This window comes from Spermophilus citellus (genome assembly GCF_964194105.1).
Source record: "Spermophilus citellus genome assembly, chromosome: 4".
In the NCBI taxonomy this organism is placed as follows: domain Eukaryota; kingdom Metazoa; phylum Chordata; class Mammalia; order Rodentia; family Sciuridae; genus Spermophilus; species Spermophilus citellus.
The window spans coordinates 7,592,741-7,731,887 of NC_138185.1; the positions used below are offsets into that span (position 1 = coordinate 7,592,741).

At 59.4% G+C, this 139,147-nt stretch overlaps 1 protein-coding gene and 4 long non-coding RNA genes across 11 annotated transcripts in view; 2 read left to right on the forward strand and 3 right to left on the reverse strand.

The window, feature by feature from the left end:
* Positions 1-33,394: 33,394 nt before the first annotated feature.
* LOC308646063 lies at positions 33,395-49,860 on the forward strand. Its single transcript, XR_014021313.1, has 3 exons — positions 33,395-34,322; positions 34,406-34,587; positions 49,742-49,860. It is a non-coding gene; the product is annotated as an uncharacterized lncRNA (long non-coding RNA).
* Positions 37,188-52,390, reverse strand: LOC308646061. Of its 6 annotated transcripts, none has more exons than XR_014021306.1 (7): positions 52,376-52,390; positions 51,182-52,311; positions 49,758-50,574; positions 48,713-49,380; positions 43,406-43,619; positions 42,458-42,570; positions 37,188-41,938 (listed from the first exon to the last, which is right to left on the reverse strand). It is a non-coding gene; the product is annotated as an uncharacterized lncRNA (long non-coding RNA). The 6 variants fall into 6 exon arrangements; XR_014021307.1 differs by having other exon boundaries at positions 43,406-43,638; XR_014021308.1 differs by having other exon boundaries at positions 37,188-41,853; positions 42,437-42,570; positions 43,406-43,638.
* Positions 52,391-71,614: 19,224 nt separating this feature from the next.
* LOC308648460 lies at positions 71,615-73,254 on the reverse strand. Of its 2 annotated transcripts, none has more exons than XR_014021833.1 (2): positions 72,801-73,254; positions 71,615-72,041 (listed from the first exon to the last, which is right to left on the reverse strand). It is a non-coding gene; the product is annotated as an uncharacterized lncRNA (long non-coding RNA). The 2 variants fall into 2 exon arrangements; XR_014021834.1 differs by having other exon boundaries at positions 72,684-73,254.
* A 44,684-nt stretch (positions 73,255-117,938) lies between these two features.
* LOC308646064 lies at positions 117,939-119,106 on the reverse strand. The gene is made up of 2 exons (XR_014021314.1): positions 118,911-119,106; positions 117,939-118,705 (listed from the first exon to the last, which is right to left on the reverse strand). It is a non-coding gene; the product is annotated as an uncharacterized lncRNA (long non-coding RNA).
* Positions 119,107-119,216: 110 nt separating this feature from the next.
* LOC308646059 (partitioning defective 6 homolog beta) overlaps positions 119,217-139,147 on the forward strand; it is a 174,974-nt gene continuing 155,043 nt past the window's right edge. The window contains exon 1 of the mRNA XM_081288600.1: positions 119,217-119,423. Coding sequence (XP_081144726.1) covers positions 119,361-119,423 — 63 coding nt within the window. The 5' untranslated portion in view covers positions 119,217-119,360. The remainder of the gene's footprint in view (positions 119,424-139,147) is intronic.

Consider the following 139,147-nt stretch of genomic DNA (forward strand, 5'->3'; position numbering starts at 1 on the left):
ATTCAGCTCTTTTCGTCCACGGGCAAAGCCCTTGGCCTGAGCCCTGGGCCCAGCTCCATGGCTCGGGACAGCGAGGCTCTCCACCCAGGACCAGGGTCAAACGTGGGGCGGGTGGTTCTGGGCCGCACCTGGAGCAGAGGCCGCTGCCTGGCTGGACAGGGCTCCAGGCTGCGGTGGGAAGGTGCGTCCTCCTCTGCTCCCCTGACCCGCTGACTCAGACCCTCACCCCTGCCCTGTCCCTTGGTGGACGCTGGCGAGCTGCGGTCCGGCAGGGCCAGACACCAAGTCACCTCCCGCCCAGGCCGCTCCCCGGGGCCAGGCCCCTGTGCTTCTGCCTGTGAACCTCCCTGTCCAGCAGAGCCCCACCGGAGGGTCACCTGGAGATGCCAGGGGTGCCCGCTGGCCTGACGGGCGAGGGTGACAGTGGTGACACTGAGAGCAGCAGCCACGCCCACCCAAAGCCCGAGGCTGAGCCCGGCACCTGTCACCAGCTCACTCCTGCCACAGCGGTCCTGGGGGTGGGGACTCTCACTTCCCAAAGCACAGTGGTCAGTCAGCACCGGGCGGCCCCAAGCCCCAGCAGCCGGACTCTGGGCGGCCCTGAGAGGGTCCCCACCGACAGAGCAGTGGCCAGCCCTGAGGCCCCTGTGAGTGACGTCCTGGTGGGGGGAGTCAGGCTCGGTGACAGGCTCGCTGCGGGCCACGGAGCCGGAGCAGGTCAGAGGCCGAGTTCAGCCCGGCTTCCTTCTGACTCCGCGAAGCCAGGGTCCCTCGCTGAACGGCCACCTCGCCTCTGGAAGGACGTGAGCCAGGTGCCGGAGGAGCCTGCAGTTCAGCACACGTGGCCGTCTCCGTGGCCACCACTCACCTCTCCACCACCCGCCCTGCGCCCACCTCTGTCCCCTCGCTCCCACCCCACCTCCCGCCCCACCTCCACCCCTCCTCCTGTCACATCTCCTGCCCCTCCTCCTGCCCCTCCTCTCACCGTCCACTCACCGTCTGCCCATCAATCCCAGTGACACCGATTCACTCCCCGCCTGCCCTCCGTCCGTCCACCCCCACCCACTAGTGTCCTCTTGGGCTGGCCGTGCCCTGAGCCGGGACCCAGCCTCATTAGCTTCCTGTTTATTTGTTGTTCCAAGAAAGCTGAGGAGGGTGGAGCGGCCCTTTGATCGGGGCAGTTACTTAAGAGACAGTTAATGAGCAGCCGCTGGGGGGACGGCCAGCCACAGCGGAGCAGCGCGGCCGCCTGGGGGGACGGCCAGCATCCTGGGTCAGGAGGGACGTGAGGACAACTGGGTGGCGGCGAGGACAGCTGGCGTGTGCCGGGCGCTGGGCTAAGGCTGTCCTCCCAGTTCCAGGGCAGGGAAACCGTGTCCCCCCTCCAGGGCGGGGCTGAGACGCTGGCCAGGCCACCGTGGGCTCAGGGACACTCACCTGGGAAGCGACACAGCGTGTCACCACCTGAGCCCGTCCGCAGCAACGATGGCCGTCAGCAAACAGCTACGCAGCACCCGCCCGTGCCAGGTGGTTCTCAGAGCCTTCACCCTGTCACCTGTCACCTGGCCCTGTCACCGTCCCCGAGCCTAGATGAGAGGATGAGCCTCCTGCAGGAATCTGCTCAGACTCCCAGGAAGCAGCAGGACTTTGCTCTTAACAGACGTGGGGTCCCGCTGCCCCTCCGGCCGTCCAGGACTCGGCCACACCCTCACCTCTGCTGCGTGCCCCTGCAGCCGGGGGCATGGCCTGTGGCCTTCTGTGCAGAACTCCCTGTGGTGGGGACGCAGCCCAGACCAGGGGAGGTCACCACTGGGCTGTGTCCTCCAACCCTCCCGTCACCCCAGGCCCGGGTCAGTCTGCACTTGTCACAGGTGCAGAACAGCGCGCAGGTCACCGGCCACGACCCAGCGTCCTCACAGGGGAACACACCTGCGCGACCACATCCAGGAGCGAGCCCCGTTCCCCAGGCCCTGTCCCCGTCACGGCTTTCCTAGGGTGGCTGGGGGCTGTGTCTGTTTCCAGAGCTTCGCAGGCACAGAGTCGCCGGCTGGGCAGCGCCACGTCCCTCCCTGCTCTCCCTGTCTTCAGGCTCTTTCCGGCTGTTGCTTCGGGTGTCGGCTCCCAGCCTCTGCACGCCCTGTCCCCCTGTCCCCGGATGGCACTGGGGAGCTCGTGAGGGGCCGAGTGTGCCCAGACGCCGTGAAGCCCCCTCCCGTCTCCGTCTCCGGGTGACCCTGCCTGCGCTCCTGCCGGGCAGACCGACCCGGGGCCCTGTGGAAGGCGGTGCTGGGGTCCCAGGTGCTCGAGACATTTCGCATCCCTACGGGGTGTCCACCTTCCTGAGCGCTCGGTGTCCCCTGCTCTTAGCCGTTTTGGTGGGTCCGTGGCGGCCTCCCTCTTCATGTGGCTTTGATCTGCATTTCCCTGGTGGTCAGGATGTGAAGCGTCCACGGTGGCAGGTCCTCTGGGGACCCTGTCTGTGAGACGACAGCTCGAGTCTTTGTCCTCCCCAGGGACCTTTAGTCTCTGCCTCTGTCCCTGTCACCTCTCCCAGGGCTCCCCAGAGACACCCAACCTGCTCTGCGTGCGCACGTTCAATTTCATTTTTAAAGAAACTGGTTTATGTAACTGAAGAGTTCACGAACCTGAAGTGAGGGGGGGCTGGCCACGGGACAGAGGTGGACGGCAGGGTCCAGAGCCAAGTCCTCCTTCACAGGAGGCCTCTCTTCGGCTCTCAGGCCTTCGCCTGGTGGGTGAGGCCCGACTGCGATTTGCACGTGGTTTCTTTCATGTAAAGTCAGACGCCTTCGGCCATCTCCACAGCAACCCCCAGACCAGCCTCTGGCCAGAGAGCGGGACACCGTCACCCGGCTCAGCTGGACAGTCCAGCCATGGCCACCACCCAGGGCTGCTTCTGCGCCTGCAACTCTGAGCCCCATCTGATCCACTGACACACACACACGCACACTCTCACACACGCACTCACTCTCACATTCACACACACGCACTCACTCACTCTCACACTCACACACTCGCTCTCACACTCACACACACACACTCACTCACACACTCACACACACGCACTCACTCTCACACTCACACACACACTCGCTCTCACACTCACACACACACACACACACAATGTCGCCAGGCACTTCTCTGTAGGTGCACAGAGATCATTCCTGGACAGACACAAGCCAAACCCATCACAGCCACCCTGGAGAGGGGCCAGGAGGAAGTCAAAGGGGATTTAAGTCTAAGCTGTAAAGTAAGAAGACTTTAAAGAGCATAATAATGTGTTTTGTAATTAAAATTAATTTTAAAGCAGAAATACTTTTAAAAGGAAAAAGAAAGGAGTCCTCAGGTCTCTATTATTCATCCAGCAAACGTCTCCCGAGCTCCAGGTGCAGCTGTTGGGCGCCCTGATCTGGGCTGCCGGGCCTCCGGCTGTTGCTCCCACCTCCTCACTCAGCCCTGCCTCAGGGCCTTTGCTCGGCTCCTGGCCACACCGGGCGTGGTTCCTTCTTGCCTTGCCTGACCTCTCCATCTGCCGTAGCCCTGCGCCGCTTTGCCCACATGGCTTTATTTTTCTTCCCACCACATCTCACCTTCTACTTCACAAACATTATACAAGAATAACATTTATATTAAGTGTCTGTGTAGTTGTTTATTGTCCAACTCCCCGCTGAGGGTCGGCCCTGAGGGCAGGCATTGACCCCGGGCAGGGCTGAGCATCCCCTGCACTGCCTCCCGCCTGGGCTTCCACAGGACCTAGCGGGAGCCTGTCCCCCTGCACCCCGAGGCTGGGCAAACCCAAGCCTCTGTCCGGCCACCCAGCAGGGCCTAGACCCAGGACACGGAGCAGGTAGGACGCTGCCCACCCCACCCGCACCACCCTGGGCACCCCTCGCAGTCCAGACACCTTTTGGCTGGGTGAACCCAGGTCGGCCTCTTTCCCTCTCTGGTCTGTTTCCCATCAGACACTGCAGCCTCTCGCCCCAGTGCTGGGCTCCCCAGGGACCAGGCCCGATGGCCCCCCACTTCCACCCGGTCCCCGAGAGTGACGGGTGGTGGCCAGCTCTCTGCCCGAGCCTTCATGTGCTGCCATGTCCACTGCCAGCTGGGCTGAGCTCCGCGGGGACAGCTGCGAGGCAGCCCGGGCTGCGGGAGGCGGCTTCCTCTCCGGGCCAGCGTCCCCTGGGAGTCCAGGCTGGCAGCAGCCGTCCCCTCCTCCCTCCTCCCTCCAAAGCCTGGCCCTCCGCCCGCCGCCCGCCTTGGTCCAGGTCAGAACTGGATCTTGTTCAAATAAACTCAAAGGCCAGGGGACGATTAAAGCCGTGACTGGAGGGTTGGCACCCGCCAGCTGCCAGCCGCCACCTTGAGGTGTGGTAATCAGGCCCCTGACCAGGGCGTGCGGGGGTGTTGGGGAGGGCAAGTGGCCTGGGCCTCCAGCCTCCCCAGTCTCCGCTCTGCATTTCACTCTGCACATCAGGGCGGGCAGGGAGAGGGTTGGTCATGAGGTCCTTGCAGAAGGGGGGGGGGGGACAGGTGACCTGGCATCTGTGCTGGAGAGAAGAGTGGGGAGGCCCAGAGGAGAGGCTCCAAGCAGAGACGCAGCCGGGCAGCCAGAGGCTGAGGAGGAGAGGAAAGAGCCGACTGCTGACTCACCACCAGGTGAAGCAAATGTCCTGGGATCCGCAGGGGGACCCCACGGGGGGCCACACGGGGCTGCAAGCCTGGCTGCCTGCCAGGATCACCTGGAGGCTACTGCAGGGGGCCTGAGCCGGAACAGCCTCCAAGCAACAGGAGGTCCAGGCTGGAGCCGCCCGTCCCACTCCTCACCCCCGCTCACTGGCCCTGCAGAGGGGAAGGGCCAGGGACGGGCACCAGACACCTCTGCCTCAGCCTCCCCCGCCTGCGGTCCCCAGTGCCCCGGGCCGGGGACTGAGCTGCCTCAGGGTGGTGGACGGCAGGCCACAGCTGACCAGAGCTGCCAGCTCATGCCTGGTACCCAGCTGTGCCCACCCCCAGGCCCCCCCAGAGCCGCACCCTGGTGCCCTCTGACCCCCTCGGTTCCCATAAACCCCTCATGGCCTCCTTTTCCACAACCTCCACACGCGGAGCCACACCACAGGCCCCGGCGGCTCTAGGAGGCAGGGACTTTGTTCCGGGGCCATGGCCAGGGCACGGTGGTTATTAGGGCTCATTATAAATTGTTCCCCGAACCCCATGAAAGGTGGGAAGTCTTAAAATTACTTCTCCCCAAAACTGGCGTCGCCCTGCCCTGGGGGCTCCTGCCCTGCCTCACGAGGAATCGTTACTCACGTTCTGCTTTCATGATTGTCCACTGGGAGTCCTGGGCATCGTGCTCCGACTTGCCTGTCCTTTCAAAGAAGGAATCAAAGGTTCAGGGAGGTCAGTTACCTTTGACTCGTGGAATTTCGTGAGTTCAGCCCTGGATTTGCTGTGTGACCTTGGGTACAGCCCACTCCTTCTCTGGGTCTCTGCTTCTCTGTTATAGAGGGAAGAATGCCATCTTCATATCACAGGACTGGGGTACACGCCCCCCGCAGCGTGAGCGCCAGGGCACGGCTGGGCGTGAGGAGTTCCATTTTTCTTTCTATTTTTAACTTTTAGCAGTGCTGCAGCACTTCACTTATAGAAGCACAAATTCCTGGTCATAGGGACGTTTGACAAGGGGAGGAGCTCGGCTTGGCACTGCCACTCAGGCATCCTGAGTGGTGTGTCCTCTGTCATCTTTGACAGGTAGACCGAGGTCACCTGGTAGACCCTGTCAAAAAATGATGTTTTGGGGATCGGGGATTGAACCCAGGGGCTCTTCACCACTGAGAGGCATCCCCAGCCCTTTTTATATTTTATTTAGAGACAGGGTCTTGCTAAGTGGCTTAGGGCCTTGCTAAGTGGCTGAGGCTGGCCTTGAACTTGGGATCCTCCTGCCTCAGCCTCCTGAGTCACTGGGATCACTGGCATGTGCCACCACACCTGGCCCCAAACTGATTTTTGACGTCCATCAAAAATCAGGAGATGGTGGAGGAGGGACAGGCTCAGCATCTTGGCCCACGAGGACAACACGGCACTGCCCCTTAGGTCCCACTGGCCAGAGCTGGTCACCTCTGCTGCTGGCCGGGCAGCTCCTGACCATCAGCAGCTCCGCGTGCTGGAGGAGGAGGGGAGTCTTGGGGATCCTTGGCCATCTCTGCCTCAGTATTTTCTTTTTAAATGAATGACTTTAAGGGACAGAGTTCTGTCACCTGTTTATCAATGACGGAGAACATGTCATCTCTATAATCAGGAGAAATCGTCTGTGAACGTCAAGGTCGCGGTACCGCTGCAGTAATGAGGTGACCAGAGGGAGGGACACACAGATCCCCGGGGCAGCACGGAGGGACCAGGGTCAGAGGCGCACAGATGCAGCGGTCACTGGGTGGCGGGAGGACGGCGTTTTCAATAAATACCCGGGGCATCGGGACGTCTGTATGAAGAACAAGGAGCAGGGTCGACAGAGGGAACCTCATCAAAACAAACACGTCCGCTCGGTGGAAGGGTCCTTGAGGACCAGGACCCAGGCGCAGCGGCAGCGCACGGCCATGATCCCGTGGCTCCGGAGGCTGAGGCAGGAGGATCGCAGGTTTGAAGCCAGCCTCAGCCACCCAGCGAGGCCCAAAGCAGCTCAGAGGGAACCTGTCTCCAAATAAGAAGGGCCTCGGGGAGAAGCCCCGTGGGCGCCGTGTGGCCGAGTCCTGCGCCTAGAGCCTGTCCACCCAGCAGCGGAGAATCTAAATAGAAACCGAGCAAAGCCAGGAAGAGAGGGTCACTGAAGAGGACCCCAGAGGCACTGGGCACCGAGAGGACATGGGGAGGAGAGCCACAGCTGGACCTTGCCGCCCGCCTAGAAGGACTGAGAACAGAGTCGGGAGCCCGAGGAGCTGCAGGACGGATCACCCGCTCGCGCCTGAGGCCCCGGAGTGATGCTGGTGTCCGAGAAAACGAGCCGCTTCTTAAAGCCACCGAGCCACACGGTGGGTGCCCTCCCCGACACAGGACGGGGGACAGGTTCACACAGAGGTGCCAGCTCCCGACCCCGGGGGAAGCTGGACCCAGCCCAGAGCCTCCGGGTCAGAGGTGCAGAGGCCTGCGGCCCGCGCTGTCCCCAGGAAGAACAGATCTCCAGGCACAGGACAGAGGGACCTCGCCGCAGGGAATCAGGCTGAGAAAACCCAGACGGCGGCTGCACCCTGCGATTCCAGCTCCAGAACATTCTTGAGACCACACAATCTCAGAGGTGGAGAGAGGAAGTGCTCTGCCGCCGGGCCGGCGGGGTGGGCGCGGGGTGGGCGGCGCAGGCTCCTGGGCAGGGACGTCCGCGTCAGCACCCTGCGGGGACCCACTGCGGGGTTACCTCCAGGGGACCTGGGGTGCGCCTGTGGGTTCTCTGCTCACTCCCACAGCAGGCCAGTCTAGAGTCATCTCAGAAGGAAAAAGTGACTAAAGGTGACACCCCACCGTCACACCCGAGTGCCACTGGGCCCTTGGTGACATGGGCGCACCATGGGAATCTCAAAGTCAGGTTGTATGGTGCAGGGACTGGTGTGTGGCGGGTGGCCTCCGGGCTCAGTCACCTGCAGGACCTCGCTGCTCGGGTTGCCGTGGAGACCAGAGCTCAGCAGTGGCGGCGGAGGCGGGGCCTGGGTGGGCTCAGGCCAGCACCACGGGGACGACTCGGCACTGGGGTCTGCCATCTCCAAGGCAATAGAGAGAAGGAGCGGAGCAGCGCTCCTGTGCACCTACTGTGCGCAGCTACTGTGTACACCTACTGTGCGCACCGCGGGATGCCTGATCCCGGTCCCCCGGGCCCCCCAGCCACCTGGAGCGTGGCGTCCCTCCTGGCCCTACAGGAGACAACTGAGGCTGGCGGCAGGGAGAGCCCTCTGGCCAGCGGAGCTGAGCCGCAGCCCCGGCCTGTCATCTCAACCCAGTGTCACTGTCACCACGAACGACGACCTTGCACCCTTAAAGTGTGCGGCTGTCACCGACCCACTCAGCTCCTGACACCACACCGTGGCCCTTCCTCTCGGGGAAGAGGAAGCAGGGAGGAGGAGGGGGCCGAGCAGGGTGGACGGCAGCCCCCGATTCAGCAGGAGGACAGCGTCCCCTCTGCGGGCTCCCGCTGGGCCCTGCCGAGGCCACCAAGACCTGGGGCGTGAGCCTCTCCCGTGCCGAGTCAGCACAGTGGCTGCCCCGCAGGCTGTGGCCTCTGAACCCCACCTTCAGCGTCCCCTGGGCAGGCCAGGAAGACGGTGGCTGTTGGCGAGGCTGTGGTGGCGGTGGGAGTGACAGCTTCCTTTTGAGTAATGACATTTTCTGAAAAGCAATTCTGCTTTCAGCACCAGGAGTTCAGCGCCTGGGGACAGACACCCACGGGACCGACCACAGCCGAGGAGTCCTGGCCCCAGCGGCTGGGGGGGGCTGGCTCTGGGGTCAGGGGGAACCAAACCCCACAAGCCCCGGGGGAGCGGGGGGAGGTGAAGCGGGGGCCAGGTGCCGGGACCACAGTCCCCAAGGCCCCTCGGGAGCCCTGGGTGGTGGCCGGCCCCTGGGCCTCAGTTACTGGAAAGACAGCGGACGAGCTCAGAGCGAAACTGACGGTGACAATTTCTCTTCCTTTTACAAGAAAAGGAAAGTGACGGTCCCGGGCCACCCGGGGCCAGGGACTTACCCTGGGCTCCCAGCCGGCGCCGAGTCTGTGGGACGGCCTTGCACGGGCTGCCCACCCAGGCCCGGGAGCAAGGTGACCCCGAGCCGGAGACCTGGCAGAGGGGGGCGGCCAGCGGCCCAGAGAGCAGCCCCAAGAGGCCCCACCCCCTGCCTGGACTCCTGGCTCCCAAGGGACCCAGGGGCAGCGGGTGACAGGCATGTCCCGCTTTGAGAGTCTCAGGGTGACGGCTTGTGTCCTGCCTGTCCTTGGCTGTCCACATGATCTGGGGCCAAAGGCTCCCCCTCTGTAGGCCTCTGCTCTCTCACGGGCTACGATGGAAGTCAGGGCAGGAGCCTCTGCTGCTCACGACCTCGGGGCTCCCACCTCCTCGGCAGGAAAGTCCTCTCCGTGACCCGCAGGCCCCTGTGATCTGCTCCCCTCAGACTCGTCTCCTCCCACTCCGTCTTGCCCTCTCTCCTCTGCTCTTCCAACACACTATCACATCCTGCCTCAGGGCCTTTGCACCCGCCAGTCCTTCCTCAGCCGTCCACAGCCTCCTTCCCTCTGGGATTTGGGCCCCTGCTGGGTTGGGCGGGGGGGGTCTGCCCCCTTGTCCCTCCTTCCCTCCTACCTTGCTCCCTGGCACCTCTGTGTCCCAACCCAGTGAGTGTTTGCCCTCTGCACTCGCCCCTACCTGCCGCTACACTTTGGGGGTTGGCAGTAGCTCCCCACCCCCGAAAGCAAAGTCCAGCTCTGTGAGGTCCCCCATGGAGTCACGTGTGCTGGGTGAGTGACCTGGGCTGTGGGGTGCCGCCATGCTGAGCGCCAGTGTGGGGTACCGTCATTAGGGGGCGCTCCTCTGCCTCCTGGCCTGGGCCACCTGCTGTGGGCCTCCCTGCTCTGACAGGCGCAGTCCCAGCGCTGAGGCCCGGCCACTGCCCCCCGCGGGTGACCCGGGGCCTGGTGGAGGATTCGGCTGGTGGAACTTCAGACCCCGAGGGGCCTGGCTTGAGGACAGCTCCCTCCCACAGTCCCAGGGCCACGCCGAGGAGGCCTGGCTCCAGAGAGGGGCTTTCTCATTTTGCTGTTTCTGGAAAGTTCTACACAGGGAGGATGGAGGCGTGAGGACCTGCTGGACGGCAGGAGCGGCGGAGGCTGGGCGTCGCTGGCACCCACCCAGGCCCCGAGAGGGACTTCCCAGGGAGCGGGCCTGCCAGCTCTCGAGGCCTGTCTCTGGAGGCCGGGCCTCAGCCCCCGTCTGTACCCTGAGCGAGGCAGCCGGGCAGGAGGAGCCACCGTGGGCGCGGATTTTCCCCTGGGCCTGCCAGGGAGGGATTTTGGAGCCATGAGCTGGCCTCCCAGTCCCCAGGCTGAGAACCCTCCACCTGGGTCTTGCCCGAGCTGGGTGCTGCCTCTGTGTCACTGACCCCCCTCTGCCCTGCCTCAGCTGTCCCAGGGCCCTCTCCCCACAGCTGCAGCAAGAGGGCTACAAGTGAGACTCAGGACAGACTGTGGCCAGTGCCTTCTTACCCCTGAAGGTGACCGCACCTGTTAGGCCTCCCAGCGCAGACCTGCTGACCTGCCGCCCCAGGCAAGTCCAGTCTGGAGATCTGCTCGGTTTGGCCTTGAAGTAGCTTTTAAAAACGTGGATCAGGGGCCAAGGCTGCGGTACCAGGAGATTCGCCCAGAACGCATTCCTCTGGCTTCTTTTGAAAACTAGGTGGGTCTGGCCGCCGGGCCACATTCCTGCTGGGCGCAGGAGGGCGGGAGCCGGGTCACGGGCTCCAGGCCCAGCAGCACGTGCTGGCCACCCCGGTCACCTGTCCCCGCCTGCCAGGGTCCTGGAGTAGGAGCAGGAGTTCACGGGGGACGGCGGGCGAAGCCTTCCAGGAAGGGCGGGGCCTGATGGTCCCTCAGAAGCTCCCTGTGCTGCTTGGGGATCGGAAGCCCACCGTGGCCAAGGCAGCGGCACCCCCACGCGGCCAGCAGGGCCGGGATGAGAACAGACGCGCCTCAGCCCTTAAACAATGACGTGGCCGCCTGGTGAAGTCCCACTGTGTGCCAGGCCCGTCCTGGGTGTGAGGGTCTGGAGGAACAGGCCATCCTGGGGGAAGGGACAGAGACGTCCCACCCCCAGGTGAGCGTCTGAGGTACAGAGGAGAGGCGTGGGCCGTGTCCTCTGCCTGGAGGCTGTGTCCTCTGACCCGATCCCAGGTGCCCCCACTCCTGGGGCGGTTGTGAGCAGCATCCCACCTCACAATCAGGGAGGCCGAGGCTCGGGGGGAGGTGGCCGAGGCTCAGGGGAGGTGGCCGAGGCTCAGGCGGGGAGGTGGCTGGCTGAAGCCACCTTGTGTGCCCGGATCTGGGCTCCTGCGGCTGCCCCTGGGCCCTGGCCCTCCAAGCCCTGGCGGCCCTCTGAGGGGGGTAAATGGTCCCCGGAGCTGGAAGGGAAGGTGGCCAGGGAGCTGAGCCCTCCGGCTCTGCAGGACCGGGCAGGACCTCTGGAGCTGCCAGGGTCCCCGGGTGGGCAGACGGGAGCCAGCTTCCGCCCCCACGTGTGCGCACCTGGCAGCGGGGCTGGTCGGAGGCGCCAGGCTATAATGGCTCCTTGTGCCCATGCCATGGGGAAGCAGCATCTGCAGGCCACCAGGCCACCGAGTGGGGTGTGCGCTGTCTCCGTCCTGGGCCGCTGCCCGGGGACCGTGCGGTGCCAGGGCGGGGGCTCTGCCCCTTGTCTGTGCCTGGCCCTGGCACCCGTGGTGCCCTCCCAGGGCCCAGCGTGTCTCGCACACCTGCGGCTGGTGTGTCTCAGCAGGCCCGTGGCTTTGGGCGCCTTCTGTGCCTGCCTCGGTGTCCCTGGGCGAGCCTGCGGCTGGCGTGGTGCGGGGCTCCACGTGCGTCCCCAGGCGCCCGTCCCTGCGCGGGTGGGTGTGCCCGAGCCCTGAGCCACCGCCGTCTCGCCCCTGCATCTGTCTGGGGGGCTCCTTGTCACTTCGGGGAGCCGAGGGGAGATGATGCCAGGGGCCAGCGCAGGCGAGAGTCCTGGGGGGTGGAATCAAGGGGGCTGCCTGGGGGCTGTTCCCGGCCATGTCCAGCTGCAGAGCGGAGGGCGGGGCAGGCAGGGGCCGCCTGGGGGGTGTCACTAGGTAGCGTCACAGCAGGACCCCAGGCACCCCCAGTCCCCTTCTGTGAGGTGGCCACTGAGGCCCCAGGGGGAGAGGTGTCTTCCAAGGCTGGAAGTCTGGGCGCTGGCCCAGTGAGAAGGCCGGCCCCTCCTCCAGCTTGGCTGCTTGCCCCTCCTCAAGTCCCTTCTTGTCCCTTGGTTCTGCTGGGGCCTGTGCTAACGCTCCTCTGGGAGAGGACCCAGGACTCTGGAGCCAGAAGGCTGGGGTTCCAATCCTGCCTCTGCCGCCAAAGAGCTGTGTGACCCTGGGCAAGCCACACAGCCTCTCTGTGCCCCAGTTTCCTCATCTGCCAAGTGGACAGTTCCCTCCAAAGTGCAGGGCCCCTGGGCCCTCCTCCCAGTGGCCCTGACTTGACCCTGCGAGCTCCCGGCATTCCACACTGCAGCTGGCCCTTCCCCACCAGGAGGCCGCTCCAGGAAGGCGGGGTGTCTGGGGAGCCCTGTGCATGACCCGCGTTTCCAGAGCCGTCGCACGCGGTGGGTGCTCCACTGTCCCATCCCCTAAGTGTTGGGTGACCATGTGAACACTGGGGCCTGGCAGGCGGTGGGCACAGGACCGTGGCTGGAGGTACCTGGGTGGCCTGGAGCTGGGCACAGGGAGGTGGGCTCCGTCTGTCCTGCAGGGGACGGGCCCTCCCCTTCCTGCCCTTCCCGCTGCCCCGCTGGACCACGCAGGGCTCTGGGCCAGCCGTCCCCTGCCTCTGGACTCTGGTTGGGAAGAGGACAGCCACCCCCAGGGCGCAGGCTCCAGGCCCCGTGAGGGGACAGTGACGCGGCTTCCCCAGTCCCCATATGTGCCGGACTTCCCTGCACGGCCTGTCCCCCCGGAGCCAGCCATGCGGATGGCCCCGGATCCTCGACACACTGTCCCCTCTGGCGGCCCCACGAAGCCAGCACGCAGGTACCCCTGGGTCCTCGACACACTGTCCCCCCACCCCGTGGTGCTCCCCTGCTCTGCCGATCCTGCGGCGGGTGCCGAGGCCCACTGCGGGGAGTCCCGAGGCCGTGCCCTCCCGTCTGTCCTCCCGGGATGCGTCCCACTGGCCTTGAATCACACTATTTATATTCCCTCCTCCCGGGGGCAGGACGGTGCCAGCTCCGTCTCTGGGCTGGGCGCCAGGCTCCAAGCAGGACCAGGGTGACGGCTGGAGGTGCCACAGTGCCGTCGGCCACCGAGGCCAGCCCCGGAGACAACTGTGACTGACCCTGGGGCGCCGCCTCCCTGTGTCCAGGGGCCGTGTGTGGCGGCCTGTCCCTCGGTGGAGACCCCCAGCAGCGCAGGGACAGGGCCTGGTGCAGTCAGGGCCAAAGGACTCGGTCCTGGGACTTGGGAACCGAAGGTGAAGCTGGAGGCTGCAGAGCCTGGAGGTGGGACGTCGCCTGGAGCAGCCGGGGCCACGGCCACGGGGGGCGGGGGGGAGAGGGCGCCTGACGAGGGGCGCGTGGCGGGCAGCGCGAGACGGAGCCGGAGGACGGGGACAACCTGCACTGAGACGCACTGAGTGCCCCGGATCGGGCTGGGTCTGAAGCAGGCACCATCCCAACTTCTCAGTAATAGAAGCCGCTGAGTCTCTCTTTTTCCTTCTTGGAAAGAGAAGGACTCTGCAAAGCCCGCCCTGCCTTGGGGACCCTGACCAGTGCCCACCCCGACCACGTCTCCCACCCCCGCCACCCTCAGCCCTGCCACCAGGAGCCGCCCGGAGGAGCCGGTGTCTCCCTTTCCTGGCCGAGCTGGGCACAGGGGACGAATGGACCCTGGCAATCTGCGGGGGCTTCTGGGAAGGGTTTCTTGCTCTTTTAAGAGACAGGCCCATGTCACCCGCCTGCTGTGGCTGGCCTCCCTTTTGGAGGCTGTGTAATATTCCACCATACGGCAGGCCACGCCCTCCTCGCTCACCTGCTCATGGTTCCGTGGCACTTGGGTGGTTTCCACGTCCTGCGTCATGAGTAGGCTGCAGGGGTCACGGGGCACGGGCCCCTCTCTGAGATCCTGGTTTCGACTGTTTTAGATAAACTCCCCAACCTGGGGGGAGGTGAGGCTCAGGGCTCCGTGCCAGGCACTGGTAGCCGTGGACTATGACGGCCACCCTCAGCCCTGGGGAGGGGACAGGGCACGTGGCTGGCCTGGTGTGGCCTGTGCAGAACCTGACACCGGTGAGGCCGGGTGGCACAAAGAACCAAACCAAGAAAAGACACTTCTGGAGACTCTCAAGCTCCTGAGACCCCAGGGCTGGGGGCAGCGCCGGGGTCCTCGTCCTGAGCGGAACGAGGCTTCCCCCTCGGGCAGGTGGAGGCCACAGGACTCCCCACAGGGCCTCCAGCTCCAGGCTGCGGGCTGCCTGGGCCCCTGGGCCTCGCCGTCACGGGGATTGAGCAACCCGAGGGCTCCCCTTCCCGATCGCGCTGAGCACGGTCCTCACCACCGCTCACTCACTTCCCTCCCGTTCGCTGACCAGTGTGTTCCACGTCACTTCTCGGGGACATTGTGATCCTTCCTGTGACTCCCCATGATGCAGTGTGGGACCTGAGTCACCCTGAGATGGCATCTCCTTTCAGCTCTGTCCCCAAGCCCCTGCCCAGAGAGAAACATGGTGTGGTCACAGGGACAGCGGCCACCAGGTCCCCCTGACCGTCAGGCAGGTCCCCTGCAGATTCACTGAGGTCCAGAGAGGCCAAGGGGCCACGGTCGGAGCCTGCAGTCGGGTGGCGTTCAGTTGTGGTCCCTGGATGCTCAGCAGAGCCCCTCCCCGGGGAGACGCCGCACAGAAAGACCTGGAACCCTGTGTGACCCGGACCCTCGGGCCAGTCACTCCTCAGAAAATGTGGCCACGGTGGGCAGCGGGTGCCCGGTAGGAGCTTGCCACAGGGAGGAGGAAGTCTCTACCCTCTCGGAAACTCATGGTTTAGTGAATGTGATCAACCAACATCAATCAATAATCAATCGATCATCAATCAGCCAATCAATCATCAAGGATTTGAAACCTTGAAATCGATACTGGCCAGTACCTAAAGTCATCAGAACCATGTGAGACCCTGAGGTGGAAAGACTGTGGCCTTTGTTTTTTGAACACCATATCCTTACTATTTATCTATTTATTTATTTACGTGGTGCTGAGGACCCAACCCAGGGCCTCACTCGTGTGGCACAAGGGCTGTACCGCGGAGCCCCAGCCCAGCCCCGAGACTGTGGCCTTTTTGACTCACATAGAATTTATTCATTTTTTTCTTTTTCTTTCTTTTTTTTAGTACCAGGGATTGAACCTCGGGGTGCTCAACCACTCGGCCGCCTCCCCAGCCCTTGTTCTATTTTATTTGGAGACAGGGTCTCCCTGAGTTGCTGAGGGCCTCGCCAGCTTGCCGAGACTGGCCTGGACCTCGAGATCCTCCTGCCTCAGCCTCCTGAGCGGCTGGGACGACAGGTGTGTCCCTGGCGCCCGGTGGACAGACAATTCTTTGGAGAGAGACCTTGACCAATGGGCTCCCTGACTCAGGGCGAGGAGGAAGCCCCTCAGGCCTTGCTGGACAGTGGGACCCTGGGGGACACGCGGGGCTTTAGGTCAGACTGCTGGCCCCAAACCCCCAGCCCGGTCCCGGGCAGGCCCTGTCTCTGTCCTCTGGAGGGTCGGTGTCCCCCTCTGGAGGGCCGGTGGATGCCGCGTACAGAAGGTGTTTGTGGTCCACCTCCGAGTCCAGCCGAGGAGGCTGAGACGAGGAGTCCTGTCCCTGTCACCTCCCCCGGGGTGAAGGCCTCCACGGGAAAGGGGCCTCAGACCAGGGCTTGGGAGGATGAGGACTGTGGCCGAGCCCGGGGTGGCCAGACCTTGGCTACCACGGGGACCAGGGCTCGGGGACAAGGAGCCATTGGCCTCCAGAGGAGCCGGGATCTAGAAGGGCTGCAGACTCTCCCAGTGTTTAAATGTTCCAGAGAATTCAGGAAAGAGGTCACCCCCGCCACCAGGAAGGCACGGTCAGTCCTAAAGGTGGATGATGGGATGCGGAGCAGCTGGGGCCCTCGGGGGCGGCCAGCAGGTTTGTCAAAGGTGCAGCCCCTTTAGAAAACCGTCTGCAGCTCCCCAAAATGCAGCACAGAGTTACCATGTGACCAATGGGTCCCTGGGTGCATCCCCAAGAGATCCGAGTCCCAGTGTCCTCACGGCTCCGCCCACAGATGTCACCGCAGGGCTATTGCACAAGCCAAGCCCTGGGAGCAGCTGGGTGGCTAAACAGAGGCCCCACAACCACACAGTGGAATATTACTCAGACAAAAAAAGGGATGAAGGACTGCACAGGCCACAACACAGACGGACCAAGACCGCTAAGCAGAGTCAACCCGACAGGCTACAGAGTGTCGGGCTCCCTCTCACCTGCTGTCCAGAGGGCGTATCTGGACAGCAGGACACAGTGGTTGCCAGGGCCACTAATAACCAGTGACAGATGTGGGTAGACTGTGGAGAAGGCTGTGCCACTCTGGATGTGCTGACACCTACTGAGTTACGGGCCTTGGCGGGGTGAGGTCTACCCATGTGAATCCTGTCTCAGGGAAGGTCTATCTTGGGGAGGAGGTCTGACCTGGGAGGAGGTCTCACCTGGGAGGAGGTCTCACCTGGGGAGGAGGTCTAACCTGGGAGGAGGTCTGACCTGGGAGGAGGTCTGACCTGGGGAGGTGGTCTGACCTGGGAGGAGGTCTCACCTGGGAGGAGGTCTGACCTGGGAGGAGGTCTGACCTGGGAGGAGGTCTCACCTGGGGAGGAGGTCTAACCTGGGAGGAGGTCTCACCTGGGAGGAGGTCTCACCTGGGGAGGAGGTCTAACCTGGGGAGAAGGTCTGACATGGGAGGAGGTCTCACCTGGGAGGAGGTCTCACCTGGGGAGGAGGTCTGACATGGGAGGAGGTCTCACCTGGGAGGAGGTCTAACCTGGGAGGAGGTCTCACCTGGGAGGAGGTCTGACCTGGGGAGGAGGTCTGACATGGGAGGAGGTCTGACCTGGGAGGAGGTCTGACCTGGGAGGAGGTCTGACCTGGGGAGGAGGTGTAACCTGGGGAGGAGGTCTCACCTGGGGAGGAGGTCTAACCTGGGAGGAGGTCTCACCTGGGAGGAGGTCTGACCTGGGAGGAGGTCTCACCTGGGAGGAGGTCTGACCTGGGGAGGAGGTCTGACCTGGGAGGAGGTCTCACCTGGGAGGAGGTCTGACCTGGGAGGAGGTCTGACCTGGGAGGAGGTCTGACCTGGGGAGGAGGTCTGACCTGGGAGGAGGTCTGACCTGGGAGGAGGTCTCACCTGGGGAGGAGGTCTCACCTGGGGAGGAGGTCTGACATGGGAGGAGGTCTGACATGGGAGGAGGTCTCACCTGGGAGGAGGTCTGACATGGGAGGAGGTCTCACCTGGGAGGAGGTCTCACCTGGGAGGAGGTCTGACCTGGGAGGATGTCTAACCTGGGGAGGAGGTCTAACCTGGGAGGAGGTCTGACCTGGGAGGAGGTCTAACTGGGAGGAGGTCTGACATGGGGAGGAGGTCTGACCTGGGGAGGAGGTCTGACCTGGGGAGGAGGTCTCACCTGGGAGGAGGTCTCACCTGGGAGGAGGTCTAACCTGGGGAGGAGGTCTCACCTGGGAGGAGGTCTCACCTGGGGAGGAGGTCTCACCTGGGGAGGAGGTCTAACCTGGGGAGGAGGTCTCACCTGGGAGGAGGTCTGACCTGGGAGGAGGTCTGACCTGGGAGGAGGTCTCACCTGGGAGGAGGTCTCATCTGGGGAGGAGGTCTCACCTGGGAGGAGGTCTCACCTGGGGAGGAGGTCTCACCTGGGAGGAGGTCTCACCTGGGGAGGAGGTCTCACCTGGGGAGGAGGTCTCACCTGGGAGGAGGTCTAACCTGGGGAGGAGGTTTGACCTGGGAGGAGGTCTCACCTGGGGAGGAGGTCTAACCTGGGGAGGAGGTCTCACCTGGGAGGAGGTCTAACCTGGGAGGTGGTCTGACCTGGGAGGAGGTCTCACCTGGGAGGAGGTCTCACCTGGGAGGAGGTCTCACCTGGGGAGGAGGTCTGACATGGGAGGAGGTCTCACCTGGGAGGAGGTCTCACCTGGGAGGAGGTCTCACCTGGGGAGGAGGTCTCACCTGGGGAGGAGGTCTGACATGGGAGGAGGTCTCACCTGGGAGGAGGTCTAACCTGGGAGGTGGTCTGACCTGGGAGGAGGTCTCACCTGGGAGGAGGTCTCACCTGGGAGGAGGTCTCACCTGGGAGGAGGTCTCACCTGGGGAGGAGGTCTCACCTGGGGAGGAGGTCTGACATGGGGAGGAGGTCTCACCTGGGGAGGAGGTCTCACCTGGGAGGAGGTCTCACCTGGGAGGAGGTCTCACCTGGGGAGGAGGTCTCACCTGGGGAGGAGGTCTGACATGGGGAGGAGGTCTCACCTGGGGAGGAGGTCTAACCTGGGGAGGAGGTCTCACCTGGGAGGAGGTCTAACCTGGGGAGGAGGTCTCACCTGGGAGGAGGTCTAACCTGGTGAGGTGGTCTAACCTGGGAGGTGGTCTGACCTGGGAGGAGGTCTGACATGGGAGGAGGTCTCACCTGGGAGGAGGTCTCACCTGGGGAGGAGGTCTCACCTGGGGAGGAGGTCTGACATGGGAGGAGGTCTAACCTGGGGAGGAGGTCTCACCTGGGAGGAGGTCTGACCTGGGAGGAGGTCTAACATGGGAGGAGGTCTCACTTGGGAGGAGGTCTAACCTGGGGAGGAGGTCTCACCTGGGAGGAGGTCTGACCTGGGGGGAGGTCTCACCTGGGGAGGAGGTCTCACCTGGGAGGAGGTCTCACCTGGGAGGAGGTCTCACCTGGGGAGGAGGTCTCACCTGGGGAGGAGGTCTAACCTGGGGAGGAGGTCTCACCTGGGAGGAGGTCTCACCTGGGAGGAGGTCTGACCTGGGGAGGAGGTCTGACCTGGGAGGAGGCCTCACCTGGGGAGGAGGCCTCACCTGGGAGGAAGTCTAACCTGGGAGGTGGTCTGACCTGGGAGGAGGTCTCACCTGGGAGGAGGTCTCACCTGGGGAGGAGGTCTCACCTGGGAGGAGGTCTCACCTGGGAGGAGGTCTGACCTGGGGAGGAGGTCTGACCTGGGAGGAGGCCTCACCTGGGGAGGAGGCCTCACCTGGGAGGAAGTCTAACCTGGGAGGTGGTCTGACCTGGGAGGAGGTCTCACCTGGGAGGAGGTCTCACCTGGGGAGGAGGTCTGACATGGGAGGAGGTCTCACCTGGGAGGAGGTCTCACCTGGGAGGAGGTCTCACCTGGGGAGGAGGTCTCACCTGGGGAGGAGGTCTGACATGGGAGGAGGTCTCACCTGGGAGGAGGTCTGACATGGGAGGAGGTCTCACCTGGGAGGAGGTCTCACCTGGGGAGGAGGTCTCACCTGGGGAGGAGGTCTGACATGGGAGGAGGTCTAACCTGGGGAGGAGGTCTCACCTGGGAGGAGGTCTGACCTGGGAGGAGGTCTGACATGGGAGGAGGTCTCACTTGGGAGGAGGTCTAACCTGGGGAGGAGGTCTCACCTGGGAGGAGGTCTGACCTGGGGGGAGGTCTCACCTGGGGAGGAGGTCTCACCTGGGGAGGAGGTCTCACCTGGGAGGAGGTCTCACCTGGGAGGAGGTCTCACCTGGGGAGGAGGTCTCACCTGGGGAGGAGGTCTAACCTGGGGAGGAGGTCTCACCTGGGAGGAGGTCTCACCTGGGAGGAGGTCTGACCTGGGGAGGAGGTCTGACCTGGGAGGAGGTCTCACCTGGGGAGGAGGCCTCACCTGGGGAGGAGGCCTCACCTGGGAGGAAGTCTAACCTGGGAGGTGGTCTGACCTGGGAGGAGGTCTCACCTGGGAGGAGGTCTCACCTGGGGAGGAGGTCTGACATGGGAGGAGGTCTCACCTGGGAGGAGGTCTCACCTGGGAGGAGGTCTCACCTGGGGAGGAGGTCTCACCTGGGGAGGAGGTCTGACATGGGAGGAGGTCTCACCTGGGAGGAGGTCTGACATGGGAGGAGGTCTCACCTGGGAGGAGGTCTCACCTGGGGAGGAGGTCTCACCTGGGGAGGAGGTCTGACATGGGAGGAGGTCTAACCTGGGGAGGAGGTCTCACCTGGGAGGAGGTCTGACCTGGGAGGAGGTCTGACATGGGAGGAGGTCTCACTTGGGAGGAGGTCTAACCTGGGGAGGAGGTCTCACCTGGGAGGAGGTCTGACCTGGGGGGAGGTCTCACCTGGGGAGGAGGTCTCACCTGGGGAGGAGGTCTCACCTGGGAGGAGGTCTCACCTGGGAGGAGGTCTCACCTGGGGAGGAGGTCTAACCTGGGGAGGAGGTCTCACCTGGGAGGAGGTCTCACCTGGGAGGAGGTCTGACCTGGGGAGGAGGTCTGACCTGGGAGGAGGTCTCACCTGGGGAGGAGGCCTCACCTGGGGAGGAGGCCTCACCTGGGAGGAAGTCTAACCTGGGAGGTGGTCTGACCTGGGAGGAGGTCTCACCTGGGAGGAGGTCTCACCTGGGGAGGAGGTCTGACATGGGAGGAGGTCTCACCTGGGAGGAGGTCTCACCTGGGAGGAGGTCTCACCTGGGGAGGAGGTCTCACCTGGGGAGGAGGTCTGACATGGGAGGAGGTCTCACCTGGGAGGAGGTCTGACATGGGGAGGAGGTCTCACCTGGGGAGGAGGTCTAACCTGGGGAGGAGGTCTCACCTGGGAGGAGGTCTAACCTGGTGAGGTGGTCTAACCTGGGAGGTGGTCTGACCTGGGAGGAGGTCTGACATGGGAGGAGGTCTCACCTGGGAGGAGGTCTCACCTGGGAGGAGGTCTCACCTGGGGAGGAGGTCTGACATGGGAGGAGGTCTGACCTGGGAGGAGGTCTCACCTGGGGAGGAGGTCTCACCTGGGGAAGAGGTCTGACATGGGAGGAGGTCTAACCTGGGGAGGAGGTCTGACCTGGGAGGAGGTCTGACCTGGGAGGAGGTCTGACATGGGAGGAGGTCTCACCTGGGAGGAGGTCTGACCTGGGGAGGAGGTCTCACCTGGGAGGAGGTCTGACCTGGGAGGAGGTCTGACCTGGGAGGAGGTCTCACCTGGGAGGTGGTCTAACCTGGGGAGGAGGTCTAACCTGGGGAGGAGGTCTGACCTGGGAGGAGGTCTGACCTGGGAGGAGGTCTCACCTGGGAGGAGGTCTGACATGGGAGGAGGTCTGACCTGGAAGGAGGTCTGACCTGGGAGGAGGTCTGACCTGGGAGGAGGTCTCACCTGGGAGGAGGTCTGACCTGGGAGGAGGTCTAACCTGGGGAGGAGGTCTAACCTGGGGAGGAGGTCTGACCTGGGAGGAGGTCTGACCTGGGAGGAGGTCTGACCTGGGAGGAGGTCTCACCTGGGAGGAGGTCTCACCTGGGAGGAGGTCTGACCTGGGAGGAGGTCTAACCTGGGGAGGAGGTCTGACCTGGGGAGGAGGTCTCACCTGGGAGGAGGTCTGACCTGGGGAGGAGGTCTCACCTGGGGAGGAGGTCTCACCTGGGAGGAGGTCTCACCTGGGAGGAGGTCTAACCTGGGGAGGAGGTCTGACCTGGGGAGGAGGTCTCACTGGGAGGAGGTCTGACCTGGGGAGGAGGTCTCACCTGGGAGGAGGTCTGACCTGGGGAGGAGGTCTCACCTGGGAGGAGGTCTCACCTGGGCAGGGGGAGGTGTAATCTGGGGAGGGAGGTCTCACCGGGGGAGTGTGGCCTCTCTGAGCTCCAGGGCTCTGTGGCCTCGTCCTGCCTCCCTGTTTGTGTCCCAGGTGAAGCAGGGACTCAGACTTTGCAACTCTCAGCTCCAGGAACCCTGGTTCTGAGGCCCCGGGCACTGTCCCCCTTCCCCACAGCCTGAGAAGCTGGAGGAGACCTGGTCCTGACACTTCCCTGTTTGGTCCTTTTAAAAATTATCCAAGAGCTGAGGAGGCTCTGCGGTGGCTTCCAGCCACAGAGGAGGAAACCGCGCGGCAGCCGTGTCCACCCAGAAGGTTCCGGAACCCTTCGTCTGCAGGGTGGGGAGCTGCCCTCTCTCTTCGCCTTGCAGTTAGGAGAAGGGGACCCTGCCGGGGCTGGAGAGGTGGTGGGACCCTCAGAAGGACCCGAGGCCTTGCTCTGTCATCGTGCCCCAGCAACCTGGGGAAGCATGGACCCTGGAAGGTGGTGGCCCCAGGAGAGGCACCCAGAGCCCCTGGAGGCTGGCCTCCCTGAGGAGGCCGACCTGAGTCCACAGGGGCCGTGGAGCGCAGGGCAGCCGGGCCTGCAGGACCCCAGCTGGCCAAGCCACTGCCCTCCGGCTGCCCACCCTCCACTCGCCAGCCGCCGCCTGGGCCCTGTCCACGCAGGCTCCGGGCTGGTGCTGACGTCCCAGGAGAGACCCCATGGGCCAAGGAGCTGTGTGGCCACCATCCCAGGTCACAGGAGGATCCTGAAGGCTCAGGGCAGGGCCGAGGCTGGCACAGAGGGGCCGTCGCTGGGCGCCGTCACAGCAGCCCACGCTTCAGCTGAGACTCCAGTGAGCGACTTCTGGGGTAGAGGAGCCGAGTGACAGAGGCCAGCGCAGCCAAGTGCCCAGGGCAAGGGAGGGAGGCCACCAGGAGGGTGCCACAGGCGGGCCTGAGGGCTGTGGTGAGGACGTGGGTTACGGCTGAGTGAGGGGGAGCCATGCAGGTTCTGGGCACAGCAGACCCCGCCTGGCCCAGGTCTCACAGGACTCCTGTGGCCCGTGGACGGTGGCCTGTGGGGGCCGGGGCTAGAGGCGGAGGCAGAGCATCTGGGGGTCAGCGCAGGGGCCAGAGCAGTAGTGACCGTCCCAGCAGGCACCACACTCCTGCTGCGGGGGTTCAGGGCAGGGGAGGCTGGGCACCAGTTGGGGGGACGCGGTGAGGTCACCCCTACACAGAGCAGCCGGGCTGACCGGGCGGGTGAGCTGGTCATCACACGCTGGTCCCCAGGCCTCTGTTGGGGCCAAGGGAACCGTGGAGCCCCTTCCTGGAACAGGGGTGTGCACGTCCCACCCCAGGTCCACTGTCCCACGCCTCCGTGTGGGAAGGAGGGACCAAAAGGAGCCTGTGAGTCAGAGGGGCAGAACAGTTAGTGGGCGCGGCGGGCAGCAGCTCCAGTAATGATGGAGAGATAGGAGCTCAGGTAATGTCCGGAAGGCAGGAGGATTAGTCAGGGCTCCCTCAGTCGCGAGGGACAAAACCCAACTAAACCAGTTTAAGCAGAAGAATTTATTAGGTCACATAAAAAAAAATTCCAAGGATGACTTGCTTCAGGCACAGCTGGATCCAGGTGCTCTGGTGAGCTCATGATTCCTGTCTCTCTGGAGGACTGAATAAATCAGTGTCCGCGGAGCACCCAGCGGAGCGGCCCCCAGCACCCTAACAGCCCCGGCTTGTCACTCCAGCTGCCATCCCCACGGCTGGGCCTGCATCTACCACCCTCCTGGCCCAGCAGCCCAGGGGGACGCCAGTGCCCCTTTCCTGTGTGCCTGGAGGAGTCCCAGGGCTGTCGCGGGCGCAGGCTGGACGTGTGGCCTCCTCTGAAGCAGGCCCCATGGCCGTGTCCATCTCCACGACAGCGTCTGAGGCCTGGAGCACCGAGGAGGGCAGGAGCCCGAAGCGGGCCTGGCCAGGTCCAGCCGCCCCAGGGGGGTCTCCAGGGGCCTCTCCCACCGGCCTCTCCTGGGAGCCTCTGGGGCTGTGTCCACGTCCCCTGCCCGTCAGCCTGAGGGACATTTCCCCCTGCATATGGCCACAGCCTGGGAGGCCTCTGGGGCAGCCCAGATGTGGGCACAAGACTCCGCCCGGCTGCCCACCTGTGGAGTGGCCCCAGCTCTCGCCCGCAGTGTCTCAAGTGTTTTGGGGGCTCCGCATCTGGCTTTTAGTGGCGCCTGGCCTGGTCACCCAAAGGTGACCGTGAGCGGTGGCCGTGGCCTCCCTTAGATGGCAGAGGGGCGGGGCCTGGAGACACCCGCCAGGGGGAGGCAGAGCTGCAGGTGACCCAGGCCGAGTGGCCATGGCCACCAGTCCCCCACACGGCAGGTGGCAGGTGGGGGCCGTCCTGCGGGGTGGCCCCTTGACCTGCCGGGTTTCCTGGTCCACGACGTGAAGACAAAGCAACGGAGACCCGTATTTCACAGACCCATGAGAGACGCCATGTGCTGGGCCCTGGGCACTGCTGGGGACCCTCCAGGGCTGAGGCAGCACAGAGGGTCACCTGTGAGTGACTGAGAGCCAAGGAAGAAGCAGGAGAGGCACGGGGACAGGGTCGGCCATGGGGACCTCTGGCTGTGGTCCCGGAGCTGAGGCCAGCTCAGGAGGTCTGGGAGCAGGAGCACTTCCCAGGCAGGGAGGACGCGAGTGCAAAGGGCCTGGGGCAGGAACAGGTGAGGCAAGACGGGTCCCACCTCCCCTGCTGCTGTGGGGAAACTAGGCACAGAGAGGAGAGGGACAGAGACGGCCGGCAGCCGGGGGCCAGACCCCAGGCTCCTGCCCCTCCTCCAGCCAGAGTCCGAGGGCAGCCTCCCCTTCCTGGGCCGGCCCAGCTGCTGCAGGCGGGCGGGCACTGCTGCCCCGTCCCCCTGGTTAATCCCAGACCAGGGCTTCACCAGCTCCTCATCACGCCATCGGGTCCCCCTTCTGGGTTGGGAAACAGCGTGGCTGAGCCTGAGGACCGGGGCCTCCACAGGGCCTGGCCTGGGCTCTGGGTCCCCTCCTGGGAGCAGGGCAGCGCGAGGTCTGAGCGGCCAGCTGCCTGGCTCGAGGCCCCGGCTCCAAAAGGGGCAGTGCTGGGCCCGAGGCTGGCCCTGGAGGCAGGTCCTCCTCCTGCGGGCAGAGAGTGGGCGGCTGTGGGCAGAGGGGCTCCCCGCACGGCCCTTCCACAGCGGCATCGGGGGAGGACGGTCCCCAGGAGCCCCGGAGCCGGCCTGCGTGGTGGGCAGGTCCCGGGGACTTGAAGACCAAGGCAGCCCTTCCCCTGGGAGCCGAGAGCAGGCGGCCCCTCTTGTGCCTAAAGTATCATGATAAAGTGCCCATGTCCCCCGGAGGCCACTGCCACCAAGCTGTCCCCAGGTCCTTCCGATCTCTGACCCTGAGGTGGCCCCAGGTCCTTCCTATTCCTGCTCTGCCCGCTGCAGCAGGACTGGAACCCGGCTCTCCAGCAGGCACGCCCCCTGCTGGGACACGGGTCTCTGGCTTTGTCCCCTCTGACCCCTGCGGCGGAGTCCCTGCCTGCCCCACTCCGCCTCCCCCTCTCTCGCTCCCAGGACCACGGCGGTGGCTCCTCCTGGGCCCCCCCTCCTGCCCTGTCCCCAGTGTCCCTCCTCCACACAGGGGCAGGTGACGCCCTCCCCCGGGGAAAAGCCCCCAAAGGCTCCCCCTATCTTTGGATGTCCCCCCGGGTCCTAGCACAGTCTCCAAGGCCCTGGTCATCTCCACACCTCAGCTGGCGCCCTGTGTAGCTCAAGAGCCCGCTCGGCCTACTTCCTGCTGCGCCACCAGGTTACGTGGCCTCCTCATTCTCTTTCTTTCTCCTCTCGGTCCTGGGGGTGACCCCAGGAATGGTCACCACAGAGCTGACCCCCAGCCCTTTTTCATTTTTATTCTTTATTTTGAGATGGGGTCTCACTACGTTGCTGAGGCTGGCCTCAAACTTGCAATCCTCCTGCCACAGCCTCCTGAGGGACTGGCTGACAGGCTCTGCCACTGGCCTGGCCCCCTCACTTTAAAATCCTTCGTCTCGTGTCACGAGAACCCCACCTTGACCTTTAAATGAAGAAGAGAGAGAGAATCTGTGAGCAGGCTCTGGGTAGAGCCTGGAGAGAGGACGGCAGGCTGGACAGAAACTGCAGGTCACCTGGTTGGGCTGGAGCTGCAGGTCAGCAGGGTCAGGTGCTGGATGGTGGGCAATGAGCTGGCAGGGCCTCGGGCCCGGTGGGGGAGTTCGCGTGTTTCCCTGAGTTGGGAGCCATGGAAGGTGGTAGGCAGAGGGGGACACCACCTGGTGCTCCGGGATCCCTCGGCTGCCTGGGGAGAGGCTCAGGTGAGGCTGGAAGTGGGAAGGTCAGAGGCCGTCCAGGCAGGAGAGCGTGGGGCCTGGCCCTGGGGGTGGCCACACAGGACCCCCAGGGGGTGGCCCGGAGGCGAGGACACCTGGCTGCCTGTGAGAGGTCGTTGGGGCCCAAAGCTGGTGGATGTGGCCGGGAGGTGGGGGTGAGAGGAACACGGAGGCCACTCCTTCCAGCCTGGGAAGCCACCAGGACCTGTCCCGCCCCCCTACCCAGCTCCCTCGGTGTGGCCTGACTGACCCCAACACCCTGGTGGCCTCTGGCCAATCCCTGGGCCTCTCTGCGCTCGGGAGCTTCAGTGCACCTGACCTTCAGGGGGGGTGAGAAGCCGGAGCCCCCAGCCCAGGGAGACGACCTTGAAGAGCCCGTCCTGCCGGCCCTCTGCCCACCCAGGGACCCATGGCGCCCAAACCTCCAGTTTCAGTTCCGAGCCCCACACCAGGTGAGGCTGCCCAGGCCCTGGGGACGAACCCTCCCTCAGCATCCCCGGAGCCGCCTGGGGACCCGCAGCACAGGCCTGGAGCCAGGGCTCTGCCCTTCTGAGCTGTGCAGCGTTGGGCAAGTGACCCAACCTCTCTGATGTTCACAGAAAGAGGCCTGGACCCCGCACCTGTGGCAGGTGAGTCCCGTCCACCAACTACAGCTGAGGAGTTTGTTGTGTTTTATTATTTATTTATTTATTTTTGTTTTATTTTGTTTACAGATTGCACTCAGCCTCCCCTTGGGGTCTCCTGCCAGGCTGGGGGAGGCTTTGTGGGATGGCGCACCCCACCCCACCCTGCCCTGTGGCTCCTGGGAAGGCCCGGGATCCCTGGCTTTTTGTGGGAACAGGAATGAGGACAGGGGACAAGGGGCCTGGGGTCATCTGCCCACCCGCAATGCCTCAGGCAGGCTGGATTCCACCTGAGGCCCCGCCTGGGGCTGTGCTGACCCCACGGTCACCTCGGGGACACGCCTGGGGCTGGCAGGGCTGCAGGAAGGAACCCCAGGAGCGGCTCCTCAAGCTCTGGCCTCTTGGGGAGCCACCGTCTTCTGAGCACCCTGGACCCTGCCTCCGGTTCTGGGTGGGGGAGCTTTGCCCTCTGAAGGATGTGAGCTCTTCTTGCCCCCGAAACCTCCCGGGGCCTGTGTTCGCCGTCCCACGACGAGGGGGTATTAAGTATGTATTTTTATTTGGTTTTGGTGCCAGGGATTGAGCTCAGGAGCCCTCGACCACTGAGCCCCATCCCCAGCCCTATTTTGTATTTTATTTAGAGACAGGGTCTCACTGAGTTGCTTAGTGCCTCACGGAGGCTGAGGCTGAGGCTGGCTTTGAACTAGCTATCCTCCTGCCTCAGCCTCCTGAGCTGCTGGGATTCCAGGCTGCCCCACCGTGCCCGGCTTACTGAATCCAAAATCCCTAGCAGGTAGAAACCAACAAGCACAACGGGGCACTCCTGGTTAGTACCGGGGATGTTACAGAGTCATGTTCATGGATCAGCAACTTTGTTTCAAAACAAAAAACAGGCCCGGCTAGCGATGGCCAAGCCCCTCATGCAGAGAACTGTGAGGGCCCCGGCATGTCGCCGCCCGGACCAGGCTGCATGAGAACCCTGCAGCCTCCTCCTTGGGGCACCGCCTTGCACATGCACGAGACCCAACACACGCTCGGTTTGTGCACAGAAGAGTCGTCTTACAAGAGGTCCCCGCGCGCTCTGTAGTGTCATTTTTAATTATTACTTTCAATACGGTTAATGCAATTTTAATCAGTACGATTTGATAGGGATTTCATCACACGGGCACCCGGGAGCTGGCCGAACCCTCTGTAGCGGGCATTTCCCATCCCCCGCCCCAGTCTTTAACTTTTAAACAACGTTGCCGTGGACGTCTGTCCTGGAGAACACCGGCTATCTGCTGGGATAAGTGCCCAGAGGTCCATTTCTAGGTTGCTTTAACACTTCTGGCCACTGAGCACCATGCTGGACCCTGCTGCTCTGCCCCAGGCCTTTGGATGGCCCCTTCAGCACACAATGAGAAGGTCCATTCCCCACACCCACTTTTTTTTTTTTTGGGTCTTTGCCCATCTGATAGGTAAGAATGATAAGTCACTGCAGCTCTGATTTGCATTTCCTTGATTCCTGGCAGAGCAGAGCTTGTCTTCACATTTGCATTTGCCTCGGTAAATAGTTGATTTTATAATAAGGGGTTTGCCATTTCCTATTGTTTCCCAAAAACTCTTTGTATATGAAGGACATTAACCCTTTCTAAGGATCCCATAAGGGACAAGGATGGAAGCTTCTCTCCTTTCCCTCCTCCCCTCTTCCCCTTCCTTGGGTTCCCTTGTGCTTTCGAAGGATGTGCCTCATGTTCTGGCCAGCAGCTCATGAATTACACTAGGAAGTCACTTTAAGGACAAACCCACTTAACAGCACAGCGTCCCTCGTTCTGCCTCCTGATAAGCTCTGAGCCGCTCCGTCATCACCCCCATCCTTCCTCACTGAGGGGCAGGTTGCAGGCTGGGATGGAGGTTTCATTTTCACTATGACTCGGTGCCAGACAGCTGTTTACATAGGAAATGACTTGATGACTCTGTGCAGCCAATGGAAGCCAGAAACAGAGGTCAAGGCCGTTCACTGCAGAGCAACGCAGCCCCCCACAGCTCCCACCAAACGTAACATCAGGGGAAAGAAAGAACAGGCTTATGGTCTCCTGCTAAAAACGTGTGAAGGAAAGACTGCGGAGAGGAGGGGAGGCTTCTAAGAGCCCAGCTGCTCTCTCAGATTAGACCAGCGGGCAACCGCCTGTCTTCATGACCTTGGGAAAATCATTTAACTGCCCTGGATCTCCATTTCTTCACTCGTAAAATCAGCCTCAAAGAGAACCACTGAGAGGGTTAAATGAGATAATGCATAGGAAGCCCTTTTTCGTTAGAATGTCTTCAGCCCAATAAAAAAAAACTCTTGACTAAAGGTAGAAGAGAGAGAGAGAGAGAGAGAGAGAGAGAGAGAGAGAGAGAGGATTTATAATTTAGTCTAACAGGGCTGTTCAGTTTGGAAGCCTGAAGCTGTAACCAAGGACTCACACCCTTCCCATTTTCCTGGCCTGTCATTCTTGGGGAATTAATTATAGATACCTCTCCTCAAGGTTTCCATATGGCTGCTGCAGCTCCAGGCATCACACGCAGACATGATAATATCAAGCAAAGAAGAGGAGGGATATTTCCTTCCATGCATCTCCTTTTATGAGAGATTCCCCTACGGACTTCCCAATGGTTCAGATCGATCACATGTGGAGTTACAAATCAATCACTGATGGTGGGAAAAAATCACTACAATTGGCCTAGACCATAACACTCCCTTTGAGGCTGGGAAGGGGAATGTTCCCTTTCCCTGATCACCTGGGTAGGTGCACACCTGGCAAACCAAATCCACAGGAAGAAGGCTTGTGGGAGGGGGGTAACCACGGGACCACAGCACAGGTCCTGGAATATACTAGGTGCCGAAGGCCAGCATTCTGCAAGCTCCAGCAGGGGTCTGCGCAGCCCTCCACACGGGAAGGCCACGACTAACTGTCCAGGGAGTCCCTGGGAGCTGGACCCGTGTCCAAGTCCCTGCTCCCCATCTCCACGTGGCCGGCCTAAGGACATGCAGGCCAAGGCGCCATGTTTGACCTCAGCGTCTTCTCCTTCTGGGCCTCCCCAGTCTCCCTCTCTGCCCACCTCCTCCCCAGTCCCCCTCTCTGCCCACCTCCTCCCCAGTCCCCCTCTCTGCCCACCTGCTGGCCCTCCAGACGCCCCCTTCCTCCCCCGCCCTGCCCTTCTCCTCCTTCCTCCCCCGCCCTGCCCTTCTCCTCCTTCCTCCCCCGCCCTGCCCTTCTCCTCCTTCCCTGGTGACCTCCACCGGCCCCTCCGGCCTCCCCCTGCTGCCCTGGCCTGCCCCTGGCTGGGGAAGCTCTTCGGACCGGCTCCATCAGGCCCTCGCTGGCCCCGCCCTGTGGGAATCAGGTCAGCGCCTGGCACTCAGCAGGACTCCCTTTTTTCTGCAGAAATGAAGGAACTGTTCCCTGCAGCTACAGCCAGAAGCAACCTAATCACCCTGTCCTGCTGGAGCGCCCAGGGCTCCCCTTTACCCTCAGGGCACAGTCCAAAGGCCTGCCTGGCTTTTCCAGGCCACCGTCACCTGCCCCGGCTCCCTCCACTCAGGCCACCCTGGGCCTCAGACCTCACCTGGTGCCGCGCCCCGCCCACCGCACCTGCCCCGCCCACCGCACCTGCCCCGCCCACCGCACCTGCCCCGCCCACCGCACCTGCCCCGCCCACCGCACCTGCCCCGCCCACCGCACCTGCCCCGCCCACCGCACCTGCCCCGCCCACCGCACCTGCCCCGCCCACCGCACCTGCCCCGCCCACCGCACCTGCCCCGCCCACCGCACCTGCCCCGCCCACCGCACCTGCCCCGCCCACCGCACCTGCCCCGCCCACCGCACCTGCCCCGCCCACCGCACCTGCCCCGCCCACCGCACCTGCCCCGCCCACCGCACCTGCCCCGCCCACCGCACCTGCCCCGCCCCCGCGCCCCACCCACTTCCCTGTCCCGCCCACCGCACTCCTGCCACGCCCACTTCCCTGCCCCCGCCACGCCCACCTCTCCTGCCACGCCCACTGCGCCCCTGCCACTCCCACTACTCTCCGCCCCGCCCACCGCACCTGCCTCCCGCTCCCCAGAGAGCCAAGGCCCGCTCAGCTCAGGCCAGCGCTGGCCCTGCCCTCAGGCCGCCTCTGCGCTCCCTGTGCTCTCGGCTCACTGGTCCCTTGGGCTCACGGGTCCCCTCCTCTCTGTCTCTAAGGCCCATCCCCCACCCAGGCGTCTGTCCGGGCACAGGACCCGGTCGGACACGAGGGCCACGAGGGCCGCCCTTCTGTCTGCTCTGGCTCCTCCGCGGCTCAGGGGACCTTGTCTGTCCCGCTCTCACTGACGCAGCGCCCAGCGCCCTGCACACAGTAGGCCTCGCTAGAGGCCAGGTGGCTCCCAGTGACGTCATCGTGCAAGGGGCGGGGCGGCGTGGGGGGTTTCGAGCTGCCACCGCCATCACCTCTGGGTGCTCATCCCCACTTCACAGCTGGGGAGACTGAGGCTCGGTGGTGACGCCCCCCACGTCCCCCCAGTAGGAGAGGGAGGGTCTCCTATTGGAAGTCAAGGGGGGGCACGTCTGCAGCTAGAGACGAGGTGCGGAGGCTGGCCCAGGTGGCCGCTCTGACACGGTAAGTCAGGGCTCTTCAACCACGCGGGCCTGGCCTCCCAGGAGACAGGGGCAGTGGCCAGGGGCATCTGCAGGGGTCACAACTGGGGAAGGGGTGCTGCAGTACCTGGGCAGACGCCAGGGTGCAGCCGGACACCCCACAACGCACAGGATGGTTCCTTGCAGTGGGAGAGAGCTGACCCCAAACGCAGCCGGCACCAAGGTGAGGGACGGCCAGGAGGGCCAGCGGGTTGAACTGTGACCTTTACCGTCCCCCCCATTGTGATTCACACCTCACAGAGAAAGGCTGAAACGAGAAAAGGGAAAAGGAAAATCGGTAGAAAACAGTGACCAGAGAAGGCGCTTAGCAGCTCAGAAAGCACACAGCCAAGGCCGGCTGGCGGGGTCCACACCAAGGAGGGAAGTGGGACAGTAACAAAGCAATGGCTTCCTGTCACCTGGGAAGGTGGTTGGCAGTAGGGAGCAGGACCCTGGCTGGGGATGCATCTGGCAAAGCCCTGGGGGGACCGGGAGCATGTCCCAGCTCTTGCAATGGACACCCCTGCCTGCCCCTGGGTCCAGTGTTGTAGGACCCCCCACGGCTGCATGAGTGGGCGTGGTGGCCACCCCTATCATCCCAGCAACTTGGGAGGCTGACGTAGGAGGATTGCAAGTTGGAGGCCAGGCTCAGCTACTTATCGAAGACCTAAGCAACTCAGCAAGACCCTGTCTCTAAATAAAATATAAAAAGGGCTCGGGGTGCGGCTCGGTGGGTCAGTGCCCCTGGGTGCAGTCCCGGGAACCAGAGCAAACATACCAACCCGAGGGCCTGCAGGAGAGCCGCTCTCGAGGTCGTTCCTAATGGTGAACATTTGGCAGGAAAAACAACATCTGTGAAGGCAGGGTTGGCACATGGACCACGGTCCCTCCACCCTGGAAACCTGCAGCGGATCTCAGTGACCAGCACACCTCTCAGCACGTGGGACCAGGGGGACTGCTGAGCAAGCCGTGGAGGCGCTCAGGCCCGTCATCCAGATGGCAAAACAAGCCAGGGAGATGCCACCAGGGCTCGGGGCTCTTCTGCTCTCTTCCTCCCTGAGTGGACCCCGATTCAGAGTGGGTGCAACGTGCCAGGCAACCCCACCCCTTCCAGCCTCCCTGCAGCCGGGAGGCCTGGGCCTGCGAGAGAGAAGTCTCCTGGGCGGGGCTCCGAGGAGGTCACCAAGCCCCTGAGCTGGCCCCTCCTGGCCCTTCCCTGCCCTCCTGCCCTGGCTGAGCACAGGTGCCAGGCAGCCAAGAGCACTTTGGAAGTCACATCCCAGAGAGGGAGACCGACTGGGAAACTGGCCCTTGGGGACATCGCGGAGCAAGTCAGCGGCTGAGGCCTGCTTAGCCCGCGTCTCTGGCACCAGGTGACAGTGACCTGCACGCGGCCGCTGGGACCTGTTGTGCTTTCCTTGCGGCCAAAAGCCCTCCCGAGACAGGAGATGCAGGGACTCCCTGGGACTCCGCGCCGTCTCTAGCTATGTGACCAGTGTCCCTCCTGCAGCTCAGCCTTCCTCGCGGAGAACCAAACTACAGCTGGAGCCTGGCCCGGCCTCTCCTGGCCCATTCGGAGTCTGCTGCCCTCCTCTGGGCCACGCGGGGGCAGGTGGAGGGACCCTTGAAGGGAGTCAGCTTCTCAGGGAAGGCTCCGTTTTCCAGGTGGCAGGACTCACGCCCAGTGTGACCCGCGGGAGACACTGGACCAGCCAGACCGGCTGCCCGCTCACGACCCCCAGCCCAGACCTGCAGACCCCCAACAGTGGCCAGGAGGCCTCGCCCACCTGTTTGTCCTCCTCTTCCCAGAGGCAGGAGGCCAGCTCCCTTTATCTCAGGCCAAAGTCCCCCTGGGCACAAGGAGGAATGTCACCTGTCATCACGGGAAGGATGAGTCACCTCCTGGTGGCTGGAGGCCATAGCCCGCCTGACCTCTCTCTCCTGGCCAAAGGCTCTCCTGGGTTGGGGGGATGGGATTGTTGCCCTAAGACTGTGACACAGCCATCGTCCCTGGGGTGCTGACCTGAGCGGGCCCCAGCAGTCTAAGGGCACAGCCTGGCTTCAGAGCCCCCCCACAGTGCCCTAGCCTGGTGACCTGGGCGGCCCCTTGCTAGACCTGTCGCCAGTCTTGATTGGACAGACGTCAGTTAGGCCAGCACTCAGGAGCAGGCGGGGTGCGGAAGGCACTCGGGCACCCGGGCCAGCCGAGCCACGGGGCATAGGGGCAGGACGCTCGGAACTGTCACCATGATGATATTAATAAGTGCAAACTGTTGCGTGTTAACTGAGGTTGGGCGACTTGGAGAGAAGGGAGAAGAGGACAAGGAGCACTGATGAAGGGGACCTGTTGACTTCAAGGGTGGTCCAGGAGGCCCCTGGACACGTTCACAGTTGGGAAAGGCCTGAGGAGCTGGGGCAGGGTGCTCATTGGCTACCTCTGGGAAGGGAGAGAGGGAGAGGAAAGAGCAGGTGCAAAGGCCCTGAGGCCGTGGAGTGCCCAGTGTGTTCTGGGAGCAGGAGGCTAGCGTGCCTGAAGGGAGCCAGCACACAGGCAGGGGACGTGGGAACAGCAGCCACCTCAGACCTGGGGACAACCAGGACCTTGTCTTTCTGGGCTACCTGGGAGCCTCAGGAAGATGCTGAGCAGAGGAGGGGTGGGACCTGACTTCCTTCAGGTAGTGAGACGGTGGCTGGCGGAGGCAGCACCGGGAGAGCTGCGGTGGGGGGGTGCGGCTGTGTGATCCTGGAAGGGTTGGGGGTGGGGCTGGAGAAGCAGGACGCTGAGGCTTTGGGCCGGGCCTGGAAGGACGGAGGTGCCATTTTTGAGGCCAAGGGGACTGTGGGGGAACGAGGGGCTCTGCCTCTTCCCAGGACCCCGCCCAGCACATTCCTCTGTGGCTGGACATTCAAGCCCAAGTTCTAGGCAGACGTGCAGCAGGACGGAGTGTCTGGATGTTCTTGGTGGACACGGTCTTCAGAGCCTCTATTTCTCTATGAGTAAAGGGGGCCCACGTGGCCTCTGTCTGCGAGGTGCTATGAAGCTGGATTAAGCATGAGAGGCCCCAGGCAGGGCCCATAGCAGGTAAATGTCACCTCCAGTCCTCCCTGCCAAGTCCTCCAGTCCCCATCAGGTCATCATCTTTGTCGTGGTCTCTGGTCTTACAGGTGAGGAAGGGGACATTCAGAGTGGTTAAGTAACTGATCCAAAGTCACACAGCTTGGACGCATCCTGGCCAGGATTCATGAGCTGAATCTGGAGTCCTGCTGTTAGCCTTCTACCCTGCTGCCTGCTCCCAGCACCTGGCCCTGCAGTCCTGAACTGACCAGGCCACGGCAGCCGCCGTCAGGTAGGGAGGAGACCATGAAATGGAAATGGCTCCAGGCCCAACCAGACCTGCCCCACTGGGGCCCAAACCAGGCTCGGCCTGTGGTTGGGGAACGTGACGATGCTGGATACCCGAGTCGCACCAGGTCTCCCCTCCACCTGCCACGTGACCTGGAGGGGTAAGGCATACCCGTGCCTTGGTTTCCCCACTTGTAAGGGGAGATGATGGGGTTTCGGGAGGACTGATGGTGTGGCCAGGCAGAGTGCCTACAACCAGGCCAGGAACTCAGTAGGTGTCTAATAAATGCAGGCTGCTGCTGCTGCTGTCGCTCTGGCCAGCTTTCCACTGTCACACGTGCCCAGGGCCAGGGGCTGCCCCCTCCCCATGCCTCGGGGTCCTCATCTCCCCTCATGGTGGCTGCCAGGGCCTCTGTGGTCTCCTTCCCACCACTTCCCTGAGCCTGCGTCCCTGCAGCCCCAGCGGGCAGCTTTGACCCACGTTCCCAGCAGCCAGAGGCCCAGAGGGCCACCCAGGGGCTGATGGCCCCCACGGGCTGTTCTCACGGTGACCCCACTGGGCAGCAGCCAGGAGCACCTGATGGCCTCTGCACAAGCAGCGCGTCTGGCGGGGGTTGTGCTGGGACGCAGGAGCTGGCCGGGGGCAGGAAAGTGACCTGCGGCCATGATGGGCACCTGGCGGTGGGGGCTAGTTGCTGGGGCCGAGGGGCCTTGGGCTCCGCCTGCTCTCGTCCTGTTCTGTGATCCTGGGCATCTGTGGAAGCTCATCAGACAGAATCCGCACGTCGGTGACTTTCTGTCACTTATTATGAAAAGACAGAAGTGCTGTTGCTCTTGTCAACACGGGTTCTGTGCCACCAAGAGCCCCACGCAGCCTCGCTGGGGACCCAGAGCCAACTCAAGGCCCTTCCCCCCTCGGGTCCCACCCAAGGCCTCGGCACATGAAGGAGGACACTGGCAGCTGCAGAAGCGCCCTGCGCCCTGTGAAGCCCGTGCTGCTCTCCCTGCCCCGGCCCGGGCGGCGGTTTCCTGGGCTGTCGCAGGGGCTCCGGAAGCTCCGCCAGCACCGGCGCTAGATGACAGCCGCGGAGGCTGGGTGGGGAGGCTCACAGAACAGGACGAACCAGCGCCCGAGCAGCAGGGGCGGGGCCGGGGCCAGCCTGCCCAGGCGGACCTCCCTGCACCTGCGTCTTCCCCTGCCAGACGGGAGGGCCGTGTGCACGCCACCAGGGGCTGCTCTGGGGACCCAGGGGCAGGGCCAACCTGGGGCTGTGCTCCACGGACACTGGGCGTGGGCCTTGCTATCCTCAGGGATGGAAGGGGACGCTCTGGCCCTCCTCTGGAGAGCCCGGTCCCTCATGAGTGGCGGCCGCGGTGGCCTGTGAGGGAAGGGCAGGCAGATGTGGCCGCAGGGACCCGGGGAGCGCAGCCACAGGCTGGTCCCGGCCCTGGGGTCGGCTCCCCGGCGGCGGATCGCTTCCTTCCTCTCCACTGGGTGCCAGGCAGGCCCAGAAACGCCTGATGTCAGCAGGCCACCCGCCCACGGAGGGGAGGAAGTGGGCGGGTGCCCGGACAGACGCGCCCGCAGACGTGCCCCGAGGCGGCACAGTCAGGACTGACGTGGGCATCACGCAGCCGCTGCCGGGTGCTGGCCGGTGCGGTTGGCCCACGCGGGGCTCTTGGAGCGGAGAGGTCAGGGGTGCGGCGGGGTCAGGCCGGGCACCGTGGCCCGCCTGCGGGGGGCGGGGCTGCTCCTGCGGGGGGGGGGGGGGGGTTCGGTGCGTCTGGGTGACCGGCGTGGAGAGGGCCGGGGTTTGCGTGGCTGCAGTGGGCGTGCGTGTGTGATCGTGGGTGTGCACGGCTCCCGTGCACTGGGCGTGGACGGCCGGGGTGGATGGCCGCAGCGCCCACGTGCCAAGCCCTCGAGGCTGTGCCGCCAGTGCGCATGACCACGGGCGCCTCCACGGCCCAGGCTAGGTCTTGGAGCTGGACGGCGGGGAGGGATGTGCGTGGCGGTGCGTGCTCCCACTGTGGCTCTGGTCCCCCAGCCTGAGCATGCTCGCGACAGGTGCAGCCGGGGGTCTCCACGTTCAGACTCCCAGTGGAAGTGGCCAGGAGCTCTCCAGAAAGGCCAGGCGCGGGGGGCTGCCATCCGAACTGGGCCCGGAGCAAGGGGAACAGGGCCAGCTGCGAACACTGGGCCAGCCCCAGCTGCCCACCAGCCCTGTTGCCCCATTTCTGAACCCACAAGCTGCATCGAGGGCTTGACTGTGGGACACTCCAAGGCAGCCCCCAGCCAGACCAGCAAGGGGTCAGCTTTCGGGTCCGTCCTGCCAGTAGGAAGCATCCATTCACCCCCTCAGCAGTGTCTGCCCATCCCCCCCACGCTGTGACTGGCACTAGGGCTGCAGCCAAGGAGGAGATGGACAGAACACCCTTTGCAGCTGGCACTGATGTCCTGGCGGGAACCAGTCTCAGATGAGCGGCATGGCAGGGGTTAATTGGTGATAAATGCTGTCAATAAAGATGAAGGGAAGGGGCTGGAGAAGGCGGGGGTGGGGTGAGGGGGTGGGGGTGGGGGTGGGGGTTCTGTTTCCAGAGGGCGGGCAGCCAAGACCTTAATGGGACACCGAGGTTTGAGGGAAGACTTGAAGGAGGTGAGGGGGAGCCATGGAGAGATCTAGAGGAAGAGCGTTCCAGGCCGTAGCTTGTCAAAGAAGAGAAAAGGGGAGACTTAATACTCTAGGGTTTTTTTTTTTTAACTGATGATAAAAGCAAACGGTGCTGGTGGAACACCAAGCAGTAGAGAAATAAACACAGGAGAAATTGAAAATTCCCAGTAACTGGAGGGCAGGAGGGGACGGTCACAGAGGGTAGGGATGTTTGTGGCCCCGTTCACTTGGTGATCAGAGCCTCTTCCGTTGACAAGGCGGCATCGAAACAGGGCAGCTGGGCCACTCCCGGCACAGCAGTGCCCGCCTCCTTGGTGGCTCCGGGCCCAGCCCTGAGAAAAGCTGGCTTGCAGAGGTGTCCACTCTGCCCCTGGTTCCCCGGGCCAGGGGTGATGGGGAGAGGGGCGCGAACCCCCAGCAGAGAGCTTGACTTTCTCCCAAGTCCCCGAGCCGGCCCCCGCGCCCCAGGGTGACAGCGTCGCCCCCCCCCCCCCCCCGGCTTTTATGAGCTGCGAGGGAGGCTTGTCCCGAGTTGCACAATCCCCTAATTGCTGCTTCCTCTCGGTCATGAATTCTGTGGCGGCCGCACGTTATTAACCTCGCTGAGGCCTTATCGCCTGGAGCGCGGCCAGCGCCGGCCTGGCCTACTTTCCCACCGGATTCCAAAACCGCCTCCCTGCACTCTCGGACTTTTCCTAAGGAGAGGCTGTGCCCAAATCTGCTAAAAATAAAATGTGGAGCAGGGAAGGGGGGCCGCGGGGCGGGTGCCCAGGCTGCACCCCGGGCTGTGGCCAAGCCCCTGCCGCCCAGAAGCTTCCCCGGGAGGCCTGTCCTTGGGCAGCGGGTCCCCATCAGGACAGGCCGAGCAGGGCTGGCAGCCAGGCGACCTGGGGCCAGTCCCGCCTCTGCCCCCACTGGTCCTTGGTCCTTCATCCTTCCTTCTTCGCCCCACAGACATCTCCCGTCCCTGAGGGCTGGCTTCACGCTGGGAAACCTCTGAGAAGGAGGCAGGCGGTCCTTGTCCTAGAAGAGCCTGGCATCCAGTGGGCAGAGATGGGCACACAGAAGAAACACAGATGTCAGGGATGCCGTCGTCTGAGGTCAGCGAGGCTCCTTGTGGAGGTTGGGGTCATTTAAGCTGAGACCGAACAATGAGAGGAATGGGATCTGGCGCGTGCAGGACTGGAGTCAGGTGGGGCATCAGAGGCCACCAGTGTGTGGGATGCCAGGAGGCATCTGCTCCCAGACCTGCTCGAGGGCCTCTGGCACCCAGTGGGGGCCTCCTTGCTCCCCTCACCCTGGGCACCTGGCCCACCTAGCCCTGGGCATGCTGGGACGAAAATGAATCCCAGTGCAGGACAGAGCATATGCAAAGGCCCTGAGGTGGGGAGGAGCTGAGAGAGCCAGAGAAGGGTGTGGGCTGGGTGGGCTGGGAAGGGAGGTCACAGAGGGCCTCAGCAGCCACTGCAAGGGCTGGAGGGACAGGGATGGACTGTGAAGGTAGAGCTGGTGGCCCTGTGTGAACGACGGTATCTGCAGGGAGATGGAGGGCTCAGCACCAGGTCCTGGGCTGGACGGATGTGGTCCCTTCATTGACGTGGGGGACAGGTGGTGCTTCCTGTCGTCGTCTTTTCACCTGGGAACAGGGAGCTCCCCAGATGTGGTTGGCAGCACCCGTAGCCTGGGGCCTGGCCCAGCCGGGCTTGGTGTGTTAGCTGGGGCCACCCAGCGCCCAGACCCCACGCTCCGAGGGGCACGCAGCAGCAGAGCGGGGCCTGGCACAGGAGGCTCCAGAATGCAGCCTCGCAGCGGAGGCTGGGCCTTCCGTTCAGAATCGTGCTTACTCGTCGGGTTGTTTATCTGAGTTGGCTGGAGCTGGGGGCCGGCTGTCCACGTGTCCTTTTAATCATCGCACAAATGCACATGTCGACAGATCAGAATCGGAAACGCCAATAAGCAGAAAAGGAGAAGAAGAAACGGGAGGGGGGGCGGAAGGCCCCGTCTAAGTCCACATGTGCGGCCACAGGCGGTGTTGGAGGGCCTCGGCCAGCTGGCCCTGGCCGAGGACAGGGCGGGAAGCACCCCGTGTCCAAGAAGAGGGACTTTTTAGCTGTTAAGATTAAATAGCACCTCGATCCTGGGCGCCCTGGGTGAGGGGAGAGGGGCCAGGGAGCAAGGTAACTGGAAGATGGGCAGGCGCGCTGGCCGGGTGGCGAGGGCGTGGCCGGGCGGTGAGGGCGTGGCCGGGTGGCGAGGGCGTGGCCGGGTGGCGAGGGCGTGGCCAGGGAGCTGTCGGGGGCAGCGAGCACCTTCCCAGCACTGGCGAGCCCAGGCCTCCCTGGCACCGGGCTGAGGGCGCGCAGGGAGAGGTCTGGGCCATTGTCCTGCCCAGCGATGCTTGGGGGGCCAAGTCTCCCCTTGGGACACGGAGACTTTTAAAGGGCCAGGGCCTGCGGGGGAGGCGACCCGCGCCCGCGCTGCCCTTTCATCTCATTTTACAGGTGGACATCGGGTGCGGGCGGAGTTGTAAAGGGCTTTCCCGGCTTTGAAATGAGATTCTTGAGAGCTTTGATCTGGTCCCCTCCATTCTGCTGTGGGGAGACGGCCAGGGGCGGCAGAGCTGGGTTCAAGTGCAGCTGGACCCCGGCCTTGAGTCACAGATGGTCAGCTCCGGCCTCCCGGGGACAAGAACACACCCCAGCGGGGCCTTCCCACGGTCTCCAAGTCAGAGCCAGCGCAGCTCCTCAGGCGGGGACCCGATCTGGCACAAGGACTGCCCAGGGCTGGCTGCCACTTGCCTGCCATGTTCTGGGAACAGCAAGAATGTCCCCGTGTTTCACTCAGGGCCGGACCGGGTGGTCTCAGTTCATCGGGACTCAGTTCACGGGAGGGTGCAGTGTGAGGAGCTGGAAGAGCCCCATGGAAACCCGGTCCATGAGCTGAGTCCCCCAGGGCCAGGCACAGAGGCCCCGTCACTGTGTGCAGGGCTCAGGTGCCCCTGCCCCCTAGGAGCCAGGGACAGACAGCAGGGCCATGGGGACCGGCACCCCAGGGCTCTGGTGCTGCCAGCTTTGGCTCAGCCATCTTGAACAGGCGGCTCTGGCTCCCTGGTTGGTCCTGGCGGCACGTCTACGGTGCCAGCGGGAAGAGGGACGGGAAGCGGTGCCCACTTGCTTTCCTCTTGTCAAAAAGCCGTCCCAGGATGCCACTGGCAGCATGGCTTAACTTTCCTCGGCCGTGACAGGGTCCTGTGGCCACTCCAGCTGCGTGGGAGTCTGGCACATGGGAGCCTGCGGCTGTCCCCACCGCTGCACACAGGACAGAGGGCGCTGGGTCCCAGGCAGCCCGAGCAGTCCAGGGCCTCGGCCTGGCGGCTCTGGGTCCCGTGTGTTTTCTTTCTTCTCCACTCTAGCGACATCTGCGTGCGGACCTCTGTCCTGAGGAGGTCCCTTCCTGGAACCAAGGCTCCAAGGTCCCCTTAAGCAAAGCGGCTCTGCCTACGGGGAGAAGCCTGGGGGGGGGGTCAGCGGGCTCTGGGCAGCAGCGTCTCTGTCCCCCCGACTGTCTCTCAACCTCGGCCACCTCGTTTCCACCCCTCTGGCCACGAGAATGTGCCTGATGGTTGGCCCCGGGCCTCTGATTCTCTTGGACCTGGACTGGCTGCAGGCTGGGCAGCGCTGCTGACCGCTTCCTCTCCAGCGCGGACTGCTGGGCTGGGCTGGCCTGGCGGGCACTCTGCTGGGTCCCACCAGCCCCTCGTCCCTCTCCTGGGACCTGCCAGCCATCCTGGGCTCGTGTGGAGGACGCGGTGGCAGAGTCCTGGAGCCAAGGGGAAGCCCCTGGCCTACTGGCCAGCAGACGAGGAGGACTCCGGGTTTAACCCCACCATGATCCTTGCTGCCCCCCAGGGCTGAGCTGGCCTCCTGGGGTGAGGGACTCGGCCTGGAGCTTTCATTGATTCACACAGCCAGACGCTGGTGCTCACTCGGAGGCCGAGGAGCATCCAGTACCAGAGACACACTGCATCCCTGGGAGCTTGGGTTCAATGGCAACAACAAAACAGTAAAATCCGGCACATCAAGTAGCAGCAAAGAGCCAAGGAGAAACATACCCGGGAAGGGGACGGTGACTGGGAAGGGCCCCGTGTGAAGTGGGGCTCACTTGGCCTGAGCAGAAGGCATAGCAATGAAGTGAGAGCAGCACATACCAAGGTCCTGAGGCAGAAAGGCACTTGGAAGGGCCACAGGAAGAGCCTGGGTCCCACCCTGCATGGGAGCTGTGGGGGTTTTGAGTGACACAAGGACATGTCCTGACAGATCCCTCTGCCTTCGTGCCTGTGGATACCGGTGCACGGGGGCTGGGGTGGAACCAGGAAACTGGGTTTGCAGGCTTCATGACAGATCACAGAGACATTCAGGAGTTTGAGTGACGTTCTCAGAAAGCACAAGAAAACCAAACAGGATCTTCAGGTTAACCAGAATCAGCAAGAAGACGGAAGGTGCCTGGTGCCCCCTTCTCTGCAGTATCTGAGGCTGCGATGCCGTGGGCTGTGTCACCTGAGGTCCCCCTCATGCTGGCTGCCTGCTGCCTGGGGCGCACTGCAGAGGGTGGGAGCCTCAGCACCTTGGCAAGGAGCAAGGTGCGGGCCGAGCCTGCCCAGGTCCCCGCAAGGGTACAGAAGACCTTGAACCTGACACTCTTGGCTTTGCCAAAACAGAGCTGTCCCCACACGCCACCCCCAGCGCCAAACCCAACTCATCTCACTGCTTGATCCCCAGAGGATGGCAGGGCATGTTTTTGTCTGTGGTTTGGGTTCCCAAAACCTGTGACCTCAGATAAGTGTGACTGACATTCTCCAAAACAAATAGCCACGCAGAGCGGGGCAGAGAGGGGACAACGGAAAGAAGGGGCTGGTTCACCGCCTCAAGGCCTCTCTTGGGGAGGGGCCTGGGCCTGGTGTCTCCCTGCACCCCCCAGGGGCCCCCACCTCCTCCTAGGGGCTCTCCCCCAGGGGCCCCCACCTCCTCCCAGGCCCCCCCTCCCATGGCCCCCCCAGGGGCTCACAGCTCTGTCCTTGACACTTGCTTCTCGGAGCCTTAAATTCTGCAAAATGGACACCTTAATCTCCACCCACTGGGGCTGATTAAAAAAAAAAAAAGAACAAAGTGGTAATTAAAATACCCCACTAACAGCTCGCTGGACCGCTGTGTCCCAGGGTCATTCTCTTGGTGAATCTTCACACCAGCCTGGGAGTCACTGTCACACAGGGTGGCTGTGAAGACCGTCTTTGGTTTGCAGCTGGGACAGCGGAGGCTCTGAGTAGGGACAGAGGCGGTTTACAAAGTGCTACAAGTCACCTCTGGTTTTTAGGAAATGTAAACATGCAAAATATAGATTAAATATCCCAGCGCCTCGGGAGGCTGAGGCAGGAGAACTGTGAGTTCAAAGCCAGCCTCAGCCTCAGTGAGGTGCCAAGCAACTCAGTGAGACTCTGTCTCCAAGTAAAACACAAATTAGAGCTGGGGTGTGGCTCAGTGGCACCCCCCTCAAAAAAAAGATATTAAGTAAAAAATAAACACTCAGGTCTAAGATATCATTAGGTGAAAAGTTTGGCAGGACTCATGACCCAAGGTCACTGTGGTTTTCTGGTGTGTTGGGGTCACAGCAGGGGTCCCCTGGCCCTGTCCTTCTCATTGTCCAGTCTCAGCCACGTGTCCCTGCCTGTGGCCACCCAGCCCACCTGGCCTGCCACCCTCACCACCTCCTCATCTCTCCTGCCCTGGTGTCTTTCAAGGACATGGCCCTGTTGCCTGTGGTGCCCGCTCGGGCTGAAGCCCCCCGAAAGCAGGAACGCGGCGGGGTCCATAGCTCTGGGTCCCAGCGTCAGTGGGTCTCAATGGATTTTCCTTAACGCACTAACTATTGTCTTTCTTTCTTTGGGGGTGCTGGGGATGGAACCCGGGGCGCTTTACCACGGAGCCACATCCCCAGCCCTTTCTTTTCTTTCTAATTTAGAGACAGGGTCTCACTGAGTTGCTCAGGGCCTTGATAAATCCCCGAGGCTGGCTTTGAACTTGCGATCCTCCTGCCTCAGCCTCCTGAGCCGCTGGGATCACAGATGAGCACCACCGTGCTGGGCTGTTTTCTTACTTTAAAAATCTGCTTTGCTTCTTAGAAAGCGAGGCCTCTGGGTGATCAGGAACTGTGACGGCTAGTCAAAGCCCGCACGGGGCCTGGCTTGCTGGGGCGTGGGCAGGAAGTGGGCACCCAGGTTCCCAGCCTGGCCCGGGGAACAGCAGTGTGTTCAGACTCCCCGGAGCTGTGGGGAAGGGGCTCTGCAGCCCACAGCTTGGAATGCTGCCTCCTTTTTAGAAGAAGAGAGACTTGGGAAGAAAACAAACCAAAAAAAAAGTTTTTTTAAATGAATTGAAATAAAACCAAAAGAATGAGATGAAAACAAACTGAGAATCAATGGACAGGAAGATTTCAAACAGTGGCCCCAGGAAAGGACGCGGACGCGGGGGCGGCCCAGGCGGTGGCCCCCTCGCTGGGGAAGCGGGACTTGGAGCCCGGGAGTGAGGGATCCGCAGAAATAAAAGCAGGCGCTTCTGCCACGTGTGCAGAGAGCTGGAGGGACACTGGGTCCCTGGTGGCCGGGGCCTCCTTTCTCGAGGCCGCAGTGGGCTGGGGCTGGGAGCCACTCCGGGCTCTTGGGTCTGCCGCGGTCCCCACCGCGCCCTCCCACCTGCCCCTGCGGCCCTCGAGCGGGTGTCCTGCTGGGGTACCGTGGGCACCAAAGCTTGACCCTCTGAACTTTTTGGTAGCGGCCCCTTGGTGACCTGGCAGCTGGACTCCTGCTGTTGGCTGCTGTGGATGAGAACAGAGCGGGCCTGGGCGGGGCTCGGGAGGAGGGGGCGGGGCTCGGGAGGAGGGGCGGGGCTCGGGAGGAGGGGCGGGGCTCGGGAGGAGGGGCGGGGCTCGGGAGGAGGGGCGGGGCTCGGGAGGAGGGCGGGGCTCGGGAGGAGGGCGGGGCTCGGGAGGAGGGCGGGGCTCGGGAGGAGGGCGGGGCTCGGGAGGAGGGGGCGGGGCTCGGGAGGAGGGGGCGGGGCTCGGGAGGAGGGCGGGGCCTGCCGCCGGGAGGAGGGGAGGGCCAGAAACAGCCTGGGTCACTGCTGCCGGCTGACCGCTGGGGCTCAGACTCCGCCCTCCGCCCTCCAGGCCCGGCTCTTGGAATCCAGACCCCGAAGCCCTCCCTGCGCCTGGCCCGGGCTGGGCAGCCAGTCCTTCCCCAGGGGGACGGGACGGAGAGCCCTTCCCCAGCCTGGATCCCCGCCAGGCCCCCCGATGGCCAGGTTGGCAGAAAGAGGGGCTCACCTGGGAGCCTGGTCCCCTGACCCCAGGAGGGAGTCCCCAAACTGGGCAATTCTGAGAAAGTGGCACCCTCAGGGACGGCCCCTTTTCTGCCCTAATGACAATCAGGCAGAAGGAGGGCCAGGCCTTGGTGGAGTCCAGAGACCCGTGGCAGGTGCAGGTGCCTGGAGGAGGCCGCAGCGCTGTGGCTGAAGCACCCGCCTCCGACCACGTGGCATGGGCAGGTGAAGTCGCCCATCCAGCCTCACGGCCTCGGTTCCTGCCCCAGCACCTGCCCCACGGGAAGGCTGGGGTGGAATGAGGCCGGGCCTATCGGGAGCCTGGCACACAGTAGGTGCTCACAGTTGGACGCTGTGCTTGCACACGGCTTGGTGGTTTCCAGGCAGTTTCAGAGCAGAAACAGGAAAGTCCAGGCCTCAAGTCCAGGAAGATGAAAGACGGGCGGCCTCTTCAGAGGCCCCACCAGTGGCACCCTGAGCTCAAGATCCAGGGTGAGCTGGGACACCGTTGACCTAAAGGGACGTTTCTCCCCCATGTCCCCCCAGGAGGCCCTTGCTGGTCACTCTGCTATTCCAGGGCTGCTAAACAGCTGAGGGCCACTCCTGAGGGGCAGACAGGGCTCTCTGGGTCAGAGGCTCCCCCCCAGCTCCGCCCCTGCCTGGCTGTGTGTCAGGCTCAGCTCCCCTCCTGTAAAACCCCATGATGACATCACACACAGGCATTCAGTCGGTGCTCAATGGACGAGCGAAGGGGTCTCCCTGCCTAGCTCCAGGCCCTCGTCACATCCACATCCACTGCAGGCGCATCCTGGGTCCCCAGGGCCAGCACAGGGTGTGAAGCAACAGTGTTTAATGAACATTCTGTGGCCTCAGCCTCTCCTGAGAGAAAAGGAGGCACAGAGAGGCCAGGTCACTAGGCCAAGGCCACACAGCCTCTCTGCTCACTTGGAGTCAGAGCTGGAACTGGGGCCTCAGCCCAGCCCAGCCCTGTCCCTTCGTACAGGAAGCATGCTGTCCCCTCTTCTTGGCCACACACCGCCCAGGCTTCTCCAGCCGGGCAGGGCAGGCCCAGGGACCCCCCTCCCGGTCACTCTTCCATGTACCTCCTCTCTCCCTGCTGGGGTGACAAACAAAACCCACAGCCCTCAGGCCTCATCTGGCTTCAGACACGTTCCATGCACCTGCGTTCTGAGCTTCTCGTGATTTTGAATCATTTACTAACATTTAAAAAGTGGAGATGCCACATACAACCCAGAAAGTGCAGCTCCTTCTGGACTCTTGTGGCCCGGAGCGCCCAGGCCGGCTTCTCCTCTGGCAGCCAGCCACTCCGTCCTGGGCCCTCTGGCCTCCACCTGGCCTCCTCCAGCCCTGGGCCTCCACTGGGGCCTCCTCAGGTAAAAAAAAAGCGCCTCATGAGCAGGCTGCCCTCCTTGTCCATCTGCAGCCGGGCACTGCCAGGAAAGCCAGGAAGTCCAGGTTGGAGCTGGGCTGTGGGTCTGTGGTAGACAGAGCAGTGGGCCTCAAAGATGCCTCGTCCTGGTCCCTAGGGCCTGTGGGCACATCGCTGCACTGTCAGGACCCGACAGGTGTGATTACGTCAAGGACCCTGGGAGGAGAGGCGTGGTCACCTGGTGGGCCTCGCGTCATCAGGGCCGAGGAGCCCGACAGGGAGCCAGCCCAGAGCACCTGGCCTCTCACATCTGGAAAAGGGAGGCGCTCCCCGGGCCCAGAGGGACCCCACCTGCCCACAGCTGGGCGTGAGCCTGGGGAGAGCTACAGGGTCTGACACTGGGTCCCGTGGCCTTAAACCCCCCACCCAGCAGCCTGTGATCCTAGGGGCAGGAGACCCACGTCAGGTGCCGCGGGCCTGGCCCCTGGCTGGTGAGTGCCCTTGGACGGGCGCCGCCTGCTGCTGAGCCTGGGCTGCCCTTGGAAAAGCGACGAGAGGGACTCCTTCCGGCAGAGGCTGCTCCGAGAGCAGGTCAGTGCCCAGCTCAGCCCCAGGCTCCAGGAGCTGGACCCGCCCAACGTCATCCTCAGGGCTCAGGGCTCATCGCCATGGAGACCAGCCTGGAGCAGGCGCCCAGGGTCTGCGGGGAACGTCTCATCCTGTCCTGCGCCATCTGCCTCAACTAAGGACAATGACAACGATCTCCACCGAAGCCCCTGGCCCGGGTCACACGTGCACCGTGGAGTCACTCGGTGCTCACCGCGACCCTCTCGGTCCCCAATACCTTTCAGACAGGGAAACTGAGGCCCAGAGGCTGAAGTCACCCATGTCCCTGGAAGAACCGTAGCTAAGCTCCAAGTTGGATGGAGTGACTGAGCCCAGCGGCCGCACACTGAACTCTGGGCTGTGCGGTCGCCCCGGCTAATCCGACAGGGAGCCTCCCCGAGGCCCAGATCTGGCCCAAGACTCCTCACACAGCCTCCTCTGGACCTGCTCTCATCCCAGGTGTGACCCCCGACCTCAGGGCCCCCCCCCCGGGCGTGGATTCCAGAAACCCTCCCTGCCACCTCAGACCCGGGCCCCAGGCTCCAGAGGAACAAAGATCCCTCCGCTGTCCCCAGATCTCAGACACTGGGGAAAGTGCAGCGTCACAGCAGGGTGGGGGCGGTCAGAGGAGGCTCCCGAGGAGGGTCCCCGGGGCCAGGCCCAAGAAGAGTGGACGTCAGCCTGGCACAGGGCAGGCGAGGGCTCCCTGTGGGGGGGTGGCAGCCCGGGAAGCTGTGGGCAGAGGGAGTCCGTGGGCTCAGGAACTGGACATGCCACGTAGCCAGGAAGGAGGAGGACAAGGCCAAGAGATCGTCCACCTGCGTCGGCCGTGGGCACCTACGCTGCCTGTGGGGGCCTCGGGGTCCTGAGGACCCACTAGTGCACACGAAGGACGGTGCCAGGCGTCAGAGGGGAGAGGGGACGGGTCTTGTTGCCACTGGGGTCACCCAGCCACTCGCCCCTCCCCTTCTGGGAGCTCCTCCTGCGGGGTCACCTCGCGGGTGTGGCCCAGAAGGCCCAGGGGTCCCAAGGTGCCAGGCAGCCCCTGCCTCGAGGACTGTGTGCCACCAGGCAGCAGCTCCGCCCACCAGGACCTGGAACTGCAGACAAGCGCTGTCCAGCCTCTCAGCTGCAGGCCAGCTGCCCAGCGGCCTCTCCTCCCCTCGCCCACCTGAGCTGCCCACCAACACAAGCTGTGACCACAGGAGGTGCTCCTTGAGTCTCTATCAACAAGAAGGCCGAGGTCTTTGAGCACCTGCTGCTTTGTTTATTTGACAAACACCAGGGACACCGCCCCCAGGCTCCCAGCCCCCTGCTGGGATGTACAGGGTGGGGGTGGGGGGAGCAGGTAGTAAGCCATCTGCACGTCTACACACTGTCCCTGGTAGACGTCAACTCAACCACAACCACCACCTGAGGGAATATCTGTCCCGTTTCCCAGTGAGAAAAACAAGGCTCAGAGAGGAGAGAGATTTTCCCAGAGTCACACAGCCGGGGACCGTCCAAGCCGGGACTGGAACCCACACTCTTCATCTCCCTGGAAATCTGCTCAGGTGTGGGCCCCGGTCCATCCACAGTCTGGCCTCGCCAGCATCGAGTCCGGGAAGCTCCCGTGTCTGTGGCGGGGGGTGCTGGTGCCTGGGAGCCTGGTCCATTCCCAGGAGGCCTCAGGCAGCTGAGCTCTGGCCTCTTCCAGCAACCTCAGACAGGGGAGGCCAAGTGCATGGTCATCCTGGCCAGAGCCGATGGGAACAGGACGTCCCGCTCCTCCTCCTGGCTGGGCCAGTGAGCTATTTTGGGGCATATTTATTGATGGGACATGGGTACCCTGCTGGACTCCTGACTCCAGGGAGGCCCTGGGCTTCTGGGGAGCAAGCCCCGTCCGTCTCCTGCCTACACCCCGGGCCCAGGGTGCAGCCCGGGCTGGCTGGCCCCAGAAGGCAGGGTCCCCACGGGTGTGGACGGGTGCTGGGCTTCACACAGAGCACGAGTCCCAGATTCTAGAGCAAGGTCGGTTCACAGCTTCAAAGACAGGAACCGGGTCAAGGTCAGGCCTGGCTCCAGCCATGCCCCCCCCCCCACCGGGCTCACCTGCCAGGCCAGTCAAGCCCGGGCTCCCTCTGTCAACGGGGTTGGTAATGACCCTCACTCCGAGGAGGAAGCTTAAACGGGCCGCGGCTCTAGTCTGGCTCCCGGCTGGTGACCAACAACCAATAATGACTTTACAATAATGACTGACAGGTGACACTGAGTGGGAGTGTCACCTGGGCCGGGCCTCGTCACATCCCACAACCATCCCAGGAGGCAGGAGAGCCGCCGTCCACCAGTCCCACCATCATCCCTGCCCACCAGTGGGAAGGCTGAGGTCCAGAAAGTCGGTGACTGCCCAGGTCACAGCCGGTAGTGGCAGAAGGATCCTCCCTTGAACTCAGGCCCAACGGGGGACAGGAGCAGGAGCCACCACCCCATGTCCCCTCCCAAGAGCACTGGCCCTGCCCCACTCAGGTCCACACCAGACCCTGCACACCTCTGTCACCAGGTCCCAGGGAGTGGCCTCCGGACAGCCCTAGTGATAGGAATCCAGGGGGCACAGGTGTCGCGCCCTCCCAGGTACAAAAGTCCCCCAGAGTCTGGGCCAAGTCTCAGGTCCTGAGGCCGCGTGGGGCGGGCAGGGCTGCGGGCTGGGCCTGGGGCGGAGCTGGGCAGGGGTCCTCGCTGAGAGCTGAGAGGACTGCACCTGCTCACCACGGGCCAGCGCCCTGAGGGTGCAGGGAGCCTCCTTCAGCCCACAGCAGCCTCTCGAGATGGGCCTCAACCTTCCAGCCTCCCTAACTGCCTCCGGGGAGACACCAGGCTGGCTGTGCGAGGCAGGGTTTGTCCCAGCACCCGCAAAGGAAAAAGAGACCCCTCAAAGGACCACGCAGGCCTCTGCCCTGCGTCCCTGCCAACCTCACCCCGCTCCACCTGCGCCCTGACCTGGGGCTGCGGCCCCCCAGAGACCTTGCTGCTGCGGGGACTGCCCAGCGCCCAGGCTGTCCTGGGCCACCCAGGCCTTCCCTGCACACAGAGCCCCTCCTGCCACGTCCCTCCGTGACCCGCCTGCCCTCTTCCCACCCACAGGGGCTCCGCTCCACACCTGTGCCACCTTGCTCCTTTCCGTCCCACCCTGAGCGCCACTGGGTGACAAGTGACAGCTGCCCTCTGCACCGCGGGTTCTCACCGTGGATTCCAGCCGCCTCAGGTGGAAACGTCTGGGGGAAGGATCTGCGCCGGCTCCTGCAGCCGTGTTGTCCTGCCCAGCCACCAGCCTGACCGCCGTGGGCCAGCCCTGGCCCTGCCTTAGGCGCCACTCCCCAGGGACTGTGTGCAGGACAGCAGGGCGGTGGGCATCCGTGTGGACACCACCCACTGTCCATGAGGCACCTGGCATCCCTGGACCATGGCACCCAACCCCCTGTGGATGCCAAGGGCCCACTGTACACCCAAGTCCACGTCCCTGTCACCACCTTCACAGATGCCACGGTCCTCGCCTGCCTGGGCCCATGACAACTGGCTCTTCCTGCCTGTGTCCCCCCTCCCGCTCTGCACCACTGTGGCCACACGCTGGAGGAGACGCCTTAGAAGACAAACTGAGCCACGCGCCCTGGTGACTGCGCGGCTCGGGAGGCTGAGGCAGGAGGATCTTGAGTTCAAAGCCTCAGCAAAAACAAAGCTCTCAGCAACTCAGTGAGAGCCTGTCTCTAAGTAAAACAAAATAGGGCTGGGGACGCGGCCCAGTGGTCCATTGTCCCTGAGTTCAACCCCTGGTGCCAAAGCAAACAAACAAAAACCTCTGCATAGGGGCTGGGATTGTGGCTCAGCGGTAGAGCGCTCACCTAGCACGAGCGAGCGGGACCGGGTTCCATCCTCAGCACCACATAAAAATAAAGGCATTGTGTTGTGTCCACCTGCACCTAAATAAATAAATAAATAAATGTTAAAACAACAACAACAAAAAACCCAAGTCTGTTGAGAGCCACAGCGGAGTCGGAATGGTCCCTGGCATTTTGCCAGAAGTAATGGTTGAGACGCCAGCCATTAAGATGATGCTGGATTGATTCAATTGTATATAGACCCCTGCTGTCCGCCTAGGGGCGCCCACTACTTGGAGTTCTCCCGGGGATTTCCTGGGGAGTTCGTGTTGGTTGGGAAAGTTCCGGTGGAGGGAGTTCCGGTGGGTGTGGTGTGCCGGAGAGGAGCTGCGTGGGTGGTGTTGGGGAGAGTTCCCGGGAGTGTGCGTGGAGTTCTGTTGGGAGTTCAGGCAATAAAGTTTCCTGTTTGAACATACAAGTGCTTTGTGGCTGCTCGGTGTTTTGTGCTGCAGTCATCTCACAACCCCACCTCTCTTCAAATAAAAATCCTCCTCCTCACCATGTGCTGGCAGACCTTGGGTAATCTGACCCTGGCCCATCCCCTCTACACTTCTCCTTCCCATTCCCTCTGCTTGAACCTCCTCCTGCCAGGTGCCTGGCCCCTGTCCTCACTCCATTCACATCGTGTCCTCAGAGAGCCTTCCAGGACCTGCCGATCCCAAGCACTGGGCGCCCTGGCCATCTCCTCTCTCCTGGGCTTTGACCCCGTGGCGGTGGCTGTCTGGCATGTGGCACACGCAGCAGTTTGCTTTGAGCTGGCTCTTGACGGGCCCCCGGAGTCTTGTGTCACCAGTCTCTGATGTGGACATCCACCAGGGCTGGCTTCCAGGGACCAGTGGGGCTTCCTGTGCTCGGAGCCGGGAAGCCCTGTGGGCTGTGCAGGGGGGCGTGGTCCAGATGTGACAGGGTGTGAGGCTGTCAATCACCACAGCAGCCCAGACACCAGCGCGTCAGAAAGTGGGGTGTGGCCAGCGGCTGCCGCCTTGGCAAAACTCTGATTTATTTAATTCAAGTTCGAATGACTTCACCTTCAGGGAGGCCGCGCTGGGTGCCCGGGACGGCAGGAGCAGCCTGTCCCAGGCCACGGTCCCAGGCCACAGTCCCAGGCCACCCCGGCTCTGGGGCTGAGGCCGGCCGCCCCCAGGGGCTCTGGGGCTGTTTCTGACCTTTTCTAAAGTCCGTTACCAGCGACGGCAACAGCAGCCACCAGCCATCCCCTGCCACCTGCCGAAGTCGGCGCATTTGAATCTTTTCCCACAAAATCTCACGCAGCCGGGCCCCAGCTTCTCGGGCTTCAGGCTGAGACAGGGCCGCGCCCCGGAGGTGCCCCATCCCTGTCCCCCCAGCCTCCCCCTGCAGCCTCCCCTGGGCCCACCTCGCCAGACTCCAGACCCTCCGGCCCGGGGATGGGCGGTGGTGATGGCCGCCTTGGCCCCACTCGGGCTGGTCACTCTCGCAGCAGGCTGGGGGCACCTTGGGGACAGGCCCTGGGGGTGGTCGGGCCCTCTCCTGCGCAGGGCCTGGAGCTTGGCTGATGCTTACCGTCCAGTGAATCCGAACCGTGGGCCTCACAGGGCAGCGGCACGGGAACGTGGTGGAGGGTGGCCAAGGCCAAGGCCAGGGTTAAAAATACCCGGCGGCAGCCGCAGTGCGGGGGGCCTGGGCCGCGGGAGGTCAGCGGAGTCTGTCAACAGAGTCAGGTGACCCACGGGCCTCACACAAAGGGTCACCGCGCAGGGCAGGGACCCATGGCCGCTGTCGAGTCTGCAGCCGCGGCTCCTGGTGTCGAGGAAGTGGCTGTGGCACGCTGTGGGCTCCCTGTGGCCCAGGCCACCGGGGCCACCTGAAAAACAGCCCTCGATGTCCATCCCGGGCGGCCAGCTTGGGGCTGGGCGGGAGGGAGCCGGCATGGGCCCAGCGCCCACTGGGTGCGGCAGGGGCACGAGTGTGGCCCCCGGGGACGTCACCTCGTCACTTCGGGTGGGGAAACCGAGACTGGGGAGTGACGTCACGGGCTCGGTGTCCTGGTACCTGGTGACGATGCTGGTGTTCGACTCCTGAGAAGCCACAAGAAGGGGGACTTGAGTTCCCTCTGCTGGGTCTCGGGACCCTGGACGTGTTGTGGCCTCAGCTCCCGGCCTCGACCCTGACGGAGACTCTCCCCTTGCCCGGATGTCGCCACGGTGGCAGCTCCGTCCTGGCAGAGGCTCAGGCCGGGAACGTCCAGCTCCCTCTCCCTCTCACCTGAGGTCCATCCCGACTGCCCCTGGCAGGACTCAGTCCTCTCAGACACCTGGCGGGCAGGAGCCTCCTTCCGGCCTCCACCCCCACCCTCGCTGGCCAGTCTACCATGCGGGCTTCAGCGCCTCAGGAGATGGACACTGCCCCTCGTGTCTACCCATCTCCACGTGGAGTGGGTGACCGTGGTGACTGAACGCTGGCCCCTGCCCCATGGAGCCGCCACCGCAGAACGGCAGAGGGTGGAGGGGACGTGGGGCAGGTTGTGTCTCCTGCAACATGTGCCAAGGCGAAAGGTGGACCAGGGGAGGGCCAGGGCGTGGGAGAGGGGTGCGTCTAACCTGGAGGGCACCGTCACAGGGAGGGCCTCCCGAGCACTGTTGGGAACAGACTCAGAGAGACGAGGGTATTGAGCCCTGGGGATTCCTGGAGGAAGGGCAGGGAAATCAGCAAGTGCAAAGGCCCTGAGGTTGGACTGTGCCTGGCTCGTGGACAGATGACAGGTGTGACTGGAGCAGTGTGAGTGAGGGGCGAGGGAGGAGCAGATGGCGCAGAGCCTCGCACAGCGTGGGAAGGACCAGGACCCTGAGGTAGGTGAGAGCCATAGAGGGTTCTGGGCAGAGGAGGGCAGGAGCTGACTGTTCTGAGAGAACCCCTCTGGCTGCTCCTGACTGCCCAGCTCACGAGGAGCCAGGCTGGGCTTGAGGGGCCGAGGTGGACCTGGGTCGCACGGGGCAGAGACTGTCCCTCGATGAGCACCTGCCGTGCCCAGGTCTGCGCCCATGCCCCCTCCGGTCTGCAGGCCAGCGGAAGGTGCCACAGACAGGACACCGACGTCACGCTGCCGTGCGTGTGAGCGCCCTGAGCTGGGCTCAGACCCCGCTGAGCTTGGCGCCCACCTCCTGTCCTTGTGGGGAGGGTGCTCAGGGTGGGGCCGCGGCGGGAGGGCGGCCGGCGGACTCTGCCGCTCAGGGTCTGTGGGGAGCAGCCACACTGGTGGGCCGGCCCGGGCTGGGGCTGACGTCAGTGACGTGGAGTGCTGGGGACCACGCGGGGCACGTGTCACCTGCTCACACAAGGGCACAGCTGGGCAAGGAGGGAGGTGGGGCCGCAGGAGGGGCTGTCTGGGAGGACAGGGGGACAGCTGCTCAGGGGGCAGCTGTGTGCGCCCTGGTGCCCGGGCAGTCGCCTGGCCTCCGGGGCCTCAGCTCCACCTCTGACCCGGAGGCCGTCACCAGGGAGGAGGGCGGGTGCCCAGGGTCTCACTCCGTCTCCCGTGGGCTCCTCAGGAAGAGCATGAGGCGCTCGGGGGGTCCATTCCTGGTCCCCAAAAGACCAGAGGCCGAGGACCCTGTGCCCAGCAGGATTCGCACTCAGCCCTCAGCCCCGAGGCCACAACCTCCAACCAGAATGCCAGGCGTGGGAGTGGCCGCACGGCACCCCCTGAGCTGCTCCGCTGGACCACCCTGTGGACACGGGCGGCTTCCCAGCTGGACCCGCGGAGACCTCCTGGAGGACCCCGTTTCCATTCCCTCCTTTGGTCCCACGCGCCCAGGGGCCATCTTCCCTCCCCGCCTCCCTCTGGGAGGGTCCTGCACGGCCTCCGCAGCCCCGGGCTGCGGGCCAGGGGACCAGCTGGGCAGAGTCTGGCCAGGTTATCGGGTTTCGTGGTCAGCCACCTTCGCCCCTGACCAGTGCTCTTTCCAAAACAGAACGTCCAGTCACCGCCTGTCCCGTGCTCAGAGTCCCTGTGCCCTGACCTCGCTTCCTGCCCACCCGCCCGGGGCTTTCCCGGGTCCTTGCCTGTCGCTGACTCTCATGAAGAGGAACAGCGCCAAAGGGGGCAGAGCATGAGAAAGGGGAGGCCAAGGCCACCCAGAGGGCGGGGGACGGTCAGATCCTGGAGAAGACAAGAGGGAGGCGCAGAGAGAACAGAGACGGAGCCGCAAAGGGAGAGAGACAGAGGCTGGGAGAGACGGAGGCTGGGAGAGAGACGGAGGCTGGGAGAGAGACGGAGGCAGGGAGAGAGACGGAGGCAGGGAGAGAGATGGAGGCAGGGAGAGAGACGGAGGCTGGGAGAGACGGAGGCTGGGAAAGAGACGGAGGCAGGGAGAGAGACGGGGGCAGGGAGAGACGGAGGCTGGGAGAGAGACGGAGGCAGGGAGACAGACGGAGGCTGGGAGAGAGACGGAGGCAGGGAGAGAGACGGAGGCAGGGAGAGAGATGGAGGCAGGGAGAGAGACGGAGACTGGGAGAGACGGAGGCTGGGAGAGGCCCAGGTCCCCGCTCTGGCCCCTGCCCTGCTGCTCCACCAACCCGACCCGACGCCCCGGGAGTTCCTGCTCCCCTCCTCCCCCACGAAGCCCCCGCCCTCCCCCTCCACGCCCAGGTGGCACCTGCGTCTGTGCCCTGGCTCCCGTGTGGGCTGTCTCCTCCACGGGATGTGGGTCCCCTGAGATCAGGGACTGGCCCCGTCCGGTCCCCCACACCCAGCACAGGTGGACACACAGTAGGTGACCACACATACTGGTCGCCTGGCCCCTGGGCCCCTCCCTGGAGGCCTGCCCCGGCCTTGCCCGTGAGGTGGGCTGGGCTTCTGCGGGGCCTCTCGGAGCCCGGCACAGAGCAGGTGCCCGGCGGGTGGCCGGCGAGTGAGCAGGGGAGCCCCATGGCCCCGGGTTCTAATCCCAGGGCCCACTGCCCGCCGGCTTCGAGTGGCCCTGCAGTCAAGCCCCGTGTCCTGCCAGGCCCTGAGGGACGCCCTCTGCAGCCTCGCCCCCGCCTGCCTCCAGGAGGCCAGCATGGGGTGCCCTCGGACCCCCCGCAGTGCAGTCATCAGGGCCGCGTCCTCCTGCGGCAGCGTGACCAACCGACGGGGTGTTTGCACAAACAGCCCCAATGCCACTGGCAGACCTTGGTCACTGGGGGACAGTCTCCAAGGCTCCACCAGCAGCTGTCCCGTCCCTGCCTGAGTCAGGGTCCTGGCTGCCGCCCCTCCCCCTGGGGTGGGTGTCGGGCCCCAGAGTGGCCCCTTCTGCAGGAAGGAGGCCGCAGGCCCTGCTGGTCCTCGGGCTCCGGCAGGCCCGCCCCTGGGAAGCTCCCTGTTCCTTCCCAGGCCGGCTCTGTGTCACCCTGGCTGTGGCTGGCCACCTCGGCTGGAATCCCCCCGACTGGCTTCGCTTGGGGTCAGAGGTCAGGGTCCTGCCGTCCGGAGTCCTTCTCCTGTGCGTCACCCGGGGAGACCCCGCTCCAGGCCTGTGAGCTGCACTCAGTGACTTAGTGCTGCTGAGCGTGCGTGCGCGGGTTAGTGCGTGTGCACCTGTGTGCCGTGCGCGCAGATTAGTGCATGTGCATTAGTGCAAGTGCGTCAGTGCGCGTGCGCGTGGTCAGCAGGTTCCCACTCACTCCCGCCCTGTGGCGTCCCCCGTGACCGCCAGCGCCTCCTCGGGCCCCAGCTCACAGTCCCCTCCTCCCCTTGTCCCTGGGTCCCTCAGTGCACAGTCACCCTCCCACCCACGGACACGCCCAGCTTCCTCGGCGCCCAGCCACGTGCTGGCCTCAGGGAACCAGAAGCAAGTGGGCCTGTGTCCCTGACCTGGTGGGAGAGGCGGTGGGAGAGGCAGCGTGACGGCAGTGGGAGGAGCCACTTGTCCTGGGCTCCACACGATTCCTGGGGCTTCCGGGGTCCAGGCGACGTCAGACTCGGGAGCAAAGGAAAGGAGACAGGGTCCTGTGCCCTGTCCTTAGCAAGGGGGACGGGAGTCGGCGTGACCAGGCACAAGCCCTCTGCCCGTTGGCTAGTGTGACCCACAGGCCTGGGGCCTGGGGACAGCGCGATATGGAATAGGGGCCTTGGTCACCTGGAGCACATGCTGCCACCAAGACAGGGTACAGGTGGGGCTTCCGGCATGTTCCATGGTGCTGGGCACACAGGGCGCCTGGGTCGCTGGGCCTCCCGGCGGAGGTCCCCAGGGCCCGACTGTACCCAGCTGTTTGTTCAGTATTTAGTGTGACAGGGGGCCGTGGGGACAGGCAGCATCTCCACGGCTCTGCAGCTGGGGCGCAGCCCGGGGCTGGAAGCCCGAGTTAGGCACACGGTGGGTGAGGCTGGGTGCGGGCGGAGGCCGGGCACCCGGAGTCGCCAGAGCTGCGGGCTCAGCAGCTGGCCATCCAATGCCAGGACGGTGACCCTGGGCCCTGCGACAGGGGCCGGTGCCACCCTATTCCAGGACAAATCGGAGGCACGGGGAGGTCAGGGCGCTGAGCCCAGGTCACAGAGTCCGGAGGCGGAAGGGCCGAGGTCTGTTTGGCTCCAGAACCAGGCTGGCCCGGCTGGGCCTCGCGCTCCCCAGGGACGGAGGCCGAGGCCCAGGAAGGGCCCTGGAGGCGGCGGAGGAGCAGGAGCCGCGGCCCTGGAAAGGCGCATGCGCGCTGCACAGTCCCGTGCGGGGCTGCCCTGGGCACCCGAGGGTCTGCAGCTTCCCTGGCCCCACCCGCATCGCGACAAGCCACGGGCCTCCAGGTGCTGCTGAAGGTCCCCCGGGAGGCGAAGCGGCACCCCAGGGCCTCCCGCCCAGGGCTCAGCTCAGGGCAGCTTGCCGTGAACCAGTCCGGTCCCCTCCTCCCTCGGAGGGGACGCCGGGGGCATCCCAGGGCCCAGGTGACAGAGGGAGAGGTCTGTGGCTTGCAAAGCTGGGCTTGAGCCCGGGCACCGTCCCAAGTTCCACTTTTCCAAGTCGCTTCCTGTGAGCTCGGTGACCGTCTCCTCATCTGCAGTCACCTTGTCTGTGGCTCGAGGTCACCTGGCTGCACGGCGCCAGGGGCACCCCTCTGCGGACACGAACTGTAGCCCTCATGGGTCGCGGATCCGCCCAGGGGCTCCTCCTCCTGGGAAATTACGTTTCTCAATTGTTGGAAATTCATAAAATAGAGACTCGGAAAGGAAATCTCTCGCTGCCCCCCCCCACCCCCCCACCCCCCGGGTCGCTTTCTCTGTTTTGAAGTTTTATTAAGAAGCTGGGATGCACCGAGTGCGCGATGCAGATCCTGCTGTTCCAAAAGGAAATGGGGTTTTCACATCACTACGGAATCCTCTTGGGTATTATTTTTAACTGTTGCCTCTTCTGTCACACACCCCTGTGTTTCCCCAATTCTTGGACCTCTCCCTCTTCCTTAATAATAGAAACCCCAAGCTTTGGCAGGGCCTCCCCCCACCCATCCATGCCAAAAAAAGGGGGGGGGGACTTTCCTTCCCAGCCTCTCTTGCAGCTAGGTGTGCCCACTGACTAAGTTCTGGCTAGTGAATGTAAATAACTTCCAAATGGTGTCCTTGGAGAGGAGGTGCCTCCTCTTCTTCCCATCCTCCCCATGGGCTGGAATGTAGATGTGATGGCCACAACCTGAGTGGCCATCTTGGGCCAATGTGGGGCAACCCCGGACAGGAACTAGGAATCCTGATGAATCTTTGAAGCCACGTCCACAGTTTGTTCGGGTAAAAGAGAAACCATCTTCTCTTTCATTTGGGATTTGTCATTTCGTCTTTCCTGACTCAAAAGACAAAACTCATCCTAACCTTGCACCAGGAGTTGGTGAAGGAATCTGGTATTTCTCTTGCGCTCCTGTCCCCACTGACTGGGCATCTGGTGGTCCCCACTTCTCAAGCCCCTCTCTGACTCTGCTGTGAACCTCCGTGTCACCATCTGTGACTGTTCCCTAGTACAGAATCCCAGAAGGAAGCTCTGGGTTCAAACCTCTCTCGCCTGTCACCCCCTGTCCCCAGCAGCTCGGCTGACACAGGTGTCCCTCGCTGGCAGGGAGGCCCCGTTCTGGAGCCGGGACAAAGGTCCAACATTCGAACTCGTGTCATCCAGGACCCAAACGAGTCAGAGGCGGCCTGCTGGAGAGTTCCCACATCAAAACGAAGGTGAGGAGCTGTTCTTCACGGTGGCCTGCTGTCAGACCGGGGCTTGGGTTCCAGGGACCAAACCCGCCACTCTGTCCAGCTGACACGGGGGCCTATTCGTGGTTTCTGGGTGGCCGGTGGGCCCCAAGGGAGGCCTGGGGGCCGGGACTGCAGACTCCCCAGGCAGAGTGGGGCCTGGGCCTGGGGCAGCCGCCTGGGGAGTCCCCTTCGAGGGGCTCCCTTCTTCCCTGGGGACCGCCCGCCACACGCTCTGGGACCTCCAGCAGGACGCACACCACTGCCCACGGGAGGCTGCCAGGCAAGTCTCTGGCCTCTTCCCTGGGAGCAGCGCTGGGCGGCAGGAAGTCCCTGTCGGGGTGGGGGCCAGGGCGGGCAGCGGGCCGTGGGGCGGCTGGGCCTGCAGGAGCGCCAATGGGCTCTGACCCGGCCACCTCCCGTCCCGCTCCACAGCAAGGAAACAAGAAGAAATCCAGGTGACAAGGGTGTCATTCCTGCCTGGGTCCCCTGAGGGCCAGGACCCAGGTCTGCCCACCGAGGTCCAGTCTCACCACACCACAGAGACCAAGGTCCATGCACAGGTCATTACCTGGCGAGGGTGTGTCCCCTGACCACAAGGATGGACCTGCAGCCCTAGCCACTCTCGCCTGGACAGGCCCCGGCATGCAGTAGGTGCTCAATAGATAAATCCTGGAGGAATGAATAATGACGTGGGCCTCGTTAATCCGGCCCCTGGTTCCTGGACACCTGGGATGCCCCAGGCCCTATCGTCGGGCTGGGGCTGTGGTAGGAAGAAACAGACCAGCTCCCTCCCTCAGATGGACGGACACTCAGGAGAAAGTCCAGGAGTCTGAGCCCAGGGCCATGTCACACCCCATGAGGTAGCACAGCCCCGGGGGGTGGGGAGCATTTTATGAAGACGCGGAAACCGGTGACTCAGAGATGCTGATTTGGACAAATGGTTGAGATGTTGTCTCTGGGACGGTGACATGTGAGCAGGGACCTAACGTCAGTAACAGATGGAGCCCAGCAAATATCCGGGAAGCATATTCCAGGCAAGGGAGCAGCCAGTGCAAAGGCCCGGGGGTAGGACTGACCTTGGTGCGCGAGGCGGCCAGCGAGCCCTTCACTGGTGCAAGGAGGGGTGCGGAGGGGCGAGTTCTTCTCTCTTCAGTGTCTCTGGAAAAACAGGGTGCGAGGGACAGGCAGTGAATCCTGACCTGTCCCAGAACACAACGGGCCATGTATCCAGTGAGGGTCAAGCTGAAAGTGGGCATCCAGAGGGCCAGGCTCGGGGTCCTGTGGCTCTGCCAACAGACCTGCCCCTGGGGAAGCGCTGCCCAGCCCCGGGCAGGGGCTCCTGGCCGTGCTGGCCCCTCTGGGCAGCCCTGGTGACGGCACCGCAGGCTCCCAGTGTGCAGTCCCAGGAGCAGGAGCTGCCTGCAGGAGGGGAGGCGCTCGGCCCAGGGGGCCTTCTGGAGGCTCCTGGGGATCCCGGCGGCAGAGGTGTCTTAAGACAAACCCGGCCTCGCTCTCCTGGGGGGGAGGCCGCAGCACGGCTCAGTGTGGAGGTGGTGGCCGCTCCCCGGGGCCCCCTAGGCTGGCCTCGGGGACTCCTCCTGCCCTTGGCGCTCTGAGAATGACCAGGACAGCAGGCACTGCTAGGGCCACCTCCTGTGGGCGCCGCAGACTGGCAGGACTCTGCCCCTCCACCGTCCCCCCCCCACAGGTGAGGACGCTGAGCTCCGCTCCGGGGTCTGTGTGATCCTAAAGCCTGTTTCGGGTGTCCTTCAGATGTCCCCTAGGGAGCCACACTGCCTTGGAAATCAAGGGGGAAACAAACCAACCGAACAGGAAATGTCACATTTCTGACCCACTTGTGTGACCTGGGATGGGGCCTGAGCGGGCACCTGGAGGCTTTCTGCCCAGCTGCAGGTGGGGCCTTCTGCCCAGTGTCCCTGGGGCACCCCTGCTCACCAGGGCCAGCCACGTGCCCATCACTGTGACACCTAGCAGCCCCCAACTCTGCCCACCCCCGTGTGAGGACGCTGGCTGGGAGGACGGGGGACGCTGGGCGCCTGGGGGGCTGGCGTCCCTGCTGGGCTGGGCTGCTGGGTGGACCGCTGTCCCTGCAGACCTGAGAAGAAAGGGCCTCCACGGCCTCGTTTTTTCAGGGATAGGAGGAGGCTCAGAGAGGCTGAGTGACTTGCCCAAGGTCACACAGCAGGACTCCATGCTGCAATGTCAGCCTCTGGAACCAAGTGGGACCTGGGACCTGTGGGACCAAGGGAGAGAGGGAGAAGGTGCGCAGCCCACAGCCCGGGCTCACCAGCCCCTCTCAGGCCGGCTGAGGCCTGGCCAGGAGGACAGAAGCCCGCGCTGTGCTTGAGGCTGGGCGGGCAGCCACGGCTGTGGGCTGTGGGGACGGGAGGCTGAGCACGCCCTCCGCCTGCCTGGCAGCAGCCCGTGGCCGCCCGCCAGGCCCTGCCTGACGTCAGGGTCTGACCAGGGACATAATGTGCTGGCTGCAGAGGCAGAGGTGGGGCCGTGAGAGGGAGCTGGCGGAGGAGGGGAGAGAGGCCGAGGGGGACGGAGAGCAGGACGGGGTGGACAGGAAATGGGGAAACAGATGGAGGGAGAGGGAAGTGGAGGGGAGCGGAGGAGCAGGAGGAGCAGGGAGAGGTGCCGAGGAGCGGGGACAGGAGGCGGAGGCAGGGACTCAGGGGACATGGCCGGGGTCCGCTGTGCCCTCTGACCCGTCGGCCACCCTGGGAGCAGTGGGGGTCCTGTTGGAGGGTCTCCCTCACCTGGGGGGGCACAGAGCCCCACTTCGTGGGGGTCCATCCATATGAAGTGCTTGGCAGAGCCCTGCACATAGTAAATGCTCAATAAATTGGAGGTGAGAATTAAGAGGGGCTGGGGGGAGGACAGGAAGCCCACAGGGGGGCAGAGGTGAGAGCGGCCCCCTCCCAGCAGCGGGGAGAGCTCACCCCCACCCCCGTGTGACTCAAGCACACAGACCTTGGCCTGCCCTGGCCTCTCATGGGGCCCAGCCCCCTGTATATGGGCTCCAGAAGGCCATGATCCCAGGGCCATCACGTCAACAAAGCCAAGCAAGGCCAGGCCTGGTCACTTCTGGCCTTCCAGCCCCATCATTCCTCACCCAGCTTAATTATTACATGGTCCAGCAGGGCTGAGGGATCAGGCCGGGCGCTGTCCTGCGTGGGGGCAGCTGGGCTCCTGTGCCCTCCATGGACGCAGGGTGCACCCCAGGACCCCCGCCACGCTTACAAAGGCAAAGCCCCTCTCTCCTGCTCCCACTTCCCCCAGAAGTCTTGGTCATCCTGAGCCGCGCCTTGAAATCCCCCTGTGCTGGGCACTTGCTATGTCCTAAGCGCTGTGCAGATTAGCCCACGAGACACCCCCAGAGCCCAGGAGCCTGGTTATTCCACGTCACAGGTGAAGAAGGTGAGGCCCAGGGCCACCAGCCAAGGAGCAGCAGGGCTGCTGGCCACTCAGTGGGACAGTGGGTGCCATCTCCTGTGCAGGCCAGGCTGTGCCAGGTGACAGGTTCCCAATTAGCTCAACACCAGGGTCATCCTGAAGCCACAGTCCTCAACGGGAGCAATTGGCCTCCAGGAGGCCATGGGCTCTGTCTGGGACATTCAGAGATGTCACTCTGTCACCTGGTGGGAAGAGGCCCGGGATGCTGTCCACACCCTGCGGTACATGGACGCCCCACGATGATCTGTCCCCAAGTGCCAACGTGCGGGGCCAAGGACCCCGGGGGAGGGACATCCGCTCCGACTTCCTCGTCCCAGGGGTGGAAGGCGGGGTGCAGAGGGGTGCGGCTGCCTGGGAGGCCGCCACCACGCGCTGTCCTCCACCCAGGCCCGCTGCCTCCTGACCACATGGCCACTGCCTCCCCGGGCCCGCGGGTCCCTGTTGGCCGGGTGCTCGCCCGTCCCCATGCGGCTCCCTGTGGGCCCCTGAAGACGAAGCCCTGTCGGGCTGGGGAGAGGCCGGGCCAAGGTCACGGTGGGAACCGGGGGTGCTTCGTGAACATGTCGCATGCGCAACGGCACCAGGGCCATCTGGAGCCGGCCACGCAAGCGCCCCAGAGCACGTGTCTTCTGAGCACTACCATGCTCCCGGGTCCCCAGTGCCCAAGCCACAGCGGCGAGTCCGCCCAGGGGCCGTGGGCCGTGGACAAGATGGTTTCGGAGGGACCGAGGCGACTGTGCGGAGGGGCGGGCCCTCCTAGAGGGGGACCCAGGACCTGGAGCGGGAAGGCAGCAGGGTGGCCGCCCCAGGCAGGGGGCCATGGTGCTGCGCGTCCAGCGGCTCCCAACGTGCGGCTCCTCGGCGCAGAGGAAGGACCCGGGAAGGACCCGGTCCTGGCGGTTCCTAACCCCCGGCGGTGGCCTGTGCTGAGTGAGCAACACCAGGGAGCCCGCTGTCCACAGGAAGATGGCCAGAGAAGGAGGTGGCGTGCTTGGTCACATGGTCCCCAACGGTCGGCCCAGGGTTTGAACCCAGAACTGACTCCAAAGTGCACACCAAGTAGATCACTTTCTCCTAACAGCGGACACGCCTGCATTCCAGAACCTTCTGCTCTGTCCTTCCAGAGGGTCAGACATTCCAAACAGCACGGAAGGAAGCTGGAAGGAAGCTGCAGGACGGCTGCCCAGGGAAACTAGTGGGAAATGGAGGTTCAGAGAGGTTAGGGTCTTCCCCAGGGTGCACAGCGCCCCGCAGCAGAGATGGGATTCAACCTTGGCTGGATCCTTTCCCAGAACCAAGACCCCTGGGCCTGAGAGGCAGAGCCTGCGGAGGTGGCAGGGCCCAGGGTCGGTGGAGCCTGAGCAAGCCCAGCAACACCTCAAGCTGCGCGCATCTGAGAGGCAGCTCAGGGTTGGCATCCGGGCCCCCAGAGTCCAAGGCCAGCCCTGCGCTCCTGTGCTGGGCGCACTCAGGCAAGAGGCGGGCCTCCCGTCTCTGACCCAGGGCTCCTCTGAGAGCGCCAAGTAGAATTCTGCAGAATTTAAAAAGCTCTGAGTATTATAAAATAAAAATGTGCAGTCTGTCCGCTCGCTGGCCTAGCGGAGTGCACAGATCGGGTGTATAAATGTAGTCATAATAAAATATGATGAACAATTTGAAACATTCAACAATAAACAAGAGTTTATTTTTCTCTTGAGTGAATGAAGCCCAGGTGTAGACAGCGTAGGGAGTTTGGCAAGTGCACAAAGCCCTTTGTGTCTCAGCTCCTTCTTGTACACTACTCTGCCTTTCGTAAGGGATGACCCTCCTTCTCATGATCCAAGATGGAGGCCATTGCACCAGGCTTCACATCTGCCTTACCCATGGCAGGATAGTAAAGAAAGACGAGGAGTGAAGGGCAGCTAAATCTCCAGGAAGGATTTCAGAAATCGCCACCAATTTCCCACTTCAACGCGATGGCCAGAACTCAGGCCTGTGGCTGCACCCACCTGCGAGAGAAGCTGGGGAAAGCTGTACTTATTCAGCACAGTCACAAACTCAGCTGAAAGTCACTCAAAGATTTGAAAGTAAACAAGATAATTTCAGATTGCGCTGGTGACACGTTGTGGAGGAACAAAATGGGGTCACCTGCTGGAGGATGGGGTGGGGAAGGCATCTCAGGGAGACATAAATGACAAAAAGGCCTCATGGGACAAGCATTCGGGCACCCAGAACAGAGATGGTGCTGCCCTGAGGCAGGAACACGCCCAGTGGCTGAGAAACCGAAAGGAGGCCACAGAGTCTGGAGCCAGGAGAGACAGGGACACTGGAAGGAAATGAGGTCAGGCAGGGCTGGGTCCCCGGGGCTCTGCAGGGGACAGGAGCTGGGGTCCACTCCATGAACGGTGAGGGGTGGCTTAGAGGGGGAGGCACCGGGAGGTTCGCCTGGAGCCTGCGAGGACTCCCCTCCTTCCTCCCTTGGTGGCTCCATCAAGGTGGGCAGGGTCCCCTGCGCGGTGCCAGGAGCTGGGCTGAGGGGCGGCCCCAGGAAGAGGGGAGACGGAGCCAGCGCCGACCCAGGGAGGGGAGGGGGCGCCAGGGGCAGGACCACGGAGCTTCCTGCTGTGGGTGACACCTGGGCCGGAACGTGGACCATCAGGAAGCTGGCCCTGTGAAGGCTGGGAAGAGGGCGACCAGGTGGCCGGGACAGCTCGGGGCAGGCCCGCGGGCGGGCGGCCGAAGACAGCGCGGGGACGGCCGCCCAGAGTCTCCCAGGCCCCGCGGAGGTGCAGGAGGGCGGGGCGGCTGCCCTGTCCCCGGGGAGCGGGAGGGAGGGCCCCCAGGAGGGAGGGCCACAGGATGATTTACTCAGAGCTTGACCCCAAATCCCTGGGAGGGGCCGCGGCGGGTCCTTGACAGGCAGGGACCCAGCTCCCCCAGAGGGTGTTTACAGCGGGGACAAGGACTCTGCCTTCCTGCGGTTGCCTGTGCCTGCCGGGATGTGCCTGCCCCAGACCCCGGTGACTCAGCGCGCTGGCCCCGCCCCTGCCGGATGGCCCCGCCCCGCCCCTGCCGGCCCCGCCCCGCCCCTGCCGGCCCCGCCCCGCCCCTGCCGGCCCCGCCCCGCCCCTGCCGGCCCCGCCCCGCCCCTGCCGGCCCCGCCCCGCCCCTGCCGGACGGCCCCGGCCCGCCCCTGCCGGACGGCCCCGGCCCGCCCCGCCCGCTGGCCCCGCCCCGCCCCGCCCGCTGGCCCCGCCCCGCCCCTGCCGGCCCCGCCCCACCAGGTCTCAGAGCTGCAGGATCCTGGCCCAGCAGCGCCCAGGTCCCCGTGAGTCCCGCGCATTTCACGAGGCGGGAACAATGGGCGGGAAAGTCAGGGCGGGAAGCAAGGCCGGGAGGCCCTCCTTCCCCGGAGTCCCAGCTCTCCTGAATCCTGGCCCTAAACCTGACACCATTTGATTAAAGAAGGAAAAAAAAGGAGGGAGGAGGGACCCGCTGTCCCTGGGCTTCTGCTCGATGCCCCTGAAAGCTTTGGGAAACAGAGAGGCTGTGCCACCCAGCGCCACACAGCAGTTACCTGGCAGAGATATGAACTGAGCCCGGCCCGGCTGTACCCGTCCCCATGGACGGTCTGTCCCCGAGGTCCCTCCAGCCTCCTCGGCTTCGGGCGGACACAGCCTCCTCTTCCGCAGCAGAGGTCCCCCGCCGCCCCGTGGACCCCACCCCCCGCGGGCCGTGAACTGAGCTCCCTCGGGGGCTCAGGGGTCAAGGGGCTTCGCGCAAAGCTCAGCTGCCTCCTCCCTTCGAGGACCGTGAGGCCCACGGTGCCCGAGTGACCTGGGGACAGCTGAGGGTGGGAGGAGCGAAGGGGCTTTCCAGTTGCCCCGCTCCCCACCCCTCCCTGCTGCCTGGCTGGTCCTGAGGCCGCAGGTGCCACTCGTCACCCACACGCTGCAGCTCTGCTGGGGACAGAGCCCCCGGGACCGTCTCGCTGTCCGGAGGGAAACGGCGGCTCGTCCGGGGTCAGGGTTCCTGCCTCCCCGGGGCCTGGGGACTCCCGGGGGCCGGGGCCACTCCTGGTCTCGCTCCCGCGGACTTGGACCTGAACCTGATCCTCGCGGAGCCTCCTGCCTGGGGACGGAGAGCTGTGGACTTAGCAGAGGTCAGGAAGGACGTCCAGTGCAGCTGGAATTCCACCGGCGGCCAGTGGTTCGCAGTGTGCGGCGGGTGCCCTGCGCTGCTTTGGGGACACCCTCTACTGAAACATTGTCGCTGGGATCCTGGTGACCTGGGCATCCCGAGCTTTGCCTGGCGCCCTGGCTAGGGGACCCCGGAGCGCACCTCCTGGGCTTGCACTTGAAGCCAAGTTCCTCCCGGCTGGCGGGGGTCAGGGACAGTCACTGAGTCCCCGAGGCTCAGACGGTCCACAGTGAGGACCACCGCTGAGGCTGGCTGGGCCGAGCAGGCGGGAAGCTGAGGGGCGCAGGCCGGGCCTCCCTAGCGCCCCCTCTTCCTCGGGGGAAGACCGAGCTCCACGTGACGCCTCCTGATGTGCACAGGTTGGCGACTGATCCACGCGTGTGCGCTGTGTGAGCGCTCCCGGGCGTGGTTTATTAACATCCTTAGGAACCATCAAAATGCACATGCGCAGCTGGGACTCCCGGTCTGTGGGCTGTCTGTCTAGAGCCCCAGGAAGGACAGTGCCCAGCTGTGGTCTGCTGGCCCAGATTATGCTATGAATCAATGTTTGTTGATAGACCAAGTGACTGTCAGCAGGCACTGGAAATCCCCAGCGCACACCGCCCTCCCCCAGCGCCCGGTCTGCGCGGGTGCAGTTTTATTTGCCCTCCCCGGGCCTCCAGGCCACTGACCTTCACAGGTTCTTAAACTCATGGAGCCCAGTGTGTGCCGGCCCCTGGGGAGCTATTCTTTTTCTTTTTCCATTTGTTCCTTTTTTTAAAAAATTTTGTTTATTATTAGTTGTTCAAAACATTAGAAAGCTCTTGACATTCCATTTGTTCTTTTCAGTTATGCATGAAGGAGAGCATTTGACATGTCCCACACACATGGACCTGACTCCCCCTCTTGTGGTTGAAGGGGATGTGGAGCAACGTGGCCGGGTTCCTATATGAACAGAAAAGTGACGTCCGGTTCATTTTACTGTCTTCATATTTCCCCTGCTTCCCTTCATTCCCCTGTGTCTGATCCAGTGAACTTCTATTCTCCCCGCCCCCTTATTATGTGTTACCGTCTGCACATCAGAGGGAAAATTCGGTCTTTGGTTTTTTGAGGTTGGCCTATTTCACCAGCATGTTCTCTGTTCCATCCATTTACCTGCATATGTCAGAATTTCATTCTTCTTTATGGCTGAATAATATCCCATTGTGTGTATGTATCACGTTTTTAAAAATCTATTCATCTGTTGTCTACCAGAAATATATACAACTATCATTTGTCAATTAAAAGAAAACTCAGGTTGGAGATGGTGGCACCCACCTGTCATCCCAGCCACTCTGGAGGCTGAGGCAGAAGGATTGCTAGTTTGAGGCCAGCCTCAGCAATTTAGTGAGACCCTGTCTCAAATAGAAAATAAAGGGCTGGGAAGTGGCTCAGTGGAGAGCCCCTGGGTTCTACCAGCACCCGCTGGAGAAGGAGGTGCCCCTGCTCCTTCAAAGCCAGCAGCCTGGGCTCTGGCTGCCCCCCCACCCTGTGAAGGCAGCGGTGAACCCTTCAGCTTCGGGGGTCTCTCCTCAGCCACTCAGTTCAGCTGCCCAAGAGCTGCGGCAGCCCCAGTGAAATTCAGCAGCCGAACCTCGTGTGGGGCCCGGGTGCCGGGCCAGGATGGGCCCCTGGGGACGCTGGTCCCCTGGCCCTGCGCTGGATGATGGAGGAAGGGGGGATGGAGGAAGGGGGGATGGAGGAAGGGGGAAGGCAGTGGGCCAGAGCACCCGGGGCTCTTCTCCCTGCTGCATGGAAAGAGCTGCCTGGGCCGGGGGCCGGGGCACACACCTGTCCCAGCGGCTCGGGAGGCTGAGGCAGGAGGATTGAGAGGTCAAAGCCAGCCTCAGCAACAGGGAGGTGCTAAACAACTTAGTGAGACCCTGTCTCTAAATAAAATACAAAACAGGGCTGGGGATGCTGTTCAATGGTCCAGAGTCCCTGAGCTCAATGCCCGGCACCAAAAAACAAAAGAGCTTCAGGGTCGACAGGAAGACTCTCCCACCAGCTGCTGCAGAGTCCCAAGTTCATCAGCGTGAGTGACTGAGCACCGCGTGCAGGCCCCAGCCCAGGCTCAGGGGCCAGGTGTGGGCAAGGGGAGACAGACACCGGGGAATGAACCAATGAGACCCAGCTTCCGCCCTGGCTGTGTGACCTTGAGGAAGTTCCTTCACCTCTCTGTGCCCAATAGGATAATACAGCAGAGTGCAGGCCGGGATAGAGCGCCGCCTCTAAATGCAGACACCGCTGTTACTTTAAGTCAATAAGCAAATCAATACGTAATTCTCCATGGTGACGAATTCTGTGCACCAACAGAGCCGTGGGTGGAGAGAGCTGCCTGCTGTGGCCGGCCGTCCCGGAGGGCCCTGGGAGGTGGCAGTCAGGTCACACACCCTGCACCGTGTCCCGTGAGCGGATATCCGAGACTCAGCAGCGTTCGCAGCCCCCAACGCCCCGCGGCCGCACAGGAGGCAGGTGAATCACCTGCTCCTCCGGGGCAGGAAGGTGTCTTCTGTAATCAGCTTTGAATCTGAGGATAAAGGGGGTCGAACAGGGTGAGGCTCTGGTCACAGGGCCAGGCGCCCTGCTGGAACCCACCACAAACCCCAAGACTCAACTCAGGCTCCAGCTCACAGGCCGCTGGGACTGACCTTCTCTGGGCTCCTCGGGGGAGTTTTGGGGCACCCCCTTCTGGCAGAAGGGTCAGGGTGTTGGGGCCACACGGAGGCGACATGCTTAACGCTGTGGACCCAGCGGTGGCCACTAACGGTCTTGATCCACACCAGCTTCCCCAACTGGTCACATTGTTGCTGTTTTGTTGTCTGCCACTTGCTGGCTGGGTGACCCTGGGCAAGTTGGGAAACCACTTGGAACCTCAGTCTCTTCTTCTGGGAGTGGACCCCCGCAGCTGGTTTCCAAGCTGGACTCCCCCTCTGGGTCAACCCCAGCCCCCCTCCTGGTGGCCCTTGAGATAGAGGATTTCTGGGATGTCAAGACGGGGTTTGCTGGAGCAGATCTGCTGTTCCTCTTTATCCTAAGGCCTCTGGCTCTGGGGCCCCTGACATTTTGTCTTCTAATTGAGTCAGAGCGAGGCCCGAGCGTCTGGCCTGCTGTGCACACTGCGGTCTCACGCAGGGACGCCAGGCCTTGGAGACTGACGCTCAGAAGGCCAGGAGGGGACACAGCCAGGGACACTGGAGAGGGAGTCTGGAAAAAATAAATAAAGTCTGCTTTTTTCTTTTCTTTTCTTTTTTTTTTTTTTGGTGCTGAAGATCGCGAGTTCTACTTAAAAAAAAAAAAAATCAGGTCTGTCTCTCTTGCTGTCACATTTCATGGGCCACCAAGGCTGCTGCCGCGCAGGGCGCCTCCCCAGCCCTGGCGTGTCCCCGACGGGCCCAGCCCAGGGCAGCTGCCAGTGACTCAGGCGGGAAGAGGATTCTCTGGAAGTTCCCGGTGAGAAAGGGAATCTGAGCTCTGTGCGCAGAGCCCGGGAGGAGCCCAGGTGACTCTGGCTTGTGTCAGCGCACCCCTTGGGGCAGCGGGCACCTCGGTTTGCCCTCTCCTGCCCGGGCCTGCGGAGGGCGGGGCCTCCACACCCTGCACGGAGGCTGGCAGATGGAGGCTGGCGGATGGAGGCTGGCGGATGGAGGCCGTGCATCTGGGAGGAGGCCGCCCCAGGCTTGGGATAAACAGGGCAGGACCTGAGGAGCCAGCGCCCGGCTCCAGGACTGTCCCTGAGCTCCCGGCTCCAGGTGGTCGCCCCAGCACTCATGCCCAACCCGGCCACAGGAGGCTCAGGGCAGAGAAGCAGCACAGGGAGGGGCTGGTTCAGTGGCTGCTGTCACCTGAGCCTGGACACATCGTCCCCATCTTCTGTTTCTCCCCCTCCCCCGCTGTCACTCCCTGTGGTTCCAGAGGCAAGGGCCCCTCTCCCCAGCCTGGTTGGTGAGTCTCCAGGCCAGGCCGGTGGGCATCTTCCAGGACCCTGGGCCTCAGGGACAACTTCTGGACTGGCACGTGACCCAAGTCAGGCCGATCCGAGTTAGTCCCCAGACCTATAAGGACTAGGTAGAAAGGTCAGCCTTTGTCCTGTTGGCTGATCCCACAGGATGGAAGCCCAGGATTCAGGGAACTGTCTTTGCCACCATATGGGTGACGTTTGGAGACACAGAGGAAAGCTGAGCTCAGAGTTGGAGAAAGTGTGAATCCTAAATAGCAGGTGCACCTGGATCCAGCCACTCCTGAAGCTAAACGCACCTCAAGACTTCATTTCCTTAAACCAATACAATTGAAATAGGTCACCCCACCTTTCCCTCAGGCTCACTGGTGGGATCTGCCTCTGTCGCTTTCAACCACAGACCCTGACTGCACCGGGGACAGCAGCGCTGGGACAGAGCAGCTCTCCGGGGTCCAGGCCAGTGCTCTGGAGAGACCCCAGAAGTGGCTTCGGGATGAGGAAACCCTAATTTCCATCCCACAAAGTCCCTGACTCCGCCAGGGTCTCCGGGTCCCCACAGCCACAGCCGCTCGCTGGGCGATCTGCGCACCGAGCCTGGGCCCGGCCGGGTCACCCTGGCGGCAGCAGCTACCGACTGGACAGAGCGAGACGGGGCCCAGGAAGGCCCCGCAGCAATGAGACGGCCGCCGTGGCTCATCTCACGCCCTGCCGCCTGTGCCTCGCTCTGCTGGGGCTTTACGGTGCCCCAATGTGTGTTGCCACAGGTGGTGGCGGGTGACGGGTCCCACACTCTCTCCTCCTCCAGGGCTGCCTCCGCGCAGGGCCTCCGTGTCCGGGCCGCAGTGTCCTGGAGGACTCTGCCCCAGGACCAGGCAGGAGGCCGGGTAGGCGAGGTGCTCGAGCCTGTGCTGCGGTCCCCCCCAGGATTCCCAGTAAGTACCTCGAGCCCCAACCCGCCCAGGCTGGGAGCGCCTCCACCAGGAGGACTGGCCGGACCCCCGGACCCCATGCCTGCCCTGTTCACTTTTTATTGTGAGACAGAGTCTTGCTCAGTTGCCGAGGTTAACCTCCAACTTTTTTTTTTTTTAAAGAGAGAGTGAGAGACAGAGAGAGAGAGAGAGAGAGAGAATTTTTTAATCTTTATTTTTTAGTTTTCGGCGGGCACAACATCTTTGTTGGTATGTGGTGCTGAGAATCGAACCCGGGCCGCACGCATGCCAGGCGAGCGCGCTACCGCTTGAGCCACATCCCCAGCCCGAGAGAGAGAATTTTTAACATTTATTTTTTACTTTTTCGGCAGACACAACATCTTCGTTTCTTCGTTTGTATGTAGTGCTGAGGATCGAACCCGGGCTGCACGCATGCCAGGCGAGCGCGCTACTGCCTGAGCCACATCCCCAGCCCTAACCTCCAACTTTTGATCCTCGTGCCTTAGCCTCCACCATGCCTGACCATGGAAGGCTGGCTTCTGAGCAGGCTGTGGAAGGAGTAGCCACTGTGTTGGTGGCAAAGTCCTGGGGTGACTCGGATAGCCACACAGATTGGGGACAGCCAGGCTCAAAGTTCTTGGAGGCCCCAGGCACCAGGACACACATGGTGCCCACATGTCCGTGAGTAGCCAGGAGGGGCACGAGGGCAGCCGAGAGCCAACGACCAGGGGCCTGAGGACTTGAGGCGGTCAGCAGGGGTGTCCTGGAGAAAGGAACATTGGCACATTTTTCTAGAACCTTCCTCCATCCAGAACAGCCCGGACACCTGCGGGGTCCCTCTTACTGACGCCTTCTGCCCAGAGACTCGCCCGCCACGCCCTGCCCAGTGCTGGGCCTCCCGCCGTAACCGCTGCTTCTCTCCGTGGCTCTGGTCCTGCCTGGCCCTCGCGGACGGGGACGGCTGTGGCCTGTTGGGGCGTCCCTGCCCGAGCACCGTCCTCACCAGGGCAGGGGTTTGCAGTCCCTTCCCCGCTCTGCCCAGAGCACCCGAGAGTGGCCGGCAGAGCAGGCGCCCAGTTAATAGGGCCCAGAGAAGGTGCCCAGGGGAACGAGGCGGGGGACCTGCTCCGCTAGGGGCGTGCAGGGTGACCCTCCCAGGGCCGGCCACCCACAGGGGACGAGGTTGTAAACAGCACAGACCAAGCTCTGAGGATGGGGGTGAAGTGGCCACACCTTCAGGATGGGACAGTGGAGGACACAGGCAGGACCTGGGCGAGCGGGAGCACTGCAGAGGAGAAGGGGGAGGGGAGGGGGGAGGGGAGAGGGGGAGGGGGAGGGGAGATGGGGGAGGAGTGATGGAGGGGGAGAGGGGGAGGGGGAGGGGGAGGAGGGGGAGGACCCTCACCCCCCAGCCTCCTGGAGCCGGAGCTGGAGGTCCTGGGACACCTTGGGGACCTCCTGGGGTGGCTGGGGTGTGGCGGTCCCCTCTTCCTCCTCCGTCCTTCCCCGGGGGCTGCAGTACCTTTGCTGCCTCCCAGGACCACAGGAGGCCAGCGCGAGGCCAGGGCTCCCTGCTCCTGGGCTGAGGCTGCCGCGCTCTGCCGGCTGCAGGAGGCGGGCGGCCCTGGCTGGCCTGGGCAGGGCCCGGGTTCCAGCTCCGGAGCTGAGGGCGCCCAGCCACCCGGGTCCCTGCACACGGAGGGGCTGGGGTCGGCGGCAGAGGAAGCCCCCGGGTGGCCAGAGTCACGAGCTGCTGACTCACCCGCAGGCCCTGGGTCCAGCCCCACCTCTGTCCACTTCCTCCCTTGGGCTGCTGCGGCCCAGGACAGCTGCTTCCTGAGTCCAGCACTTCCACGGAGGCAGCGACCGCCTCGCCCTGGATCTCTCCCATCTCTCATGTCGGCAGGCCCCGGCACCGTCTCCGCGCTTTCTGACCGGGACAGCGTCCCCACGGCCTTTACAAAGAGGAGATGACCAAGCGCTCCTGGGAAGGTGTGAATCAGGGCCGGGGAGCCGGAGGCCCCCAGCCAGGAGTCGGCCCATCACACCTCTCCCCCAGCCCCTGGCTTGCAGCCAACTTGTTCACTGAAGCGCTGACTCATGTGCAGCTTGTGGTCAGCTCTGACACTCAGGTCATTCTCTGCTCATCTTGTGCCCAGCGGGTGGCCTTTAATTAGGTGCTGTCAACTTCCTGTCTGTCCATGTTGTCTTTCCCCCTATTTTTAGCAGAGTATATGAAATCTAAAGATATGACAATGATGAGGATGGAAGGTAGAATTTGCTATAGTCTAAGTGTTTTAAGTGAATTATTATTTTAAAAAAATCACCAAGTAACCCTCCTATTTCCATTCTATGGACAGGGAAAGTCAGGGTTGGAAAAGTCAAATCACTTACCAGGGTAACAGAGCCGGGGCCGTGTCTGGTGAAGCTGGAATACGACCGGCAATGTGGCTCCAAAGCATAAGGCCAGCTGGGTCCAGCAGGACAGCCCAGGGCCTCCACCCCAGCACCCCACCACACACCTGGAGATTGAAGACCTCAGGCTGCATTTGGCACTGCAGGCTGTTGAAAGGGACCCAGGCTCCTTGCAGGTCCCCTCTCCACCACCTACAGTGAGTTAGCAACTCATCCCCGGGCTGGTCCTCACATCACAGAAGGCTGCCACAGCTCACTCATCACCTCTTCACACAATCATGTCCAAAGAAGAAAGAGAAGAAAAGGGAGCAAAGACGTTTCTCCTTGTTTGCTTTTTTCTTGTCAGAAAGGAAAGTCTTTCCAAGAAGCCCTGGCCGATGGCAAGGCTGTCCCCTGATTCTGACACCCCAGCTCCTTAACCTGACTGGCCCGGGCACCAACGTCAGTTGGCAGGATCTCCGTAAGTGGTACGTGGACGTAGTTGTGTGTTTTTAGTGTTACAACCAGAGATATGGAAAATATGCTCCATGTGTGTAACAGGAATCGTAGTGCACTCTGCTGTCGCATGTAAATAAAAAATAATAAAGAAGGAAAAAAATAATTTTAGTGTTAAGAATTTAAATGCATTTGAAATCACCAATCAGCACCACGTGCTCACGACTTTTGCATCATCTGCAAATAGGATTCACATAAAGTCTAAGCCCGGCTTCCCCGCGGGGGGGGGGGGGGGGGGGGCTTGCCCGACCCACCTCTGTGGGTGTCCTTGACCGCCTCCTCCTGGAAGCTGCCACGAGTCCTGTTTCTGTAAAAACCAGTCGTCAACCGTAAACCCACGGACGACTTGGGATTTCTTGTCCTGGTCAGGAATTTTCAGATTTCCCTAAAGCGTCAGATCTTTTATCTCCTCAACCTCGGCCCCAGCCCTGGACAGCCAGGCCCGAGGCTCTGCTGAGGGCAGCGGAAGGCCCAGGGTCAGTCAGCAGCGAAGGCAGCGGTTCGCGGGGGGCGGGGGTGCCTGGCACGGGCCAGCCCCAGGCTCCATCCCAGCCTCACGACTCTGGGCTTGGTGGGCCCCACGGCCCATTGTAGCTACTCAGCCTGTCACTGTCACCAAGAGCCGCCAGGGACAGCCCAGAAACCAGTGGGCAGGAGTGTGTGTCTCCAGAGGGACACGGTGGCCACTGCGACTCCATCTCCACACGGTCGCCAGGAGTCATGATGTCGTTCTTCCTTTGATTTTTTAGCCACTGACACCTGGGAATGCCACGCCCGGCCTGGGGTCAGCTGTTTGCCAACTGTCTGGGCACTAACTGCGGCCGCGGTGCCCCGGAGCACAGAGGTGCAGGGACACGGGGAATCGTGGGGCGGAGTCTGGAGTTGTGCAGGGCACAGCCTGACCAACTGTGCCGTGGGCAGCACGGCACCAGGACTCACACGGGAGGCCTCAGCCGTGGGCGTGGAGGCGGGGGCTGCTGGAGGCCCGGGAGGCCGGCAGCTCACCGGGTCCTTCGCTGCTGTTCCCTGTCCTCACACTGTCCCAAGATTTAGTCTTGATCTTGGCTCCGGCCTGGAGGGCAGCCGCCCAGCACCTCGGGGAGTCGAGGGGGACTCACCTGAAAGAGACCCCCTCAGGGACCCGCCCAGAGGCCCTCCCAGGCCCGTCCCCGGAGGCGGCCCCTCTCCAGCTCCGGGCGGCCTTCCAGAGGCCTGGGGTTCTCTGACACCCCCTGGCAGCCCCCGCCCAGGCGAGAGGTCAGAAGTGGCCGTCCCGCCCAGGCGAGCAGCAGATGGGATTCTTCTGTCAGCGACGGTTTCAAAATCAAGACGTTCCATGTGGACACAGAAGTCTCTGGCCTCCCCAAAGCCCTGGTGCTCTGCTGCTGGGGCCTGTTCCCACGTGGAAGTTGGAGGCTGGAGCCAAGCGGCTGTTGGTCCTTTCAGGCGACACAAGGGCTACCAGGATGCCACAGTCCCCTCTGCTCCCTGTCGTCCCCCCTCACTCCTTCCCTGGGTCCCTGTCTCCTCAAGCAAAAATGAAGTGGAGTGTGAGGTGTGGTCAAGGAATGCACCAGGAGGGGACAAGGACCTAGTGTCGCTATGACAAAATACCTGAGGCTACGTGACTTGTCAAGTAAAGAGGTTTATTTGCTTCAAAGTTCTGGGGACTCAAGAGCATGGCCCTGGCAGCCGCCTGGCCTAGTGAGGGACTGGAAGCGGGTGGCCTCACCATGGCAGAGGAAGTGCCCGGGTGAGACAGGAAGCGAGAGACAGGAAGAGCCCAGCTGGCTCTTTATTGTGACCCATTCTCGTGGGAACTAATTTACTCCCAGAGACCCCACCTACTCGGCCGCACCAGGGCCGCTCACCAGGGCGGAGCCCCAGGGCCTGAGCACCTTCCAGCAGGCTTCCCGCATGTGGGCTTTGGGGACACCCCGGCCACACACACCGGAACCACAGCAGACCTGGAGGGGGGAGGGCGGGGGCCTCAGGAGCCGTAGGAAGAGCAGCCCCAGAGAGAGGAGCCCGAGCCGGGCAGCGAGGAACGGGGACAGCTGGGGAGGAGGGCGTGGAGCAGAGCGGTGGCCGGCACCCATCTTGTAGGGCCTCGTGGGGTGAGTGGGAGCCATGGAGGGTTGTAGGCAGAGGGGTGACACGGTCACAGAGTCAGACCTGGGTTCACACAGACTCCTGCTGTGTGTGACCTGGGGGGGACAGCGTGGCAACAGGACCATCAGGGCCTACTGCAGTGGCCAGGTGCAGGCTGATGGTGGCTGGGCCGGGGCAGCGGTCAGGCAGCCGGGAAGAGGAGGCCGCGCTCCTTCTGGCATTCAGCAGACACTGGCCTCATCCCCGGCCCCGCCCCTCTGTCCTTGCCCAGCCTGCCCCGGGGCCTTGGCACCTGCTGATTCCGTGCTGGGGTTCTCTGTCCCCAGGGAGCCCCATGGCGTCCCCACTTCCTCAGCGTCCCCAGCTGTGGCCCCACCTTCCCGGCCCTCCCCTCGGGCCGCTGGCTCTGATCACCCCCCTCTCTCTCTCTGCTCCCCAGCAATAGCCTCCCAGGGGACCCGAAGATGCCTGTTGTTCACCTCTGTCCCGGGGTGGGGACCGTGTCTGGAGCGGGCAGGTCTTCACGGCTCTGCCCCTTGTTACTGCGTGACCTTGGCATGTGGCCTCCCCTCCCCCAGGGTCCCCTCCCAAGTGGGGCCAACTCTGGGACCCTCAGAGGGTCGTCCTGCGGGTCCAGGAAGCTACGGCAAAGGGCTGGCCCAGGGGGGCTGGTGTTGCTCCCAACTAGAGAGAGAGAGCGGGGCTGGCCCTGTGGGACAGTGGCCCTGCAGGACAGTGGCCTGTGGGACAGTGGCCCTGTGAGACAGTGGCCAGTGGGACAGTGGTCCCAGCAGACAGTGGCCCCATGAGCCAAGGAGGAGAGGCCCAGCTGGCCCCGGGGACAACCTGCTTTCCACGTCCTCAGTAGGAGATGACAAGAGGCCCCGGGAGCCGTATCCAGGCTGCGGTCCTTGTCCCCCGCCCGTGAGGGGCTCGCGCTCCACCTCCTCCCGGGCCCCGGTACTGACTTCTTCATCGCCCTGAGTGGCCAGGCCCCTCCTTCACTCTGTCCCCTCCCCTCGAACCTCATCCACCAGCAGAGCACATGCTCCTTGGTGGTCCCCGAGACCAGGAGGCGACACCCGTTCCCTGTGACCCCAGCCGCCGTGTCAGGCCCCAGCCCACAGCGGCCCAGGTGACGTGACCAGGCAGAGTGGCCCTCAGGGGCCCTGCAGACGGCCAGCCGAGGGACGGCCAGCCATCCTCCAGCTGCAGGCAGACGAGAGTGACCCTCCCAGAGCCAGTCGCCAGGACACCCAGCCCCCAGGGTCCCCGCTGAGAGACCCCAGCCATGGCGGAGTGGGGACAGCCCCAGGACCCGAGACAGGAATCCAGGAAACAGAAGGGCTGGGCTGGGCCTCCCCTCCCAGCAGGTGACCGAGGCCCGGCCACTGGAGAGGCCCACACAGAAGCTCTGGTCTGTCCAGCCCAGGCCACGAGGCCGCTGGCCCCGGGCACCCAGACGTCAGCGCTGCTTTCCCGCCCCTCTCCCTCTGCATCAGGGACGCCCTTGTCCTGAGCTGACGTCACGGCCACGTAAGCCACGGCAGCAGTGCCCCAGCCCTGCTGGCCGTGGCCTCCACTCTGACACACGCCTCTGACTGGGGGCCTGTTCTTTGTAGAAAGTGAGAGGCGACGTAGGGAGAGATGGCACCCACCCGCCACCCCCACCCGGGGACAGCCCCGGAGGCCTGGAGCGGGGCAGCCCGCAGCCCGTGCGCCCGTCAACACGGGGACACAGGCCGGCCCTGTGCACGCTGGGCAAGCGCCCGGTCACTGAGCCGCGACCCCTCACTTTTTAACTCTGAGACAGGTTCAGCTGCTAAGTCGCCAGGGCCGGCCTCGAGCTTGCCATCCTCCTGCCTCGGCCTCCCGAGTAGCTGCACCGCAGGCTGTGCCCTCGCCCAGCTTTGGGGTCCCTCTGATGAGGTACAAAGACCCCCCTCGTCCCCTCAGGTGGGATTGCCTCTGGCCCTGGCTTTTCTGGTGACAGCCGGTGAGCTGCTCCAGGTGAGCTGCTCCGTTCTGCACACAGCCTCAAGTCCACCAAGAGCCTGGGAGGCCTCCAGACGGCAGAGCCTCCTGCTGGGCCGCTCCGTCCTCCTGAGGTTCAGGACCAGTGAAGGCAGCGGGGGCTAGAACTCAGGCGCCATGATCAACCCTAGGGGGATTGACTGGGAAAAGCATGAAAGGGGGCTTCTGGAAAGTTCTGTGCCCGTCTGAGTGCTGGTTAAGAGAGCGTGTCCACTTGGTGACAATTCTGAGCTCTTTATGCAGAAGGTGACTTTCTCTTTTTTTTTTTAAAAAACCTTGCTTCCCTAATCCCATTTTTTTAAAGAGAGAGAGAGAGAGAGAGAGAGAGAGAGAGAGAGAGAGAGAGAGAGAATTTTTAATATTTATTTTTTTAGTTCTCGGCGGACACAACATCTTTGTTGGTATGTGGTGCTGAGGATCGAACCCGGGCCGCACGCACGCCAGGCGAGCGCGCTACCACTTGAGCCACATCCCCAGCCTGCCTTTCTAAAATCCAGCTCAGGTTCTCGGGGCTCAGGCTGCGCTGGACGGGAAGGCCCTTCTGCGGCGGCTCGAGGACACCCAGCGCACTGGATGTGGAGCTGGATCCTGGCCCTGAATCCTGGCTTGGGCAGTGTCATGTGTGTGACCTTGAGCAAGTGACTTACCCTCTCTGAGCCTCAGTTTCCCCCTTACTGAGCCCATAAGACCACGGATCAGGCCCTGTCCACGGCTCCATGTGGCTTTCCTGTCCCTCTGGCTCTCTCAGCTCTGGCTGCAATGGCCACCATTCTGTCCTTCCCACAGCAAAGCTGATGTAACCCCAGGGCCTTTGCACTGGTGAGTCCCACAGTCTGGAACTACCCTTGCCTTGATTTTCTGTGGCTGGTTCCTTTTTCTCATTCCCGTTAGTTCCAATGCACCTCCTCAGAGAGTCCCTGGCTGACCGCTGGGCCCAACAGCCGTCCTCCATCCCAGCCGGGATGGCCCCTGCCACCCGGTGCCTCTCACTCCGAGTTGTCGCACTTGCTTTCTGGGCTGCTGTCTGCTTGACATTGGCTCGTCACTCTCTCCACAGGCACGAGGTAAGCCAGGGCCTTACCTGCGGGCTCCTGCGGCCACCCCATCCCGGAAAACCTCAGGTTTGTGGGTTGATGGGTCAATCCGTCTACACGGCGGTCGATTCTGCTTCAGGGTCTGTGAGACACCAGGGAACTTTGAAAGGCCTGTGTGGACAGGGCCCACGGTACCAAGACGCTAGAGGGCCTGAGGGACCCCGCACGGCCCCAACAATTCCCCCAGCCCACCTCCCCCCACCTCCCACCTCCCCCCTCCCACCTCCCACCTCCCACCTCCCACCTCCCCCCTCCCACCTCCCACCCCCCACCCCCCACCCCCCACCCCCCACCTCCCCCCACCCCCCACCCCCCACCCCCCACCTCCCCCCTCCCACCTCCCACCTCCCACCTCCCACCCCCCACCTCCCACCCCCCACCTCCCACCCCCCACCTCCCACCTCCCACCTCCCCCCACCTCCCACCTCCCACCTCCCACCTCCCACCTCCCCCCACCTCCCACCTCCCACCCCCCACCTCCCACCTCCCACCTCCCCCCACCTCCCACCTCCCACCTCCCACCTCCCACCTCCCCCCACCTCCCACCTCCCACCCCCCACCTCCCACCTCCCACCTCCCCCCACCTCCCACCTCCCACCTCCCCCCTCCCACCTCCCACCTCCCACCTCCCACCTCCCACCTCCCACCTCTGCACCGAGCCTCTCTTTAATTTATTGGCCCATCGCCTGGAACAAAGTCGCCCGTGTCCTAAGATCAGACTAACGTTGTTAAAAGTGGTTCACAAGGTCCAGAGAGATGGTGACGAGGACACGTCTCCCCCACGCTGCTCCCAGCTGGTATTTCCAGGTGCTCAGCCAAGGAGTCCAGAAGTTTCCTGAGCCCACGCAGCCTCCTGGGGTACCTGCCCCCCTTCCTGCAGCCCCGAGGCCCAGGCACACGCAGCCCCCCACCCGGCTCTCCTCCCTCACTGCCAGGCTGGCCTAGAGCCGCTGTCACCTGTGCTAAGAGGTCCCTTCTCTAAGGACCCGGGATTCTCTGTGACCTACCAGCCTGCTGAGGGGCGGTGAGGGCGGCCCGTCTGCGCGCCCTGCGCCCGGGCTCTGCACCCCAGCCCCCACCGTGGACTTTTTGCGTCTTGGCTGAGCTCCTTGGCTGAGCTCCGAGTGTGTGAGCTGATAAGCTCTGGCCTGGGGAGGGCAGGGGACACGGGCAAGCAGGGGCGGAGCACCAGGCCTCCCACCTCTGCCACCCAGCAGGGGACATGAGTGGCCACGTGACAGGAGGAGGTGAACCCGTGTGGGTGTGGGGGTCCCAGGCAGCTGGAGGAGGAGGAGGAGGAGGAAGGGGAAGCCGCTCCCGGCCCACCGCCCACGGCGGCTCTTGACTCCAGGACAGCACGTGGGCCGGGCTCAGGCTGGCACTTCGGGCCTCTCCCAAACCAAACAAGACCCTCGGGCAAGCCCCAGCACGGTGCTGGCAGCTGGGGGAGCGGGCACGGCCCACAGAGGGCGCAGGCCTGCGGGGACAGAGGGCGGGGCGGCCGCGTCTCCACGGCCCTGGGGATGACACAGGCCCATCTTGTCCACGCCACCTCCCCCAAAGGCCTTTCCCCAGGGCCACGGCGGGGGACGGTCGGTCTAGGTTGGAGGGGGCAGAAAGAGGGACAGCGCAGCGGGCCCAGGGAGCCAGACACTCAGCGGGACGGGCAGGCTGTGGGGCCAGAGCCGGGGCTCGGGAGAGCACGGCCTTCCCAGGGATGCCACCTGCCACCTGTGTGGCTCCCAGGGGCTTCCCGGGGTCACAGGGCCATGTCCCTGTCCCCCTCCAACCAGGGCCACGTGCCAGCCTGGCCACGCTCCTGCCCACTCCCACCTCGGGGCCTCGCCCCCCACCCCCCCTCGTCCTCCGTCTCCCTCGGGACCCGGTGTCCCCAGATGGGTCTGGGCGTCTTCGGGGCTGTCACCTGCTCCCGGACATGATCCGTGCCACCTCTAGTCACCCAGGCCCAGCCGACCTCGGGGCTGACTCCTCCTTCCTCCTCCTAGCCACAGGCCTCAGGCCTCGGTTTCCTCGTTTGGGAAGTGGACACAGCGGCGGCCACTGTGGTGACAGGCTGGGAGGGAGGGGGACACCTCACCGGGGCTTCACACATGTCCGCCAGCTGGCCGTGTCCCCCCCACTGGCCACAGCAGGTGCTCACTTAGGGTTTCCCGACTGAGCAGACGCAGCCCCTCAAGTGTGTCCCAGAGGGCAGCGGGGCCAAGGGGTGACCTCAGGGAAGAGCCTCTGAGAACACCACCCGAGGACCGAGCGCCTGATCTACTACTAGGCGGCCCCCACCCGCTCCCGGCCGGGACGAGCAAACAGCATTTCGTGTGGTCACATTAGAAATGGCAGCACACACAAAAAATGGCCTTTCTTCTTGTTTGATGTGTTTTTCCTGATTTCCTCTAAGAAGCAGGATTTCAATTTCATGGAAAAACAGAGAGCAGACCCGAGGCCAGGAGCCCCACCTTCGGTTCTGTGCAGGTTTCCCACAGAGTGGGGCCGCGCAGCTGGCGGAGGTGAAGCCAGAGCGGAGCCGGCCCAGGGCTGGGCCAGGGGAAGTGGCACTGGTGACCAAGGTCCCAGCTGGTGGGACCTTCTAGACGTGTCCCCCAGAAACCCTGCGCCACACCCCAGGGTCTGCAGAGAAAAGGGCCCGCCACGCGGCCACGTCCACAGGTGTGACCCCACCCGACCGGCCCCCTCCCCTCCACCGCCCTGCTGCTTGCTGGGGGGGGGTTGCCAAGGTAACCGTGTGGCGAGGCCACTAGGTCACTGGAGCCAGCCTCATGAGCATGGGGATGCCTTCCGCGGGCAACAGGCTGAGTCACCTCCAGAGGCACCAGGCCCTGGGGCTGCGGTGGCCACTGGGAGGGGGGCTTTGTGGTGTGGGCCTCTCCTCACGCGCCCGTGCGCCCTTCTGCTCTGCTGCCTTAGGATGCAGAGGAGACCCTCAGCGGGCCGGCTCCTGGTTGGACCCTTCAGATCTGTGAGCCCAGGGAGCCTCTCCTCCTATGGGTCACCGGGCCCCAGGCAGAACTTAAGGAGCAACACAAAATGGACGTAGTCCCACTTCACAGGGAGGAAAACTGAGGCCGCCAAGATCTCACGGCGGCCCGAGGTGGCCCCGCAGAGTTGCCCAGGTGGAGTCGGAATGAGCACCGCTGGGTTTCACTCTTGCCTCTGTTGGTGGTCTCCTCGTTTCTGCTAAGCCACATGGTGAGTTCCCTGAAGAGAGATCGTCACAGTGTTCCCAGGGCCTGGGAAAACCGGTGATGGGGAAATGAATGCATGGCGGGTGGATGGGGAGAGGGAGGGGAGAGGGATGTTGTAGAGGATGGAGGGGTGGTGGGTAGGGAGGGGGATGGTGGGGGATGGATAGATGGATGGATGGTGGATGGTGGGTGGATGGTGGATGGATGGATGGATGGTGGGTGGGTGGGTGGATGGATATGGGTGGATGGATGGTGGATGATTGATGGTGAATGGATGGATGGTGGATGATGGATGGGTGTTGGATGGATAGTGGGTGGATGGATGGTGGATGGTGAATGGATGGATGGTGGATGATGGATGGTGAATGGATGGATGGTGGATGGATGGTGGATGGATAGTGGATGGATGGTGGATGATGGATGGTGAATGGATGGATGGTGGATGGATGGTGGATGGATGGTGGATGGATGGTGGATGATGGATGGTGAATGGATGGATGGTGGGTGGGTGGGTGGATGGATGGTGGATGGTGGATGGGTGTTGGATGAATAGTGGGTGGATGGATGGTGGATGATGGATGGTGGATGGTGGATGGTGGGTGGGTGGTGGATGGATAGTGGGTGGATGGATGGTGGATGGTGGATGGGTGTTGGATGGATAGTGGGTGGATGGATGGTGGATGATGGATGGTGGATGGTGGATGGTGGGTGGGTGGTGGATGGATAGTGGGTGGATGGATGGTGGATGGTGGATGGGTGTTGAATGGATAGTGGGTGGATGGATGGTGGATGATGGATGGATGATGGATGGAGGGTGGTGGATGGTGGTGATGGACGGATGGTGGGTGGATGATGGATGGTAGGTGGATGGATGGTGGGTTGGTAGTGATGGTGGGTGGGTGGATGATAGTGGGTGGATGGATAGTGGGTGGATGGATGGTGGATGGTGGATGGTGGGTGGGTGGTGGATGGATAGTGGGTGGATGGATGGGGGATGGTGGATGGTGGGTGGGTGGTGGATGGATAGTGGGTGGATGGATGGGGGATGGTGGATGGTGGGTGGGTGGTGGATGGATAGTGGGTGGATGGATGGTGGGTGGATGGTGGATGGTGGATGGTGGATGGTAGATGGATGCTGGGTGGGTGGTGGATGATGGAACATGAATGAGAGGAGGAACAGAGTGCAGGTGTGTCACGAGCAGGTGACTGAATACATAGAAAGAACTAATCAAAGGCTGGGCTGGGGCTCAGTGGTAGAGCGCTTGCCTTGCACACATGAGGCCCTGGGTTCGATCCTCAGCACCACATAAAAATAAATAAATAAAGATATTGTGTCCATCTACAACTAAGAAAAAAGTTCACACACACCAAAAAGGAACTAATCAAATGACGTGAAGATCACACAGCCAAGGTGCCCGTTCCTGGACGTTGGATATGTCCTTCGGCGTGGGCACCTCCAGACAGGTCTGACTCCAGACAGGTTTTATTTGGGTTTAAATTTTTTGAAATAAGTTGTTACCATTTAAAAATTGGGAATTTCACATTTAAAAATCTATTAAAAAAAATCTGTGGGGACTGGGCCGGGGCTCAGTGGTGGAGGCTCGGCTCGCACTGCGAGGCCCTGGGTTCATCCTCAGCACCACGTAGAATTAAATCAAGTGAAGGCCTCGGGTCCTGCACCAGACCTCGCTCCACAGCAGGGAAATGGAAAGGCGCAGAGAGACGGCGGGAGGGGACTTCTTCATGGGGGGGACACCTCTGTGGTTCTGGGCGTGAGCAGCCCCTCCTGGGGACAGGAGGGTGGGGTGCTCACAGGCACAGACCCAGGGTCTGCCCAGGCCCCGCTGTGGCACCCTGTGGCCCTGTGCCCTGCGCAAGGCGCTGGCTCCCCCTGGGCTTGGCCCTCCTCATCTGTGGAGAGGAGGTGCCCGTGCCCCCTGGCGGGGTGCCAGTCTGCTCCCATGGGATGCTCTCCGTGTGAGCTGCCATCATCTTGGGCAGGGCTGGCCTCTGTCATCTACTTGCCATCTGTGGTGGCCGAGGGCAGCCATCCCCAATGGAGGGCAATTGTGCCCCCACCCAGGGGCATGTGGCAATGTCTGGAGACGTCTTGGGTTGTCACCATTTTACTGGGGAGAGGCCACCAACACCTAATGGGTAGAGGCCAAAAACTGTGGGGAGCCACACTGAGTGACCACACCCTCCAGGGGATCTCTGGAGCCCGGTGCGGCAGTGCCATGGCTCGGGACGCGGTCTTTGCCCCACTCGGTGGCAAGGCCAGTCTTCTGAGCAGGCATTCCCCTGGTTGAGCTCCACTCACCTGTTCTTTTGTAATCCTACCCCTTTGCCCTGTTTGGGATAGAATGTTCCCCGGAAACTCCCTTTGTGTGTCCCCTTCTCTTGCTCTGCCCTTGGGTGTGGCCTTCCTAGCTGTCAGTCAACCTGCTGACAGCAGACATCATGAAGCCAGACTCAACCCCCCCAAACCTGACCCTGGCCTCATTTGAATGGCTTCTCCCCAATAAAAGGGCACGTGCTCGCTTTCTCTCTCTTTCAGCCTCTCCAGGGAGGCAGAGGCTGAAGAGGCTGCCCCAGGTGTGACAAGACACATCTTCTCTGGCCCTGAGCCAGCCCAGCCCCTGGATCTCAGGCCCAGAATAACCCCATCCCAGGGTGCCTGGACCCAGCTGGTTCCCAGCCCAAACACCAGGCAGGAATGTGTCCCTGGCGCCCCCCAGTGGCCTGGACCCGGAACTGATTAGCCCACCTGGAGTGGAGGAGGGGGCCCTCCCAGGGCTTTTCTTGCAGCCAATTGGCAGAGGATGGGGCAGCCGCAGAAGCTGAGAAGACCAATTGACATGAACTTGATCTCAGCTCTTCCACCAACTCTCTGGGAGACCTTGGACAAATGCCATGACTCCTCTGCCTGATCCTTCATCTGCAAAGTGGGACATGTTCCCGACTGCACAGCGCTGCTGGGAGTTCAGATTAAGTGAGGGTTAGACGGCGCACCTGGGCCGTGTCCCGGTCCTCCCTCCAAGACTTGCTGTTGCTGACTTCATGTCAAACCCAGAGCTGTTTGCGTCCGATGGACTTCCAACGTGCCCCAAATGATTTTTAAATCATGACAAAATACACAATTTTGTTGCAAAGCCACCATTACAGATGTGGAAAGAGAGTCACGTAAAATAACCGCAGGCCTCGGAAATACTGTGCGTAAGGGATATCACTTTTGTTTGATGTGTTTAAAAGTGTGCACGTTTACAATACTTAAGAGAGACAAAGACCTCACTTTCTCAGTATGTAAAGAGCTCCTGCAGATCAATATAAAGCGTTAGAAAAGGAATGGTGATTGGCCACCAGAAAAAATGACACAAATGGCCTTTGAGTATGTTTTAAATTCCAAACCCTAACATAAAAAAGAAGCCCCCACCCCACCCCCCAGACTGGAACAGAAGCCTTCTCTATTGGCAAGGCCAAGACCACAAGTCTGACAATTGGTGGCCATGGTTAGAATGAGGAGGAACCAGCACTCACATAGGTTGGGTCGACCTTAGACAGCACTTAGACTCTCATTGTCAAAGTTTAAAAATGCACCTGGGCAGTTCCATGGCTAGGAATTTGTCCTGCAGAAATAATAGACCCAGGACCCATTTTGGGCGAAGGCCGCTGACCACTGCGTTGCTCCCTACAGCAAGGCTGAAACTACCTCGGGGACCATCACCTGGGAGCTGGGTGGGACGCCGCTACATCCAGATGGTGGACTTCTCGAAGAGCACTCTCGAGGCTGATCTGGAAAGACCCCCCAAGTACGTGGTCAAGTGGGTAAAGGAGTGAGTGGAACCCGGCCCAGGGCAGGGGCTGAGCTGCAGCTGTTGGGAGAAGGCCGCGGGGAGCTGGGCTGCTGGTTCTCTGCATTCTGGATCTCCGTGGGGATACCCAAGAAGTGGTGACCCCCGTGGCCGCTGGACGGGGACAGGAAGAGGCAAGGATCGGAGGGAAAACACCCACCATAAATCTCTAGGAACCTTTTGAACTGTTCAAAGTGTGAGCACAGTTTCTCATTAAGTATGTGGGAGGTTTTTAACGCCTTGATAGATGGAGGAAAGAAACCCCAGGAGGGACCTTCTTCCAGGGCGGAGTGAGGCTTCTCTCTGGGTGACTTATTTTCTTCTTTTTACTTAAACCAATTTTCTAATTAAAAAAAAATAATTCTCAAATTTAGGCCAAAAAAATCTTTTTTATAATTTTATTTAAAAGCAAGACCTGGGCGTTTCCTTGGCAGTCAGAGAAAAACTAACTCTGTTAATCAATTAAAAAAAAAAAAAAACACACACACACACACTTCCTAAATGGTCAGATTGCTGTCATGGCCAAGAACATTCATTAGCGTGTGGTCAGGTAGTTGGAAATCTGTTCTGTGAACACTTCGACGTCGTGCACTGTCCACCACGCACCTGCTGGGCAGGATCCCAGCGTCTGCCTCCCTCTGCCGTGGAATCCTGACCCGCCACTTATTACCGGGGCACACTAAGCCACCCCAACTCTCTCCGCCTCGGTTTCCTCCTCTGCAACACGAGGAGGCCATACAGCTGACAGCAGGAGCCTGTCCCAGCGCCTGTCCAGCGCTTAGCTCCAGGTGTCCGCAGAGAGGGGCTCCGTCCAAGCAGGGAACGGGCAGGAATTCTGCACCGAGGGGGACCCCGAGGAGGAAGGCCAGGATGGGCCCTTCGCCTCTCCCGGGATCAGTGCGCAGAGTCCCCACACACCGCCCGGCTCAGCGCCGCGCTCCTCCGACAGTTTGGAGAGAGTGACACCAAGTGGTCATGTCTGGAGCTGAGTCCCCGGGCCCTCCAGCCCTGGCCTTGAGCAAACGTGAATCCTGGGTTTTCTGCCCACCGGGCAGAGCCGAGGGGAGGGGGAAGCCCCGAAACCCGCGGAAATCCGCTCGCGGGCCGCTGTCCCGCACGACTGCACGGGCCTCGCTGGTGACATTGCGCAAAGCAGCGCCCCTCAGCGCGTGGCTGCCCTCAGACACCCGATTGCCTTCCCCCACCTCCCCCAGCGTGATGCTCAAGCAAAGTCTCCCCAAGAGCCCAGAGCGCGCGTGGGGCACCGCGGGCCAAGGCCACTCCTCTGCACCCTCCCGAGGACATGTGGGCCACAGTCTCCATGGACTCCAGCGAATCTTGCGCCTTCCTAACACTTACCCGAGCCCCTTCTTAATCACTAGAGCAAGCTGCAGCTCGGAGTTCCCAGAAGGCAAGATTAGGCTGGACTTACTGAATTACATGTGCTCGCAATATTTACGTTTTGTGGTCAGGTGCTGATGGCCTTCCCTCCCAGTAGACGTGGTGGATTGCGTTACTGTCAAAGTCCTCCTTTTATTGGCTGTTCCCTGACGACCCTCCCCGCTGGAGTCAGGCCTGGCTGTGACCTCCCTTGGCCGATGCGTGTGAGCTAGGCTCCCTAGCCTCCGGAGCCATCCCGGGGTCTCCATTTGATCTCTTCTCTCTGCTGGGAGAGCGGCCTACCCAGGGGCGCCGGCACCTTCAACAGGGACCAGAGCTGCAGCCAGCCCCCACCAACGAGTCCTTGCGTGAGCAACCTCTGGCGAATCCGAGTTGTTACTGCAGCAACGCCTAGCCCCTGCGGACTGACCCAGAAGTTTCCCTTTAAAAAATGAATGTACTTAAGTCAAATAAACGTTTACTAAAAGAAAAAAAAATGAAGTAAATAATGTTCAGGACGTAGGGGGTATATGCAATAATGGTAGTTATGGGATGGTGAGATTTGAGAAAACTGATAGTTTTAAATGTGAAAATCGTTTCTTCAAGTTGTGCGCAGACTATCTCACCCCCAGCCAACATTTCAAACTTTCCAGTCTGCCTCTCCCATGAGCCGTGTGTGTGTGTGTGTGTGTGTGTGTGTGTGTGTCTGTGTGTCGGTGAAGATTTTTTGTTATTTGCTCCATTTAGATGCACATGACAGTGGAGTGTAATTGACATACACACATGCAGTATGACTTCCCATTCTGTGGTCGGACATGATGGGGGTCACTGGTATTCGTGTGTGAACACAGGAAAGTCATGTCCGATTCATTCGACTGGCTTCAGAAAAAGCTTTTAAAGTGTTGATCTGATTGGCTTCCTCCCCTGCTCTGACCTCTTTGATGGCTCCCTTGTGCCCTCACAGTAAAGCCCACACCCTTCACCATGGCCTGCTAAACCTGGCCACCAATGCCGCCATGATGTTGAACCCTCCTGAAGGAGAGCAGGAGCCTGGAGCCAAAACAAACCTTCCTTCTCCACATGCAGCTTCTTACATAATCAGCAAAATATTAATTTATTTATCTTCAACACTGATGACAGTACCCTAGAGGAAAAAAAATGTAAAAATAAGCCTTGTTGGTTGTACTCTATTACTGTTGATTAGTCGGAGGACCCACATGTGTCTACTGCATTATGGAGCCAAAAGGCATACCGCAAACCCCAAGACCAGCCAAGTGGGCCTCCTGAAATTGGCAGTCATGGTCAGCTGAAATTCTGAAACCATATGGCATAGTGCTGTTATTGGGAATGAGTAATATATTTTATTTTGTTCCAGAATCTAAATTCTAAGCTCTTTAAAAATTCCTCCAAGTGGTACGGTCTGAGAGTTGCCTCCAATATTAGTGTTCCCCTTAAAGTGATAGGAACACTCTAGAAGAAGAAAGACTACATTTCCCAAACTCCCTTGCAGTGAGCAGTTGGTCATGTGACCAATGTGTGGCCAATGGGATGTGAGCGGAACTCGGGAAGGCAACCACTTTGGTTAGCCTTTTGGATCTCAGGGAGGGGGAACAACACGTGGGTGATGAGGGGATGACAAGCTGGAGAGCCAAGCCCCTGACAACCTCCAGTGCGGAGCCAGCTCCCCAGATCAGGAATTTGTGTGAGATAACTTTATATCATATTTCAGTGTCTAACTTTATGTGTCTGGACCCCACCAATGAATCATATTCTAAATGACATATCTCTAAAGAAGTTGGTCTGGTTTGGAAAATTCCATGACTATACCCATGAATAAATTCTCTTCTTTTTTCCAAACATAAAGAAATATACAGTTTTGATTCATTTATATCAGTTTATTTCTTGTTCAAAAAATTCTTGAGACCATCTTAAGGAAGATGCCCCCCCAGGGCGCAGGCACAGATGCCTTGCCTGTGCCAACAAAATCGCTCCTGGGCACCCTTACGTCCCCCAGGTCCCCGATTCCCAAAGCTGGTGGCTCAGTGGCAGCAGATGGGGAGGTTTTAAAAAAGAGATTCTTGGACATCGGCCAGTTCATTTGAAGAAGCTGGATCCTGAGACCTGGTCATTTTAAAGTTGGCAACATTGCCCACGGTGCCAGCTGTGTGACCTTGGGAGAGCTACTTACCTCCTCAGTGCTACCAAGACGGGGCAGTAAGAGAGGCATGTGCGGTGTGAGGTACCGGCACCCTGGCTGGCAGAGCAGACCTGCTGGTGGGGTGTCCACGGGTGCCAACTCCCCGCAGGACAGTCGGCGCTGCCCACCGAGGGTTGCAGGTTTGCGCTCCTTCACCAGCAGCACGAGGACTGACCATGTGGGCGCTGACTCTCATCTGCGGGCCGCAGGCGCCCCTGCTCATCGCGCTCATTCCACAAGATTTATTGAGCCACTACGACTTCAGTCAGGAAAAACAGACAAGAGTGACATGGGTGACTTCTCCCAGGGAAGCTTTAATGCCTAAAGATGCACATTAGGTCCCCTCTGGGACAGGTGGACTGGAGGTGGACACACAGAGAGCCAGCGGTCATGGGCGATTCCATAAGGGCCAGGCCCGTGGGCAGCTTCCATCTTTTGCACATGACAATGGGGACAGAGGAGCCTCCTGAGTCCAACCTCGTCTCAGCAAGGTCTGGGAGGGCCAAGGGGCGAGTGGACATGGACAGAGCATCGTCTCTGGGGTGTCTACTGCATTCAAGGGACCCTTCCAGGAGCTGGGGACTCCGAGGGGGCACACCTACAAGGTCCCCAGCCTGAGAGGTCCCTTCCGTGGGGAAGGCGACAGGGAGTCTCTGCGTGTCTGTGCCATTTGTACTTAAGCAAGATGCGCTCAAGGGCTGGCTGCGGGTCCTTCCACTTTGTCCCCTCCTGGGATCCCGGATCCACCCATGGGCCCACAGCAGGTGCGAGGCGCCGGGTTCCTGCAGATCCGACAGGTGAGGCCCGAGCTCTCTGCTCACTTAATTCGCATTTTTCTTATTTCAGAGGAAGTTGGACGCCCTTCCTCGCCTCCAGCTGTTGGTCTTCCCTTTCCTCTGAGCTGTGTGTCCGTATCTCTTGCCCATTTTTCTGCTGAGTCGCTGATCCAGGATGTTATTAAATGAAGAAATGAAGGGGCAGAACCGAGAGAGCGTTAGAAGCATTTTTTTTTTTTTTGGTAAATTAAAAGTGAAACAGTATTTTGTTGTGTACATATAAATATTCTTCCATATGCACAAAAGGTTTCCAGAAGCAACCACAGGAAATGGTTAATAGAGTGACCAGGTACCTTTTTCTTCCTTTCTGTCTTCTTTTTTTTTTTTGGTCTGTGAGCTTTTAAGAAAAGGGTCATTAGGGCTGGGCTGGGGCTCAGTGGCAGAGTGTTGCCTGGCACCACTAGGTTTGATTCTCAGGACCTCATAAAAAAATAAAGATATTGTGTCCATCTACAGCTAAAAACTTAAAAAAAAAAAAGAGTAATTATTTTAATGCCCTGAGTTTGGAGGTAGTTGGTTATATCTGAGTTTTTTAAAAAATCTTTCTGAGTAGCTTCACTTTTCTAACCATCTACAAGTGCTACTTGTTTTGTTTTTAAATATATCAGAAAGAAATGGACTGAGAATGTGGCTTAGTGGTGGCCTCGTGGAGCGCTAGCTCAAGGCCCTGGGTTTGATCCCCAGACCGTGAAGTAAGGGGGGTAAAAAAGACCAATGAGAGTTATTTGACCATTTTGTTGGTCCTTATATTTCTTGCATTTTATTATTTATTTACTTTATTTTTTACTTCTCCGGTACTAGGGATTTAACCCAAGGGCACTTTACCATTAAGCTACAACCCCAGCCCTTTTCATTTCTTATTTTGAGACAGGGTCTCTCTCACTAGTTGCTTAGGGCCTCCCTAAATTGTTGAGGCTGGCCTCGAACTTGTGATCCTCCTGCCCCAGCTTCCTGAGCTGCTGGTATCTGATACTTCTTCTATTTAAAAATTTCTAATAGTTGTTATTTTAATTTAAAAATGTTTAGAAGCATATTGTATCTGCAAAAGCACCCCATTGGGAACTGGGGTCAGCTCTGACTTACACATTATAAATGCTCAAGGGATATTTGTTGGTTGGAAGTGGAAACCTTCCTTTCACGTGCAGCAGGAGAGAGGAGACGCCACATCCTTCAGTTGGATGGACTCAGGTCCCTGTCGGACCGCCCACTGTGCCCACAGAGCTGCGGAAGATGAGCACGGCCACTCGGTCACTCTCCGTCAGCAGGGGAGCAACTGAGCCCTCCAAGTGCAGGGGTCTTTGGCAGTGGTCACGGAATGCAGAAGCCCACGGCTGGGCAGCGATCCTGCCTCTCGGAATGTACCCTTCAGGTTGACTCCTGCATGTGCCAAGGGACATGTGGATAGCTATTCACTGTCACAGTGTTTCCAAGAGCCACAGAAGAAAAGGATCGGCTGTCAGTGGCCGGCGTCCACGGCTGGGCTCCTGGGCCCTGGAGCAGGACGCCGTCCCGAGGCGGGTGACTGGGACCCGCGGCGCAGGACCCAGGGCGCAGGCGCCGAGGGCAGGTCAGCGCGGGAAGCCGCCCGGGACAGAGCCGGGGACTCCACGGGTGGCGGGAGGAAGCGCACCTGCAGAAGGCCCCGAGGAGCCGACAGGGGCGCCCGGGAGGGATGACAGGCGGTGGCAGGTGCTGGGGTCCCGCAGGCGCCCTGTCGGAGGGTGCAGAAGAACTCGGCTCCGGTCCCACTGCGGAGGCTCCTGCGGCCATTTGGAGGGACTTGGAGGAGGGCAGAGGAGGCTGGGCGCTCTCCCGGGAGGGACAGCGGGAGGAGGAGCGGGAGGGGACGCCACCTGCAGACGCGCTCGGGAGGGGGCGGTAGAGCCAAGGGCAGCGCGCGCCTCCGGCCCGTGACCTCGGCGCTGCGATGTCGCCGAGCTGGGAAGGTTGGGAACTGGGACCCAGTGGCCCAGGGCAGCGCGTGCTGAGGTCGAGAGGCCGGTCCAACAGCCGGGAACAGCCAGCCGGGCTGCGCGACCTCGGAAACAGGCCCGGGGCTGCGTGGACTCCGGGTTAGGGCCAAGCTCCCAGGAACCCAGGAGCCAGGTGCAGGGACTGTCCCCCAGGCTGTACACATAATGACCCCAGACCCGATGGACATGGCCCTAGATGTCCGACAACAACAGGATGGAGAGATGCATGTTTAGAAGAGGAACATCACAATATCATTTAGTTCACAAAATATTTCAGTTTAGCTTTGTTGGTGTGTGTGTGTGTGTGTGTGTGTGTGTCTGGTGCTGAGGATGGAGCCCAGGCCTGAGCAGGCCAGGTGAGTGCTCTCCCACTGAGCCACGTCCCTAGCCCTCTTTATTTTTTATTTAGAGACAGGGTCTTGGTAAGTTGTCCAGGCTGGTCTTGAACTTGTGGTCCTCCTGCCGCGGCCTCAGGAATCGCTGGGACTCCAAGCACGTGCCACTGCACACACTAAATAATGCGTAGGAACAGTCACTGATGCCCAGCCACACAGATGAGGCTCCCAGACGTTCAGACGCCCAGGAGCACACGCTGCCCCGCAGGGCTCTGGTGGGTGGTAGAAGTCAGAACAGGCACCCGGCACAGGGGTGCCCACCTGCAGTCACAGCGGCTCAGGAGGCTGAGGTGGGAAGCACACTTGGGCCCAGGAGTTCAAGACCAGGCTAAGCAACACAGCAGGACTCCAGGAGAGAGAGAGAGAGAGAGAGAGAGAGAGAGAGAGAGAGAGAGAGAATGAGAACCTACCAATGGGGTGAGAGGAGGGGAAACTATCGGACCCTTGATCCTCCTGCCTCAGCCTCCCGAGCTGTAATCTTTTTTAGATTTTTAGGGCCAGGGAGTAGCTCAGGCAGAGCACTTGGCTAGCACACTGGGCCTTGAGTTTCATATCCAGCACCACAAAAACAAACCTTGAAGATTAAATGGACTAATTTCATCATCTTTCATGCAAAAATCAGTATGTTCACTTAAAAACAGAAATAAATAATTTAAAAGTCAATACTTCAAGCATCTTTTTTTTTTCCCCCACAATAATTGTTCCTGATTTTAGAAAGGCTTTTAAAAAACAACTTTAATGTGAAATACAGACATTTCTTCGGTTTCATTTTCGCCTTCCCTTCTCTAGTCAGATGGACCCAGGAGAGCGCCACACGCTGCTCAGGCCCATGAGCCTGTTGCCTCGCAGATGCCCAGATGCCGCCGAGCCTGGGCACGGGCCAGGAGCCCCCTTGGGCCTGCACAGCCGGTGAGCAGCCCGCAGGTCAGGGCAGAGGTGCTGGGACAGGAGAGGGGCCTCAAGGCCTTGGGCACCCAGAGGGTGGGTGCGAGACGGTCGGACCCGCCTGCTTCCCAGCTCAGCTCCTGGAACAGTCAGCCTGGCCGGGCAGGACCTCAGCAGGACACCCTGACGTCCTCTAGGTAGAGCAGGAAGTAGACCTTCCCAGGGGACAGGCCGATGGGTAAGGACACTCAGGCCCCCAGTGAGAGCTGGCCCACCGCCCCGCCACGTGGTGGGGGACGCACGGAGCTTCCCTCCCTCTCAGCAGGAACAAAGTGCCCCTGACGATTGAGAAACACTTTCAACGAGAGGCAGAAGCCAATGTCAACAAGAAGAAACTGGGCACAAACCAGGAGGTTACAGGGAGCCGAGGAAAAGGCGTCCAAGTAGGACACGGGGATTTACCTCCCAGGTCTGTCACACGGTCGTGTAGGATGTGCACTGCCCAAACTGGGGGTGCCCTTCACATGGAGGCCTGGGTGGCCAGCACTTCCCGGGTTGTGTGGTGTGTACTGCTGTCTGGGGCCCCGGGCTCACCCAGGCCCTGGAACTAATAACCACCCTGCTCTGGGGGCTCCTGTGGGGCAGGTGGCCGTGTCAGCTCTCCTCATAGGCCCACGTCTAACAGTCTCTTGAGCCGGCTCCTCGAACGTCTGATGAGTGAGTAGGCGGTGAAGGATCCTCCACCCTACAGGATCACAGCACGGGGCCCTGGAGGCACCGGGGAAGACGCCCCTTCAGGCCCCAAGCCCTGGACTGTGAGTCAGCCAGGACCCCTGCACAGCGGCGGTGCTGAGGACTAACAGCACGCACCTCCTGTGCCCGGCCAAAACTTGTCCCTTAGACCACCTCACAACACAGCACAAACAACGGAGTTAGGTAAGCGTGTTCTCCCCCACCCCCCGCCCCAGTTAAGAAAAAGTGTGGCATTCAGGTTTGGAATGATGACTCCATGGTCATCAGGGTCCTAGGCTTCTACTTTTCTGCTCCACCAACCCCAAGATTGCCTCCATGAATCAAAGATGGCTTCCAGAGTGCCAGCCATCACGTCTATATCCTTGGCAGAAAGAAGGAGCGAGCGAGGAGGGGCAGGTGGGGTATACCTGCCCATCACCAGGCCTACCCAACCCCTTCTCCCTTCTCATTGGTGACCACTGATGGCACGGGAGGTATACAGCTGCCAGGACGAGTGGACACTGGGAGGGCGGCCAGTCCTCTCTGGCTCACGAGGCCCCATAAATACTAGTGTTGGAGTTCCTGTCGTCCCCGGTTTTGAAGGAGAAAGTGAAGCTCAGAGGCAGGAGGCGCCTCCCTGGGTCTTACTCAGCTTGTTCTGCAAAAGGCCCCTGGGGACACAGAGGCCACCCAGGGCCTGGCCTCTGAGCTCCAGGACAGGAGAGCGGCCATTGCAGAGTGTGGCAAGAGCATGAGGAGACCACGGCAGGGGCTGATGGTCGGGGGACACAGGGTACTGGGCCTGGGCGAGGGTGGGGCGCCATCACGGAGCACTTCATATGTGCACAAGGAGAGCGGGACACTTTTGATGATCGTTGGAATGGTTCTCTTCGCTTTGCGCCAGAAGAAATGAAGGCCTGAGGGAGCAAACAAGTTCAAGGTCAAAACCGAGGGTGGGGGGCCGTGTGAGTGGGATGGGGCGGGCGCTAGTCCCACCCAGTGGAAGCGTCTGTAGGTCAAAGTCGGGGTGGCGCCTCATTCCTGAAGCAGAAGGAGGCGGGTGAGTTGGTTCCTGTGTGTGTCCGTCTGCAGGTGAAGGAGGGGCGAAGGGGGGGTGAGGGGAGGTGAGCGGGGAACAGGGGAGGGTCCCGGCAACCTGCGCAGACAGGAGGCTGGAGGCCCCTTGGTGACCTGGTCTGCGCTGGGTGGCATGGCGGGTCTGTGGGGTCATGATAGCAGGTGGGGACAGGCCAAGAGGACCAGGTACTGGTGGGGACAGGCAAGAGGCCCAACACCCAGCAAGGGAGCGGTGTGTGGGGGGGCATTGAGGTTGGTGGACGTGGGCTCTCGCCTCAGGGACCTCCAACAGCCGACCACAGGACTCTCTATCTTTGTAGTGTCTGGAATTTTCCAGAACAGTCACTGCAGAGTGGAATCCTGGGGTCGAACGCTTCCCCCTAGACCTCGATCCCCTCAGTCTGGGCCTGTGTTCACGGCCGCCCGCCCCCGCCACCCCGATTGTCCTGGTGCTGTTAGCTCCACTCCGGCCACTGTTCCTCGAAGGTGCGGTCAGGAGGAAAGGGAAGGCGTTCTCTCGTGGCCAAGACTGTCGGTCACTTGCCACCAAATGCACAATCTCCACATCTTTCTTCCTAAAGAAACCGCGCTCTGGGGCTGGGGACCGCGTCTGGAACAGCTCTTCCCAGCCTCTCTTGGAGCTAAGGCTCGCCCAGTGCCTCTCGCCCTGGGATGACTTTGTTCCCTGGAGGACACCTGAATGTCAGGGGATGGTTTTGGTGAGGAATGGGGGACGGTCCTGTGGACACCCAGGGGGTGGAGGCAGGGCCGAGGCTGGGCTGCCAGTGCCCTCCCAGCGCCCGGGGCTCTGCAGTGCAGAACGGCAGTAGTGCTGAGGTGGAGCGGCCAGAGCACTGTAGGTGGACGTTGATGGCTGAGTTTCCAAGGAAACCCTCTGGTGCCTTGCCATTCTCCCCGAAGTGCAAAGGAGACGGCTGGAGCTGGAACTGCCATTTTGTGATCTTGAGGACAGAAGGGCTGTGCTAAAGATGGAAGAAAATGTCATCTCTAACACTGTGGAGCTGCCAAACCACTTCTTAGAATGCAGACCTCCAGACACGGTTTTATGTGAAAGAAATAAGTGTCTGCTTCATGGAGGCCACTGTGGTTGCGTTTCCACTATTGTCAACCAAGCACGATTTGGGCATGATTTATCTCTGGGTCAGTTCTCTGTGCTCACGGAGAAAGACACACCAAGAGGACCCTGTGTTTAAAGGGGAAGAGGCGAAAGCAGCGTCTCTCTGACAGTGAGTCAGTCCCCTCCCCTCATTTCTGACACTCCTTGGCCGGCAGCTTCTGAGTCTGCAGCTCCGGGGCCGCTCAGCTCCTTTCCCCAAAAGGCCGGAGGCCACGGCTCTCTGCCCAGGGCGGGCAGCTCGTCCACTACCGCGCCCCTGTCCGCCCACATTTCTGAGCTGTCTGGGCCCTGGCACTGACCAAGACTGTGGCTCCTACACAGGTGTCCTCTAGCTGGGACACCTGTGCCACCAATTCCCAGCTCCGGGACTACAGAAAGCCACAAGTTTTGTGAAGATTGTGAATTTGGAAAATTGTCAGATTGAGCCCAAACAGCCCCGTGTCTCCTCCCCAGTGACGACAGGCTACGGGTCTCACGCCCAGGGCTGCTAGGAGGAGCCTCGTGGGTGAGGGCAGGGCAGGAAAGCCCTACGAAGGGACTGTCTATGAGGCGCGGGCAGGGCGCGGGGCAGGGCGCGGGACAGGGACGCTGCGGTGTCCCAGGACTAGACTGGAGGGGGCAGTCGCAGGCCCCGCCCCAGCACCCCAGGGACGGTGGTGTTTCCAGCCCAGGCCTGAAGAGGTGGAGGAGGAAGTGGCCGCCAGATCTAGAAAGGGCCCCACAGAAGCTGTGACCTCCCTCAGTCAGGGGACACAACAGCCCACAATGACCCAACAAGTGAGCTGAGAAACACACACCCAGGCCTGCTCCGCCCCTGCCTCCTGCGTGTTGGTCTCTCATTGGTCAAACCCAGTCAGAAGCCAGAAGGCAAGAGAGCCCTTTGACTTGTCACAGAGCACAACACAACCACAGGTTGGGGGCCAGGCTGGTGGCCAGCCTGCAAGGGCCAGCTCCAGGCCCATGCCATTACAAGGAGCAGAGGTGCCCTCTCCTTCCTCTCCCCCTCTTCCTACCGGCAGGACACAGACCTGAGGTCAGGAGCTGAAGCAGCCACCTTAGACCAGGAGGCATAAGCCACAGCACAGAGAGTACCAAGCAGCAAGACAGCAAGAGCCTGAATCCCAGACCTGCTGGGACTGGCACACAGCCCATGGGGACACTTAATCCTCCCATGGGACAGGATTACTTTTATTTTATTCATGCCTGTTGTCTTGGCTTTTATCATAGTAACTGGCTGATATCCTGACCAATGTAAGATTGAAAGTAAGTAGTTGCTCAATTTTGGAACTATTTTAGCCTGAGATTTTTAAGACCAGCCAAAGTGACTGGAAAGTTACTGTGCTCAGAATGACTGTTAGGGAGCCTGCTGTCCGGGGAGCAGAGGTGAAACACGAGCAAGGCACCTAAAACGCCTCCGGGTTGGGACGGCCTAGCATGAGCACGTGTCCGTTCCCCCAACCCCTCTAGGGAGCAAGAGGAGGTGCCTTCCTATTGGCTACCGCGCACTCTGAGGTGGACTCTGATTGGGCCAACTTGTAACAATGCCTTTCCATGAGCCAATCATTGTAGAGACTGCGCCTCAGCTGCTCTGATTGGCTGCTGTTAAGTCGCAGGCTCCGCCTGGGGCGGGAATGCAGGGTCCCTGGAACCTGGGGAGTGCTCTGGCAGCGGGGTGGCCCCAGATCTGCGGACGCCCTTCATACTGCGTCGTGAGGGGAAAGAGCCATTTTTAAACAGCAGCAGTCCCCTGAGCAGTTGCTAGGGCCTTCCTCTCGGCCACCTGCAAAACTAATTTTGGCAAATGAAAACGTTGAACCCGGCTGACTCGTCCCTGCCAGCGCTGAACGAGTGTGACCTGGGGAAGGAGCAAGAGATGCCTCCGGCCAAGGACCCAAAAGACATTTCCAAAGCTACCCACAGCGTATCGCTGTGTTTCAGTAACCTTCTGTGAAATAGAGCAAAGAAGCCCATGTGACAAAGAGGGTGATTGATGTCCCACGGCTTGTGCATGCCATGGGGAAGATGAAGTCCTTCCCCGGGGGGAACAGCAGTCATCTGCTGCAGCCCAGATGGTAAACAGGAGGTGTTCAGTGCAAGAACAGCTTGTTCCACTCTGGTTCTCTCCCCCGGAGACAGAAAGCAAGACTTTGCAATTGAACGTAGGTGGCGTGGGTCTTGGCTTGGAATTTCCCGTTGGGGACCTTGGGTTTTAGTTTAGATTTCCCCCGATGCAGACCCTGGGAGAAGGGTCCAAGGGCAGTTTACTTGAAAGGCAAAGGAAACACCGGCAGGAAAGAGGAAAGCCAGGGAAGGTGGCACCAGCCCTCAAAAGCCAGTTATCAGGCCAGTTACTGCGTGCAGAACGTGTGCCTGGTCATCCCACCCCTGGGGTCAGGGCCCGGGATCTATGCACCACCCAAGGGACAAGGAGGCTTGCTCATCCAGGCTGCTTCAGTCCAACAGCCAGAAGGAAAGGAAAAAGAAAAGCATAAAACAAAGCTGGGCGCCGTGGAGCAGCCTGGAATCCCAGGAGCTTGGGAGCTGAGGCAGGAGGATCAAGAGTTCAAAGCCAGCCTCAGGAATTTAGCAAGGCCCTCAGCACTCAGCAAGACCCTATCTCTAAATAAATCACAAAAAGGGCTGGGGAAGTGACTCAGTGGTTAATCCCAGGTACCAAAATAAAATAAAACAAAAACCCCTTGTGCAAAGGGATGCCCACCCCGCCATTTAGAAGTTGGGCCAGATGGTGAAGCCCGAGGGCCCAGAGAGCGGCTCCTCTCGGGGTGCAGGCAGATGCTTCCAGAGGCAGCCCCAGGAGGACATGAGGGAGTGGGGAAGCGGGTGGGGAAGGCAGGAACAAGATGCGGTAAGAGTCTGGGGATGAGCTGGTTATCTTTATGGGCAATGGGGCTCAGCCCGTCGGGGCCTCTGGGAGCCGGGGTGGGGCAGGCCTCACCGCTGCCCTCCAAGGGAATGAGGAAGTGGGTGCTTATCCACATGCCCATCTCGCTGTGGTTGAAGGTGGTGCCTGGGGCCATCAAAACCTCTCCCACGTCCCTTGTGACCTGCTGTGGACACATGGAGCTCACTGAGGTATGAACTGTCCACTGAGCTTCAGGCAGCCCCCTGGTGGGCCAGGGGCAGAGAGTGGACGCTGACACTGGCCAGGCACCCAGTGGAAGGACGAGGACAGGAAGATTTAAAGCCAGCATCGGTAAAGGGCAGGGCACTTGGTGCAGTGAGGAGACTGGGGCTCAGAGACGGAGGTGGCTGTTGTGGGTCACGTGACAGTCGAGGCACCTGTGTAGTCTGCAGACGGAGCTTGGTCTCCTCCTGCTCCTCCTCCCCCACCCCGGCTCTCACCATCACACTTCCATTTTTCCCAAATGGTATCAGAAGGTCGTGGAGATGGAAACCAAGAGGAAAGCCTTCTGGGTCCTCGAGTGAAAGGAAACCCCTCAAAAGGCAGTTTGTGTGCTCTGTCACTCACTCCGCGTGTGTATCGGTCCCTTTCAGTGTGCCACAAGCAGAGAACCGCACACACCCTCCCCCCAGGACCCGTAGCAGGGAACAGTGACACTGACAGCCAGATAGCAAATGGGGGTCCAGGGACGCGTGGAGAGGGGCAGCCAACACCCGGACCCCTCATTACGGCCGGGGGCAGGGTTCCTGACCGCAGCCTGTTGGCACTGGGCTGGGCATCTCTTTGTAGGGAAATTGGAGAACACTTAGCGGCACCTGTGGCCTCGACCCGCTGGGCGCCAGCAGCAGATCCCCACTCCCCGTGGTGACAACCAGAGTGACTTCAGACATTGCCAAATGTCTTGCGAGGGGCCAGGGGTACAAAATCGCCCCCAGTGAGAACCTGTGGTAAGAGCTAGATAAGGAAAGCAGAGGGAGATTTAGAAACTTGTGATGAGAAAGCAGAACGAGTCACACCCCTGGGGAAGTGATTTCAGGATGATCCTCCCAGGACAAGCATCAGCCATGTGGAAGGCCTCTGGGAGCACAGCCCAGGTGGGGTCCCCAGCAGAAAGGCCCGGCAGCACCATCCGGCTGACGGCCGGGGACAGAGTGGCCCTGTTCCCTGCACAGGCTCAGGCCACAGGGGGCATGGAGTCTGAGTTATGGATTTTAAACTTTTAAATCCATGGTTCTTTTATTTTTAAAAGTTATTCTACGTTATATGTTTTTTTAAAAGTCATTTTTAAAGTCATTGTCAGGATGGTTGAAATAAAATAACACTGAACCAAACAGACAACATCAAGTGCTGGTGAGGATGTGAAGCAACTGGAACTCACAAACATGGTTAGCGGAAAGCGAAGGAGCTCAGCTGCTTCGGAAAAATGGTCTCCGTCTTTTTTTTTTTTTTTTTTTTTTATGAGCTTGAACACACAATTAAACAACCCAATGGCCCCACTTCTAGAAATTCCGCCCTCATGGGCTGAAACCTTTTGTTTGCACAAGCACCTGTACAAGAGTGTTTGTTCATAACAACAAACATGAGGACACTCTGAATGCCTCAGAGTTCACCGAGTCCTGAAGAGGCCGACCGTGACGTGTCCCCACAACACAGAAGGACTCTGCAGTAAAGAGGGAACGCGGCGCTGCCACCACATGGAAGGACCTCAGAGCAGCACCAGGTGTTAAAGAAGCCACATGGTGGGGGGGGGCTGGGGTCGTGGCTCAGAGGAAGAGCGCTCGCCAGCACGCGTGAGGCCCTGGGTTCAATCCTCAGCACCACATAAAAAATATAATAAAATATATGTGTCCACCTATAACTAAAAGGTAAATATATAAAAAAAGAAGTCACCCTTGGAGCTAGATGCTGTGGGGTTCTATTCATATGACATGTTTGGAAAAGGTAAGACTAGAAAAAAAATGGCTGACTGTCAAGGGCTGGGGTGCGCAAGGGTGGACCACAAAGGCTCCCCAGGAGATTGGGGTGTAGAATCACGCTGCCCCTTAACCGTGGTGTGGACTGTATGTGCATTCTACATGGGGTGAATGTATGTGGGCACATTATACCTTAATTAAACAAAAAAAGAGCCAGGCCCCGTGTGCATGCTTGTGACTCCAGCCACCAGGGGAGGGTGACTCAGGGGGTGGCAGGCCGAGGCCAGCCTGGGCAACTGTGGAGATCCTGAAGAGATCTTGGTAGGGCTCTTGCCTAAGTGTGCGAGGCCCTGGGTTCGATTGCCAGGACAGCAACAAAGAAAAAAAAAAAAGGAAGAAAGAAAGAAAAACTTACTTCAGATTAGACTCTGGGACGGGCCTGCCAGGTGCCCACTTGGGGAGGTCAGCTTGCGGGGTGCTCTGAAGCAGGAATCTGGAGAGACAGGACCTGGTCAGGTTCAGCCACTGGAGATCCACAAGGAGGTGCTGGAGGTGAGCCCCGACTGCCTCCCAGGTTGGCAAGGACCGTTCCCCAAAAGGATCGTTCCAGTCACCAACGCCAAACCCAGCAGGGGAAACGCTGGACCCCGTGTGGCCCTCGGTGACCTGCGCTGTGGGCAGCCCCGCCCGGCTGAAGGAGGGGAAACCCAGCCGCAGACAGAATCCTGTGGGCTCAGGGCTAGGTCCTCTACGCACTTGACCTTGACTGCACTTCAGAGGCTGGGTGGATTCTCTAGGAATGTGTCATGAAACCTAACCTCACTAATGGGAGGTTGATTCAACAGCTAAAGTTCAGGCAGATCTTCAAAAGTACACCTGGCCCACCTCAACCCCAGAACAAACTGGGATTTCATCTTTTTTAAAATGAAACCTTATGGTGCCAACAACAACAAAAACCATCTACGGAGTCAATGACCCTTGCAATTTCAGAACTGCGGTTTCCATCTTCTTACTGGTGGGGACTTCCACAGAAGTCACAATGTTAATACCGGGAACAACAATGAGAAAAGAAGGCAAAATGACAGAGGCATGGCCCAAGGTCTGCATGTTTACACAGTTCCAATAAATCCCGTACTAGTGGTATTTTGAAGCACAACTATAAATGGCAGGGACCACGTGTGCTTGCCTCTGCATTTAGCAGCTGTGTGTCCTGAGGAAGTCCCTCAACTGTCTCTGAGCACCAGTTTCCCCATTTCTAAAATGGAGGCAGTGACCGTATCTGCCTGCCAGGACTGTCTTGAGAATTACATAAGATGATAGTGTCAAATAATAGGGACGATGGTATGAGTTTCCTATTGCTGCTGTAACAAACACCACACGTCTGGTGATCTAAAGCAGTACGTATGTAGTACCTTACAGTCTGGAGGTCAGAAGCCCAAAACTGGGTCTCGGGGAGCTGAAGCAAGGCGTCGGCAGAGCGGCATTCTTGGGAGAGTCAGGAGAGGGTGTTTCCTGCCCTTCCCAGCTCCTACAGGCGACCGCATTCCTGGACCGTGGCTCACCCTTCCACCTTCAAAGCCAGCAGCATCTTTCAGTACCAGGGACCCTGTTTCCTTCCTTGTGTCACCTCTGACTTTGACCTTGCCTGCCTCTTCTGTGATGACATTGGGCCTGGCTTGATAATGCAGAATAATCTCCCCTGGTCAAGGGCTTCACCCTAATGGCACCTGAAGAGTCCCTCCTGTGGGTAAGGGAACATACAGAGCCTCGAGGGGCTAGCCCTTGTTCTGTCCACCGCAGGGGGCTGTCTGTCAGTAGTGCCAGTGGGACTTGCTGGTTGAGACTGTGGCAGTGTCGGACAACGATGGTGATGACAGAAAAGCAGGGAAGAGACGGTGTGAAGCCGCTGTATCATAAGTGGACATTGCTGGGTGTGCGGTCCCTGCCTGTGATGGCAGCCCCCGGGAGCCTGAGGCAGGAGGATCGCCACTTTGAGGCCAGCCTCAACCATTTAGGGAAACCTTATTTCAAAATTAAAAAAGGACTGGGCTGTAGCTCAGAGGAAGAGCATCCCTGGATTCAGTCCCCAGTACGATCAAAACCCAACAAGACAAAGCCTACGTAGGAAAAAAGACCGCGGGCCCCGGGCTGGAGGTCCAGGGCACACAGCTTATGGGCTAACGCGGTGAGGTCGAGCCCTCGTAACCGGGTGGGCTTGTTTCTTTTTTTCATAATGCTTCTATAGAATTTTAAAATAAAATATTTTTTCAATTAAAATATTAGCAAATATGAACATGTTTACATATTGTTCTAGTTATCAATTGCCACAGACCATCCCCAAACTTAGTGGCTTGAAAACAAGAAGTCAGCAGTCGGAGGGGCACACACCTGTCACCTGGGCACACACCTGTCACCTGGGCACACACCTGTCGCCCCGGCACGAGGGAGGCTGATGCTGGAGGACTGCTTCAGCCCAGGAATGTAAGACCAGCCTGCGGGACACAGTGAGACCCTGTCTCAAAGAGAAAATAAATAGATAAATATTTATATATAATAATAAGATGTATTATATAGGATCTATATTTCATTATATGTAATATGCACAGACGTATTTCATTGTGCAGAATATAGATATGTTTTTATTTTACATAACACGTGTCTTTTCCTCTGCACTCAGGTCTGTGGCGTGGCTGGGCTCGGCTGGGGACCCTCACACTTGGGGTCTGTCGTGGAGTTTTAGTAGATGGCCCTGGGGTCGAGGCTCCTTCAGGGCAGCTCAGGGCTACCAGAGCTGGGGGCCCAGGGATGACCCAGCTCCACTTCCACCATGTTCTTTTGGCCAACCGAGCCCCAAGGCCAAGGCCAGCCTCCAGATTCAAGGGGTGGAGGAGCAGACCCCATTTCTCAAGGGCATGGCGTGGGACGCGGGGAACAGAGTGCCATCGGGGGCAGTGGCCTTTGAAGTGGAGGCCATCTGGAGCTTATCTTCACCCCTCTCCCCTGGGTCACCCCAGGACATCGCCCTCTTCTTTGAGGGGTGTCACTGGGAAGTTCATCTCAGCTTGTGGGTTTTCATTTAGGACATAAATCTCGTCCCCTCCTGAGCCACCATGAGCTTAAGCTTCTTGGAGAAGTTGGAGGGGACTTTATTTTCTCGTTCCACACCCTCCCCACTTCCTGAGCCAGAGTCCTGAGCTTCGTGCAGGGGACCTAATGGTCAACCTGGCCTTTCCTTAGCCTATGGGTGGCATGTAACCCACACCACGCCCAACACACCCTCCCTGACATTTGAATCTCGAACAGAGTGAAGAAAAACGTTCGCATTGAAACCTGGAAGTGACTTCAGGGCAGGGATTGGGCTGAGCCAGAGTTTCTCAACTTCAGCACACTGACATTTAGGAACAGACAAAGTTTTTCTCGTGGGTGAGGCGTGGAGAGGAGCACCCTGTACATTGTGGGATATTTAGGTGCATCTGTAGCTTCTCCCTGTCAGATGCCACTAGACAGCCCCTGCCACACACCATTTATGATAATCAAAACTGTCTTCAGCCTGATGCAGTGATGGACACCTATAATTGCAGCTGCTTGGAAGGCTGAGGCAGGAGGATCTCAAGTTCAAGGCCAGCCTCTGCAACTTAAGAGACCCTGTCTCAAAAAAGGCAAGCGGGGGTGGTGGTGAGGGTGCCTGGGAGTGTAGCTCAGTGGTAGAGCATGCTCACAGCCCTGGATTCCATCCCTAGAGTTGCCAAGAGGAGGAGGAGGAGAAGGAGGAGGAGGAGGAGGAGGAGGAGGAGGAGGAGGAGGAGGAGGAGGAGGAAGAGGGGGAGGAGGAGGCATATAAATAACCAACATGGAAGTAAGAAAACGCTCAACATCATTAAACCATCAGGGAAATGCCACTCAAAACCACCAGGAGGCATCGCCACCCCCCCCCCCCAGTGAGAATGACAACTGTCAAAAAGACTCAAGAGAAGTGCGGGCGAGGGTGCGGAGAGCAGGGGATTCCTGCCCACCGTCGGGGGATGTGAATCCATCACAGAGAACGAGATGGGGGCCATATTAAAACTAGACCTACCACGAGATCTGGCAATCCCAGGACCGGGTTCCTCTCCCAGGAAATGACAGCGGTAGGCAGAGACACCCGCGCCCCGTGTGCACGGCGGCAGCCTTCATGACTCCCCAGCAGTGGACACAGCCAACTGGGACCCGATCAAGGAAAGGTGCTACAAACGCAGTTGTGACAGTGTGGCTGGACCTGGAGCTTGTCACGTCTGTGAACTACCCAGGCACGGGGGACAGGTAGCACACTGTCACTCACGTGGCATACAACCAAGCCGAGCTCTCGGAGGCTGCCAGAGCCATGGGGAGCAGGGGGGTCCACAGGTACCAAGGGACAGTTAGGAGCAAGAGTCCCCTGTGCAGTTGATGGTCGCGCACTGCGTGTCCCACGAACCCGGGAGGGAGTCCGAATGTTTTAACTGTGAAGAGGTGATGTTCGAGGAGACGGACGTGCCCCCCCCAGATCTAAGCATTCCGCCACGGACGTAGTATGCATGGAAAGTCACATGGACCCACAAAAACGTGCGATTTTTAAGTTTTTAATGTATCAGTGAAAAAATGAATTTAAATTTAAAAATGTCTTCACAGGGTCAAATGCTTCTTGGGGGCCAATGTCTCCTGAGTGTCTTGGTGCTGTGGGTTTCAGGGGTGGGGGACAAGCCGGCTTGGCCATGAGGCACCTGAGATTCCCCCAGGGCTCCTGGTGGCAGGTGTCTGCAGTCTTGAGAGCCCTGAGAAGCCACTCCCCCCTCCCCCACTCTGGATGTTTCTAACAAGTGACCTTATGGGGTAATTACTACTGGACACCTCGTTTTGCCACAAGGAAGTGGCTTTTGGATGAAGCCAACAGATGGATGGTCGCGGAAGAGATGGAACCTGGTTCCAAGTTCCAGTCCTGAGCCTCCAGGTCAACAGGAGTGGCCCTTCCCGCGGAGCCAGACTGGACTGGGTTTTCTGCTACCTGCAGCCCACGTACCAGCGGGGACAGCGTGAGGTGGAGAGAGCGCTCATCAGAGGACCAGCAGCCTCCCAGGCCATCCTGTTTCCTGTTCTTTCCAAGCCTGGTTCTGGAACTTTCTCTATTTCTCCAAAGCACTTTCGACCCTTCCAGCAGATTCCTCTTCTGCTCCTGTTGGTCTGACCAGGTACTGTCGAAGCTCCGGGCAGAATTCTGGTCCTGAGTTGGCTAATCCAGCAAGGGAAACCCAGCCAGCCTGGCCACCATGCCCACCAGAAGCCCAGCCAGCCTGGCCACCATGCCCACCAGAAGCCCAGCCAGCCTGGCCACTACGCCCACCCCACCCAGGAGCCCAGCCAGCCTGGCCACTACACCCACCCCACCCAGGAGCCCAGCCTGCCTGGCCACCATGTCCACCAGGAGCCCAGCCAGCCTGGCCACTACGCCCACCCCACCCAGGAGCCCAGCCAGCCTGGCCACCAGGCCCACCCCATCGGGAGCCCAGCCGGCCGAGGCCTGTTTGCCGACTGTGGCTGATGACTCGGCTATGGCAAAGCCCAGCCCCATGGAGCAGGCGGGAGGGAACTCAACACAGAAGACGTTGTGGTGGGTTCTCAGGTGATGCTTCAAGGGGGCTGCTGCCATGGGCAGCCCTGTGGGTCACCCCATTGTCCCAGGGACCCTCCATGCAGCAGAGATGAGAGTTAGGCAAAAGGGCAGAGAATACACGGCTCTGTGGTCCCAGACCCTGGCTCCACCGTCAGCTCGCTCTGTGACCCCAGCCGAGCTGCTCCGCCTCACACCTCGCAGCCTCCTCTGTCCACTCTGTCTCCACACCTCGCAGCCTCCTCTGTCCACAAGCTTCATCAGTCGGCTGTGAACCTGAGCTGGTGACTAACTGGCCGCCGTGCCAGGTGTCCACTCGTGGAGGTGTGACTATGGAATCATTCTAACTGGGTGTTACTTGCTACTGCACGCTGTCTGTCCAAGTGTCCTTTCCCTCTCTGGGTGGTGACAAAAGTCCTGTTGTCGTGGCAGTCTGGGTGGCAGAGGCAGGAGTAGAGGTCACGGCAGCTCCCTAGGGGACCTCCTGTGTTCCAGGCACCTCCAAGCTCGGGGCACATTGACTCTCAGAATTCCCCCAGTGACCTCCGAGGCGGGAACCAGTATTATCTCCATGTCACAGAAACAGAGGAACAAAGAGTGGAGACTTTCCCCAAAGTCTCGCATCCCTGTAGGGTAGCCCCAAGCGCCCTCTCTCCGATTCCACGACGTGCCAGGCTCTTTTGGTCACCAAAGCTGTCTCATCTTCATTCTTCAAACTCAAACCTCCTCCAATTAAAATGCCAGTCTCAACGAATGAGCCACAGCTGTGCCCATCGTAGATGAGAGGCACGGTCAAGGGCCAATCAGAGGAAGGCAGAAGGGTGCCTCCCACCCACCCCATCACGGGAAGTCAAACCAGGCAGAAACCCAGGGTCAGAAGGCAGAGGAGGGCAGTGGCCAGAGCCGGGCCAGGTGGCTTTCTGGGGGTCGGAAGAGTTTTGTGTGTTGAACTGGACGCTGGGTACAGGAGCATGTCAGCTGGAGGGAATCCTCTGAGCTGAGCACTTTCTATGCATAAGAACCACCTATATCATGATGGGGCATAGAGGGGTTTTAAATCAAGTCTGAAATCAAAGTTGGTTTTTCAGGAAAGGTTTACTGAGTCATAAGACGTGAGCAGAAAAGCATATGTAGATGCAATAATAAAAAGTAGGACACGTGTTTGCATACACACATGCGTGTATTATCATGATATGCAGCAGTCATAAGCAGATACACCTATGCACATGTGCACATAGACATTATGCTTTTCTGTACCTGTTTTATAACTCAATAAACATTTCCTAAAAAACAACTTTGATTTCAGATTTGATTTGAAATTGCTCTCTGCCCACCACTGTCCCCAGGAAGAGCTGGACCCTGGCTCTAGGGGCTTGGGTCTGGGCTTGAGGGGGACTGGAAGGGGCAGAGGTGCCCTTTCCTCTTGTCTTCCCCGGGGCAGCGGGAGCGGGGGGAGGCTGAGAGGGCAGTAGGGAGGTAGCTGGCCCTAACTGCTGGATGACCTTTGAACTCAGGACCCCAATACCACCTTATTGCACATGCAAAGTGCCTGACGCCAAGCAGGTGTGTCGGGGGCTCTCGCTGGAACCCAAGGTTCCTGTTATTTGGAGGAGGAGATGTCGGGATGAACTGCTGTTAATGATTCCTGAGAGTTTGGGGCTCGGGGCTGGTGGAGGAGGACACTTCCCCCCAAGCCTTTTAGTTCAACAAAAGAAAAGGCCAAATCCTGTGTCCTGGACAGAGTCCTCCCAGAGCCCACCCCCAGGCCAGGACGTGAGCGCAGCAATGGGGCATCGAGAGGCCAGCTGAGGAGTGGGAATGGACCAGGGTGGGACACTGACCAGCGGGTTGTCACTAGGCAAATGGGACTCCACCTCATCCGGGACCTCTGGGAGGGCCGTCCTTCGAGCTGTCCCACCCACGGAGCAGGGAACCGTGGCCGTCCACTGTGTCCCCTGGTGGTTGTTGAGGCGGCTCCTAAAGCCTGGGTTCCTGGCCAGGCCCCGAGGGGACAGGGTCGACCCAGGGGACTGAGAAGGGGCCTGGTCAGAGACTGAGGGCTGACAGGCACAGGGAGGTCATCGCAGGGTCAGTGCCCACCGGTCCCCAGACGCGTCCTGGGGAGAAGCTGGCTTGGGTTTGCCGAAGCTGCTCTCCCGAGACTCGCCCGCAGCAGAAGCATCCCCGGATGTCCAGGGGACGGAAGCTGGTGAGGTCAGGACCACAGCGCTGAGTGGGACGAGTGACAAGCTGCGTCTGCAGACAACGTCCACACCCAGGTGTCTCAGAGACCGCGCCGGGGGAGGGACTCTTTCCAGTGGTGTCAAAGATGGGGCTTGGGCCGTGTGGCCTGGCTGGTAAAGGAGACAGGTCCCCTGTGCACGGTGACAACTCATGACGGGAAGAGAGAGAGCTGGGAAGGGCAGGCGACTGGAGGGCAAGGGGGTCAGGGCTGGAGAGAGGACACCTGGCGCTGGAGACGCAGAGACGGAGAGGAGCAGAGACCCCATGGAAACCGGCTCACCAGCACGCCATGAGACAAGGGACCAGAAAGTGACTTGTGCCTCTCTCACTCCCGTTTCCAAATTGTCTTCATTAATTGTGTTTTACTTTTGTGATTAGAAAAAAAATATATGAGAACCAAAAATGCCCAACCTCCGGATGGTGCAGAGCCACGGCCGCGTGAGAGGAGGCCCAGCCAGGAGGCCCAGCCACGCCGCTTCCTCTCGGGTTCTGTGTTTCTCAAAATGATTGAGGTTCACTGTTTTCTTCCCTCTCTCCCTCCTTCTTCCTTCTTCCTGTTTTGGAGAAGACCCAGTCAAGTGACCTTGGTGCCCACAGGGGCAGAGGAAGGGCAACCCTTGGCCAGAGCTGCCTGGAGCCGGAGTGGGTTGGCCTCCGTTTCCCGCGGCTCCCTCTTGGCAAGACCCGTCTTGTCGCAGGGTGACGGAGGAGGCCCGTGGGCAGGGAACTGGCTCATGAAGGAGGTGAAATTTCGGAGCAAGCCCCTTCTTGCCCAGGCCCGGAACCAGCCCTGGGGATGGGCCATGATGGGTACTGTGTGGTCATGCCTGTGAGGGCTGGGCGCACATGCGGACCGGCCAGGCCACACAAGAGCATGGAGCCACCGGAGATGGGGGTTCACCCAGGCCGGAGTTCTGCTTTCACCCCTCCACATACAGATCTCCTTCCCGAAATGAGGAAGTCAGGAGCGAGCAGGGAGATTCTGATTTAGGAGAGTGGTGACTGGGTCCTGCAGGTGGTTTCCTAAAGATCTTACATTCCAGAGCAGCTGCGGCTTGGGGGCAGGAATGTGGCTGTGAGCCACCCCTACTGTGCCCCCAAGGTAGAGGCAGTAGAGGAGACTGACCTCGAAGCCCAGAGGTGTGGACACGAAAGCATTTACAATCCCTTGGTCCCTGGACAAGTCCCCATCCGGGTGGTTCCAGACCTGGGCGCCCCTTTCTTGGCCCCTGCATCTCAGCCTGGAGAGGACATTCCTGCTAGGTGTCTCTTTTATGGAAGGGGGAACTGTCCCCGGAGCTTGTGGGCAGATGGTGCCTCGTGCCCATCAGCCATCGTTCAAGACCCCACACAAAAGAGGTGTGGACCAGGCCATGTCACTGTCCCGCCTCTGCCAGCCAAGAAAGGGGGAAGGGGTGACGGGCTGGCGGTGAGCACAGCGTCTGCCTGCCTCGGAAGGGAATCAACATTTGCCCAGGCTGCCCCTAACTTTCCAGCTTCCTCTCCCATTTCTAGCTGACCTCAGGCCCCTGCGACTCTGCCAAGACCCGACTTCCCCCAGGTTCTTTCTGCAGGATATTACTCAGAATCTCTGGGGAGTGTTCCCAGGCCCGGGGACCATCCGCACGGTCGATTGGCAGCCACCTCAGGCCATTTCTCCAGGGCTTTGGTGGCCCTGGTCTGCTCTGGGCGGCCAGCACCCTAGTGCTGACCCGGCCCTAACGCCATCCCCATCTGGAAGAGGCACCCAGCCCTGTTCCCTCGCAGGCCCCAGAACCTGGCTGATTGAGTAGACACAGGTTCAAGTACTGTCATGAGCCCCCGCCCACAGTGACTTCCAGAAGAGGTCATTCTGCGAGGGGCCAGTGAGCGCCCAGCTCTGACACCAGCGGCGTTAGGGCTCTGGGTCCCAGGCTCCTATCTCGTTCTCTTCCATCCCATCTACCTAGCCCTTGTCTGCACAGTTCAAGTTGACGTCCCCTATGTCACAGTCCAGGCAGTAGGACGAGGAAAAGGTGAAAGAAAGACCCAGAGCCCCAGGCCCACCCACCAGCCTTTAAGGCTGGTTTTCAGGTGGCCTGCAGCACGCCCACTCACGTCCTATGGGTCAGCAGGTAGTCACATGGCACCTGTAGCTGCAAGGGAGGCTGGGAAATGTAGTCTTCAGCTGGGCAGGCGTGTGCCCGTCTACGATTCTATTTCTATGAAAGAACAAGAGATCTGATACTGGGGACAGTCAGTGTCTGTCCCAACGGCTTGGATGAGCCCATGCAGCGAGGAAAGTTTATTGAAGTCTCAGGGGTAGCAGGTGGGAACCACAAGGTGGAAAAGGAAAACCCCAAATAAAAAGACGAGCTCCTTCTGGGGCCCCCAAGCCCCGCATGGAGGCTGCCTGGCCCTCTCTCGAGTGTGGGCCCTTCCTCCTCTGGGCCCCGATGAAGCAAAAGGCTCTCCTTGTCCCACGGTGAGCCTGGCTTTCTGCCTGTCCCAGGACACGGTGGCCTTCAGAAAGTGTCCCCATGTGGACCTCCAGGGCCTGGTGAGGCCATGTCCAGACCCCTGCTCTCAGTCACACCAATGGGAGTCCTGGGCATGCGTCCCTCCAACACAGGGGAAGGGAAAGTTCAGGCCAGCCCCTCTCTCTCTACTGGACGGGATCTCAGAGACCATTTCCATCTTTAAATACGGAGACAACTGGAGCAAGAGCTTGTTACAAAGACACAGCTGTCCCAAGGGGTCCAGGGACACTGCTACCTAAACCTACACTTGGAAATGACTTCCCTGGGCTGCGGAGGTAGCTGAGCGGTAGAGCGCTTGCCGAGCTCGCATGAGGCCCTGGTTCAATCCAAAAAGAAAGAAATGAATTCCTTTGTCCTCTAAGGGAACAATCCTTCCACAGAGTGACCCGACTTACATACAGTGCTGTGCAACAGGGGGTGAGTCGCTTAACCACCCTGGGCCTCAGTGTGAAATGAGGTTGCTGAGAGTCCCTTTCCCGGGGTCGTTGGGGAGGTCTAGAAAGATGATGGTGATCAAGTGCTTGCTTAGCCCGGAGCTCACAGCTGACACTATCACATTTACTGTCACCAAACTGGACACAGGAGACTGTGTCTGGATAGTGGCACTGTTTCAGGATGTCCCCCGAGAGCAGTGCCTTCTTCCAGGATGAAGGAGCGAGACCACTTCCATCTTCAAAGACAGAGGCTGCTGCCAACCCCCTTGGGGAACGCGGAGATTAGAGCCGCATCCAGGAGCAGCTCCAGGCTTGGGAGGCCCAGGACAAAGCAAGGCCTCCTTCAGGAATTCAGGGTTTCAGCCAGTGACAGCAGCGTCACCCAAGGTGGAGCACTGGGCGGCCCGTGGGATGGCGCAGGTCATGCACACACCCACAAAGCCAGCCCCGCTCCACCCCAGCAGCAGGCCGCTCCACCCCAGCAGCAGGCCGGGGAAGGCTGAGGCGCAGAACAGCAGGGCGCGGCCCGGGGGCCAGGGCGTCCCAGGGAGGGGGGCCCACTCCTCCCTCAGAACCCGGGGCACCGGCAGCAAAGTCCTCGGGCCTCACCACAAACCAGAGGCCAGGCCACGCCCCGTCTCACGGAAGCAGGGGATGGGGAACTGGGGGACGAGAGGGCAGGGGACTTGCCCAGAGCCCGCTTGCCCGAGTCGGCAGATTACAGAATCCGCACCCAGAACCACGGGGCAGGCAAACGTCCCTGACCCTGATCCTGTGACGGAGGGTGGGAGATTCTCGTGGCCCCTGAGCCCTTCCCCAGACGCCTCCTTTGGTGGAAACGGAGGCCAGGCTGGCTTCTGAAGGCCTCCCAGAATCCTCCCCAGGCCTCCGACCCACCTTCTCGGAGCACAGGCGATTCCCGTTCCCTGAGCCCCTTCTCCTGCCCCTGGGAAGTCACTCACAAGACAGCCAGCTTGGGACCGCACTCATGCAGCGTTTTTAATGGCTTGGAATGGCGTCTCCAGGGCTTTCTGGGGGTGGAGAGATGGGAAGAGCCCAGTGAGACAGGAGGTGATGGAGGAGCTCCTGGGCTGCACCTTCCCCTGAGCTCTGGGGGCAGAACTTCTACACATCAGAACCAGAAGCAGCATGTAGAGTTGGACTGGGTTCAAGTCCTGGGCATACCGCCTCTTACCTGTGTGACCAGGAGCAAGTTACTTAACCTCTCTGTGATGTACCTCGAATGGGGATCAAAACAGCACAGCCTTCACAGAGTTGTTAAGTGAGAGTCACTGTCATGATCAGTATCGTCCTCATTGTCTCCTGGGAGTTCTTGGGGAGACTTCACAGCATCCTGGCTGAGAACACAGAGGCTGAACCAGATGCCTGTATTTAAATCCATTGACCTTGGCTGCCATTGACCTCTCTGAGCCTCAGTTTCTTCATTTGCCGAGTTTTCCCCTGGACAGAGAGATTGGCTTAGAGATGCCACCTATGTCTCAACTGGACAATGAGGGTCCAGGCCAGATAGGTGCTTGGACCACGGGTGGAAGAAGTTCTTTCCACTGGGGTTGCTGAGCTAGCAGGCCCTGAGCCTGGAGCTGTTGGGGCCATCCTGGTTATCTAGGGAGGAGCCTGCCTGGGAGTGAAGCCAGCAAAAGGGAAGCAGATAAGCAACCCAGAGAGAGACAAGTCACGATGACATGGCGCCTGGATCCAACTGTGCCTGAAGCAATCCACTTTTGGATTTCCCATTTTCATGAGCCAGTGAATTCCCCATTTTGAAAAAGCCAGTCTCCATTTTGCAAAAACCATAAGTTGGGTTTTTTCTCACAGAAAAGCATCTAGGTTGATGTCAAGAGGTTAAGCAACTTGCCAGGCCTGAAAGTTCGAGAGGTCAGTGTTAGCTCGGGTCACACAGGATCCAGCTCGGCCAGCCGTGCCCCACCTCTCCACCAGGCCAGCATCCTGTAGTCCTGTTCACTGACTTCCTGTGTCCGCCCTCCCTGGGCAGCCAGTTTTTTCATCTTTGAAATGCAGTCATGCCAGGCCCGCGGCGCTGCTGGGAATAGAATCCTCAGCTAACTGAGCTGCCTCCCTTGGAGGCTGGAGCCCGAGCCTCTGCTGCCCGTATCTCGGGCTCTGGGCCTCGGCTTCACTCACAGTTACTCCACGGCAAGGGGGTCTTTGGCTGTCCCCATAGGCCACCCAGGCCAGCTGCCCACAGCTGTGGGGAGAGCGTGTGAGTCTCAAGGGGAGGACCCCCTCCCTTCCTGGCTGTGTGCCCCAAGGGTGGGCCAAGGGAGCGGGAGGACGCTGAGGACCCTGGAGCCCAGAGCCATGAGGGGCAGAGAGCCCTGGCATCTGTCCCCGAGGACTGGGGCCTTTGGAGCCACCTGCAGGGAGACAGCCCCGCTCAGGTGAGCTTTGCCTCTGCGCTCCGTGCACTTCCTGGGCAGCAGCAGAGACAGAGGACACCCCCACCACGGTGACACAGGGGGACGCCAGGCAGAGAATGTCATCAGGCGCACAGTTAGGAAGGACCGCGGCCAGGGGACGGTCAGTAGGGCCTCTCCGCACAAATGACCTTTCGCGAGAGTCCCGCCTGGTCCCTCGGGGGCTGGGCTCGGAGCCCTGCTGGTCTCCCTGGAGGACAGGACCCGCTCTGCCCGATGGTGCTCGCTGAAGTGCTGTCAGGGGTCAGCCACCCGCTGGAGGCTCGGTGACGGGCCGTCCTCCTCCATGACAGCTCTGGGACCTGCAGGAAGGCTGACTGGCCACTGCTCTGTAGTCCTGAGCTAAATCTGGAGGAAAGGCCGAGAAACCACGCGGGACCGTCCCCAGGCACGCCTGCCGGGAAGAGGTTCCACCCGCACGAGGACACGGTGATCTAACCGTCCTCACTTAGATTCCGGTCACCGTCATCACATGGCTAGGGGCCCTGGGGCTTAGGCAGTTCAGGTCAGGTCCCCTGGGAACCAGGGAGCTTTAGACGGAAAGCCCAGCCTCCAAGTCACAGAGGACTCAGGCCCCTGCATCCCTCCTCCCAACCAAATGTCAGCTTCTTGCACAGGACAGAAGTGAGGCGGAGCTGGGGAAACAAGACAGCTAGGAAAGAGGATGCCCACGAGCCAGGTGGGGAGAAGGGGATGCCTGGGGGGGACAACCACACCTGTCCAGGGAGTGACACTTGACCTGAGACCTGCAGGGTGAAAAGATCTGCCAGAGTGACCCCTGCAGAAGGACCAGCTGGTGCAAAGGTCCTGGGGTGGAACTGAAGAAGGACGTGAGACAGAGCAAAGCATGCAGGGGAGGGGGACAGGAGAGGCAGGCAAGTGCCAGGTCAGGTGGGCTGCAAGCCTGGGCTAGGAAGGACATTTTATTTTAAGTAGGATGAGTCTTTGTTGGGGGATTATGCATGAGGTGGGGCGAGGGGTGGGGGCTTCATGATCCAATATTTAGAGCTCTGTCTGGCTCCTGCTATGTGAAAAATAGAACCAAGGGCAAATGAGCTGGCACCTGAAATTAGGGATTTCATTCAGGATTAATAGTTGTAATAAGGTTTCACCTTCTGCCACTACAGTGGGTGGGGCCCGGGGCCCCCAAAAAGTAATTTCCAAGTCCTCACACCCAGTTCCCGTGAATGTGACCATATTCCGTATTTGTGAAAAGGATCTTTGCACATATTATTAATTTAAAGATCTGAGATGAGCTTGTCTGGATTACCTGGAATTGCCAAATCACTCTGGATTGGGGTGGGCTAAACCCACGACAGGTGTGCTTATAGGAATGAGGCCAGCCGGACGCAGTGGCACAAGCCTGTAATCCCAGCTACTGAGGAGGCTGAGGCCTGAGAATTTCAAGTTCGAGGCCAGCCTCAGCAATTTAGGCCCTATCTCAAAATTTAAAAAGGACTGGAGATGTGGCTCGTGGCAGAGATCTTGCCTAGCACATGAGGCCCTGGATTCCATCCCTAACACCTCAAAGAAAAAAGAATAAGACAGAGGGAGATTTGACAGGCGGAGAAGCAGAGAAGAAAGCCACGTGAAGACCAGGCAGAGGTGGCAGTTACGTCACCATAAGCCACAGAATGACTGGGGTACCAGAGCTGGAGGGGTCAGGAAGGGTTCTCCCTGGAGACTTGGGAGGGAGCATGATCCTGTCAACACCTTGATTTCAGACTTGGGGGCCTCAAGAGCTGTGGGGGAACAATTTTTTTCTAATTTTAAGCCACCAAATTTATGGTAACTTGTTACAGCAGCCCTAGGAAAGTACACAGCCACGGGAGTGCCCAGCCTTCACCCACTCTCCCCACAGAATCCTGCCTGGACCTCTGGCCCTATCAAAGGCCAGGCGGTCACTGGGTGGCACCCCTGCAGGTCTGAGGGCCACTTGGGCTCATGATGGGCATTTGACTCGTTGACTCCCTAACCTGCACACAAGGGTGGGTACCAGACAATTCTGCTCTCCTTTCCCCAGGGAGCTCTTGGCCCTAGGGATCCAGACAGGTTCTTTTTTGTTTTTAAAGAGAGAGAGAGAGAGAGAGAGAGAGAGAGAGAGAGAGAGAGAGAAAGAGAGAGAGACAGAGAATATTTTAATATTTATTTATTTATTTTTAGTTTTCGGTGGATACAACATCTTTATTTTTATGTGGTGCCGAGGATTGAACCCAGCGCCCTGTGCATGCCAGGTGAGTGCTCTACCAGTTGAGCCACATCCCCAGCCCCAGGTTGATCTTTTAATTGAATTTGTGTGTGTATGTGTGTGTGTGTGTGTGTGTGTGTTGCTGGTGATTGAACCCAGGGCCTTGTGCATGTGAGGCAAGCACTCTGCCAACTGAGTTCATCAAGTTCACCAAGTTCATCTTTAAATACTTAAATAAGGGCAGAAAAAAGGCACATGGACTGGAGAATTGCTTAAATGGGCTAAGAGTTGAATAAGGCAGTCTCTGTGTGTGGCTCCTAAACTTCCACCAGTTCAAGCAACTTTTGTCACCCCCCCGCCATGGAACACTCAGTTAGTAAAAGATATTGACTGTCATGAGGCTGATCCCTGCCCACCCTCCCTTAGCACCCCTTCCTCATCTCCCCGGTTAAATGGGTGACCACAGACCTTTCTTATGTCTGAACTAAAATACACACACACACACACACACACACACACACACAGCCTATCAGTTGCATTTATTTGGTGAGAATTCATGCAGGGCTCATTTGCTATTATCTGAAGGTATATAATGATCAGACTTTTATTGAGCCGCTCACTATTCGAAGAGTGCACGCACTCATTCATTCTGCACAGCACCTCTATAAGGTGGGCACTTTTATTGCCTTCTTTTTACAAAGTGGAGAACAGAGGTACAGAGATTTCCAGTAGTTTGCCCAAGGAATTTGGACACCAGGAGCCTGGCTCCAAAGCTAGCTTCCTGGGAAGACCAGCTTAGAAACCAAGTTGCAGTGCCACTCTGGACAAGTGGTTCTGCGGCTCTGGGCCTCAGTTTCCTCAACTCTAAGATGGGACTAATATGCCTCTATTGGACGTGGTGGTGCCAGGTACAGTGCCTGCCACAAGCACCCAAGGAGCGAGCTAGAATTCAACCGCTAATACCAGGTAGCTGCCCTGGGCAGGCTTGAGCAGGGAACAGGGAACAGACGACTGAGTTAATACAGTCGGTCCTCTGGTCCCACGGAGTCCACCATCGCCAGGTAACCGGAAGCCCAGGGAGGATGCTTTAAACTAGAGCCTGCAGGAGGGCAGCCTCACCAGCCCTGCTCACACGGGGCTGCGGACGAGGAACGCCGGTGCCCGGGCCTCCCGGGTCAGGCTGCGTGGGCACCGGAGCCGGCACTGCGCGCGACACACTCCCCAGGTCCACTGAGTTCAGTCTGATTCTTCGGGAAATACTGAAAACCATGCAGGACCCCATCCATCCGCTCCTGCAGCGACAAAGGGAACCGAGTGGGGTCTCCAGCGGCCCGAATCATCAGGAAGTGTGTTACGTTCCACGAAAAAGGGGTGACATCGGGCTACAGCCGAGACAAACAACGGAGCACGCTGCCCGCACTCCCACCCCACTGGCAGCACTGAGGCCAGGGCGCCGGCGCTGCAGGAGGGACGCGCGACTATCTCAAGGTCACTCACTACGTGACTCAACCCGCCGGGACGCGCCTTGAACTCAAGATCCGCCCGCGCCTCGCGAGTCCAGGAGCCGAGGGCGGGGCCCGGGGTCGCCTAGGCAACCGGCGCGCGCCACGCCCGTGCCCAGCCCGGCGGGGAGGCGGGAGCGCGCGCGGCCGGATGTCTGGCGGGGCTGCGGCCGCTTCCCCGGCCCCGCCCCCGGCCCCGCCCCGCGGAAGTGCTCGCCGACATTCCCGAGCGCTGGTTGGTCCCGCGGCCCCGGGGGCGGAGCTCGCGGCCGGCCGTGCGTACTTCCGGCTGCCGGGTTGACATGAAGTAGCAGCGGCTGCTAGGGCGGCGGTAGCGGCGGGAGTGGGGTTGGTAGCGGGCCTCGGGGCTCAGAGCGCGGGGCGGCCTAGAGCGGCGGACGGCGCGGCGGGCCGAGTGGGAGGCGCAGCGGCTGCCCTGGCTGTCATGGAGATGGAGAAGGAGTTCGAGCAGATCGACAAGGCCGGGAGCTGGGCGGCCATTTACCAGGTGCGGGAGCGCCCGGAGCGCGGCAGGCCCGGGCTTAGGCCGCGCGGACCTTCCCCTCGGACCCCGGGTGCCCCGGTCACGCGTCCGCGCGGCCCTTCGGCTCGGGGATTCGACCGGACGGCGGCCGGGCCTCCCCCTCTCTTTGTCCGCCGCGTGGGCCTGCGACTCGCCCGCGCCCCCAGCCCCTCCTGGCCTCCCACCCCGCGGACCCTCGGCCGGTGACCTGGGGCCGCCGCCGGTGCCCCTGACGCGATCCCGGCCCGGCCCCGCCCCCCGCCTGCCCACCCTTTGTCTCCCGGGTGGCTGGACGCCCCCGCGACTTCCTCTTCTGCTCTGGACCACCTCGGACGCCCTTCCTTTGTCTCCTTGGGGAGAGGCTTGCTCCCCTCCCTCCTTCACATTTCCTTTCCCTGGGTCTCGGTGAGCGTCCAGTCCCCGCGAGGACGGTCCCCTGCCCGCTTCCTCTTCATTCATTTGTGGGGTGTGCACTGGCCAGTCTGTGCCCTGCAGGCTCCAGGTTGGACAGGACAGGCGAGACCCTCTCTAGTGCAGCTTGGAGTCCAGCAGGGCAGTGGAACACAGAGCAAATGATTTCTGGTGGTGACAAGTGTTGCGAAGAGAGCAACTTCCCGTCGCGGTGGAGGGTGACCGCCCGGGAGGGTCCCCTGCCTTGGAGGAGGGAGTCAGGGAAGGTCTGTGGCTCAGGTGGAGGAGCAGCAACTGGGAGCATCAGGGCAAGGAACCAGCCACCTGCAGTGCCCACCCCATGGGAGCCAGGCAGGGAGCAGGGAAGGTAAACCTTTCAACCCTCTTAAGGTGGCATCTTTCCTCTGGTCAGGATGAGATGCTCTTGTCTCCTGAGACCTTATCTGCCTGTGGGTTAGGAGGGGTTCATGAATGAAGTTAGGGCGGTTTCCCACATACCTGTACCACCACAGATTGAAAACATGAAGAGGTTCTTCTTTCACAAGCAGCTAAATCCTCTAAAGAAAATATGTACTCCCAATTAAATGTCACTGCGGGGGTTGTGAGGATTAACCAAAACCACACTTGCTCAGTATCTTAAATAAGCCATGTACAAAATAGATTGTTGCTTGTGTAAAGGGAGAAGGCAGGGTGTTCTGTTTTCAGCTTCTAGGCTCAAAAGGCAACTTGTGAGATCCATCAACTAGTATTAAAGTCTATTTTGAGCTTCACTTAAAAAAAGAGGAAAGCTTTAGGCAATTCTTTGGTATGCTTGGCTAACAAAAACCTTTTTGGGGGGTAGCCTTGGTTTTTAAATTTATTTGACAGGTTTCTTTTTACTTGGACTGTAATGGATTTTAGCTTCTGGTGGACTAACACGTATAACCACTATAATCTGCCTAAGTATGATTGATCAATATATAAAATTTGTATTCCATATCTAGTCTCTGAATTAGTTGAATGAATTCCAGCAGTGACTTTGAGAGTATGTGGACACTTTGTCTGTATTGGATTTAATTCAGTAGAGTCCAGAGTGTGTTTCCCCGAAAATTGGTGAGAAGTGTTGGAACTGATACTGATCTACTCCATCACAGTAAGAGGAAATCTTTTTTGTAGTGAAACTGATTGAATTGGCAACAAATCCATATTATAAATAGGTTATGATTGAATTTGATTTCGTATAGTTTTAGGTCACAGCGGCCTGACCTGACCCCAAGTGCATTGTTAAAATAAAGAACCCTAGTGACATTGAATGGGGTCTTCAGTTAATTTCCCTCTTTGTTCTTAAATTTCACCACATTTAATCCCATTAATTAGTCAAGATGTTAATGTTTCTCCAGCTTCTTACCGGATTGCCACATTCCTGGAGGTGGTTCCTCTGATCTTAAAGAATTGTCACTGTGAGATTTTCTCACCTCTGCTGTGGAAATGTTTTTCTTTTCTAACATTGAAATCAGAGTCTGGTGCCCGGGTGGTGGCACAAGTGCAAGCCTGTAATCCCAGAGACTCTAATCCCAGTGACTCAAGGCGTGCTGAGATAGGAGGATCTCAAGTTCAAGGCTAGTTTCAGCAATTTATTGAGATCTTGTCTTGAAATAAAAAATAGAAAGGGCTGAGGGTGTAGCTCTGTGGTAGAGCACCCCTGGGTTCAATTTCCAGTGCAAAACAACAACAACAATAACAACAAAAATGAAATTAGAAGCTTTCTTTTTAAATTTTAAAGTGACTCTTTATTTTTATTACTGTGTCATTTCTAAAAATGTAGAATTCAAGTAACCTTGGGTTAATCTAAAGTGGCTGATTTTCCAAGGTCATGTCAATGTACCAAAACCATGAAATTGTTTTTTTTAATATTTTTTAATTGTAGATGAACACAATACCTTTATTAATTAATTAATTTATTTTTTATGTGGTGTTGGGAATCAAACCCAGTACCTCACACATGCTAGGCAAGTGCTCTACCACTGAATCACAACTCCAGTTTCACAAAACCATTAAATTTTAAGAATTCGAAGAAATGTGTTTATGATTGGTAGAAAATGGAAGTTTAAAGACCTAGTATTTCATCGCATGTTATAATGAGGAGAGCCTTATACAAAGTCATACTTTGAGCTTGTCTAGTCTATTGTCAGAAAAATAATATATGATTTTTGCTTAAAACTTTGTAAATAAGGCAGCATGGTAATTTCTTGTTATTCTGTCTTCTAATTAAAACAAAAAGATGCACAAACCTGAACAAAGGGTGAAGTGCGCTTTGACTGTGGGTGAGTTGGCAGTGTGGGAAACAGGCTCCTCACTTTGATAAAGCAGCAGGACCGTCCTTAATCTTCATGCTAATAGACGGCATAGGTACCAGGAAGCACTTAGCTGTAGAGAAAGTCCGCAATGCTGGCATATGTTACTGACTTTTAAAATTGTTTTTTAGTATTTAAATGATTTGAAGGAATCTGGGTTGAAAAGTGGCAGTCAGCCTCATGTTTGAGTTGGTCCTGTGACCAACAGGCAGCACAGATGAGGACAAGGGGCTGGTGGCGAGCGGCTCTGATGAGGGAAAGATCCTCTGTGGTGGAGAGGCTCGGGTCAGGTGTTGTGCTGTCTTTCTTTGATTCTCTCTATCACACTTCACTATTTTCAGTATGAATGATCTGATTGTTTGGGATGAAGGAGATTGCCACAGTAGCTTGTGACTTGAAGGAAAGATTTATTCGTGTTAGAGTCAGGCTTTGTAAATAAGCCTGCTTCTGGTTGGCATTTGGTTTTATAGCTGTGTTCATTATGAAATACAGTCCAGTGCCCGCCTAGGTTCAAACCTGGTGTAACAGTAATGCCCTCAGAGTCCATCCTGGCTTACAGCTTTTGTTATAGTCCAAGAGGATGAATATGAAAATTCCCAATAATGTCTACCAAACACCATTTTTTTTCCCAGAGGAAAAAGTATTTTTTTTCCCAGAGGAAAAAAGAGTATTGCGCATAGGAGAAAGATTTATACACAATGACTCCCTTTACTTAAAGAAAAAGACAAACGGAAATGACATGGAGAGGTTGGGAGGTTCTAGTCATTTGAGTGACCCATTAGATGGAAGTGTTCTTGTTTAGCCCTGGTTTGAGTGAACTAAATTTAGGTGTCTGAACGCCACTTTGGAAAGGGTGTAAAGGCCTTTGTAATCGTCTGCACTGGTACTGAATTAACTGGCAGCTCAAGTAGGAAAAGTGGGAGGGAAGAACTTTTTGTTATCGTCATTTGGCATTACCAGCTTATTTGTAGGTGCACTTGGGACTTCTGGAGGTCACCAAGCCGTGTCAGATGGTTCTAAAAAGCCAGCTGGAGGTAATGGTAAAATGGATAAAAGCAAATGGGTTTTGGCAGCCAGTTAGTTACCTGCTGTCAGGATCCATTTTAGTATGATTAGCTCCCCAAACCTCGAGGACATGCCTGGCATTGAATAATGTGATTAATTGAATGTATGCTGAATTTCATGATAGAAATGAATAAGAAATTTCCCATGGAGATTCCTAGATGATGGACCACTGAAATAGCTGTCTTTCTTTGTCTTTCTTTTCTCTTTTTTTTCTTTCTTTTCCCTTAATTGTTTCCTGATATTTATTTATTTATTTATATTAGTTACACATGACAGTACAATGATCTTGACATATCATACATTTGAATCAAGTGGGGTATAATTTCTCATTTTCTAAGTGTACAGGTTGCAGAATCACATTGGTCATACAGTCATGTATATACATACAGCAATAATAATGTCTATTTTATTCTGCTGCCCTTCCTATCCCCCTCCCCTCCCCTCCCCTTCCTGATTTTTTTGGTTGCAGAATCCTTTGGCAATTTTTGTTTTGTGCTGTGCTTTTAATCACTGATACTTTTTCTTGTGCCTCCCTGAGTTCTCGTGTAGTTTGCTCAATTTGGCCTTCTTCCCTGCAGTGATTATGTTAATTTGTTCCCAGTAACCGCTAATACCGGCAGATGGGCTGGGCATGTTCCTTGATGCTGCCATGCTCAGGGAACTTGGGATTCCGCTTGGACCATTGTTCTCAGATGGTGAAACTTGGCACCCCTGTGCACATTTTGAGTGTCTAGGAGTGTCGGGGACTTTAACACTAGCCTGTGATTCCCTCTCCACTTTCATTGGTTGGTCACCACATCCACCCCAGGGGTATAGGCTCTCAAATTTTGCATGAGACCGCAGTTGTTTGTAGCGACACACTGCAAAAATGAGCGAAACTGGTGACCCATTAATCTGGTCCCTCAACACTCTCCGCCTCCCCCTTCTCACCGTGTATGTTCTTCTCATTATCACTAGAGTCTCCCTTTAAACACAGAGCTGAGCCTGAGCCGGCCACTCCTCTGTGTGACTGTGAATGCTTTCCTAATGCCTGCTGAGGTCCACACTCCTGAGCAGGGCAGCCGGATCGCAGTCCTCCCCTGACTACGTCTCCCTCTTGCAAGGGCTTCTGTTCAGTCCCACCGGCAGGTGCATCCTTCTCCAGACCCAGCCTCATCTTTCACTCCTCTGTGCCCCACCCCCAGTGCTGGTCGAGGATGCTGTCCCACAGGCACCTCAGCTCATGTCCTCGCACAGGAATCGTGTTCTGCCCTCTGCACGTTGCACACAGTCCAGGCTGGTCTGCTCTGAGGTTCTCTGCTCGTTGTGGCTGATTCTCTACATCCTGGGTCTGTCATTTCTGGAGGCCGGGCTCTCTGAGGTCACCTAGTTAGTCTCATTGATCTTAGAGTCCTCTGCACCTGGCATGAAGAAGTGCCAATCAGATGTTGGGACTGAGTTGGTTGCCAGCTGTGCTAGCCTGGCTGTGTGTAGGGATGTAGAAGACACGGTTCCCAAGTCCCTTTGCACATGGGGGAGAGTGAGAGAAACCATAGTAGTGGCCACTTTGGGAGAAAACTACCAAATTTGAGTCATGGCCTACGTGCTGCTGGCCCTGTGGCTTTGGAAGGACAGCCGGAATGCCTACCCAGAAGGGATGGACTCTCTCAGTTCGGTCTCCCCTGGCTTTGCAGTTAACAACACATTTAAACATTCTTGGTGTGAGACCACCTCACAGGCAGTGGGAGGTGATAATGACTTTCTTGGAGGAGTGTTCATTTACTCTGATCTCATCACTCTTAGCTTGTTCTCAAGCCTTCCAGAGGGGCTTCGGGGAACTTGGTTCATTTTATAATCGTCTATCTCTCCATACTGGGGATCAGCCCAGGACCTCGTCCAGCTAGGCAAGCACTCCACCTACTCAGCTCCAATCTCTGGCCCTTTAAAAATTTTTAAATTTTGAGACAGGGTCTTGCTTAATTGCCCATCCTGGCCTCTAACTTGCAGTTCTCCTCCCTCAGCCTCCAGATCAGCGGGGATTATAGGCGTGTGTCACTGTGCCCAGGCATAAAATATTTGCTGATTATGGGTTATAAAATATGGTTCTCCACAAAGTAGCAACCCTTACAGAGACATTTTTTTTTTCAGACTGTAACCAGTAAAGGCAAGCATTTTTTGGCCTTCGATCAGATTGCCCTTAGTGCCAAGAGGAGACGGTAATCTGCGGCTCTTTCTGGTGTCTTGGGCGTCTGGCTGTGGTTGTAGTCCTAGCTGTAACACTACCAGTGCTGAGTGCGTTCCTTCGTCTCTTGTGTAAAATTAAATCCTGAACTAACTGATCATTAAGTTCGAGTCAAGTAATAAAAGTCATTAACGTACTCACAAAGAGAATTCAATGTTCCTGAAGCAGTCCTTGTAAAAGCTGCAGTGGTTCCTCAGTTTCGTAAGGTGGGGTAGGCACACTTAGGCTAAAAAGCTTACAGGTTTGTCAGTGTAGCCAACAACTCAAAAGAATTGGGGCATTAAACATTTTTTAAAGTAGGGTTCATTCAACCTGGTGATGTGGGAAAATGAGTAGTCCCGACATGTAGTTTCGCTGCAGTTTTCCTATAACTAGCAATTGGGTGGTTTTCCTGTAAAAGATAGAGGAACTGATTCTTGAGAATTTACGAAAGATTCAACCCCAGCCAGATACACAAAGAGCAGTTGCCCTTTATGTTGTAATTTTAGAAAGAAACCTACAGCTGGTCTGAGCTTCATTTGAATAAAAGGATAGTTTACACATCTGTGTGTCTGAGAAGAAAGTACCCAAATCCCCAGCACTTGGACACAGGCCTCACCCCGGTGGAGGGGGTCCTCCTAGCTCAGCGCTGCCCCCTTCCTCTTTCTCAGGGCAGCTTGGCCTGATCATGAGTGTCTTATTGGCAGTTTGTCATTTTGAATGTCTGAAAACTGGAAACAAGACCACTTCACAGGGAAGATGCTCCCCCACAGCAGCTCAAGAAAAATCTTGTCCCCCAAAATGTTGATCTTGAGGCTTTGGCAGCAGTACACTGCTGATAAAATAATAGTAACTGTGCTGAAGGACTTTCAGTTCTTCTTCTTTTTTTAAATGACATTTTCAGTTCTAATGCTTCCGATTTTGCCAAGGCAGTTTTACACAAAAGCCCCCGGTTTAGGGGAGAAGTGCTTCAGCAGCCCGCCTGCGGTGGGGGCTCAGAGTCAACAGTAGGTTTGTCAGCAGAGTGACAAGGGCTAAATTTTCTCTAGAAAATAGCATTTTCTCACCTGCTCTTCATCAGTCTGTGCTGGGACACTCTGAGTCCTTATTGAGGGTGACTTGTTGGAGTCAACTTTTGGGTGCACGTGGTCTTGTGTTCCTTGGGCTTTCTCTTTTACTTCTGAGACCTGTTTTTCTTTTAAGACAAGAAGGAAAAGCCTGGGCCGGGTCTGTGGCTTTTGTGGGTGAGTGGCACCGCTTGCAAAGACAAGATGAGCGTAACAAAACTAGGTTTCCAAAGCTCTATTTTTAACATTTATTAGCTAGTGATTAGGGAAGGAACACTCCTTTCCTCCTCTTGTTATGAAACGTTTTTCCCTTGACACTTTTTCTTAATGGACCTTCTTGGCACATTTCCTCCTCTGGGAGAGTGTCATTTAAAAATTGCCACACCAGGGTCCCACCAGCAGCCTGTCCTCCTTTATTGGGACGAGGATGGGGCGCTCAGGATCATACACTTGTGGACTTGCTTACGGGAAAGGGGACATTGCGGAGTCACTCCACATTGTTGGAGTTCTCTTAAGAACAGGGGTTACTTAAAAATGTCAAAGGGAGAAGTCACTTCTGCAGAGCTTCACTCAGTGGAGCAGATCCGCACACTGCCTCCAGCGCACTGTGGTGGATGGGCTTTCAGTTCCCTTGATGACACCGGTCCCTGCTGTGTCTACCCTCTTGATCCTGTCACTTCACTATTCCAACGGTCAGCTCGGTCAGCTCGGGCCTTGTTTGCTTCTGGAAGGACACCAGCAGGAGGCCTGCCCTGGCGGATGGGGAGGCCCAGGTACCGGTGGTCTCTGCAGGGAGGGGTCTGCTGTGCTGTCATCGTTGTTTGGCCTTGGCTCTCCCTCAAGTCGCCTTAGCATTACCGTCACTGCTCTCCGCCACCTGGCCGCCGCCGCCCTTCTAGGGGGAGTGGAGCAGAATGGTGCTGGGTCCTTCCAGAGGTGGCATTCGGTCACATGGGTTTTCAGCATTTCCAAACCTCCCTCACACCCTTCTGGCACTTTCTCTTGAATACATCCAGAGATGTGAGTGCCAGGAGCAGTATTTTATGTGGTCTGTTCACAGCACAAATACTGACCTCCAGGTCCGCTGCGCTCCCCTCTTCCCGCGGGCTAATGGGAATGCTTTGGCGCTGCGGGGTGGGCGCTGGCAGCTGGCAGCTGGCAGGCTCCCTGCTCACCTTAACCACTGGCTTTCATCCTTTCCTGATCTTGAATTTTCCCCCAAAAACTTGCAGGGCAGGTTATTTGTGGTTTGAGCTAATTTTAGTCTCTTGTTCACAGCTCGTTTTATATCCTTTGCCATCAAAACATGCTTTCTAGAAAGACAAATTTTGAATGTAGGACATGATCTATATTCTAGTTGGCTACATTTCAAAAAATGTTTTCTCAGCGCTTTGCAAGTTAGACAGTTTGAGGTACAGCAGTGTTATTTTAAAGTCATTGATTCCTTTGCTTAGTGACGCCTCTTGCTTTTCCAGCAAGTAGACAAACTTCTTTCACAGAGGTTTGGAACAGCTGCTTCAAGCCAGTGGTTCAGAAGGCAAGGTGGAGGGCAGATGGCTTTAAAAGGTTCTGACCATCCCTGCTCAAGTAAGGCTTTGATGGTGGTGAATAGGAGCCATCCCCAGCCTGTCCCTTGACAGAGGTTGATAGAGCCTTTTGTTTCAAGGGCAGGACCCCATCTGGGCTTATACTGGTCAGTCTGACCCAGAACAGTTGTAGGTCACAGCCCCTGGGTTGCTCTTACCCGTCCACCCTGCACACGTGCACCCTGAGGACATGTGCAGTCTTGCAAAAAGAGGATTCGGAGCCTGGGTCAGGCTCTGCATCTGCCTCTGGTGTTGTGTGACCTTGAGTTAGATGCACCCACATCTGTGAATGTGGTGGACAGACCAGACAGCCTGAGGGCATGGGCATGTCATGACTCCATGGTCAAGTGCAGAGCCCATGAGGAGGATGACCTTTCTGGAAAAAATGGGGCTTCATGGCCCACTCATGCTGGATTTGGTGGATTTGTGTGGCACTCCCTTGATCCCTCATTTAAAAGTGGGCAAAGCTTTAAAATTTCATGTTGACTCAAAGCTTTAAGAACCCACCATGTCCTTAGAAATGAGGGCATAGACCAGATCGTTAGAGTGCTGAGGGCCACATGGACAGATGCAGTTCCCCTGAAGCCCTTCTTATTCTAGGGAGGTTGTTGGGCTTGGTATTTGGACCAAAATCTTCTGCTCCAGGGCTTGCTGGCGTTCTGCCCTGGTCCAGGATGGAGCCACAGAGCTGCCTCAGCCTCCTCCTGCTGTTTTGAGGAAGTTGGAAGCCACTGCCATATTTTTCCACATCGGGCAACTGAGTGTGACTGTATTTTTGTCCCATGTTCAGCTATTTCCACGAACTATTTTTTTTTTTTACAGTTTCATTTTATTTATTTTTTTTAAATTATTTTATTGTTGGTTGTTCAAAACATTACATAGTTCTTAATATACCATATTTCACAGATTGATTCAAGTGGGTTATGAACTCCCATTTTTACCCCGTATACAGATTGCTGTGTCACATCAGTTACATTTCCATTGATTTACAAATTGCCTTTCTAGTGACTGATGTATTCTGCTGTCTATCCCATTCTCCACTGTTCCACGAACTATTTTTGATGACCAACTTACAAGTTAAATGCAGTGGCCCTGTAGGAATTGATAAAAAGAACAATTTGCCCAAGGGTACCTGTTGAGAAACCTAAGCAGTTGTGTTTTATTTCATGATCACTTTGTTTTAGGGTTAAGAGCGGTGTCGTTTGACCTGTGACTGGGCTGTGACTACATGGTTTCTCTCCCTGCAACTCTGCCTGGGGATTCAGTGAATGGTGCCACACTTAAAAGAAGACAGTGTCAGGTGACAGGAATGCACAGGGTTGAGGGCTTCCGGGCCCCTGCTCGGACAGCAGTGTCACTGTGTTGTGTGCTCCATCCCTGATCCTTCTGAACCTCTGTCGTCCACAGAGTGTGTTGTGTGTGACACATTAGGATGAGCAGTAGGTCAGGGTGATTCTTTGCCAAATAGTCAAGGCCTTTGGCCTAAGTTTTGTTCCTTGCCCTTCAAAGCTGCATCCCAGAAGGATGGAACCCGGGTGGCCGTCAGCACTCCTGGGTCTTGTGGCAGATGGCGTAGGCACTTCCTGCTTTTTCAGGTATGTAGAATTAAAATCAGCTGGGCACCGATGGCTCCACGACGCTTTCTCTCCAGCCTCCATTCCCTCCTCTCTCTTGGTGGGGCCGATCACTGGGCTCTGAGCACACACCCTGCAGCCAGGTGGAGCGGCTCCGTGGTGGGCAGCGGGGAGCAGTGGAGCCCTGTCGGGGCAGCAGAGGGCCCGCAGGGAGACCCCAGCTCAGAGCCAGGTGCAGCCAGGCCTGGTGCCCTTCAGATCCTCCATGGGGGAGCTGAGTGTCACTGGGAGCAGGCCAGGAGGCGGAGGTGGGCTGTAGAGGCGCTTGGTGGACCCGAGGGGCAGGGAAGGAGGAGTGCGCCTGTGTTCTCTGCACCTCACCCTTGTCCTCCTCCTCCGTTCCTGGTAAGTGGACTTGACTTGACCGCCTGGGATCACATTTGAGCTTCTTCCTCTGTGGTGCGAACTTCCCTGAAGTGCACTACCTTGGGACCTGGACCTTGTGCCTTATGCCACCAGGTAGTGGAGGACCATCCTCAGTGACCTCTCCCTGCAGGTGGTGTCTGGGTGGCTTCTCCCTGCGGAGAAGGGAGAAGTGTGTGTGTCTCACTGTCATCTTACAGTGCAGAGCCCCAAACCACAGGTGCTGGTGGAAATAAAGTAAAACTTTTAGCCAAGTATGTGCACAGAGAAACTTCAGTCTGCAGAAAAAGTGGAATTATACTTTGGTATGTAAAATAGAAATTTTGAAAAAGAATATTCAAATGTTAGCCTGTCTCAAGAATACATTGAAAATACGCAGGTAGCCCCTGGCCTCTAGCTGACGCTGAGAGTCAGGGCCTCCTGCATTTGCTGCGAGTTTTAAGAGCATATTTTGTGAGGTTGGCTGGCCTGTCCCGTTTTGTGGTCTGTGTATAACAGTTCTCACTGTGCAAATGGCTTTGTATGAATGAGTCTTTCAAGTCAACTACCTTGTAAAACAACCTAAGATGGCTGATAATTATCTTTTTTTATTTTTATTTTTTTTAAAGGCTGAATGATAGCCCTTAATTTTTAGGCATTCACTTTAGATAGGATTACAAATTCTGAGACATTTATGGTTGCTTAAACTTAAAAACAGAAATTATCTTGAGTAATGATTTTCTGATGGCTGCCTGTTTTGCATTTCCACATTAATCTCTTCCTTGCTGTATAGATAAGCAGCTGGGACCAGTCCCTGCAAACTGTTCAAGCTGTGAAAGAGAGCCCCTCTTCTCCGCCCTTTGAATTCTAGCTATGAAGATTGCGTACAGAGGTAGTTTTTAAAACATAGTTGCCAATTACTAATCCCTTGAAGATCTGAAAAGGAAGGGTTTTCCTTACAAATGTAAGACAAGGGGGAAGAAAAGCTATTTGGACTTTTTTCTTTTAATAGTGAAGTTGATGATTTAGTGGTTTTATTCCCCCCTTCTGATTTTTAAAAATTAATTAATTTATCAGTACAGGGATTTGACCCAAGGGTGCTTAACCATTGAGCCGCATCCCCAGCCTATTTTATGTTTTATTTTGAGATGGGCCTTGCTAATTTGCTAAGGCTGGCCTTGAACTTGTGATCCTCCTTCCGCAGCCTCCCGTGTTGCTGGGATTCTAGATGTGTGCCACCACACCTGGCCTGGTTTCATTTTGGAGTCAGTTAGGAGTCACTGAGTAGATATGGTAGAACACACTTGGAAGAAGCATAAGGGTGAAGGAGAAGAGCACTAGCTCCCAGGCATCTTGACAGAATCACTAAAACATAGCCATTATGTGGCCAAACTGCTGTGGGGGAGGCCGCTGTTTTCAAGAAGGGGTTGGGGAAGGATGAACTCAGCCGTGCCAGCTCCGGACACGACCCCCTGTTTGTTGGTTATGTTTTGTTTTCTAATTTGCTGAAAAGAATGAAAACACTTGAGATGGTTGTTCTCCAGGGCTGTGTGTGTGTGTGTGTGTGTATGTGTGTGTGCATCCCTGCCAGGCTTCCTAGTCCATAGACTGCCGTTGAGGGACCATGTGACTATGTCCCCAGCAATGCGCGCCGTGTGCCCCTGTGCCCCACTCCCCTGTTTTCGGACCACAGCCTGCTTTTGTTTTTCAGGCCCCCCCCCATGTCAGGGTCCCATCAGTGAGCACCTCACTCGTCCTGGGGCACTTCACAGCCCTCTCTCCTTGCTCTCGCCCTCCCTGCCTTTGACATTTGGTCCCGAGACCTGCTGTCCAGGCCCAGCCTGTTGTGCTCCGAGCCCCCGCGCCCCTCCCCGGGCTTTCTCCTTCATCCGAGGCCCAGCTGTTCGCCCCCTTCTCTCCTTCCCCTTCACTTCTCTCCTTTGCAGCGAGACCTCAGTCAGTCACTCTGAGCGCGGCCTCTCTCAGGCCTTGCCATCCTCTTACAGCGTGGCGCCTTGGACAGCCAGTGCCCGCCTTCTCCAGGACTTCACAGTGCTGCTGCAGGAAGTCAGGCTGGCAGAGGGGGACCGCGAGTAGCCCAGCCTCTGATCTCAGGTCTGTCTCCGTCGGTTCTGATCCTCCGGCCTGAAGTGACTTGCCATCCTCCTTGCTTCAGTTATCTCATAAGGAAAAAGGAGGCTTTGTTTCTACCTAAGGCTCCAAGCCAGGCATGGGGACCTTGCTTGTAATCCCTGAAATTTTGGAGGCTGAAGCAAGAGGATTGCAAGTTTGAGGCCAGCCTCAGTAATTTAGTAAGACCCTATTTCAAAATAAAAATTAAAAAGGACTGGGGATGTGGCTCAGTGGTAGAGTGCCCCTGGGTTCCATCCCCAGTACTGGCGAAAAGGAAAACTAAAGAAGGGTCTGAGCATAGACACCCTCTCACCCTGCCTGTTCAAGGTATCCTGCCCACGTGGCCTAATGACCTTCCTGGGATGTCCCCTTCAGCCCTCCCTCTCTATTGCCATTTAAATGGGCTGCCCTCCTGCCTCTGCGCTGTAGTGTAGTTGGCTTCTCTTTGATTTTAAAGATAAGTCAGTGCCTGTGCCTTTGTTCATCTCTGTCACTCCTTGACCAGGGAGGCTGGGCTCCCCTCACCAAGCCGCTGGGATGGCTTCTGACCAGTGCCCCTCGGCTTCCTTTCTGCTAAGCCAGTGGGCACGCGGTGTCCTTAGTGCCATTCAACACGGTGATCTCTCTTTGCTCCTTGAGTGCTCTCCCTGGGATTCAGTTCTCTCTTTTCCTTTTCCTTCCCATCTTCTCCTCAGCTCAGCCTGGGCTTGCTGGCATCTTCTATTAGCTGGTTCCCCGAGGGAGCTCCTCGGGCTGCACCCCAGCTCTTCTTCCTCCCCCGGCTCTTGCCTCCTTTGTTCACCCAGGGATTGCAGTGGCCTTGAACTCAGAGTGTGGGCCCTGTGCCGCCTCTGCAGCCTTTAGAGGCTCTGATTCCTGCCCGGGCGGCGCTGGCGCTCTGGAGCCTGGTGAGTGCTGCTTCCTCTTCTGGAACATTCTCCTTCCACCTGGCACATGCCTCTTCTTCTCTCCAGTCGCCTTGCAGGCCTCTCTTCAGGATGCTTTCTCTCATTTTGTTTCCAGGCCCAAGTGAGGAGCCTCTTCTAGGTCCCACCACAGTCCCCTGGACTGTCCCTTTCATGACATCCTGTGGTGATGCTGTTGCACCCACTGTTCTGGTGCGGTTACCTATTGGCGGGGGCAGGTTTTATTTCAGCCATTGTGTCTCTTAATCCCCCCAATGGGGCCTGGCCTATGGAAAGGCCCAGTGAGTTGTTCCTGAATGAATAGAAGAGCTGTGCTGTTTAGAGGGTCCAGGAACCGGCACCGGGATGAGAAGGGGGGGTTCTGGTGTTATGAAACCATGTCACTGGCCCACCGTCCTTTAGCAGACACTTTGTCTTCTCTGTCCCTTTTATCCTCATTTCTGGGTGGCGTACCCCAGTGAGGCCATAAGCCTTCGCTGGGCGGGGACTGTGCGTAGTTCCTGGCGTGCCCCTCACAGTGGCGTACACATCCGGGGCTGTCCTACTCAGACGGGACCTGATGAACTAAGTTTCTGTGGCCTGCCTTTGTCTCCATCAACTGGTTCTGTCCCCACCACTCTTGAGGGGCACTTTCCTCTCGGTTGGTTGGTCGGTGGGTTGGTGGGTGGTGTGAGAAGGTCCCCCTGGCTCAGGCTTCCTAAGTTTGGAAGCTGGTTGTGGCCAGCGCTGACAGGAAGCAGAGGGAGTTAGTCTCCTTGCAGGAGCCCAGCTGTCGTTAGCACGTGGCTTGTGGTTGGTCCTCAGGAGGCAGAGGACTGGGCGAGAGTGGGAGGGGCGCCTCATGTCTGAAGTTAGATAATTTTTCTTTAGTAATTTGCCTTTAGAATTTCATTTGTTTGGAATTTCCTGAGATTCTGATCTTGCCAGAAAATTCCCAGAAAAAAAATTCTGGGCAGGTGAAGCCTTTGCATCTGCAACTCAGTCCTTGTCTTTGTTTAAACTTTTCTTACTTGTCGTCCTGGCTTCAGCCGGAAGGCTGCTGTGTTGGTTGTGGTTCTCAACTGTCCCGTCGCTGCCCGTCTTCTGGGCCTTATGACATGAGCAGCGTTGTGTGGATGGAGAAGAGGAGGCAAGGCGCAGGAAGAGACTTAAACCCTGCTCCTGCCCAGGCCAGCTGGGTGCCATCGCTGGGGCTGCACGGCTGCTCGGCTGCTCGGTGAAGAGGGTCAGGGTTGCTTAGGGTGGGTGTGGCCGCCTCGTCACCGCTGATACATTTGTTCTAGGTTTGTCTTTTCATTGAGTTTTTGTGTGATGGTAATTAAATTAAGAATAAAAGCACTCAATTTCACAATTTGCAGAGTATTCTTCATTCCTGTTTTTAATAGCAGAACCCTTGTGTAAACGACTTGGAGCGGACTGTTTTTCAAGTGAACTGAGAGCCACTGTGGTCACAGAGCAGACCTGGGGCCCAGAGGGAGAGCTTTTCTTCCTGGTCCAGCGTCCTTAGCTCTGCCGTGTGACTTCCTGAAGTGCTCAGAGGAGCTGAGTTCAACAGGGTGCCCCTCCAGACCGCTGGGCTCACCGCTGGTGTCATTCTGTGCGCCTCTGTTAGCGTGACTGAAGTGTTTTTAAACAGAACCGTTGGGAACAAGGTAGAACTGAAGCTCTAAAGACAGGTTTAGTGGCAGGAGCTCGGGACTGAGGCTGCATTTCTGAGGGGGGCAGAGAGCGCTGGTCCCCGGAGGCTGGCTTCCCCGGGGCTTGCAGACCCCTAAGCCCATGCGACTGAGCCCCCACCCACAGTTGGACCCCCGGTCCCGCCTCCCCTTCTCTGCTTCCCTGCTCACTACCCTCTCCCCATGGCTGCCGCAGGGACCTAGCAGCTGTGGTCGTGTGGGATCCTAGGGCATGTGGCGGTGGACGTGTATGTGGGGACCCTACTTGGTGGGTTCTCCCGTGTGTCTCTTGACGCTCTGCTGACTGCTCACTAGCAATGAGCTGCTGTGTCTGGTGTCTGCTCTGTCTTGGTGGCTTTCTACCTCCCAGTACCAGGGGAGGGCCGGAGGCTGTCCGTAGCCTGCTGTGCAGGTCCCGGTCGGTCGCAGAGAAGGCTCGAGAGCTGACTGCAGAAGCCATGCTCATCTTTGTTTTGTTTTGTTCTGAAACATCCTTGCATAATCTGTTTTATATTCAGAACCTTTGGGTGAAAATAAGCCCCATTTTATGAGTCATGGGATACCTGGCCTGTGAGGCTCAACGTTTATTACTAAGAGTGTCCCTTTAAGTCCTCTCTGGGTCAGTTCACAGGACAGTGTTGAGATGGACTTTGGCTGGCACAGGGTCAAGGGGTAACCAAGCGTGGAAGCACAGGCCGTCCCTAATACCCAAATGTGCCATGCTCCAGACGCCTCGCGGTTGACTGTCTGGGACTCTGGGTGTGTTTTCTGTCGAGTCATTGTTGTGAAAGGTGGTCACATTCCACGCTGCCCAAGAAGCTGAAAATCCGGGGTACACTGGGGTCCTTCTGATAATATGGTGTGACTTCCCCAGGTCACTAGGTGAAACAGTGATCACTACCCATAACGTTAACGCCACACTCGCTGTGAGCTTCTGAGCACAACCATGTGCTGGGGAGTGCTCCCTGTCCCCCAGCGCACCCCGACTCCCGAGGGCGCTGGAGCACAGGCTGGACTGGGTGCTGGGAGTCGGGGGTGTGACGCAACTGGGCCCCCAGGGCTGGAGCACAGAAGTCGCTCCCAGAGATGCTTCTTGGGCCTGGCTGTTTTCCTGACCCCCTTTCGTTTGTTCTGGGGCTCCCAGGGATAGGCCTGCTTTTGTTTCTTAAGTCTTCATTTTTTGCTTTTGATCAGTGTTTTTTTTTTTTTTTTTTTTTTGCCTCAGATCTATAAATATCTTATCAGTCTCCTTTTTTAAAAATATATATATATATATATATATTTTTTTTTTTTTGTGGATGGACACAATACCTTTGCTTTGTTTATTTATTTTCATGTGGTGCTGAGGATGGAACCCAGGGCCTCATGCGTGTGAGGCGAGCGCTCCACCATTGAGCCCCAGCCCAGCCCAGGGCTCCTGTTTTTGAAACAGATCTATAGTGTTGGGGAAGCTTCTGCGGAATCTGTAACCCCAGGGCTGCGGGGTTCCCGCAGCTTCCCATGGACTGAGTAAGGTTGGTAGGCTCTGCATCTCGGCCTGGTCCCCCACCAGGGGCCACATTGCAGGAACACTGGCTTGGGGGTTCACTTGCCTCCCTTGGCTGTTTCTTATTTAAGATCTTTTTTCAAGGCGTTTACATGAGAATACAAGGAACCTGGCTGGGCTCCCTACTTAAAGCTGTAAGACCCTCCACTCTGTTGATTCAGAGTCCAGGACTTCTGCCCCGAGCCTGGGTAAACCTGTGGTCCAATGACTCCGTCTGTGCCTCACATGGTAACAAGGAAGTTGACCTTTTATTTACTTATTGTACTGAGGACTGAACCCAGGGTGCTTGACCACTGAACTACTGAGGTATATCCCCAGAAACACACCCCCACCCCCAATTTTTAAATTTTTCAAATTTTTTGCAAACAGGGTTTCATTAAGTTGCTGAGGCTGACCTCAATCCTCCTGCCTCAGCCTCCCATGTAGCTGGAATTACTGGTGTATGCCATTAGACCTGGTTGGAAGTTGACCTTTTAGAACAAAGACCAGTAGCACAAGGCCGTCGCAGAGGGGACCTGGAGCGGATCTGAGTGGCACAGCTGGACCTGGGCCTGGCAGTGTGGTGACAAAGTGGTTTATCTCTAGAGCTCTCATCTCCCACAGGTATTATATTTCCTTCCCCAAACCCACAGACACTCAGCCTCTTCTCCATTTTTATCGTCTGTGGAACGCTGCCGAAGTGCTGGTGCTGGAGGTGTGGCCCTGGCTGGTGACCCGGGATTTCCACAGAGAAGTCCTTTCTTGTAAACAGGCTCCTGGAGAGCTGAGGCTTTCTGGCCCTGCCTTGAGGTGGGCTGCTCTCTCGCCTCTCAGAAGGTGGGGACACCTGGTCCACCCACCCAGATAGGGAGGCTCCAGGAGACACCAGGCACCTGGGGGGCTGAGGACACAGGCACGGGAAGGGCAGCCCCGCGTTCCCAGAGGGTTCGCGTTCCCACTAAGAAAGTTGAATCCAAGCCATGAGAAGGCTGGGGGTCACCCCCGCACTGCCCCCTCGCCTGGCTCCCGGCCTCTGCCCCGGCAGAGCCCCACTCCTGGAGAAACAGAGCCCAGGGCCGGGGAAGCTGCTCCCAGCCAAACTGTCCCAGGTCCACAGGGGCGGGCTCACTGGAAGGCGCTCAGCGCCCAGGCGGGTCCCCAGCAGACAGGTGGCCACGAGGCGGTGGCAGCGGCTGGCAGCAGAAGATGCAGGAGCAGCAGAGCAGTTCTGGAGGAGCGCAGTGGGGGGCTCGTCCAGGCAGCCAGGGACACGTGCACCGCTGGAGGTGCCCTCTGACCACAGACAAGAGGGCACACGAAGATGAGTAGGGCAGGCCTCTCCCTGTTCAAGTGGGACTGGACATAGCACACCTGCTCCCAGGAAAGCCGCAGTGGGACCAGGGCCGTGACTGGGCTGCGGCTCCTGCCTAGCAGTGCGAGGCGCTGGGACGGACCTCAGCACGGAACCAGCAAACAAAGGTCCACGGACAACCCAAACCAAAACAAACCAGACAACAAGGAAAACAAGGGCCGGGCCGAGCCAGCTGGGGGGCTCTGAAGGCCAGAGACCCGAGAAGAGAGACCAGCGAGGGCTGATGGCTGCAGTAGAACGCAGAGGTGAGAGAAGGGGGCTCTGCCACCTAGGATGCCTCTGCTCCACGGCCTGCGCGTCACCCAGCCCTGGCTGACCTGTCCCCGAGCTGCTCATGGTTAAAATGCAGAAACAGGAATAGAAGGGACCTTCTCGAAGGGGAGAACCTGTTTATCAAACTGGGCAGTTAAGACGCTGGAATGAGTTTTAACTGTTTCTGAAGTACTAAGGTAAGGAAATGAAGTTATAGCTGAACTATCGAGAGACTTGTTGGCCAGCTGACTGATACCCAGGGCATTCTATCATTCGGTAGAACAATCTGGATAGCGTGTTCCTTTCTGGATGAAAACAAGAAGAATAATACATTATTTATGTTTGCATGTGTTTGGAAAAAATTGTGGAATAGATACTTCTAGACTGTTAACATTGGTTGAGTTCTTTTCGTTGTATTTTGTAGTGGATATGATGGGCATGTTATTTCTATAATTTTCAAGGAGGAATTTTACATATGAGTAAATCCTTTGGTATTTAGGAATCCTTGTATTTTCTACTGGTTGCTTCTGTACTAAGATCTTTATTGTACACCCCTTGAGCCCTCGGATTGGGTGTTGGTGGGATACCCTCTGAGCAATCTTGAAATTAGCTAGTAAGCGCCTTCCCTCAGAGTCTGATCTGAACTCTTGTAGGTTGGCATCTAGAACCACTTGGAAGATGGATCCACTTTTCAGAAACTCTTCTCTTCTTGCCCCTCCATCTTTGGCCTTTGTACTCTGCATGGTCAGCAGCTATAGCCAGGGTCCCTGGTCTGTTTCTGTGACCGTCCTTTCATCTTAAACCTCCTGGTGAAGACTACCGCTCCCTCCCAGTTAGTTCTCCGCGTCTCTGGTGACTGTGGTTTCCTGGAGATGGTCCTGCACCACACTCCCCAGGAAGCATCCAGGAGGCTGTGCTCCGAATCCCTAGCTCACACTCGGAGCAGCTGTGGCCTCCGAGACGCAAGCGCAGCAGCCACGCCGTGTTGCCAGTGCCTGACCACCGGCGTGTCCTTCCCTCGTGATGACTTGTCTCAAGTCTTTTTCCCCCAGGTGCCCAAAGCTTCTTGCTTTTAACTTTATTTCGAAGTCTAGTACTTTATCAAGCTGTGCTTGGTCTTGGCCATTTTGGGACAGCGGCCTCCGAAAATCTTCATGCTTTTTCAGTGTGTGGCTTCAGATCTCTTC